At 39.1% G+C, this 144,179-nt stretch overlaps 5 protein-coding genes across 12 annotated transcripts in view; 2 read left to right on the top strand and 3 right to left on the bottom strand.

The window, feature by feature from the left end:
* Positions 1-7,573: 7,573 nt before the first annotated feature.
* Positions 7,574-28,980, bottom strand: ADPRHL1 (ADP-ribosylhydrolase like 1). The gene is made up of 7 exons (XM_027675040.1): positions 28,697-28,980; positions 24,710-24,874; positions 18,809-18,934; positions 16,077-16,217; positions 12,896-13,023; positions 9,130-9,262; positions 7,574-8,009 (listed from the first exon to the last, which is right to left on the bottom strand). The coding sequence occupies exons 1-7, from the start codon at positions 28,908-28,910 to the stop codon at positions 7,852-7,854; spliced, it is 1,065 nt and encodes a 354-aa protein (XP_027530841.1). The 5' UTR covers positions 28,911-28,980; the 3' UTR covers positions 7,574-7,851.
* A 4,425-nt stretch (positions 28,981-33,405) lies between these two features.
* DCUN1D2 (defective in cullin neddylation 1 domain containing 2) lies at positions 33,406-56,783 on the bottom strand. Of its 2 annotated transcripts, none has more exons than XM_027675041.1 (7): positions 56,715-56,783; positions 54,085-54,301; positions 51,173-51,341; positions 48,424-48,554; positions 38,695-38,777; positions 37,304-37,400; positions 33,406-36,625 (listed from the first exon to the last, which is right to left on the bottom strand). In XM_027675041.1, the coding sequence occupies exons 1-7, from the start codon at positions 56,715-56,717 to the stop codon at positions 36,546-36,548; spliced, it is 780 nt and encodes a 259-aa protein (XP_027530842.1). In that variant the 5' UTR covers positions 56,718-56,783; the 3' UTR covers positions 33,406-36,545. The 2 variants fall into 2 exon arrangements, with proteins under 2 accessions (XP_027530842.1, XP_027530843.1); XM_027675042.1 differs by having other exon boundaries at positions 33,406-36,447.
* Positions 56,784-57,065: 282 nt separating this feature from the next.
* TMCO3 (transmembrane and coiled-coil domains 3) lies at positions 57,066-91,016 on the top strand. 2 transcript variants are annotated; one of them, XM_027675031.1, is made up of 13 exons: positions 57,066-57,200; positions 59,784-60,326; positions 65,565-65,744; positions 67,394-67,585; positions 68,388-68,516; positions 71,087-71,179; positions 73,147-73,333; positions 74,270-74,387; positions 74,947-75,142; positions 80,992-81,142; positions 87,499-87,578; positions 88,092-88,241; positions 89,854-91,016. In XM_027675031.1, the coding sequence occupies exons 2-13, from the start codon at positions 59,880-59,882 to the stop codon at positions 89,965-89,967; spliced, it is 2,037 nt and encodes a 678-aa protein (XP_027530832.1). In that variant the 5' UTR covers positions 57,066-57,200; positions 59,784-59,879; the 3' UTR covers positions 89,968-91,016. The 2 variants fall into 2 exon arrangements, with proteins under 2 accessions (XP_027530832.1, XP_027530833.1); XM_027675032.1 differs by lacking the exons at positions 80,992-81,142; positions 87,499-87,578; positions 88,092-88,241; positions 89,854-91,016 and adding an exon at positions 75,690-80,982.
* Positions 91,017-94,748: 3,732 nt separating this feature from the next.
* Positions 94,749-130,855, top strand: TFDP1 (transcription factor Dp-1). Of its 6 annotated transcripts, none has more exons than XM_027675034.1 (12): positions 94,749-94,835; positions 96,178-96,289; positions 109,041-109,107; positions 120,380-120,486; positions 121,036-121,157; positions 122,724-122,889; positions 123,083-123,229; positions 125,440-125,508; positions 126,830-126,981; positions 127,556-127,722; positions 128,329-128,407; positions 129,520-130,855. In XM_027675034.1, the coding sequence occupies exons 2-12, from the start codon at positions 96,278-96,280 to the stop codon at positions 129,665-129,667; spliced, it is 1,236 nt and encodes a 411-aa protein (XP_027530835.1). In that variant the 5' UTR covers positions 94,749-94,835; positions 96,178-96,277; the 3' UTR covers positions 129,668-130,855. The 6 variants fall into 6 exon arrangements, with proteins under 6 accessions (XP_027530835.1, XP_027530838.1, XP_027530836.1 ...); XM_027675037.1 differs by having other exon boundaries at positions 94,770-94,835; positions 96,205-96,289; XM_027675035.1 differs by lacking the exon at positions 94,749-94,835 and adding an exon at positions 95,327-95,448 and having other exon boundaries at positions 96,205-96,289.
* Positions 130,856-140,046: 9,191 nt separating this feature from the next.
* Positions 140,047-144,179, bottom strand: part of ATP4B (ATPase H+/K+ transporting subunit beta) — a 6,332-nt gene continuing 2,199 nt past the window's right edge. Inside the window, exons 3-7 of the mRNA XM_027675043.1 lie at positions 143,391-143,504; positions 142,389-142,588; positions 141,010-141,072; positions 140,377-140,469; positions 140,047-140,208 (exon numbers count right to left, since the gene is read on the bottom strand). Of these exons, the coding sequence (XP_027530844.1) occupies positions 140,047-140,208; positions 140,377-140,469; positions 141,010-141,072; positions 142,389-142,588; positions 143,391-143,504 (632 nt within the window). The remainder of the gene's footprint in view (positions 140,209-140,376; positions 140,470-141,009; positions 141,073-142,388; positions 142,589-143,390; positions 143,505-144,179) is intronic.

Here is a 144,179-nt window from a genome sequence, read left to right as displayed (position 1 = left end):
GTTTGCATGATTCAACATTTCATTTGTTGAAGATAATTTGTCCTTCCCAAAATCTTCTTCTGTGATATAGAAACTGTGCTTCACAAGGTCACCTGGCAAAGGACTTTGTGTCTTTTCCAAAGGAGGAGAGATGTACTCTTCTTCTGCAGCACCAGGCTTCAGAACCTGATTCTCCTTTGAGGAGAGTGTGGATGTGTTCTGATTTGCATCTGGATTTGATATGTCCACATTGGAACTATCAAAGTTATTTTGTGGGCTAAAAGTTATTTGAGGAGGCTGCATCTGCGTGGCTTTGGATTCATTTTGCATTTGGCTGTTGGGTGTTTTATTCTCCTCCTCCTCCTCTATATTTGGGACATTGCTATAATTTTTGCTAGAAGTAGAGGACATTTTGTCTTCACTGTGAAATTTTGCTCCTTCTTTGGCTTCCTCAGAACATTTACCTCTTAAATTCAGTGCCTCTTTTTGGACTTCTGGTGGCTTTTTGCCAGAAGCTGGTATAAGGACAGTTAGATGTCCATTGTCCATTGGAGGCTCAACTTCACAAGATGCTTGAACTCCTGGAGAGTGAAATGGTGGGATGTTTTCCAGTGCTTTCTGCTCTGGAAAACATTTTGGGCCTGTAAAGAAAGGATCCTTTTCTGGCTCCTTTTCTGACTCTTTGAGCTCTGTGTCATCTTCCTCTGAACTGTAGACATACATAGTTATTTCAGGAATCTCTCCTGGTTTAGTATCCTGAGGACTTTTTTCATGGGATCCCTCAGCTGTGCTAGAGTAAGGCAAGTCAGGAGGTGGGCTGTCTTCCTTAACATATTGCAGAGCATTGGTAATCCCTGATAGTGAAGATGTGTCAGGAGCAGCTAGGGTGTTATTCCTGTCACAGTCTAGATTGCATTCAGATAAGGGAGGAATGCAGTCTGCAAGAGCTTTGTTTTTTTGAGTAGTAGAAGAGTTATCTAGAACAGGATGAAAAGTGGGTCCTTGTTTTGCAGAATCTATTTTTACCTCAGCACAGTCCTTTGCATCTGACACGGCCTTCAGTGTCACTGGCAACTCTTCTTTGTCCTCCCTGTCCTGTGCTGCATTTGCCAGTGTTTTGTTCTCGCCATGGTCTCTGCTGGGCTCCTCCTTTTCCTTCAGCAGTGTGTCATGACCAAAAGGCTGCTTTGTGGCATTATTTTTTGACCAGCTCCAAGGACGGTTAATTTTGGTAGCCATGCTGAGTCTGGGCACTGGGACCATGGAGCACACTAAATTTTGGGACTCTGGACTCTTTATACCTGTGACTGTCATTGCTGCCATGCACAGCACTCTGACCTCAGGCTTATGAATAGTTTTTCTGCTTAGGAAATTTTTAGTCTTTTTCTCACCTTTGCGCAAGAGTGATGCTTTCACCTCTGCAGCCGAGCGGAGAGCACTTTGTTCAAACTGCTCTTTCAGTTTGGACAGGACCGAACTCCTGTTGACTATTTTTGGCAAACCGCTGTTTGCCCCCTTCTTTTTCCAGCTGGGAGACTTCTCCTTGTCTTCTTTTTCTTCAGAGGCTAAAAATTTCTTCAGAATGTTCTTCACTGTGTTTTTTCCAGTCGTGCTGCTCCACCTGGCCCTCTCGCTGAATGCTGTGTCTGCATCCTCCCCCACTGCTTTTCCATCTCCCTTCCTGTCTCTGTTTCTGTCCAGCTTGTTGCCAGCCCTGCTCACCCACAGCTTTTCTTTAATGACCAGTTTGCCGACTTCTCTTCTCTTGGTGTACGGCTCGCGATTGCTGTTCAGAAACCTGGACCGCAACAGCTGAAATCTGGTTGGATGCTGAGCCCTGATTGGACCTGGACATGGCTGGTTATGACTCACCTTGTTTTCTTTACCTTCTGCCCATTTTGTCCTCTTGTTGCTGATTTGCAGATCGCCGGCTGCGAGCTCGGTGACGTACAGCAGGAGGCTGCTGAGAACAGCAAAGGCCCCTTGCTCTGTTGCCATCCTATTGAGCTTCTTCTTCAGCACCAAAGGGTCTATGAGCAACTTATCATCTCCGCAGAAGGGTGTGCTGTTGGTGCTGTGCAAAAGAAAATATGAATGTCTTTTAGAGTCACCAACATTGTCATTACCTTCTTATTTTGCTTTAATGGCATGCTGCCACGCATGAAATGGAAAGGAAAATGCTTTAATTTAGAACTTCTCAAGAGAGTTGATGTTAGTGGTCTGTTAAAAAGCATGCAAAGTGCTCGACAAGCTTCATGAGGCGTGGTGTAGCAGGAGTGTCAGAGCTTCACACCATCCCACACAGCACTGTCAGCTCTTTCTTCTGTGTTTTGTGGGTAGCGGAAGCACTTAGGGGAGCAAGCAATGCTAATCAGGGTCACTGCATCTCTTCTGTGCCACTCCTCACTCATTTAGTATTACCATGTCCTAAAATGAGGGCAACATCGAAGGTGTTTTCCTGTCCTGCTAGGTAAAATGTAGGCAAAGATAAACATGATGAGAATGCAGTTAGCAGGAAACCACGGTTCTGTCTCTGGTTTATAAAAATAGACTCCAACCATTAAAACAAAATATCAAGGCAGAGAGGCACAAATGTGCCACTGATGGTTTTTGCTATTGGTACAGGATAGAAGTCAGTAGGTACCTCTCCTGAATTAAAAAAACTGCCACATGGTTTGTGTAATTTGCTTTTTGGTAGCATTCAAATCCCACATCAGGAATATGCTCTATCTGGTTTGTGAAGGGTATCACCACAACAACAACCCTGGCAAGGTCCCTTGAATACAACTCCCTTTAATCTGGTGGAAGAAGTATGGTATGTTGGACCCTTGCTTAAGTTTGAAGAATCAGGCCCTTGGACAGCTGGGGATTTAGGCAATGCTTTAATTGGTGTGGATCAGTTACTAAATAAAACACTGAACTCAGCACAAAAGCAGGAGCTTGAAGTCAATAACAATAGATGGGTCTAGGAGGGAAAAATCAAAAGGTGTCAGCTTTCTGACACCACGAAAAGCAGGAAAGTTACTTCACCATGCAGTGAAATAGCTTCATGCACAGAATGCAGCCTGCATACCAGGAGGGGATTAATTTTTATGAGCAGAAGTGGAATAAAAATTGTTTAAATTAAGCCCACATGTAAAAAATGAAGAAAGGCTGCAAAGAGGCTCATGCTTTAGGGAGTGTCAGCCTCAGAAGGCTGGGGAAGGCCCAGCTGTGCCCCAGCAGCTGGTACCTTGTGGGCTGTGAAAGAAATTGGACCCGGCCCCCCGCTGCAATATTGTGGAGACTTTTTGCAAAGTGTGGGGCTGGTCCTTGTCCAGTTAGGTTGTGACATTTGGATTCCACTCGGCTGCATTTCAAGTGCACATATTGAAAATTACATCCCTCAGCAGAGGGATGAAGTTGTCATCTTGAATGGAAGAAGGTCTATTTATAATGACTTTGTAGGTATTTTTAAAGGCCAGTAAAAGAAAAAAGTGTGACAACTGGTCCATGTCTAATATGACAAACAATACCTTGTAGGTTTTGGTTGGGAATAACTACATTTCAGCATAGCACAGGTGGTATCATCCAGCCTTTCCCTTACTGAATTTACCTCAGTCAAGGAGGCAAGGCTTCTGTGTTACACCAAGATTAGCATTTGTAACAGCCATGGGAATTTTCAGAATAAACAAAGAACCAGAATTCAGAGTATAATTGGCTAACAATATCCTGCTTCATTCTCCCTCATATAGCTAGTCTTCTGATATCTTAACCAAAAACTTGCCATGGCAGAAGACCACTCCTCTCCTCCCTAACTAGTGTCTGATGTATTCAGAAAAACATGTGGGGCCATAAACAGTGTGCCTTAGGGTCATCTCTGATCTCTCAGAACAGCAATGGAACCAGATGCCCCGCTTCCCCCTCCCTTCTGGACTACTTTGGATACTATAAATGGCCGCAGTAAAATACAGACTGATCCTGCTTTCAGTGAGGTCAGCATAGAAAAACTACTATTGATTGTGAAGGGAAGAAGATCCCTCTCTGCTAGGAATATTCACAGTAATTAATCACGTATAAGCTATAAAATTCAAACAGCTTCATTAAAAAATACTACTACGTGAGCTCTGTTCAGGTTCCTTTTCTATGTTAGAGTGTTATTATAGGATGCCATCTGAAATGTAGCATTTGTGGGAATACTGCATTGCCTTAAGTACCAACACATGTTGCATGGGTTGAGTGTTTGATCCATATTCACCAGCCAGCAGCAGAAAATGAACAAACAGCTATGACACCTATTTAGGGCATCTGCAGTTCTTCCAGGATGACGTCACCTGCAAATGAGCATCGTGACTATGTAAATCTGAAAATCATTCTGTGCAAGGGCAGTCCTACAATGATACTAAATTCTGAGACCACCACAGAAAATGGAGGTAGTGCTGAGCCTGCTTTGACCCAGACTCCCTCAGGGAAGAAGGGCCAAGTCAGAGTTTTCTCATGTTTGTGAGCATCACCACCATTCTCACAGGCCCAGATATCATCTCTAATTTTTCTTCACCAGCTTTTCCCAAGTTGCATCCTGCTGTTCTTAAACTATGTTACCTATTAATGAAATATAATCACCGCTATATCAGCTACAGATAGCCAATTGTAGTCCCAGCTGGGAGGACCTGTATAGGTAGCCCCCGTGCACAGGGGGAACCAGACACCAGCAGAAGTCACTTCCCAGTGATGTGAGCTATGCCAGGTGACAAGGAAGATACTTGGGCTCCTTCTGGATGCTGCGAAATGGTCTAACACGGACTTAGCTTCCTTGCCTCTCTTCCCCCCTAGAGATACTGGTTTTCACTGTTTTTAATGTGCATAACGTGCCTCAATGTGCTGCTGGTTTATGGAAATGCTGCTGCATGGTTTTCGGTGTCTGAAGGACAGATTGCTTGGACCTCCAGAGGAGGCAAGGCTACCTCAAAAATTTTCCTGTCTTCTTGGCCCACAAATAATTAAGATGTATGAGACAGGCTGTTTAGTTATTTATTTATAGGTTCTTTGGGGACACTTATCATGGGCAGCAGAGTGGCAACAGCCTGATATGCTAATGGGCAGCAGTGCAACCCTATCCCGCTGGCCGGCTTGTCCCAGAGAAACGTCTGCAGTGGATACCCCTGTGTCCTGGAGCAGAGGAGAGCTGATGTGCCATGGTGAAGGGAGAGGAGCTGGCACCCTCATCCAGCCCACTCCGCACCTTTCTGCACCAGTGTACTCCTGCTTTTCCACTCTGTTGGGGTCCAGAGGCTACTGAGTAGTGGTAGATGGTGGCATTTGCTAAAAGCATATGGCTGCAGGACTCTCTGTTTTACTGTCTCTGGTGTGGAGAGAAGGTCCTGTCTCTTGACCCTGAATTACATGTTAAATACTTGATCACCTTTTTACACACTCTGGCACCCCGAAGGACTAGATGTTGCAGGGACAGTGGCATGGGCAGGAGGAGACAGCACTATGGAGACTTTGTCAAAAGACAGGAAGAAGATTGGAAAACACCGTCCAACTTGCAGAAGTGGTCAGAGATTGATGGATTGCTCTGCCTCACTCTGGGTAGACTCTGGGGAAATGGCCACGAGCTGGAGTGTGCAAGGTGCTGCATCCTGTGGGCCCCCTCATCCCTGGGCGTCCCATCACTACCTGTTTCTGTGTGGTGTTCAGTCCAACGACCTGCCCCTAGATAAGGAAGGCAACCAGGAGCAGATCTGCCTCCTCAAACCAACACACAGGCCTTTAGAGTGTTTTCAGTGGAATGATGGCCAACACGCTGCTCACCTCAACAGCCGCAGAAATGGTGCTTTAGAAGTTCAGCCTTTGGGAACCACCTTTTAAAAGAGATTCTCTTATTGATCTCTGAAACTCAACTTGGTCCTGCCTAGGTTGGATACAAGGTAAAGTGGGAACAGTTATGAATGCTCTTAGGGTTTTTTGGTGATTAGTTTTTTTCTAAAGGAAGAAGAAAAGCTGAAGTACTAGAGAAAATCCTACCTTATGAAAAATATGTTCTTCTCTCTTCTCTATTGCTGAATTTATATCAGGTATGCTAGAGGCATCCTAAACTAGAAGGAATGTTGTCAGAAGGTCTTGGTATTCTCTTAAAACAAAAGCTACTGACACAATTGCTCCTTTTGGTTTAGCATATCTCCAAAGCAAACAAGAAAGCATTTTGCAAAGCTGCCAAGAGAAAACATGCTAAAACAACAGTGTGAGAAGTAGCTCATAGTAAGGAAAACCTTTTCATATGGATATTGTCATGCACAGGGATCACCTGCTCCTGTTTCTGCCACATCCCAGTGACGATTCCGCAATGGCTTACATGGAAAAAGGCGTAGGAAAGTGCTTGTGTATTTTTAGCTATCTTTTTAAAACGCAATTCAGCAGCTGGAGAAAGGTAGGAGAAACCAACACCACGTAGGCAATCACACATGGTGGACATCAGAAAGTGCCACGCAGACCTCAGTTTCTGAACTTCTGAGGTAAAACATGAGGTTAAACACCAGGAACAAATTCTGAGCTCACTTCTTCTGTGTCATTTCACTGAGGATTCCAGATTTGTTCCCGTGCTGCTGTGGGGGCATCAGAATCTCCTTCATCAAGGTCTACTGTTTACTTTTTCTGTGGTATGCGAATTTTAACCCAATCATAGTTTGTTGGTTTTCTTAAAAAATGAAAAATAAAAGAAAACGAAAAAAATAAAAGAAGAGAAAAAAAAAGCAGAAGAGGAAAAAGAAAAAAAAAGAAAAAGGGAAAGTGAAAGAAAAAACAATGAAAAAGAAAGAAGATAAAAGAAAAAAGAAAAAAGGTAAAAGAAAAGTTGAAAAAAAAGTTGGTGAAGGGAGGGGAGATGAGGAAAGGCAAGGAAAGGAGAAAAAGGAGAAAAGGTAATAAAGGGAGAAGGAAAAAAAAAAGGTGGAAGGAAAGAAGAAAAAGGTAAAGCAGTTGTAACTTTTCTTCCTGGGGTTTTTGTGGTGCTCAGACTTGTGAAATGTATCACAGCCTGACTGTTGACCTATTACAACTGCTTGAAGACCTCAGCCAAAAATTCTGATACTGATACAGCAACATATAATCTGCTCAATCTAAAAATAAAGACTGATACTTAGAAAATAGTGCAAGATTAATTTATTTACAAATATTTCATCCAGTTATATTTTAGAAAAACTTATGTTTTGAAGAAGAATAAAAGTGTAATTCAGCAATTTTAGACACATTGATCAGAAATTTTAAACACAGTGATGCTTTGCTGTTCCTTGGAGGTATTTTTAGTGTTGGCTTTTCCTTTTCTGGAAGCTTCTAATGTAACAATACCTTGCACCACAGTGCTGATACGGGGATCAGTGATTCATTAAAAGCTAATCTATGAGACATTAGGTTTACAAGTGTCACAGACACATTAGATTTGAGAACAAGGAGGGACACAGTGGTGAAAGGATTGTCAAATATACAGAGAATATCCCCATAAGTGTATAATACCATTAGTTTTGCAGGAAAGCATTAGTTCTGAAAATTAATTTTGTATGTGTAATTACTGGTCACAGCTCTTTAGGAAGTGGTATTATAGCAAGTTAGACTGAAATCAGTCAAAAGACGTTTTATTTACTTTTTGCCATTTGAGGGTTAAGCAGCACTCCTTATATTCAGAAATCCCTACATCTGTAAAAAACCCACAAATATACATATCTAATCAGTCTAATAATTCTAATCAGTCTAATAATTCAGGTATCTTCACTTACACGTGATGTACACAGAGCCCTTCAGACTAACTCTTGGCTAATTCCTTCACTATGAATGTCAGTCAGTTACCTACAGGGTTTGATATAGTCTTTATAGAAAGAGAAAATGGCAGAAGCCGCTTTACTTTTCCTCCATGGATAGTCGGTAAAGATTCTCGCCCAAGTACTCCAGCCTCTCCCTTTGTTCCATGTCCTGGTACAAGCCTTTGGGAACCTTGCTCAGGCCATAAACCAGGCCATACAGGCAGCCAGCGATGGACCCAGTAGCCGCGCTTTCTCCTGTGGGTTTAAGCACAATTGCAATGGTCTCTTGGCGTCACCCTCACATATACAACCAAAATACTGCAGTGCACAGGGAAGGAAATGCTACATGCTGATGGAGTGTGGTGGGGACACGCTGGGTCAGTCCAAAAAGCTGGCAGCACCCTGTGTCCCGCCTCTGGCAGTACAGGTGAGGATGCCTAGGGAAGAGAGTGATGCCAAGGCAAGCTCATGGAGACGCCACTGTGGTGTGCACTGCTGGGCTGGGAGCTCTCTTGTTTTACAGAAGATCTACCCCAACACAGCAGCTCTCACAAGCAGCTAGCCAGGCATTGGTAGGAAAAAAGGAGGGAATAGTAGTTGCAGGGGTCTCTGTTATACAACAAAGGTCCTGGACTGGAGAGTGTCCTTTCCCTCCTCACAACACAGCATGTCACTGCACGTGCTTTAAAACATCCAGCCTTGGTGAGTAGCACTGATGCTCCGTGCATTCGGTGCCCACACGTTTGCCCCTGCCATGCTCTGCAGTGAGGGACTGTGAGCTCCCACCACTCCCTCAGGGCAGAGGAGCAACCCAGAGACCCTGCAAAGGGTCCACACCAGGCAGGGAGGGAATGGGTGTTTTGGGGCTGGGGTCCTACACCCCCAGCTATGCTGGCCCTCCTGAAAGCCCAGCAAGATGCATCTGCCAGTGAGAAAGTTATCTCGTGCACGAGAAAGTTATCTCTCGTAAAGCTGTAAAAGTAATGAACTGTGTGTCTCTAAGTGCTGGATTTTACCTGCCTGGCATTTGTTTGGCTGCTGTGTTATTTTTCTCCCTTTCTTGGTTTTACTAGATGCAGCTGAAAGGTTGCTTTGCCAAAGGTGCTTGTGTTTTGGCAAGAGAAGATGTCAGTCCTTTAGTAAGCCATACTGAATTTACTCCTCATGAGATGTAGATGGAGCAACATTTGAAAAGTGCCATAAACAGCTTGTGTGGCAGCTGCCGCCACAAGAATGGGGTTTAGAGGATAAAACCAGAGGTGAGGATGTGACAGACAACAAGGCAGGTTGGCCAACAGGGGCACCTGACAGCCAGGAGTGCTTTATCCCACCTCTGTCAAGGGAACAGGGAGTGGGAGGCACAGGGGACCCTCACCTCCGTGGAACATGGAGCGGTTGCAGAGCTCTGTCCAGTCCCCGCCGCAGCCCAGCAGGGCGTCGTATGCAATCATGGGGGCATCATGGCCTCGCCTTCCCCCCCGGCCTTCAGAGCTCCACCGCCTGTACGTCTGTGGGAGAGACAGCACTGTCAGGGTAGGGCACGGGAAATGGGGGCATGGGGCACTTGGCCACACCAGGATGATGTCTCCTCTGCTAAGTGGGAATAGCCCATGGGGCAGGGAAAGGGCATAGGCAGCTGTGCTTCAGGCACCACTGCTTGTGGCATGGGATGAGCTGGTACAGTGGCAGACGCAGTCTTGGTGACGCCTGAGGTGCAGGTATAAGCCTGCACTCCAGCTTAATGCACAGAGTTCTTGGCGGGCAGAGAAGGTGGTTCGATTTAAGCAAGCCAAGAATGCCAAAAAGCAGATCAAGATAGATTTCAGGTTCACATCCTAGAAATTCCTTATCATTTAAAAAATTAAGGTTGGTAAGGACTTACTTTGTCAGTCCTCTTCCTGCTTCTGGGAAATATTCTCAAATTCCCTTGTTGCACATTTGCAAATGTTTTCATTAGCTAAATTTTCATGGGAGGTGAAAAAGTTCTGATTCAGTAATTTTTTTAGGCACTTAATTTCAGACTATATTAATCCAATCCCCCTTCTCTGTCTTTTTCTTGCCAAACCTTTTCTCTCCTCTTCTACAAGCATTTGTTGAACAAAAGGGAAAATAATTTGCAAATGTGAGAAACATTTCTTCTTCAGAAGAAGAAAGAATAAAAAAGAACTCCAAACCCACAGTGAGGTTTGCAAAGGAAAAATGGATTTTCTCTAGAGGAGATACCTCCAGAACTCAATTTTTCCTGCCCCAAATCCCCAAATTAACTCAACACTGACAAATTTATGATTAAAAAATACCTTCCTATTAAGAAATGGGCAGCCTTTTTTCCAGAAGTTTAAGTTATGTTATGGCAAGTGGAATTGTTGCTGCTTGGCTGGCTCTGGGCTTCTGCAACAGGTGTGAAGGGTTTGCATTTCTCTCTATTCACTTTCACCTCAGCCATTTCATACTTGGTTGTGGTTTATCTGCACACACATCCAACACGGCAGAGTTGGACTAGAGCTTCACTTTGCTGCTTTCTTTTTCTTTTACAATTTAGAGAGTATTTATGCCTTTATGCTGTTCTCTGCCACATGCAAATTTCCAGCCTTATTGATGCAGTTTGGATGCTGGTGGAGCAGCACTGACACATGTGTAATACTACCAAAAGCAAGGGGGCTCAGAGTTGAGGTGCTATTCCGGGTGCCCAGCCAGGTGGCTCAAGTGTCACTCCATTTAGTCCTGCAGGTCGCTGCTGCTCTGCACACATCCGATGTCGTCTTGCTAAAATGACTCTACATTAGGGATAACGGTCCTTAGTACTGAACCTGGGGGGACTTAACTGCGCCAAGGCAGCACTTCTCAAACTTTTTCAACTGCAGCACCTTTGCGCAGCCCTGTGCTGTGCTGTGGCACCAGCCCAGCTTCCCTCGAGTGGGCCGGCAAGGACTTCGTACTTGGATGGGGTGTCAACATGTACTCTCTCATGCTGATGGCACTGAGCTGCTGCCAAGCCCGGGGAGGTAATTCACACATCCCCTCCTTGCTGTCAACCCCTGCCGCCAGTAATTACAGCTGCCTCTGACTTTCTCACCCTTCAGGACCTGACCTGCTGCTGGCTAGCACTCCCTTTTCGTTCCTTTTTTTCCCCCTTTTCTATGTCCTTTCACAGTGTTGGTTTAAGCAGCTCCACCTTAAGAGAACAGTGTCCTCAGAGTCTAATTAACCTGGATGACTTTGGTTTGGTTCCTCCCTCATTTTGTCTCACATTGAGTTCAGTCTCTCACATTCAGCCAGGAGAGTGGTTTTTTTGCAGAAGCAGCGCCTATCCCAAGTGTGGATTAATGTCTGCCTATTCAGTGTGTACCTAACATCTTCCGAATGCATGCCACTGAAAAATGATTTATTTTGCACTGGCCTATCTTGTATTTATACATTCAAAAAGGGGTTATTTGTCTTTCATCCTCATTTCTCTTGTTATCTCCAAATTTAAGCTGTATACCAGCTTTTACAGAATATGGTCTTTTCTGCTAAGCATTTTGAGGTGTGATTTCTTTTAGGGAGGGAAATTGCCTTTACAACATGCTCAGATCTACATTCGAGGGCTTCACTTTTGCATACATCTGACATTGTGCCTGCAGAAAGGTGCACCTGGCCAAGTAGGAACATGCATATGGTGACCTGTTGGCAAGAGTGGTGCCAGATATTGGTGCTTTATTAATTAAATGTGTGAAGGCAAGGGGCTATACTCCCAGACTCAAGGGTACAGTTTGTCTGGAGGGAATGCAAAGGAGAATCCTCCTGGGAAGAGGCCAGGAAGAAGGGTTACTTTCTCCTCATTTATTCCTTCCATTGCTATTAACAAGCAAATGAAGTGTCTCGACTTCTGCCAGGCTGTGATCTCCAGCTGGTGGTGGAGTCTGAGGGTCAAGCAACATTTTTCCTTTCTTGTTTGTTCATCAAAATAAATAGCTCAATAGGCCAAAATAGTTGGGCTAGGGAAATGAAGGTAAATTTTGCTTCTGCATTAGGAGCTCATGCAGTTCTCTCTTGAAATGACAATGGGGAAATAACGCTTGGTTTAATCTCTCCTAAAGCTCTGCTAAGACTCCAGTAGTACTGGAAAGAATAAAAAACTAGTAGCAAATTCATGGCACTGAATTAGTAAAATAAACCTGGAAGAGATTCTATTCTTTACGTTTAGAGTGAGCAATTTCTTATTATCCACAATCTAACTTCCACTGGCACATTTCACTGCATAGATAATCATCTAAAAATACAAAAAGTGACTTCTCAGAATAGAACTATGCTTTAATAGTCTGGAAAAAAAGGATTGATTTATGGGAAAAGGTGACAAGAACCACATACTTATTGCTTAGCTGCTAAGTGGAGAGCTCTGGGAGGTGCCAGGACATATCAGATAGCTGTAAACACCAGGGAAGAAGACACATTATTTCTCTTGAGTTAAGAAGGTATAACCAGAAGCCATGAGGCAAAGGAAAGATCATGTACACTATAAAATAGTGTCTCATGGGATATGGGGAAACACCGTCTCTCAAGATACTTAAAACTCGCTTGGGCACAGCCCGTGTTGGCAGAGAATCACTTAGGATGTCTGTCTTCTGTTCAAAGGACCACAAAATCACAGAATGGTTTGGGTTGGAAGGGACCTTAAAGACCATTGAGTTCCAATCCCCCTGCCATGGGCAGGGACACTCTCCACTAGACCTCACCAAATCCAGCTTCTCATGCCTGGGGGGGATTTCTGTGGGGCTTTGGCCACAGTTCCATTAGGCTTTAGCCACAGTTCCATTAGGCTTTAATGAGAGCCCTAGGCAAGACATTTGCTTTTTCCACCCTCAGATAGCCATAGTTTATGTTTTGTACATGCTCTGGGCACCAGATCATTGAGTTTGCCTCTCTGCACTGTTTTCTCTGTTTGCAGCGACCTCAGGACTGGTGGCGATTGCTTTTTAAAAATTATTTATTTATTTATTACATTAAGATGGGAGTTGTTTTTTCTTTCTTGAAATTTCAGAAAAAAAATAAAAGCTTTTTGACTACTCTGGCACTGGAATCAGTTGAAAAATAGCAGTGTGTCTCTTTGAAAACACCTCTCTCAGTTTAGATCCTTCCCAAGAGCTTTTGGAAGTTGCAGTTACCTTTTCTCTCTCCTCTGCGTCATAGTTGTCTGGAAAGACAGGTTGATTCTTATTTTCCTCATTGATTTCTCTCTCCTCCAAATAAAACTGCCACTTGGCTTCGAAGTAAAACCAGTGCTCCTGATATTCTGAAGGCAAAAGAAATTAATGATGCAGTATTTCATCTCGACAACGCTATCAGTTCTACATTAATAAAGTATTGACTGACATGAAAACCCAGGTATTTTACAGTAACATTCTGCATATATACTAAGTATGCGTTTTAATATGGAGTGGGACATCTAATTGGAAACAGAGGATGTGAATTAAGAAAATACTTTCAGAATTTTGTGTTATTTTAATGGTATATTAAAATTACATTAAGATATATCAAGATGAGATTTTAAGCGAATTTACTGAAGAGCACTCCAAGGAAAAGATGAGAGAAAAAATCAACTCTATGCCAAGGTTTTTATTCCTTTATTATGATTAGAGAATATCTAAAAATGCTTCCATGTCCTAAATATAAATTGCCACCTACCTCAGTTATCAGTTTTTAATCACATAAATTCTCCAGTATTCCTGTTCTATTTTCACAGTATTTCTTGTGTGATCTTTCAGGAAAAGGCAGATAGGAAAGGCCAAGTTTTCCATTTGCATATATTATAATCCATATCAAATGTAATAAACTAATAAATAACACACACATCTGCTATCCGTGCCCATAGAAATAGGCCTTTTTTTAATAATGATACGTCTTTCTCCTTCTTTTCTTTCACTTTAGGAAGTGAACTCTAATCATGCTTAACATTCTTTATAAATAATCTTGTTAAATTTAGTTTATTTGCAAGCCAGTGCTCTGGTTCACCCTTTTTATAAAGGCTTAAAAAGGCTCCTAAGTCAGTCACACTGAACTGTTAAGCACATAACACGTACCTGCCTGCAAAACTGAGGCTTGTAGGAAACCCTGCTTGGCAAGGTAATGGGAGTAAGGAGTTAGAAAACATGAGATGGACCAGATAGCTAAGTATGCCAAGGCAAACTAGTGATTCGGTGTGGGACTATTGATGTAAAATAAAATCAAGCTTTCACACTTTTTCCCTCTCTCCTGCTTGGCCACTCAGTGGTGTGCTGCAAGTGGCTGAGGAGCGCACACACAACCAAACCATTCCTCTGAAGGATGTAATCTGATTTTGCTTCTTTTCCTAAAATGCCATACAGGTGACCCTCTTTGGCAATTATGACATTTAAAGTAGGGGGTTTTTGTAAAAAAAAAGTTCAAGCAGCTTTGTAGACCTGATACTTTCACAAGGTTGCCAGTGCCCCAGCCCCAGACAATAATGAGCCTTCAGCCACGTGCTTGATACTCCTGGGAATGCCCAACTGCCCTTTTTCTGAGTCCATGACCCAGTTTGGACTGATCAGAAGGAAATCATTCACCAGACCTAAGAAAGGGGAGGTGTTTAGAAAAACGGAGCAAAAGTGCACTCAGAGCCATCAGGCCAAGGAGAGCATCTAGATCATCTAGATGCATCTACGGTATCTAGAGAAAAACAAAGCAAATGTTGTTAGTTGAAATAAACTATCAACACCCACTCCAGCAGCTGGTTACAGTTGGTTTTAGAAATGCAGGTGACCTGACAGGTTTCTTTCCCTTTTTCTTCAGCCTCCCCCCCATTTCCCCCATAAGCATAAACACCTCAAAAGTGAATGTTTTCTGTGTTTAACAAGCAAGGAGGTGTGATTATCCCACAGGCTCAGAAACAGTGGTACTGAGCAGTTGCAGGAGATTTTGGTTGTGTGGACCTGTAGCACGCTCAGAAATCCCATGCCATTAACCCTAGCAAGGCTCTGCACCATCTGTTGAGCCCAGACAACATGACGGTCACACGCAGGTCCATGGAACTATCTGGCAAGTAATCGCAACTGGATATCAGAGAGGGGTGTTGAGTCGAACTCTCTGTGACATGGATAACAAACACAGTGTTTGTTATCCTTGAGGGTAATATAGCTAAAATAGCGTTTTCTAAAACTGGAGGACTGTGTTTGGCAGGATTTCTTTGCAGCACATCTCACCAGCCAAGGAGCTTAACTTTAATGCAGGACACTTTTCCCGATACCAAAATAGGACAAAGCTCAACAATACAGGCACTAGCCTCAGGAGTCCAACACGCATACCTCCACGCCAAGGGGTCCTGCTCGAGTGGAGTGACAGGGGCCTGCTGCAAAGCCACTCAGAGAGATACTCACTCACATTAATCCTGCACCTGCTCCTCATAGGTCTCTGCTAAAAAAATCCTGGTGTGCAATGAGGCACAGATGAAAATGCAGGGTGTTTCAGGAAGGCTTCCTGGTGCTCCTTTCAGACTTTAAAGCAACAGCTTTCCTTCATGAGTAAATTTTACTTTCTGAGTGATATTGAGTAAAGATTTCCATTGAATTCAGTCTTTCTCAACAGCTGTCCCTTAATGTCTTTCTTCAGTGTTTTAATGTAATGATACTCGTCTGTCCATGGCAGGTCTCACCATTACAAACACATCACTCTAGGGCAAGAGTGGACTAAAATACCTTTGCCCCAGAGACCACATACATTAGTAGCAAAAATAAAGTAATAATATCAAATTCAGTAGTTATGTGACATTCAGTTGTTTTAAAACAAGTATACAACAGGCTGTATCTTAAATATTTGTCAGAAAAGAAACAAGTCAAATCTGAATTTGTGGTCAAAAGCTAACTCTTGGTCAGAAGGTGGGTGAAATTTTCTGTAGGTGAAATTTTCCTGGCAGGATGAGAAGAGTCAGTGGTTTTTCTTATGGAAAATATCGGACTGTACTAATTGATGGAAGGAATCTGAATAATTCATATGTCAGCAGTCAGTTTGCCTAATTACCTGCTGAATAGAATTGCCTTCCTCCCCTCTGCCCAGGAATTTCAGAAGACTTCCTGAAAATAAAACTGTGCAGTAGGGCATTGTCATTGCTATTTCTCTTTGTATTTTTGCCACCAATATGCCAGGCAGAAGAAGGTGGCACCACCTGTGAAGAGCTTACTTCTCTGAGCAGAGAAAGCAGGAGGACAACCTGGGGAAAGAGGAGAAGGGGAAAGCAGCAAGATGGAAAGACTAGGGAGTGATGTTTCTTCAGTGCCTTCCTAGCTAAACATAGTTTTGAGAAAATAATTTTTTTTGGCTCAGACTCCTTACCTGCCATGTGACGAATGGTCTTCTTGCAGTATTCTTCAGCCATCGGCACAACCTTCATCATGTCTCTTCCCCACTGCACAAGCGGTTTCCCTTGTATTGCGTATGCCACAAAGAGAGCTGTGCATAGGGACCCTAGAAAACCTGGAATTTACAAATAACAAGGATTACTAATGTGCAGTCTGTGCCAGTTGCATCCTTACCTTGTTCCTCATAAAATCATCAGTGGAATGCTGGCTGTTGGGTAGACTGGTGAATGTACATAACTGATCTCCACCTGTTTGCAGGCTGACCCGTGGCATGTTGAGATTATTGGCTAATGCGTGGTGTCTGCTGGTTTGTGACTTATTTTATGTAGAAGGGAGCTTGTGTTCTCTGTGGTGTAACGTAACAGAAATTGAGGTAGGGGTCAAAAATAAACATCACCCACCAATGTGATGTTGAAAAACTAATTGAAGTCACATGAAATAATTGCCTTGCACGAAGTGATACAATTACAAGCTATATCATCTTGCTTACAGAAACATCCAGCCTAAGAGCAGTGCTTATTAGATCTAACACTATTTCTGGCTCATTTTACTCTAAGGGGACAAGCCCATGTCCCCTTAGACAAAAGAAGCAATTGTCCAAAAAGACATGCTGTCTGCCTCCTCAGTTAGGTCTTCTACTTTGATTACAAATATTGTAATATTGTAAATATTACAACAATTGTAACTGTTGATGGGCACGCAACACTTCCATGACATCAGAAACAGAGGGGCTCATTTCTCATATTTGCTTGTACTCTTGGCATTCTTCAAAGGCAACAAAACCAACCCAGTGCAGTGAGCCAAAGAAGCTCAAGAAAACAGCTCAGTCACTTAAATAAATCCCAGGTGAGCAAAGTATGATGTGTGTGCTTCTCCAGGTATGGGTCCAAAAGCATTCACTCATGCATAGAGGTAAGCATGAACTCTGCATGTTTCACTGAAGGTAAAACCACATTCTTTTAGGAGGTTACAAGTCCAGATGAGATGATTACCAATTCCCTCTGCCACAAGACCTGCAATACTAGGTCAGGCCCAAGACACATCTAACTAGAATCCAATAGATGCTTTCATAAAGAATAAAAGCCTGGGTAGGGCCAGCTCAAAAGGTCTCAGAAAGATATCGTCTAGCTCAGATGCCACAAAGATCCTTGAGTGCCACATTCACCATGAGGGTGGCTGCAGAGGGTTTAGCGGGTCAATCAAGGGACTAATAGGGGGCAGTGGGACAAGTCAGTGCAGAGGGTAGTAGAGGCTGGGGTGTGCCCTGAGGATTTTCAGGGGGCTGGCAGTCTCCTCCTGCCCACTCCCCAGGCTGCCTGTCCCCCTGCTGCTGCTGCCCTGCTCCCCCTGCTCATGGCAGCCCTCACATAGCCTGCTGTCCCTCACTGGGGAAGAAAGTAAGCCCTGGCCAAGGTTTCTGGCTCTGCAAGTAATGGCAGTACAGAGTGAGCCTAATTGGTTTGGCCTCTCCATTTCCCAGAGCTCCTAGGCTAGCTTAGGGACAATTTTAATTATACAGCTTGATTGCTTTTGACCGTGGCAGGCCTTCTCCTCCACTTGGCCTGATCCCCTTTGAACTCAGGCATATCTGTGGACTTTGCAGCTGCCTGTAGCAGTGACGTCTGAGGCTTGACTATGCACAATATAGGGAAGTATTTCCTTTGTTTGCTTGTTTCAGTCCTGACTGACACATCAGCTGGGTTTTCTCAGTCTTTGAGTTATGATGATCACAACTGACATTTCATTGGCACCTTTCAGGGTGGTAGTGAGGTACATGGTGGCCCTTCCACTGCTCTCCTCCCTGCCTCTCCACTTTTCCCAGCTGAAGAGTCCTTCTGGATATAATTCCTCCTTGTATGGAAGGTGCCTGATCACTGGAATCCTCTGTGCTGCTTTTTTCTGGGTCTTATAAGCCCTTTCTGAGGTGAGAAACCCAGACTGCAAGCAGTCTTACTGCTACTAATGCACCATGGACTTTACACACCAGCTAAATGATATTTTCTGATTTGTTTTGAATTCTTTTCCTCTAATTTTATGTCATCCTGATGGCTTTTCTGACTGCTTCGTAGCACAGAACGTGTTGAACTTGTCACTATTCATTATGGTTTTATTTATTGCTCTCTTAAGCAGATAAAATGAATACATGCTTACATAGCATAAAATTATCAAAATGACAGACCTGAATATTCAAAACAACATTAAATCTACTTATTTATGTTTGGTTGAGAAAATGTTTCAAATTGTATCCTAAAATATGTGGAGTTAGATTTTTTTTGGCTTACTACATTTACCTACAGTGATTGGATATGACAAAACCTGCCAAGAGAAAAATGTTATTATCCCCTGAACCATAAACTTGCACGATAATAGTGAGCCATCTAGATATACACGAATCCTAAAATTTGATCAGGGCAAGTAACACGAATATGCTTTGGACAAGGCAGGTTGTGTTTAGTTATTGAGATTTTAGGAGACAAAACAACTATGCCCGAGAACGCTGTCTGCATAATATACAAGGAAATACATAAACCTATATAAGTAATATGTACATGTCTTATATTATCTAAGCAAAATTCAAACTGAGGCATTGCAGTTTACAAAGCAGAAGCCGTTTAACCAGGTGAACTCACAGGAGCCACATTAGTCCCTGCAGAATTGAAAGGCCGCCCCAGGGATGTCAGTGTGCTGATAGGTCAGCAGATTTACCTGTGGGATGGTTATGAGTCATTCGCCCACATTCAATGCTCACTTCAATAAGTGATTCCAGCCTTTCTGGCTTCCAGTATCGCATTCCTAAACACATGGCTTTTGTGGATGCTCCAAATCCAGAACCTAAAGTAAAAAAAATAATGCCAAGCATTTAAAGGAGGCGGATGTTACACAGATATGTTGATAAAATGTGAAACAAGCACACTTTATTAATTCAACTCTAATGTGTGAAAGGGACTCCTTAGGGAATGGGAAATTACCATGCAAAACGAGTTACAAGTTTTAAAAGTTTCTTGCAAGGAATTTTGCTCCTACACAGTCATTCAGGTTTTACAGGTATATTCCAATATTCTCAAGTGCTACAAAGAGAATAGTGTGTTCAGAAAGCAGTGCGCTCTCTTGCTCACAGCACTTGTTTGATTCAAACTCTCATCTCATCTCTTCTCATTCTTGGCTGACACTGCTGTTTTGCTTGCTCCAGATGCCAGCACTAGAAACAGAAGTTTGAGAAACAGATACATTTTTCCTACACCCTTATTTTAGTAGCTATAAGCACATGATTAAAACACTTTATAGGTGTATCACAGTTCATCTTATAATTTTAATGCATATTTCATCCTACAGAGCCTCACCAGTTTCTGCTACATACAAAAATAATGTGTCCAAAAAGAAACTAAAGATTACAGAGCCAAACCCTACAAAGTTAGACAGTGTCAGAACTGAAGTTTCCCATGTGACCCGAAATTAGTGCTTGTGTGCACACTCGTTATACTACAGCCTGCACTTACTGAGCTTGGGCTTGGGAATGTCTGCCCTGTGCAGCACAGAATTTATTTATTGAATAACTAATTCAGAATTCCTTTTAATTCTCAGCACTGAGTGCATGATCCCAGGTGTTCACCTTTCAAATGCTTAATTGAATGGAGAGTTAAATTTACTAATGAGTTTCTCTGCAGTACTTATCACAGTAATATCAGGATCCCACAGAAGTTTTAATGAGCTTATCTTCACAAGGCACCACTGAGGTGATTATCTCCTCTTTGCAGCTGGTGAGCCAATGCCCAAAAAAGCATTAACTCATTGCAGGCACACATTCTGAGATGGTTAGGCTTCAATTTTTCAAAGTACTTGGCATTTTTCAGCACTGTCTTTGCTCAATCACACTTCCCAGTGACCTTGGGAATAGCTGAGAGCAACCAGCGTTCCTCTACTTGGTCCCTGGAAGATAAGGGGCATATTTATGCCACCTAATTTTAGCCTATGTGGAACTTGCACTAGGAGCACAGTCTTCCTGTCTTTCCCAGATAGGCAGCACGAAGAATGGCTGTATGTCCATTACATGTCCATTACACACATTGGTGTGTACAATGCCATAGTAGGAGCAACTCATAGGCCAGAGTGAATTGAAGCAGCAGATGCCAAGGAGCCAGGGTCAGGGCTTTCAGTCTTATCTGGAGAAGAGCCCTCAGCTGCTCCCCTGGGCTGTACCTGCTGTGGGTGCAGAGCATCAGGGGCTCTCTTGGAACACTGCTTGCCATTTCGTCTTATCCCAAGTGTCTTCAGCTCCAGTGCCCTAAGGTCATGAGTGTGATCCAAATGTGGTTGTGGAGGGGCAGGAAGATCTACTTTAAGTCGAACTGAAGCCTGAGCCAAACTAACATAAGCCACCCAGTGGCATTTCCAGGTACAATATCTGAATTTCCCTCTTAAGAAAAGAGCTCTTCTCCCCTCAGAGTAGCTATCTTGAGTGAGCACCCTAGGTAGGTGATCTAATTAGGTTAGCTGAAGAAAGCTCTTCCCTTCTTCCTCAGAGTCTAATGTGCAAATTCTGTGTGCAGTAACTCTTCAAAAAAAAGGCCAAACACTGGATAAATGTGACATGAAAGGCTTTTCAGAATACCATTTTATTCTCTGCAGGCTCAGAGCCTGATTCCTTACCCCTGCTAGCCTTTCTGACAGTGAAATGGACCCTCTCCAGAACACCTTTGGCCACTGCATCTGGTGAAAAGGCTGGATACTTGTCCTGCAAATGGTATGTTTGTTGCTCCTGATCCTCATATATGCTGCAGCTGTAGTATCTGGTTATTAAGGAGCCAGGAGCAGATAGAACTGTCTGCCTATCCCACAGATCACATAGAACTCAAGGAAGAGTCCAGAAAGAAATCCAGTCTTCCAGGGCACCAGTCATCTTAGCTGGGAGAAAATATTTTCTCCTTATTGCAAGGCCAAACCCTTCATTAAATCATCCACTGCCATAGAGCAGCAAATGAGAGTCTTCTTCACTACGCAAACCTGAATCCTACAAATGACACTATCCATGATGTTTATCCAAGAAAGGGGGGTCTTGTGCTACACAAAGCTTCTAATTAAATAACATCTCAGTATATCCAAAGTGGAGGATGTACTACAGTAATCTGACTGCTGGCCTGAAGTAGCTTGTCTTTGCAACTTCATTGTGTTCCTCCAGTCTAGGAAGTTACATTAAAACCTTCTGCAGAATTAGACAAGCAAACTCAGTAACAAAAAATTCCGTCACATGGAGTAACAGTAAAGCCAGACAGGGCTTCAGGTGCAGCTGTTAGCTCCCATACCTCAGTATCTACCATTTGAATCAAAGACGTAAGGGACACTGAAACTAGTCCAAGCAACAGGAGAGATACGTGTAAGAACATAAGGACTGTCCTCCATGATCAGACCAAAGGTCAACCCAACTTATCATGTCTGACAGTGGCCAATGAAGAGGATACTTAAGAAAGAGTAAAAGTGCTATGACCCCTTGTACTAAGCTGCTGACAATTTGTCTCCCTGATCCAGGAGGCAGCTGGCTATTTGTCTTTCTGCTTAATAACCCTTGAAGGATTTCCCTTGGTTGAACTTACCCAGCTCTTTTTTGAACTCATGTGAACTGTAGCATTGGCAAATTGGCATTGGAAAATAGTTATGCAGCCTAATTAGGTGTTGTGCGAAGAAGTCCTTCCTTTTGCTTGCTTTGAGCTCATGGCCTCCTACTTTCACTTGAAGTCCCTAGATGCTGTCTTAGAGGAGACAGTGATTTTTTGCTTTTCCTATTCATGTTTCCAGTTATTTATGACTTTACAGCTCTCTATTGTAATGTCTCAGGCATCACAGCCCTTGGAAGCAGTTTTTTTACCAATCCAACCATCTTTCCCCATATCCTTTCTAATTGTCTTTCATCCTTGTGGCAGGAGGGAGGGATCAGATCATATACAATAATCAAGAAACAGTGGATATGGATTTATACAGTGGTGCAAACATATTTTGTGTTTTGTTGTCTGTTCCTTTCATGGTCGTTTCTTATCGTCTAATTGTTTTCTGGCTCTTACGCAGCACTGAAATGATGTTCTTGTAGAACTATTATAGCTCCATGATCCCTTCCCTGAGTGGTATCTGGATAAAGACTGCATCTATGTATATTAAATTAGGATTTCCCACTCCCCCATGTATGACTTCTCACTTATCTCCATTGTATTTGGTTCTGCTGCTGTGCCACACAGTTGTGCATCACTGTGAGCATCTTTTACAACTCTGCATCATGTTGTCTTTGATTTTGCTGACCTGCTATGCACTTGCATTTCCAGACAGTTTGTGGACATGCTGAACAATAGAAATCACAAAAGTTGTGTTGACACCTCTTATTAATTAATTTTCATTGATGCACTATATTATTCTCTTTTAGTATGTAATACCTCACTGTGCTTTTCTTCACTCTACATCTGTAGAATAACAAAGATTAGGGTAATGGCTGCTAAGCCCTGAAGACAGTGTGTCTTTTGTGACTACAGACCATTCTGCATGAGAACTTAGAACCTGGTACCTTTATCTCCTGTGTATCTGCAGCTTTTTCTCTTCACTTTCTCCCCCTCAACTTTCTGCATTTAACTCACACTTTTCCCTCATGCTGCTCTGCCAGTGCCAACAGCAAAAGGACACTGTTCTCAAATGCTTCTCGGAAGCCCAGCAGCTACAAACAAAGGCCTGCTTAGATGCTGCAGCCTCAGCCTGAAATTCATGATACAGGTAGAGCCAAGCTATTTGACTGGCCATTTCCTGTAAATTGTAAACAAACTCTTAAAATGGAAGGTATTAGACAGTCTTGGGCAGGTCTTCTGGTGGTCACAGGAATCTCACTAGCCTCTAACATAACCCAGGTATCTCTGCAACCAGTGTGGCAATGAGCATGACATGAGGTGGCAAAGAGACACACAGGGCAGTTTGACTTAGGAATTCAGTTTGCTGACTACATCCACAAGAATTTGAGCAGAGAAGCATCTTATAAGCAATGCAAAATTACCTAAGCTAAGATTTCACTCATCTATAAAGGCTGGCACATAAATTATTGCTAGAAGTAAGATAAGATAGAATGACCACAGCAAATCAACCTTTTGGTTCCAGCTTATCCAAAATATAATCTGACTGCTAGGCATTCAAAGCTAGACATTCAACGCCTGTGGCGTGTTTTTGCCTCAAGAAGAATTTAGTGAAAATTTGATTATATGTTAATTATGTCCATAGCAGTGTCAGGTCCCATAGTAGACCAAACATCTCCTGCTCAGTCACTGGTTCTTTTGCTCTCAGGGTGAAAAAAAAGACTTCTTGAGATGTTCAGGATGCTTATTTGTCAGACCAGATGGAGAAGGTTGTCTTTAGCTCTCAGATCTCAAAGCAAGAATTAATTTTAGATCCTTCTAGCCCAGAGTACCCCCAAAAGCAGATATTCATCATGGACAGCTGGGGAGGAGGAAGGCTAAAAGAAGAGATGTAGCTCCAATACAGCAATGGGCCAGGGAACAGCCATGTTCAACTGCTTATTGAGCAATGCCGAGAGCTGCTTGGGGCTAATGGCCACTCCCACAATTATTTTGACCAAATTTTATCCACTTGCAATCAGAAAACAACTGAAAACAACTCCCAAAGGGGCACTTTCTCAAATCTGACCAACGGATAGCAGGGTGGGCAGAATACCCATTTCGCTTCCAGCAGCTGTTGTGAGGAGCGGGGGATGAGTGAGAAATGCTTTTTGTGTCAAAGAAAACTGACTGCAGAGACCCAGAAATAGCCATGGCATTGTGCCACCAGATCTTTGCCTCGGTGTTGCATCAATGTGCGGTTCTGTTGAGAAGGCCAATACGTACCACAGTGGCAGAATGTCACACCAACACAGCACAACATCCCTGTGAGCTGCCATCGTTTCACGGCTGCCTGGGTCTATCTCCTCTGGTGATGTGTTGTCTCTACAGGCTTTCAGGATTAATTGCACTGGATGGGTATGTGTTGTGCATACAGCTGCACACTTGTTATTTAACTTGAAGTGGAAATTCTATTCATTGTAAAAGTAAATTATCATAAAGAGAGAGAAAGAAAGGGTCGGGGTAGGTAGACCAAGCTAGGAATATTAGGGATTACTGGCAAAACAGTGATAGTTGTTAGCAGGGCACCCAACTGGAGAAAAGTCTCTGTTTTCCTTCCAGTAAACGTGTTGGTGCTTAGAGCAATTTACAGGCTTGGCATTTCATTTCAGATCTGGTATCATTGAAAAGATCCAAGTCTACAAATGTTTAAATGAAAAATGGCAGAAAATATTTCTTAAAATAACCATTAAACTCAAGGACAAAGATCTGGACCCTGAGGCACAGAGCCAAGGACAAAGTCTCTTTAAATAGATGTTAAAGAGGGAGGGGTTCGTTTAAGAGAGGACACAGTGCCCTACAGAAGGAATTTTTGGCAGATCTCTTGCCATCCTCAGGCAAACATGGAAACGTTTCAGGGGTAGTGGCCTTTGATGTCAGGGGGGAAAAGGAAACAATTTCCATGTAGCCACAAACACTGAGAGCATGCATTATTCTAGCCAGGACCTATAAAAGGAAAGTGGTACCGTACCCTTTTCATTGAACGGCGTGTGCCAGGCGAGAAGGTAGTTGTCTGGTTTTAATTCCCTACAGCCTTCGATGGTGGCGGGGTCTGGCCGCCTGCCCGAGAGCTTGTCAATAGCATCCACGTACCGTTTTACCAGCTCCCGGTACAGATCTTCTAAACACCAGTAATCTGCTCAGGGGAGGGAAGAGAAGGTTGTTGTGTCATGGCAGAAGAAAAAAAGAGCTTGGAAACCATGCAAGCTCACTACGTATTTAAGAAATATTTCTGTTTTCACTTCCAATACACCAAGTCATATTTCTGGTGCCACTTGTCAACACATTCTTACACACCATGAGAGTGGGCTGGAGGGAGAATGGTCTTAACTCTCAGTTCTCATCTTTTCCTCAGTACCTTTCCACTTTTAACTCCTTCAACTGGAAAGATGAAGGCATCCTATTAATCAACAGTAGCTGCTCAAGGCCTATATTTAAGCTCTGTGGTGTGAAGTAATTACAGAGGTGTCCAACTGTCAGGTGAGAGCATGGCTGCCAGGGGGACTGGGAGAAGCCAGCTGTGCCTGGCTTGGCCCCTGCCTTTGCAGGTGTGAATCGAATCTAAAAATGAAAGCCTATTTTCTTTTAATTACCACATTACAGAATTACTTTAAGAGGTATGTATAACTAAACACAAAAGCAAATTAGTGACCTTCTTTTTTTAATCTATATTTTACATGTATTTTGTCTAAAATTTGTAGTCCTTTCATGTAGAGATGCCAAGATCTTTTGTCAGTATAGTATCAAGAACAGTGAACTTATAAAAAATATTATAAAGATCAGTAAGAGTAGTAAATCCCTAAAGTCTATAGCATTTCCATCAGATAAATTTCTCTCTGTAATAAGTTCACTAACAATATCTGTTCATAGATTATTTTTACCAAGTCCTACAGTTTTGCCTAGGGATGAACATATATTGTAAAACATATACTGTTTCTTCATGTAGTTGCTTCTGTTGGCTGGTGTTGTGTATTGTTGGGCTTGAAGAGTCCTGCCTTTGGCTCTTGTTGAAGAAAACCTTCCACTGCCATTTATTATAGCTGTGTTGTCAGTGGGAACAGAGGAGGCCAAAGGGATTTATCCACTTGTGTATTTTCTATGTACGTAGAGAAACTCGGTTTAATACTTGGTTTGATGCACAGGTTGAATAATACAGCAGGGGAAGTTCTTCTAAAAATATCTTCATTTTATCAGAGATGCTGAATTCTTGAAATCCGCAGAAGCAGTTTAATTTAAGAGAAAGTTTGGAGTCCCAGAAGCCAGAGTCACTCTGAAGTACCAGTTATGCAGGCAGGCAAATAAAGAAGATCAAGGGAAGAACAAAGGTTCCCCTCCTTTCACATAAAGTAGTACCCTACCCGTTACACTGGCTATCCCACATACAATCCTAAAGAAATAAGACACTTTCAAGCTGCCAGCTCTTTCCAGATTTAGGAGTCATGTGTCGCAGTTTATCCAGATGGGAGCCAGGAGCAGGATTTACTGCCTTGGCGTTTCCTACAGAAACCTTGTCCCCAGAGCCATAGTCCCTGTAGTCCAGCACCTCTGGGCTGCTCAAGCCCACCATGGTTCCCACACCTAGAGCCAGGCTGCTGTCTCAGCTGTCAATCAGACAGGTCCTTTCTTTAGAAATGAACTCTTATTTTTTATAAACCCATGTCTAAGAGAGGAAAAGATTTTACTTGCTGCAGGGATAGTTCCCCTGGATTTGATGATGCTGTTCTTGTTCCTCCCTTATGGGGCAGATTCCTGCTGGAAGTGCATGTTTTGTTTATCCTTCATTGTCAGAAGAGCCTTTCAGTCTGTGCACACGGTGGATTTGGGGATCACCAGCTCAGTCTGCAGCAGCATCCACAGTCCCAGCTGCTTCTGGCCATGACACTTCTGGAATGTCATCCTTGCAGCCAGCAAGGTGATGGCCAAAATCCCCTCTCCAGGTGAGAACTGCCTTTGCCTTAACACAAGCATCCACCTCATGATTGGCTGCTGCCACAGGCGGGGAGCTCTCCCGAGGGCAGTGCCCCAGCGATGGGATGACATGGTGAGCCTAAGCCCAGTCTGCAAGCACCCTGCAATTGCCTGCAGCTATGCATCCAGGGGATGAGGTGGCCAGCAGGCAGCCAGCCAGGCAAACAGGATGTGCACGGAGCAGGGCAGTGAGGGACAGGGATATTTTTATTGCCTTTTTTTTTTTTTTTAATTGGTAATGTTCCAGACACCCAATATATTCTTTAAAATCTCAGTCTCCACAGCAGTGAGGGCTGACTCCCCACTGCATGAGGAATGCAGGTCTCCAGGGCTGGTGGCAGCTGCTTTCAGCCTCACAGACCCACATTCACCTTCTTTAGCTTCGCTCTGTTGATGTGGTTGATTTGGAACACAGGCTGGGCCATGAGCAAGTCCTGGAGCCTTTTTGCATCCCCCCTGCCAGGAGGAGACACTGCTGCAGGCAGGAGTGGTTCTTGTTTCTCTTGTGGGGAGCAGAGAGAAAGACTCATTTTCTCCTGTTCACCAATGTTACTGTGAAATGAAGATTTCTTACTAGAATTCCCTACTCCATCTTGCTGTTTTCTCTCCAGACCATGAAAGCACCTTTTTAAAATGCTTGATCAGGCCAAAGAAATAAGAGTGTAGGATAAACACAGCCAATGGAAATTATAGCTGAAACTTTTTTTTAGAGCCACAGTCCTCCTGCTATATTTAATTAAAAGTTATTATTTTACTGTTAGTCTAACTGGCTTGGTTATCCAGAAGTTATGGTTTTAGAGAGTTCAATAAGCAAGAAACATATGATACGTATTTAATCATACCCTATATTCAGAAATATTCTAGTCATCTTTTTTCTTGATAGGCTGACATCTTGCTCTTATCTTTAGTGTATTAGCTATCCCTTAAACCATTGGTTAACTGATAGTCAAGTATGAAGGGCCCAACACACTCTTCAACTGATCTCTATGTACTAAATTTAGAGCACATTGGAAGCAGGCAGATAAAGCAGTGAAACAGGAGCACCAGGGAAACTTCATTGATGTGAAGAATACTTAACTGCATTGTGAGCTTCTGTTACTAGGAGTTATGCAGTCTTATGAGTTTTCAGAAAAATTAGAAACATTTTTAGAGAGATTAAAGAAATTGATTAATTCTGAAGAGGCAAAATGCTGCTGAGACGTCACTGTTTTCTGGTGTACTTTCTATAATCTTGACAGTCTCAGAAAGCTCTAGTTTGACAGGTAATGAGTCAATATAAATACTGTCATATCTTAAAAAGGCTATACCTTAAGAAAAAACAAATGTTCTCTCTCAAACCATTGGGATTTTAGAAGGCACAGCTTAATAACTCCACAATTCTGACAGACTTTATTATAAGCATAGTATGTTAGAATACTTTTTGGACTAAAGACATGGAACTCTCCTTATAAAGCAACTAGTACTTTTTCTGGCCTTGCTGGTGCAACCTTTTGTCTGAGGTGCAGCAGAAAGGAGACAGTGCTGTGCTTTTAGCTGAAAGCAGTACTAAAGTAACTCTATCCAGCCTGGAGTTCTGGACACAAATATGTTAAAAATGCACTTAGAAGAGTTCTTATCTGTTACAGATGAATCTCTAGTGGCTATATTATTCCCTGATGTATTCCAGCATACAGATAGTACACTTAGCAATTATTTTTGTTATGCTGCACATGTGGCATTTTAGTCTTTAAGCTTTAACTAACTGTATACACCTAGGGAAAATAAAGGGAGAGCACCTCCACTACAGAAATCAAGACTCACCAGTTTGTGTGATGGTCATAGGACTGTGCTCATGGAGGAGCCAAACTAATGCACATTATCATTCACATAAGCAGAATTTCTGACATGCTTTCTCATGAATTCCCCAGCAATCAGGCTTATTTTAAGAAATGCAGCCCCTTGACAGTTCTGTTCTTCTCCAGACTGCATTGACTAGTCCCGTCGTACCTACCTGTGATGACAGCCTCAGCTGTAGCCATGTGCATGAGCGTGTTGTCACTTACTGGCCACTTGTCCGAAGAGAGCACCAGGTTCTCAAGCCCTCCAATTTCCTTCAGCTCCTGCTGGATTTTTGCACCTAAGGCATTGTTTTCTCGGGAGAAATTGCGGTAACCGAGAGCATCCCCTACCCCAGCCAGAACGAGCGCAGCTTTAAATTTATCCATCCCCGAGACACTTCCCACTTTCCTTTTGCCCAAGACAGTCACCGAATCTTGATCTTCCTTTGTTCCTTTGCCTTCGACTCAGCTCCCCTGACACTTTATATCAGCCATTGTGTCACACCGACAGCACTCTCTATAAGGCAAGGACTTCCTTTTCTGGCTCTGCAGATGCCATCTCTTGTCCGGGACCCGACAGAGAGGAAATATTTCATAACCCAGGGATTTTGCAGGGGCTTTGTTCAATGAAACTGTAAGAGCAGACCTGCAAAAGCCTCAATTCAGCAACCCAGTGTAAAGCAAGCCAGGAAATCCTTAGCCCTACCCAGCGTAAGTAACTCTACACCCAGAAAAACAGATGCCTCCACAGGGGTGCTTATTTATTCAATAACCTGTAAATTAATATTTTTTCTCCTGCCCATTTTTGGTATGCTGAAGTCAACCTCCCTCTCAGGGACCAGTCAGAAGGAAAGCCTGTTATAAAAGCAGTTTTTCAGACTCTGTACACACTAGAATGAGGGATTAAGCAGTAAGAAATCTAGTCAAATGCAGATGACCTCTCCCATTTCTAATTATGCTCTATGGTGATATTTTGTTAACAGCTTTCTTATTCTCTTCCACCTAGTACAAGAATGTTCTGCTAATTCGCTGCACCCCTGGATAAACACTGACCAAAACACCAACTTCAATTTCATGCCTTACTCCCTAGCAAAGAGTGACTTTTTCCTAAAGCCGAGCTCAGGTGCAGCCCACACTTGGACTCTGGAAGGAAACTATTTTGAAAGATGTATTTAAATGGCATCCTGTGAGTGTAAGAAAGTCCTAAAGACTCACACATTACTACTGCTTTACAGATAGAAATACAAATGTAAATATAAACTTAGGTGGGACCCCTGGTGGCCTAGTGGTTAGCGTGCAGGACTTTCACTGCTGCGACCACGGGTTCGATTCCCAGTCCCTCCCGGGCAGATGGAACCCGTTAGCCCTGTGTGGCCATCCATCTATGAGAAGGATACTCTAAACAAACCTACGTCCTGAGGACCTCACTGCCATTGTCCAAGCTTGCTTGGCCCTGGCAGATGAACCTTAGGATTAAAGGGTGGGCTCAGTTCAGCGCAGGCTGTGTCTCACCTAAAAAATCCATTGCGCAGGCTGGAAAGGTAAAAGACCTTTCCCCAAATCTTCGTTCGCGAAGATGGGCCATTATAAACTTAGGTAAATAAACAGAAAGCTTTGATTGACTTGTACTTTTGATAAAGGATACCTGGGGAAAGGTCTTTGCTTTTCTTTGATCTTTTTCAGAGACCAATAATGATTGCTTTTTAGATGGAAAAGGCCAGCAGGGTAAAGCATGCATCCTCCTAGCACCCAAAGCAATAAGCAGTTAATCATAGTCTGAGTTACTGACGTGTAGAAATATCACTGTACTTAATGCAGTTTCAGGACACAGAGAAGCATTGCCATGCCTGTTCTACATCATAGGAAATAAAGTGCCCAAGTGGTGAAAGTAGCCTCTGTTAGCACACACTTGTTTTAAAGATTGCGACTTGGTTAACAGAAGTGCTGAGTATTAAGAAAAGGACACTGAGAGTGTTTTCATTGCTAGAAAACATCATCTCTGCCCCGAAAAAGAAAAAAAGAAAGGCAATTATGCCTTAGGATGCCAGGATGCCAGGGGCATCATGTAGGGACTAGAGGATATGCAGGGCCAAGTGTCCGCCAGTGGGGCCACAGCCAGCCTGCTCTAGAGCTGGCTTGCCATGAACAGTGAGGATGCCCTGCATGGCTGTGGGAATAAGCATCATCTCCCACAACCCGGGCATTTATGCAACGTAGAGGTAATCTTAGAGCCACCCCTGCACTGCTAGTTATCTCAGGTTCCACATGTCTGAAAGCAAACACTCAAGATGGAAAAGCAAGGCCAGGACAGCTTAGAAAAACACACCAGGCAGAAGCACTGACATTGATTTCTCTGTTACAGGTCCATCCACCCTTCTGTGGCATCCACCTGTTCTCTATTCCTGCATAGCATCACGATTTGGAGGCACATGGGAATTTGAGCTTGCAAAGCAAGGACAGGAGAAATCACCTGCTGAGGCACTGTGGTGAGCTAGTAAGGGCCTCATCAGATGGAAGGTTCCTTCCTGAAAATGGGCAAAGCTATTCTTAGTTTTCCATTTATCTTTTCCTTCTGAATGTGGCTGGCAGTTGCACTGCCCTTTTGCCTCCCATGGACTTTACCCTGTTGCACACACACTTGGCTGCTCATAACACAGCTCAAATTAGGAATAAAATCTCTGGCTTCAGAAATAAGGGTATAATAAAAACCCAGAGAAAAATTCAGAGTTCTATTTCTCAACTCTATAAAATAGAACATGCAACAAAGAAACTTTTATTTAATTTATTAATTACATGTGATCTCCTTTTCATGTACTTCCATCGCCTGTGAGCTTTCTGGGCAGAGGTAGGCTAGACACACTGATAACTACCCCTACTCCCCACAATGGAGACAATTATTTGTAAAACATCATACTTACATGTCTTAAACAGAAACAAAAGACAGTAAGTCCATTAAGATGGAGAAGTATGCACAACAGGAAAAAAACCCACCAAAACAAGCAGAGCTGACAAAAATATTTGGTAAATCATATGAAAATGCAGCTTTGTGTCCTTTCAGTAGTGTATATATGACTGTTTTCAGATAGGGAGAATCCAGAAAAAAAGGAATGGGAAGGCTGGACAGTGAAAAGGCTTGTCTGCGTTGGTGGCAATACGCTGTTTCAGCTTAACTGTATTTGAAATGCAACGTGAAAACATGGAAGCACACCTTTGGCAGACGTGGCTAGAGTCCTGCCTCCTCCACCTGAGGGGCTCTGCACTGATGATCTCCAGCACCCAGGTGAGGGCTCATGTGCTGTACAGGCATTGAGGTCTTCTGTGAATAAATGAACTGGCAAATGGACTGACAATGCTGTGTGCATATAAGCCCTTTTTAAGTTAAAAGAAGGCGACTACACCCCAAGTGTTTCACACATGACTGAGTGGCTGATGCTTCTGCCATTCAGAAACACTCAGCAGAGAAATGCTCCAAGTTCACCTATCCAAAGGATTCAGAGCCATATCCTGGAAAATATGATTGATACCAGATGGGTGTCAGACTTCTGTTAGAGCTGCATCTTTTCAACTATTGAAATGAACAACTTCACTTTAGCAACAGGATCATTCCTTTAAAACACATTCATTGAGAACCAGGAAAAAAAAGAGACTGATTTTATGCAATTCTTTAATAATGGAGATGAATCATTTTCATAGTTTTACATCACTGCTTTGAAGGAAAAATAATCCTTTAGCAACACAGCATGGACTTCTTTCTTCTTTTCACTCTTGACAGAAAGCTGAAGTCTTGACATGGAGCCTATGGGGTTTGCCAAATAAGAGAGTATATCACTGCTTGGAAAAGGAGGCACAAGAAAAAACACATGGGAATTTGTCAAGTATATGCACCGAGAGGCTGTATCCCAACACTCAATCAAAACTTGAATGCCCCTAAGCTTCCCCAGCTCTTCTCATTAAGAGGTGAACATCGCACCCATTCGTCTGAAATACAGCATTTTCTGCATGTGGTTGTACAGGCAGCTGCAGTTGCAGATCCCTCTGTCAACAGTTTAAAACAAAAAAGTTAATTTTAGAGGTGTGTCATCTTCATCTCTAATTCTACCCAGCACACTGTATGTAATGAAAAGATCAGAAAACACACTTTGCTGAACTGGTTCATGGTTGTAAAAATATTACACTTTTTCTCATTCAGAAGGGCTGTGCCTTTTGGTGGGCCAGATGCTGGTTGGCATCAGCTGAGGGAAGCTACTGGTGCTGACACCTGAAAGGAAAAGAGCTTGCTGTGGTTCAAGTATCAGCATCAGCAGTTTTGCTGTTATGGGAAAAGGAAGACAAGACTTGTGTGACACCAAAGCAGCCAGTGGTTGGTGAAAGCACTGGAGAGGGATGGCAGCTGGGTGAGGACGGAGGGCAACTTAATTATTTCGATTTCAACTTTCAGAAGGGAATCCATAACAGGTGAATACATACCTCTGAAGGTCTTTGCACACACTTCTGAGCATGCTGCTGCTCCTACAGAGCTCAGAACAAGGACTGAGAAACACTTTCCCCGCAATTACACCTCTCATTGCCAGTACAAACTAATGACACAAATTGCAGAGTATGGGCACCAGTATATAGCGACTACATGTAGTGAATACAGCACTGCAGCTAAGCATGTCAAGCTTCTTAAAAGCTTAAACATGGCACAGATGAGCAAACCAAACATTTATTATAGCTAGTCAAAAGTTAATGAGTTACATCCTTGCCCTTTTCTGGCTGATGGTATAATAATGCAAGAATGTAATAAACGAACCAGATAGCAAAAAACGCACCGGCCTTTGCAAGACTTCCAAAGCAGAAAGCTGATGAAAACCATACAGATGTCTCACATGACTGACTTCAATCATTTATGTTGACAGTCCATTTATTCCTTTTTCCATTGCCACAAAATTTACACACGTACAGCTTACTCAGCAGCAAATCTCCCAGGTGCATTGAATGAGCAGATGCCTGCAGGTTTGCTCTCCTTGGCATGACACACATGATAAATTACATTTAAATTTAGAATTGGCATGTACAAATCCTATGGCTCAGTTTCAAACCCTCTAGGATGTAAAACCAAACAACTTGGCACCAACTTTAAAAATTCATACAGCATATCTGTGAAGTAATACTGTATGCACCGAACAACTTGAAGACATCTGTACCATTTATGATTATAAATTGAACAGCCTAAGTGTTACCACTGTATCAGCTTACTTAAAAAGCAAGTCAGAGTGTCCTGTAAAGTGGAACTGTGGATAGCAGATAATTATTAAAATACATAAGAAACTCATAATTTCAAAGTAATTTATTTGTATTTTCAATGATTGTTCAAGTGTGAAGGTGTTACTCCATGCTATTATGTATGGGAATGTAAAAAGCATGTGGTTTCAAAGGGATAGAATACCAGGAAGAACAAAAGAAAAAGAACATTACACCTCAGAAGTTGGCTGATAAGAAGCAACTCCTATCTTCAGATATTTTACCCACTCCTCCTGGGTTGGAAGGTGTTTCCCATGAAGGATCCTCACAGGAAGGAGGCTTAAGAGTGAGTAAAAGTACATATATAGAAACTGATTATTGTGCTAAACACCTTCCCTCTTACTTAGATTAACAAGGCAAAAAAAACTCAATTCCCATGCCTTTTTAATGCTCTATTTATTTTAAAAGGTAAAAGGTTCATCAGCTTGATTTGAAGGAACTCTCAGCATGAACAAATGTTTCACAAGCTCTAGCACTATGAAACTTGAGTTGCATCACATACTGATAAACTACTTTTGTGCAGTTATATTATAGCTATACATTTTAAGTGGCAATTGTGAATAACAAGCATTCTGTCACTTCTGGCTAGATAAATGCACTTGATGCTACAAGATGTTACATATTCGCCAAAGTCTATGAGACTGATACAGAAATGTCTTGTTTTGGGAGGGAAACGTAGATAAATCAAATCTATTTAAAAGAGCATAACACTACTTTTCAATCCCTGTTGACTTCTATAGAAGTTATGTACAAAATGCCCTTCTACAAAGATGCAGGCAGAAAGTAATAATTGGGCTTAACCTTCCTGGCTAACGTTACACAGAAGAAGGAGGCAGCTGCCGGCTGAGACGCTGACACCTGGTGGCTGCCCTGCAAGGGCAAAAAAGTACACCAACAATAAATCACTCTCAGAGCATTTTTAATTTGCTTGCTATACACTCTTACTAAGAGAAAACTTGCTAATTTGTTCAACTTTGCCCTAATCCTGCTTTTTAAACATCATGCACAACTGAAATTCTCTCAAGTGGAAGAATGAAGGCAATCTCTCCGTATGCAGCATGTACATTTGTTCTTGCAGGTTGCATTGACATAAATGAAAGCTCACTGCTTGTATGAAACTCTAAATATTAGAGTTTAAGAGAATATTGCAAGCTTTTATACCCTTGCAACAACAAAATAAAATAGTATGCTGTCATGCAGTGCTTAAGTGATCTCATGTGATCCAAATAGACATAATTTAAATAACTTAATGTACTATTTTCTCCAAAATTCTTGCACCTATTCAGCTCTGATTACAGAAAATATATTGATCATAGCTGTACACGCTCTTTAGCAACACTTCATTTTAACAAACTTTTACAGTGGCTATGACAAACTCATTTTGATGAGGTAGCATTTGAAAGAGCCCTGTGTGAAGACATGCTGAATAGTTTCTGGTAAAACATTTTTGTGCTTAGACAGTGGAAGACACTTTTGAGGAAGAGGAGACTGACCGCTGTACACTTTATAATCAATTGTTGGCGTAAGGGGAGAAACAAATGACTGAACAAATTCAGATTTGGTGAAAACTGGTCCAGTTCCACCAGCCTTGAGATCACTGAAACCGCATCAATTTACTCTTCCTCCCCCCCCTCTTAAATATATAAAATAGAATGCACAATACATCCAGAGGCATGAATACTTATGATCATTAATATAAAGTCTCCTTACCCCTAGCTCTTTTTCCAACATAGAAGCCAACTAGTTAAGTCTTTGGGCTTATTCACGTATATTTTCTGTGAGAAGTGCCAGGATTTGCATTTATGACTATGTTGCATTTAGTTAGAATTTATGGTACGTTTCAATCTATAAATAAAATCCACATTCCACCAGTTCCTTATTAAAAATAAAATAGAACACATAACTTAAGACTAACTGAATTAAGATAATCAAACATGAATTATAAAAGCATCTTTGGTTGTTTAATGTCTACATTAAAATAGTTAATAAAAAAAACCTGGAGGTGCAACACAGCATAGAGCAGCAGCCTGTCCTCAGCAATGCTACTCCTACATGTCCAAGCACTTCAAGAAGAATAATGAGGAATTTAATCTCATTGAGAGAAAACAAAAGGCTGGATATAATCAATCTACACATCCAAGACTTAAAAGTAAAAACTGTAAGTTTGGGCAACAAGTTTAAAAAAAAAAAATGCGTAAGTGGGTTTGTTTGTTTTTGTTTTGTTACAATTCCATATTAGGACAGATCCATGGAACTAACTTTTATAAAAATACAACGTACTGCATAAGTTTTATTTAGGGATTTAATTTATATACCACAAATACTGCTTTTAATATAAGTACAATATAATACAGTTTTGTTTATGTAACTGCTGGTGTTCACTTTGGATCATGAACTGAATGGCATGCTGTGCTGTCAAAACTTTAATAAAATGGCCTCTAGTTAAACTTCTCCAAAGTATAAAATCATGCAAAATCTACATCCTATATGATATAACCAGTACAATAATTGAAGCCAATAGCCTACAAACAGCCTGAACTATCTTCTGAGTTTGTTCTTGAAGTGTCCACAAGTCAGCCATCATATTCTTTAGGCGGAAAGGAAGAATTTCAGTTTTGTCTGCAGAATGTCATCACGACCACTGAAACCAGCAAAAATGTGCACAGTTTTCAGTTAACAAATCTTCATCACCCAGTGCAGTTCAGAGAGCATGTTTAGTCCATATTGACATGTCTGGGGTTAGGAAGTTTTATGTTTTCCTCCTGTGACTATTGGTCGTGCATATTCCACGAAATCATCTATTAGAACAGGCCACGCCCCTAAAGAGAAGTCAAGCAATTCAGAAATTATTCTATTATTATCAGCAATAAATCAGTGTAGTCTTTAAACACAAAAGATCAGAAGCTCACCTTGACATTTCTGGCCTAGTCTAGCTTTAACACCTGAGATGATAAAACACTTGAAAAAAGCACCTAACTAATGAATTCAACATTTGAATCTCTTCTTGCAGCAGTGGTTCTTAAGACAAACAAAATGTATTTAAAGGACAAAAATCCACACCACAAATATAAACATTAGTTGATAGCAAAACCATGGCATTCTTATTAGAATCATTCATATCTTAGGACATATTTCTGTACACATTCCAAAACAGAATTAGTAACAGAGCGTAAACCGTTTTTAGGTTAGCAAAAATTTTGTACAAAACATTCAGCTTCACTGGGAGATTTGTAGCATAACATGCTCAAATAACGTAGTATATAATGGTGTGACAGTATCTTTACTTCTATTTACATATTACAGCAAACAAAAACAGTTAACCTTCTTATCATTACTGTTTTGGCAACAAGTATGACACTGTATTTCCAGCTAAAACTCTAAGGATAAACAAATTAAGACAGGAGGCATCAACATATTCTCTTGCTGTTCATAGCAATATTTTAATTCTGCTATTTTTTAAAGGTATTAATTTTTTAAGATATTCAGGTACTGCTTACCCTCTTCATCATAGTTGGACATATCATCTGCAATCATATTTCCAAAGTCTAACAAAAGATTCCAAGTATCTTTTGGAATTGATCTTTTATGATGTTCCTATAATGGAAGAAAAATGGTACTGTTTAATCCAAACTACTTTCAAATTCCAGCATTTTATATTGACATATACAGAAAACCACCTTTTACAAACGTTTCTTCATCATCTTAACAAATAACCAAAAGAACACCTGAAAGAGTCCTAGCTTGCTTCTTTCTTATGTTTAAATCTTTTAATTTAAACCTTTCTTCTGAAATAAACATTCATGTTAAATAGTTCTTCTCAAGTAACACACTTTAAACCAGGTCATCTAGACCACTACTTCAAGTAGAGATCCACAGAACTGTCTGTTGTAACAAACTTGATCACATAGCAAAGTGGGCAAAAAACTTGCCGATTTTTCTTCAGTTACATCTATAGATCTGAATTTGGATGTGTTAAGTTTATTAAGGCAGTTAAAACATAAAATGTTTTCACAAGTCCTCTTGATGAAACTGGTACATTATTCAGTGATTCAAATAAATATACTGCCTAAAAATTTAGAAAAAACTTCAGGAAAATATTTCAAAAAGTATACACTTCCCCTACTAGGCATTGAGGGACAAAATGCAGAAAGACTTCTTATTTCTCCTAAAGTACAGATAAAAGGATAAATTGAAAAAAAATTAAGATAGATTACACATTATGTAATTTTTTTTGTAATTACACAGACATGCAAATTTAGAAATATGGATGAGTGAAACAGACCTTTTATATGAACATTTTTCAATTTCAGAGGTTTAATTTATGCATCTTTACTCCACTGCCCACAGAATTGCAATAGTAATAAGAAAACTGCCAAGATCAGTTCACAACTAGTAGCTAAAAAATTAGTCAAACTAACTACTCAGGCAAGAACTTTTTGCTTAAAATTAAAATTTTTTAAAGTTAAATATCAATTCTGTTATGACTGACCTAAAAAGACTGAGTTTATTCATTAATACTACAAAAGTCAGAGCATGGTAAAAATACATTGTGGACAATAATCACAGATGTCTTGAGAATAAAGACAGCATCAGTGGAATCTACAATCATGGCTTCCTTTTATGCAGAAACTTTCGTAAGTAGGAGATACAGAATCAAGCAAGCAGAATATTCTATTGCTTTGCTACATCATTTTACATTCTTCTCAATTGGAAAATTATATACAGAAGATTTAATTTGGCTTGATTGAAGACTATTTTATATCAGTTTTCAAAAAGGAAAAAGTTCAAAGGAAATATTCAGATATCCTGTCTTTTTCTTATTGGAAGCACACAACCTACAACAGCCTGTAGACTAAGACAAGCAGTAAGGAACACGGTACATACTTACCAACAAAAATTTATTCCAAAGATCTAGAAATTTAAACCTTCCTGACAAGACTAAATTCCAATATGCAATTGCCATTTCTAAATCTGCAAGAGATAAAGCAACGCATGAATATACAGCCCATTATAAGCAATAAACCCCTTATGGTTAAACTACTAATGCTACATCCAGTATATGATGATACAAATGAACAACATTAATTTAAAATCACTAAAAAAAGTATAAGGAATTTTTTTCTACTCTCACTGAACCAAAAGGTAGAAGACAAGCAGTCACGGTATAAATTGTGTATTGAACATCAAAGTCATTAAGACTAAAATATTTTTGTCACCATTCATCAGTGCCAGATTAAAGCTACTTTTAATCTACAGAAACAGAACAAGATAGTTATCGATAACTTTGTCTGCAAATTAAAAAATAAAAATATATACACACACACAAATGCAGGAAATATTGATAGGAACACAAACATTTAAATCCACAGGTGTCAATTCCTCTTAATTTATCACATTTTATACACACTTGACTGTGAAGGGAATTTAAGGACACAAGGGGATAAAAAAAAATAATTTCTCTGTGCCATTATGATTCTAGAGAACCCCTTATGGCAATAATTCTCTTCTTCTGGAATCATTTCATAGATAAACACCTACACACAATACTGAAAATATAATTCCAAGAAAGCGGCCCTTATTCTGCATCATGACCAGTGATCTGAGAGCAGAGTTTGAGGGAGGATACAGCACTGCCACATACTCCAGCAGAAAAGCAGGAGCAATATTAGATGCAGCTTAAGGGTAGAAAGGATGTTTCCTTGAAGGCCTGTTTTCATCTTCAGCAACTCACAATACCTAATGGCTTCTGTGCCTGCTCCTGCAGGTAACAGCACTAAGTGTATGCTTAGTGCTGTGCAACCACAAAGTAAACCACAGCCTTTCTTAAACCACAAAAATATTTCAGCTTGTGCTTTCAGGGTAAAGGAAGTGTAAACAGAATATAAAGCTTAACAGAAAGTACTGTCACAGCAGATTAAGACAGAAGCTTGACCTCCACCTGCAAGAAAGCAGCACAGGTTTTGACACTGTACCTTTCATGTTACAAATCAAAGGACACTGTCACCTGAAATCAAGTTTCAAGAATGAGAGAGATGTTCCAGATCTTAACACAGCCATGTCCCTACAGTCCCTGTATCATACAGAGCTGGAGCCCAGATAAAGTTCAATAGTTAGGATGTAGAGAAATACTATACACCTCTACCTGGCTATATAGAGACAGTGCTGCCAGTGTTTGTCCTACTACGATCAGAGTGCTCTCCAGTACAGAACTTGTATTATGTCCTAATTATGCCCTACTAAACTTCTTTCAGTTTTTCCTATCTTTGCCACCATGTTCACTTTTCACAAAAAATAAGTAGAAGCAAGTAATTAATAGCATTTACTTGCTGCTTAGATACACAGATTAATTATTCTTACCTGTTATCCCAAATGAAAAGTGAGAAATTTGAATAATCTTAAGAGCTTCTAAACTTCACTATGAAGTGACTGACTTTGATCCCATTCACTCAGGCTTCTATATGAAGACTTAACCTTTCCAAGCAAACCTTGCAAATCTATCACATGACAACATTAAACAAAATGCACTTGGAAGAAATAACACCTTAATAGCTGAAGAGTTTTTATACTTCTGATGGAAACATTCCTTGGAAAAACGAAGAAAGTACAGGTAGGGAAACAAAGATGGCTAAAGACGCCAAAAAAGAAGAGTTGAAAGGGACAGAAGTGATCACACTTCCTTGGTTTATCTGGGTGTTTGTGTCAAATTCAGTATTATGTTAAGGTGATCTTGATTATTGCAAAATTCTGAAAACACGTGAAATACTATCTTAAGTTGATACTTGAGGGGCACAGTACATGTGTGTGCCAAGGTATTCTCCTGCACAAAGATATAGGAATTATTTGCTATAATGTATGACAAATGCATATTTCACTGGGGATGTTGCTCTGCAGTGGCTGAAACTGGTCCACACTGGAGTGGCTCTCCCCATTAGGCACAAGGAAGAAAGTTCTATCTTGGCAAAATTTGCCCAAGGGAAAAAATAAAGAAAGTCCATCTCCCACATCTGGTTCAATGTAATCCTACAAACCCGTGAACTAACACAACAGTTATTTGAACAAAAGGACTAGATGGGAACTATCACTTTTGGTAGGGGTGTCAGTTTATGCAGTCTTACAGTACATGAGAGAACTAGGCCGTCAGGTGTGCCACATTCTCAGGGCCTACAGCTACACTTCTGTTTGAAGACAATTCCCTACCTAGGTTGAAAAACTTCACACTGGAGGACAAAAAAAGAAGATTTTTTTTTTTTTTGCTTTAAAGGGAAGACCTCGTCACAGAGTTCCAATTCTACATTAGGATGCTCACAGTAGTATCAATAAACAGCAATACTGTGGAGACTGTATCTGCTACAATTAGCGCTGCACTAATAGATATTAAAAAAAAAGGCCTTATGCCATTTGAGTTCTGCATCCCCACAGGAAGATGCTTTTGCAAGGCAAGAATTTCCCAGGCAGTCTTAGGAATACGATTTTCAATGCTGCATAGATATGAAGGCATCATTACAAATAAAAATCAAAGTACAATTATAAAATATGCTGGGTTTGTAACAAAAAATATGCTTTCCACATTATAGACTAATAATTCAAATTTTATAAATGGAAAGCAAAAGACAGATGCACGAATCTCTGAAAACACGCAGGCAAAGATCAGTTTAAAAGATACTTCATTGCTAACATCCATGTTCATATCCAAACATAAAATGGCTAAATGGTTAATGTTCCAAGAACATCAAAAATACCACATCACTACTATACATTATACAGTGGTTTGAGCTTTTCCTTCACCCTTTGCTTTCAAAATATTTTCAATGTCAACATCTACCGAGTTGTAAGTCATGAAGCCCCTTAAACAATCAGCTTTTCAGTCAGAAATACAGTATTTTGCATGCAGTATGATCTATTCTGAAACATTAAAGCCTCATTCTAAAATTGCTTTTAAAAAACCTCAGCCTCTTCTACCCTGAACAGAAAACTTGAAGTGATAACAAATACCATAATTAATGCAGAAAGAGAAATATATTATCAGTTAGACAGCCTGTGTCTACTTTCAAGATTTGATCAAATGCTTATTTTGTTAACAAAGAAAAAAAAAATCATTATTAGATCACTGCATAAATAAAATAAGTTCCTCATACCTTTATTATGATTTTGGACAAGGGCAATGAAATCACTGCATGCAAGAAATCAAGGAAGAGTGAAAACCAAAAGAGAAATTAACAGCAAGGAATTGGCTGGAGAGTAGGATTTGTGATGAACATGAAATGCAGTTCATTTAGACCTGCTGCGCCAAAGCTGCACTCTGGGACTGTAGCACTCACTCGTCATCCTCTGCCAAACAGACCTTTCCAGCTCTCAGCCTGCCCTACCAACAAAAGCTGTTCATGCAATCATGTTTGAAACTGTTAGAATGTTATCATTAATTCACCTAAATTACTGATCTAACTTTTCGACACTGTGTCAAAATGAATGCAGATATGGGAACAATGGAAACTGGTGTCAATATATCTCAACAACTGGACTATCACACTGCCAGACTATCCCACTGCCTGACCAATAAGCATCAAAGAAATACTTGCAAGATTCAATGATTTACTCATTTCCTTGTTTCCTCATCTCTGAATGATTTTAAGAGTCTTCTTTTGCCTCCAAATTAAGAACATGGACACAAGAATTAGTTTCTTCTTTCCTAATCAGCAAAATAACAAGAAAGTACCATCAAGATTCAACCCAAAAATGTCCCACCAAATTCCCAGAAGCTTAGAGAAAAATAGCCTTTATCTGCAACTGGAAGTTCCCCCACAGAAGGAAGAGAGAAGGGAAAAAAAAAACAAGTAAAAGGTATGATACTGATACAGATCATAGCTAAACTCAAGATCCTGCTGAGCTGGATCCACTCATCCCTGCAAAGACATTAGCAATGAGTTTCTCAGTGCTCTACGTTAGGGGATGAAATGCACAGTGTCAGATTAAGTGCCTGTAGTGGACAAGGAAGAACGGTAAAGCACAGCACGTGGATTTCAGAGGAGCACTGCAGGAATTGAGCAGGGTCTGACTGCGCTCATTAGCTCTATCTCAGTGTCTGCACATTGAAACAGGTCGACCACATGCAGAACCTTTCATGTTTATTATCTTAAGCATCAACTGCACAAAAGCAGAAACTGAACTGCTTTGGAATGCAAGCTAGACTTAGAAGATGGCTTTCTAAACATCAGTTGAGTGAGGCCTAATGAACTGACTGTAGTCAGTTCTAAAATCCTTTTGCCTCTGCAAATCTCAGCATGTACAATTGAGATAAACTACAACAGATGCCTTAAAGATGACTGGATATATATTTCCCAAATAGGGGCCAAACATGAGTAAAAGAATCAATAAAGCATTACTAGAACTGGCAGTTATGCTACAGTTTTGCTGCTACTGTTGGCCTTTTTTGATCAGAGCACCTCTTTTATACCAAGTTTCTCTTAAACTGATGGCACTTTCAGCAAGAAAAATGTGAACAAAAATAAAGCAAGTACCATACACACAGACCAAAGCCATTGGAACACCTAAAATACAGCATTCACAGACCTCTTTCAAAATAAACATGAAATTCATGTTGAACTCCTTCAACATCTTCTATCCACTGACTCCTACAAATAGCCTATGAATGGATCAATCTAATTCTTCACTGAAAGAGGAGGAAGTTTTGGTAACTAGGTAGGTGGGGAAAGAAAAATAAATAGAAAAAAAATCCTTCCCTAATGTCCAAGGGTCTCTTCAAAGCATCTTGAGATACTGCTATGACAAAAGCCAAAGCTGATGTTGCTTCAATTAAAAAGAGCACATTATACTCATCTGCTCATAGAAGATGAAACCTCCTTGAAGTCCACATACCGGATGCAAAGAGAGTCATTCTTCTGGTCTTGAGGTAATATTTGATTCAGTCTGAATGCCCTCCTCATCTTTCATCTCTTGCTTGATCCCAGGCAACTGGCAGAGAGAAGGAAGCACAACCTTTTGAGCCAGCAAGCAGGCGAAGGGATCACAAAGAAGTGATGAAGGACCAAATTAGTTTTTTGTTTCCATGTTGAAAGATGAAGACCATGAAAGAATGCATTAAGCTCCTTCTGGTGCTGAAACAAACTGTAATAAACTCCTGAGCATGTCTTGTTGAGGCTCAAAAGGAGACCCATTAAGAGAATCACAGCAAGTATCAGGTTTAAAAAAAGAAAAAAAAAGATGAAGCTAAGGCCTTGTTTTGAGCTTGAATAGTGGCCTTAGAAAGCTGAACGCCTCTGTACGAAACATGACAAAAGACCTATAATCCTGTTCTTCAGTACACTTATCAACCAAGACCTAGGATACAAAATTTCACTCTGACTGCAGTAGAACAGCTAAAACTGGGGAGTAGAAGGCGAGATAAACCTCTCCACATCTGTACCATGCAAAACTGAAAGATTTATTGTACTACATACAGTAGTGAGAACATGAGAAGCAGATTAAACAGACAGAATCACAGTTATCCATAATAATTCTTTTTAAAGTCTCCTGGCAAACCAGACCTCAACAAATTGCCCCTATTAAAAGTCAAAATATATAGGAAACATGCAAATGAAGCTTAATATAACTAAAAATTATGTATGCCAGATACAACATTCAGCCACTGAGGTGGCATTGCTGTGTTGAAACCTAGCTATGTTTTTTTGCCTGAATTCTGTCCACCACTTGGAGAGACACAGTCTTAACAGTTATAAGCATCCATCTTCTTCTTTGATAATGATCAAATCTATTCAGATTTATCTGAAACACACTTGACAGTTAGGTGCTGAGTAACACTAATCAGAACATCATTTTATGTTTAAAGAAAATTATGGTAGATTTTATGCACTGTGCTTTTGCCTCCCGTATCTCACTACTTACACAAGCTATCACACTGGGGGAGTGCTACTACTTTCATGTCTTTTAACAGCATGTGTCCAGATTGAAATACACTACTTGGTAATATTAAGGTAATAAAAGTAAATGGAACATTCAAGTTGGATGAGACTATAGAGACAGAAATCCCACAGATATAAAGAGAAATAAAAATTTCCCACTATCACCACATGAACTGTGGAAAAGAGACTCCTATAAATGGCTGTCCTATTTCTAGGAATGAGTATTGGTATACCGAACTCTGTGACTATTTTGGGGAATGACAGAACAGATGCAACTTAATTTATTGGAGAGGATTCTAATTACATAAAGGCAGAATTTCTTGCACTGGTTTTGAGGGGAACTGCAGAATAAGAAGAAATAAAAAAGCAACAGAAGACAGGCTGTTCTAAAAATAAATCAATAAAACATAAAACTACACACACTCCCCTCCCACTGAAGACTGCTTTCCTGGAGCAAAATCCACACTGCATTATGAAGACAACTGTGTCAGGTAACACCAAAATTCTTCTATCACCAAAAAAAAAGAACCCTCTAAGAAGGGCTTCTGTGCCTTTCCACTCCCTTACAAATGGCAGCTGGTATGATAAAAGATACTATGTGTCCTGTTGATAACCCTGGAAAGAAAAAAGTCTGAGATTTTTTTTGTTCAAGATATGCTCCAGGCAAAAAGATTCAATGAAAACTGACAGTTATTTCAGAAACAACTTTTAGAAATTCAATCTTAAAGCACTGCTGCCCAAAGCGAACCCAGATATGGTGAAATTCATCTCAGTATGCTGGAGCAATCTCAAACTGCTACCTACCACCTCTGAAACTTCATAAAGGTCAAAGAAGTTCTAGAAGAACCTCAGTCATTCTCAGACAAACTGGGAGAAAGCAACTCATCCATGGAGTATCTGACACTGCACAATACTTAAGTAACTCAGACAATACAACAAAGGAAACTTTTACTAACTTTGCAACTTACACAAAACCTGAAAAAAGTGTAGCATGGTGGAAGACAGGATTATTCAACATTATTTGGATAAACTGAAAAACCACTTGGAAGTAAATAAGAAAGACTTCATTAAAGAGAAGTCATATAGCTAGTGGGAATAATCAACTGCAGAAAGAGAAGATCAAAGTTAACTGGGAGCATTGCACTGCTGCAGAAACCCCAAAGTAAAACAGACTGCAAACTGCAGACAGTATCAAACAAGCAAACTTAATGGGATGCAAAACAAGGAGCAAAATATCTAGGCACGTGGAAGATATCTGGTTTGGTTGGGTACTACAAGATGGAAGATCAATTGGATTGCAAAGGAGGAGAGTTGGAGGACAAAATATCAGTATCAGAGAGCTACGAGATAAAATTTATCATGATGATGCCTAAAGGCATCAACACTAGTTGGTTTTACTCAGTCTAGAGACTAAGGGAAGGCACATACATAATTGCCAAATACTCACTCTAAGGAAATACGCATTCTGCATATTTACTTTGGTCAGGTAAGCAGTGAATTGGAAAATTCAGGAACAGAGATTTAAGTTATATGCTAGAAAAAGAAAGAAAATAGAAATCTAACAATAGGTTCAAGCAAGCATGGACATAGATGTGTGAGACCTGCCATCAAAAATTTAAAATTATATGTCAAGGCAGTGGCTCCCAAACCTTTTCAGCCAGAGGACACCCACCAATCAGACGTCAAATCTTGCTGATAATTACTGAAACTGAAAAGGCAAGTTAGCATATACTGCTAGCATATCACTGAGCATTTGGTTAGAAAAACATCTGCAAGGAATGGTTTTCGTATATATCAATCCTGCCTGGCAAAAGGGAAGACACTATAGAAGTGTTTCTCTGTCTGTTACATTTAAAGACCACCTGGCATATTAAAAAAGAACTCATGAATCACTGTATTTCCTGATGCTTTTCAGGGGAGATAAGGAAAAAAAATAAATTAACTGCTGCTTACCACTTCTTAAACCAGCAGAAATAGATTTTAAAAAAGTAATCTGATATGTATTAAAATACTGATGGAGCAATGAACATGACTCATATCCAAAGCATTGCTGTTTGAACATTTTAGAGATATTGCAATAATTTCTTATGGTTTCAATATGCTACGATAATAAACATGAAAAATAATTGTTTAAGTCAGTCTGCCTATCACAGACCTATTTCTGGTAAGCTTTATTCTCAAGAGTTATTTCTGTTAAAAAAAAAGATGCACTAGCATTTACTTTCTTCTGCTGATACCTCAACTCCTAGTGTAAGAAGGAACTTAGGTGCTCTATTCACAAAAAGTGTCATTCTTACACAATAGAGAAGACAGCCTTAAAAATGAAAGGGCTTCCAATATTGAATAAACAGAAGTAACGGAAAACAAGTTTTCTCCTCATGTCAAATAAACAGCACATTCGGTTCTTTAGACGTCCCATAAATTCCAACCTCAGCTGTAATTGACTTACCTTTTCTGCAGTTGGAAAGTACTAAGCTTTGTTAATGAAGAGTAGCTAAGGGACTAGAATTCCAACCAGCCTCACAGAACCACTATAAAACTATTTCATTTTTCTGTCACAAAAAGTGGCATATAAGTCATGAGAGTGTGACACAGGTAATGAAAAATGAATCTGCCGCAAAAAATGAATAAAAATATAAAGTGGGTAAAATATAAAGTGGGTGCCCACAGTCTAAAAAAAAAAAAAAAAAATACAAGGGAGATTATTCAAAGTAGTTCCCAAGAAAGAACGTGGAACAGACGCCCCTGGTTGACGTCTAAAGCAATATTCTGCTCCTCCATTTCACTACTCTTCCAATAGTTCTTGAGAAAAACATATTTATAAACTTGCCAAATAATACAGACACAGATTTAAAGTGACTGTGCTAAAAACCAAATCAAAATGACAAGACCCACAAAAAACCCCCAACAAACAACTTCCTCTCATCCACAGCACAAAGAGAACAGTGATGATAGTACAGTGCTATTATATTCAACATGCAAAGCAGTTTAATTCCTTCCTACACAATGTCTTTTGAAAGTGGACATAAATTTGATGAGATAGTGAATTTCATCTTACTGTTTTTTCTCATCTATTCACAAACTAAATTTGAAGAGAGTAACAGATTTGAATTTATTTTAAATAAATATGTTTGAGTTTTACTCCAGCAAAACAAGACATGGACTGGGACAAATCTCAAATTTTATAAAAATAATAATTTAATGCTTTATTAACTGTATGCCTATTTTTATTTGAACCACTTCCATAATATTATTCTTCTAAACTTTATATAAAAATTGTGAGCTAAAACTAAAAATTCTTAGAAGAACAGTAACTTTGGCCCAGAGTTTTCTTCCTCTTCCTGAGCTGATATGACATCTTGTTTCAGTAGTTCTGAACAAAATGGGAAACACGAAGAGCTGATTAGTTCAGTATTTAAAAAAAAAAATCAAATTTGACAGGTGTCTAAGAACTGTAGGAACTTTTTTTTGACAGAAGGTGAGAGAACGTCAATACTAGCAGAAAAAAGCATTAGGTTATCTGTACCAAGGGGACATTAAAAAAGAGATTAATTGAAACAAGATAGGAAAGAGGAAAAGTCAGTGAAAGAAATCAATAATGAATTTACTATATACTATCACCATGAGAATACTGTAGTACTGGAAGCATTTGGAATTGACTTCACTGACTGTAGACATTTTCTTGATTTTTTTCTACTTACCTAGACCTTTTTGTCCAGGGTTTTTAGCAAAGTTAAAAGTAAACTGATAAAAATCTTTGAACTTTGTTGGATCCTTTAGCTCTTGTTCAAGTCTTGGCAATAGAGCTTTTAGTTTTTCTGTGGTGTCACACCTGTTCAAAAGAGGTTACATTATTTCCAAATATTAAGGATTTCTTTTTACTCCCCCCTCCCTTTTTTTTCATGGTTTAGTTTCAGAGTAAAACAAAACAGCAGTTAAGATAAAAACAGAGTATCTTTGTGGACAGCATTCTTAAAAATATAAACACTCACATGCCTTTACTAAGGAATTTTAAGCAGAACACTGTATACCTGCACCCATTAAGTACACAACACAAACAGGATTCAGTGGTTTAACTTCCTTTCTGTCCCCTCATGAATTTATGAACAGATGCTATTCTGTTCTTAAAGAACATATAGGCCTCACTGAAATCAGCTATCCTTTCCCCCTAGATAGTTCTTGTAACACAACTGTTTTGCTTTATTCTAAATAGATATTGCTTATTCCCTGCTCTCCTAAACAAAGAGCTGCACACTACGTTTAGAGTTAATCTTAGCATTAGAGGACTTTCCACCAAAATAAACTATTATTTGCAGTCATTCTCTCCCAGCCATAGAACACTTGAGGATAAAACCTAGGAAAAAAACAAGGCTTTGGTGATAGCCTGAAGGCCGACAAACCATTTAACAGCCTGGCACAGGCAAGCTAAGACAGAATCAAGTTACTGAGATTGTAACAGAGACACATCCCTGAATAACATGACTGAAGCATTTTCAGTGAATGCACCCGAGCTGACAAGACACCAAAGAAAAAGAGTTTTCCCCATGCCAAGGCATCAAATGAATGTTCACGGTTTACAGGACATTACCAATATCTTGAATTGTACCCAGAAACTCAAAGTGAAGCAAGCAGATTTCAAAAGAAACAGCTATCGTAACTAACATGGTACATCTGAAAGTTTTCTGTAGCTAAATGTTTGCATTTATTCTAAAGATTCAAGAAAAAAAATTCTATTAAAGGATGGGTAACTAACAAAATCTATAAAATGCAAATGCAGTTTTAACTGTCTTGCACGGTACAGATAAAAATAAGTACCTTTCTGGCCTACAGCAGTACCTGGTGAAAAAAAGATAAAGAATTCTGCCAGCAGTACTCAACTGAGAATTTCAGTTTCCCTGGGACTTGATCTAGTCAACAAATATACCTTCCGATATGCATCCTAAAAATGCTACATGATCTAAGCCTCAGGGAATTTCTTTTCATTCAAATGTTCACTTATGTGCATTGCTAAAAACCACAGACACTGCACCTCCAAGAATGTAACAAAAATCATTCCAAATTCCCAATAAGTGCTATACCAGTGGCAAGCAGACATGATCATATTAGGCTCCCAAGAACAGTTTATTGTGTGTTGAGAGAGAAAAATCACAGACCTCTATGAATCGAGCCAGAGACAGTCAGAAGGACATAGCAGCAATGTGACAATAACGTTACAAAACAAAAGCCAATCCAGAAGTCACAAGTGGTTTAGCAAAACCTTTTTAATCAGTTATATATATAAAAAAAAAATATGGCAACCTTTAATATAAGGGCATGAGCACTTGCTTGCTGTCCATAGCTAGAAAATCATTATTCTTGTAATTTTTACCAAAAGCTATCCAACAGGAAAAAATAAAGCAGTGGACTTCATAAAATATGAAAAATTATTTCATCAAAATTTATTAATACCTAAAAAGGAAAGTTTAAAAATAAGTCAATAACTGATGAGGTCAGTAACAACAGACTGTTGGGACCCCTGCTCAAGAAACAACCATCACGTTTGCTAGGAGTTGGTCTGTCGTAGAAAGGTGCCATTCTAAGATCAAATGAAATTATTGAGCTACAAAACACATGCACTAGTAATAAACTGTAATTACTGACCTATTCAATGCAATCTGTTAAAAAAGAAATAATTTTGACATCTCTATATATTAGAAATACTGCCCCTCTTGCAAGGAAAAGTTATACACAAAGTATTATTTTACGATGATACATACTTGACTTTATTGCCAAACAGAGGCAATGTTTAACCTCAAAGTCTGTTATTCAGAACAGCTCCATAATCCAGGAAGGGAATTGTTTTTAATCAGTTACATCACAGTCAGACTAAATAACCTTTTCTACTACCAATGCCCTCATTTTTATTTCAATTTCTCATACATATTTTGTACAAATGAAGTATCTAATATAGTAGGCAATATGAGAAAAGCATAGGTGGTAAAACAGGCAAAAAAAATAAAAGGTCCATTCAGTGGTGACAAGGTAAAGGGAAAGAAATGAAGGTTTTTTTCTGTTTTCCTATTTCTTTTCTGCTTCGACACCAAAATTTTTTTTCCCTTCGTGCACCTCCAGGGACTTCCAGTTTTTAACAGCACACAGTCCAACTCAAATCCTTAACACAACCACGCACGTGTTTACTGTGAATTACATAAAAAGATATGTGTATCTGCCTCTCTCCCCTGCTGTACAGGTAGAAATTGCTTTGCTCTTTCCCCTACTGTGGTCATTCTTAAGGCTTTGCAGTAAAGCACCAATTTAAGGAAGACAAGACACTACAGGCATTTAACACCTGTTAAGCTTGGCACCAGCCTCACCAGTTTTTTAAAGCTTTACACAATTTAACTGAAAATGTTTTAAATGGAAACCAAGTTCAGGCCTTACATTATGAACTATGCAGAAATGGATACTTACCCCAACTCTGTCATACCATCAACAAATTCCTTCTTACTGAATTCACATTGAGTAGCTGCCCTGAATTTCCATGCTACAACCAGGACACTGATACTGGCTGGGTCCAGGCTTAAATCATCACAAAACTGCTGAATTCCATCAATGCCAATTTTATTTTCATCTTGTGGGTCTGCAGTTCAAAATACAAAGAGGAGAATTATAATTACTTACAAAATATTTACAAATAATCATCTGACAACTCTGATGTGCTGCATAGCATAGGTCTTCATTTTTTCATAACATTCACAAATGTTTTCATTTGAAATCTAATTAATTTTAGAAGTACCTCAAAAAGAATCAATAAATATTCTGTGAACTTATCTAGAAATTGGTTTGCAACTTTTTCCTAAATTCATCAGCTAATGCCAACAAAACAGTTTTGCTTTCTCTCCATAATGCTCTATAAAATATTTGGGGAAAAAAAAAAAGTAACCCAAAATCAAGCCCAACAAAAACACACATATCATGTGACCCCACAGATTCTTCTTCCTGATAGGGACATATGAGTATCCACTATAACTATGTTTAAAGGCCACATTTAAACATTTTTGGTTTTCAATTATAAGTCATTGTTCAAACAATGCCTTAGCATAAGAGAAACTTTAGCTAAACATATAGCTTAGGAAATACTACATTTCAATACTACTAAGCAGTACCTTTCTCAATGTCGGAACCGCACTTCCTAACTACCTATGTCAGGGTAGATGTCTTCTAATAATTCTGTAACAAAATTATTTCTTAACCCTCCCCACCCCAAACAAACAACTCCTCCTGCACGTAAACTTAAATAATTGGAGAGGGGGAAAAAAATGAAATTACAAAAAAGAAAATAAAATTACACCTTTAGTTTTTAACGCTTGACAGTTCACAAACCACAAAACTGTCTTTCCCAGCTTTTGACAGGAAGACATTTAAGTATCATAAGTTGAGCTTTATAGAAGAACATCCCTCAAGTAAATGTAAAACTAACTCCTTAAACTGGTAAGATTTTCAACCATGCTATTTTTAAGTCCTGATCCAATAAGTTGATAAAAATAATCAAGTCTAAATCAACTTTTTTTAATTTTTAATTTAGCTCTTAAGTTAAGATCTATTTTTTCAGCCAATACTACAGTGAAAGAAATGGTAAATTCCAGAGAGGAAGTTAATTTAGCAGACAAAGACTTATACCCATTAAACAAAGAATTACACCCACAGTAAAATTCAGGGACCTTTGATCCCAAATAACAAGAAAACTTATCTGTTCAACTAGTTCTAAGACATGTAAAACACATTTCTGGTATAATTGGCAAGTAATTGAAGAACCAAAGGTGAGAAGTGCACTGTGTTGCAATCAGTGGAAAAAATTCAGAAGGATTTCAACAAGGACTGTTTCATCCCTATCATGTTTCATGTCATCCAGGTAACTACAAACAAAAATGAAATTGTTGTTTTAACAGAGTTGCTGGCTGAACAGATAAGAAAACTAACAAAAAGACAACACAGAAAATGAAAGACATTTCATCTCAGATTTCAAGGATAGTGCAATAATGTATAGGCCCATAGAACAAAGGAATTCCTTGTTGTTGTGGGGCCAATGACTCAGGTTTAAGCCAGATATGAAAAAAGGAAAGGTGCCTAACCAAAACTTTTATTGTCTTCTGTCAAATATCGTGAACTTATTTTCGAGTTTACAACTTTAAGAGTTGAAGTGCCAGAACTGCAAAGGTGTGCTGCAAACTTAAACACTGACATAAAACTGACGAGAGTTCCTTCCACAAAAGTTAAATGGTGCAGTTTCCCACTGCTAGAAAATTATGAATAACATTTGTGATAATGCTTTTCCATTTTAGATATTCTTAGCAGTATTTAAGAATTTGAATATATATTTTTGACCCACCAATCTCCAAGACTGACATGCAAGGAGCAAGCAAAGATTTAGATACGTGTATGTGTTATATATATGTAAATATATATATATATTTAAAAAACACAAAAAGTTCTCTAGGTTCACAAAGAAAGTGCTATAGCCTTGTTGGTTCTTTGTCCCTAAACAATTCATTACCACAAAATAATGGAATATTAAAGAATCCATACACTTAAAGTAGAACAGATTATGTAAAGAGGAAAAAAAAGTGCAAACAATATCATAAGAACTGGAAAAAGCGTATACGAAGCATGCCATGTATTTCAAGTACATGAAATCATAGCTGAATAGTGGTTAAGAGTTCATGTTTTAAAACAGAAGAGGTATGGATCTTAGCAGGGGCTGGCATGATTCCAGCCTGCACTGCTCCAACATGTCAGATGGCCACAGTTCAGCAAGCACTATAATCATGTACATTCTTATATTTACATGGCTATATTTTCCTTACATTTTTTCTATTCTTTTTTAACAATGCTGTAAAGTAAAACACGGAAAAGGAATAACTCTGCCTTTAATCTACTTTCCTTTACTTCAACATATAGAAATACTGCTGTCTTTGAACATAATTAACTCCCTCCAAACACTAGTGTAAGAACAACATGTATTATTTTGACATGGAAAGTCACAACATTTACATATTTAACAGCAGTTACCGGCAATAAATCAAATAAGTCGTGTAATAAACTTTGCTACCATACATAGCTGACACTTTTTCCTCATGATTGAATTTAATTTTCTACTTTTAAGCTCTACAGGAATCTCTACAGAAGTTGTGTCCTGACCCTTAAGAGCATTTAAAATCTTTTTCATTCTTATCTCATTACCACAAACACACAGAGAGAAGCAAAAGCTAGGAAGCTTAACTTAGAAGTCCTTAAGGGGAGGGGGAAAAGCAGAAAAACCACCCAAACAAAATAATTCGGAAAAAATACCCCAAAACCCACAACGAAAAACCCACAAGCCTTACCTTTGTATCGATTATACAGTTGTTCTAATTTCTTCCTGTCTACTGAATTTTTCATGGATTCTTTGTAGTATAAGTCTGGATTCTGGAAGTAGTTGTCAGTTGCAACTTCTAGTTTCCATTCATTCTGTGTTAAGCAGTATATAGCAGTCCTTTCACCAGCCTGGGTAAAGGCCATAAACTGGCGGACCTTGTCCTTCTGAGACGATTTAAGCTTATGCTTTGGGATGCAAAAGAAGTAGGAAAGCCAATGAAGCTAATCCAGAAGCTTGTTTCAGCATTCTACTACTAATGCCTACCTTTAAAAGGTTTTAGTTGTCTTATTGATGACAACTTTCACTTCAGAATTACAGGAAGACAAAGCCTTGTTCTTCTGCAGTTAAAAAGACACCATTTTCTTCTGAAAATTGAAGTGACAGCATCTATATATACATTTTTAGCAGCACATATTCTGACAGCAACAAATTTGTATTTCTGCTTTATTGCTCACATATGCAGAAGTTTTTCTGTTCTGTAACAGCAGTAAACACAAGTTTAATCATATAACAATATGGTTATCTTCTGAGAGACATGCCTAGTGGTTATAAAAACAAGAAATTAAAAACGCACAACTTATAGATTCTCAGATTCTGTATGAGTCCTTCATACACGCAGAAAAAATATTGAAAGAGTTTTCCTAATATTTTCCTAGCAACAATGAACAATGCAAAGTTTATTTTAAGTCAACAGCTGAAAAAGGCAGAAGCATTTCTCACATAATTACGTTAGAAAACATTTCCAACAGAATACATATGACAAAAAGAAAATAGATGAAGTGGACATCTCAGAGACTGCTGAATGTGACAATGAGACTATTAAACTGCTGTAAATGTGATCTAAAACTTTAATTAATCTCTGAAAAATACATTTATACTATTAATACATTAAACAACAAAACAGCCTATTACAGCAGTATACAGGAACTAATACGATGTTTCTCTCAGTTGCAGCAACCATACTGACATAACATCCCTAAACTCCTGGAACACCTAAGAAGTAGAAACAGGAAATTTATAGGGACCAAATTTGCTAGTAACATAGTTCAACATTATTCTTTACATGAAGTTAGAAGGAGATACCTTAAATCAAACTCTGTTTTTTATTATATTCTGTACCTTCCAGTTTTGTTAAACCATACTTAACGCATGGTCTGGGCCAACAACTAAGCTGAGAAATCTAAGTTCTTCAATACAGCCTAAATCATCAGATATAATGGAAAATTTACTGGTCTCTTAAATATCAAGGACAACTGAATCCTGACTCAGTGTGCAGTAAGCAGCAACCAAGTAAACTGAAAGATGGTCCTGTGTTATCTCTCGTACACATATGGATGGTGACATCTCAATTCCAGACAGTCCTGAGACAAGATATACATCATGTAAACAAGATTAGGACTTTGGTCTTTCCTACAAGATTTTTCAATTTAATATAATAAGAAAAATATAGAGTTTCTTTTTATACAAGAAACGTGTACAGTGGGGAAGAAAAAGTTGCAAAAATACAACGTATTTTGGTAAGAAAATAATCAATAATCCTTTGACTGCAAGCTCTATGTAACCATGACCCTGCCTCCAAATTTTCATTAAGGTCTAGCTATGGGAGTCTCTGCACCAAGATCTTCCTTAGGTACATAAACTTTTTGTGAGCAACGAACTTAGTGAGGATCACTTCAAAACAGAGGTCTCTGCCAACAACTCCAAAGCAAACCCCACGTCCTCTTTCAAGCCTAGTTAAGGTGCTTAGGTATATTTTCTAGCTGCGAAATGAAACACTGGGTTTTTGAAGGAATCAGCGATAAGAGACACACTCGACTCCCCAATCCACTACTCTGCCACGTCGTACGGTTCCTGCTGCTCCTCTGCGCCCCGAGCCCGCGCAGCGGACACGGGACCCGCCACAATCCCTGCGGGGCCGGGGAACCTCTGGGAGTCCTGTCTCCAGCGTCACCCCTCGCTGATGGCACCCGGACAAGGATGCGCACCTCTCATCCCGGTACAGACAGCTCAGTCACCTTCCAGGTGCCCTCTCCGAACGCCAATGACACCGCACCGCACACCCCAGGGAAGCGCTGGAGCCGCTGCACCAGGCGAACCCTTCCTTCCCAGGGCAGCCCCGGCCGCTCCCCGCCATCCCGGCCCGGGAAGGGAATTTGTACCTCACCTTTTCACCTCCTCCAGCTGCACCTGCCGCGTCCCCCAGCGGGGAAGGGGGCAGTGGGAGCGAGGGACTCGGGACTCCGGAGACCTGCCCCGCCAACCCGAATCCCAAAAAAGGGAAAGGTACGCGCCGCGCCGGCTGCCGGCGCTCGAAATACCCGCGGCGGTGCCCGGCCCCCTCCCTTCCCCCGCCGCCCCCGGTGACCTTCCCCGCTCCCGGCCCGGCGGGAGGGCGACTCCGCACGGGGTGTGTGTGTCTCCGTCCATCCCCGTGTCCCCTACCCTCCCCGCCCGGCGTCGTGCCCCCTCCCCGGGCAGGGCAGCGGGAGCCGGAGCGGTGGGAAGGCGCGGGTGCCCGAGGGCTGTTCCGGGGGTTACCCGGGGCTCTCCCCAGTCCCAGGTTCCACCGCCTCCCCTCCCCCCACTCGCACAACCTACCATTTTATTACCGGCGCCCCCACCAACTTCACCGCCCGGCGCCGCCTCCCGCGCAGGCGCGCACCGGCCCGCCCGCGCCGCCTCCCGCGGCGAGCGCTCCGGGCACGGGCCGCGGGGGAGGAATGCGGGGCCGCAGTGCGGATCCCACAGGGGTGCCCCGAGCAGCAGCGGCGGCTCCCGGGCTGTGGCTCTTCTGTTGCGGCGGCTCCCGGGCTGCGGCTCCGACTACAACTCCCGGCGTGCGGCGAGAGGCCGCGGTGACGTTTCCCGCCCGCGAGGCGGCGCTCGGAGCGCGGGTCCCGCCCGGCGCTGCGCCCGAAGGCGCCGCCCCGGCGCTCGGGCACCGGCGCGGGGCCACGGGCGGCCGCAAGGACGGGGCTCCTCGGTGCCTTTCGCCAGCGGCCGCCGCCCCCTCACCCCCCTGTGCTCACCGCGCTGCGATCCCACCCTTCCCCCGCGGCTGCTGCCGCCCTCTCCGTCCCTCAGGTGAGCGTCGCTGCCGGGAGCGCCGGGCGGGGCGGCCGCCGCTCCCCCCGTCCCTCCGCCGCCATGAGCGGGCAGGAGACGGGCTGGTCGCACCCCCGTTCTGCTCATCCTTTTCTGTGCTCCCCACTCTTCCCCAGGAAGCGGCGCCGGGAACTGTCGTGGCGCTCGGGTGGGACCGCGCCGGGCGGAGGTGCCGGGCGGGCACGGCCCCGGCTGCCCTGCGGCTCCCGGGGAGGAGCTGGGATGGGGAAAAGTGGTGGGTGGCGGCGAACTGGCAGGTGTGGAAGGACCCGCAAGCGTTTTGGAAGAGAGGGAACGGGGTTTGCATTGGAGGCAGGGTCCAGTATCGTCAGCTTGATGAAATCCGGTGCTACAGTGTCGTGGTCAGGGATTAAAAACGGGGAAGATGAGCTGCAATCCATCAGGAAGCAACTGTGCTTAAATAAGGACTCCAAACGATAGTAGTTCCCTCTGATTTGATACTTACTGATGCACGGAGAGGACTGTTTATTTTTGTTGTGTTTTATTTATTTTTTTATTTGCACTCTGCATCACATAATTTATTTTGGCAGAGCTTTTGAGCACTGCCCCAGATGCTAGTTTTCTAGTTTTTGCTAGCCAAGTAAAAAACACTGAAACAAAACTGTCCTGTGTCTGAACCACATTGCTAAGTTTGCGCAGCACAACAGTGAGTGAACTTTGCTAGTATAAATCTCTGCTCGAAATTTAGTTATGTGGTTTGACATACCATGTAAGATGTGCAGTAGAGTCTTTTACTCCACTCCCTGAAGACGGAAGCTTGGATATACACTGGGTGTTTTCTTCTTTCTCTCTCTTGAAGAAATAGATTGTAATATATTTAGCAAAATCTCTGCCCCAAGCCTACCAAACAGGGAGAGTATTATTTTGTATACATGAAGAAATATTTCCTTAAATTTCACTCTAGAACTTTGCCAGATGGTGGAAATTGTTATTTTTCTGATTTCTTAAAAATAGTAAACCCCACAGCTGAAATATTTCTACTCTACTAGTCTGTTGATATTAGACTGAAGTGAAATGCTTTTGTTACTTCAGTTGCACTTTCAGTTCTTAATTTTAAATGTTTTAGCTCTTCATATTGTTAAACCCTAGCCCGCGGTCTACTATTTTTAGGTAAATACTTTGGCTTGCATTGAAGAAAACGTGCAGATAGGTTTTCTCAGTTCCCTCTGAAACAGAGGGCATTTTAAAAACGAAGGTAGTGTATGGCTGTGCTTGCCATCTTCCCACAGAATCACAGAATGGCCTGGGTTGGAAGGGGCCTTAAAGACCATCTAGTTCCAACCCCTCTGCCGTGGGCAGGGAGACCTTCCATTAGACCAGGTTGCTCAGAGCTCATTCTATATATTGAGGATGGCTGGCTTGGATGCTTGAGGTTGTACTACATTATAGGAAAAGAAGATTCTTTCTTAGGCAAACTGCTCCCAGATGACCATGTCCACTTGTTGGTTCCTGATTAAGGCTGTTGGCTGAGGGATCAAGACTGTAGCTAAAGTTTCAGGGAAATAGCTGCTGAACTGATGATCTACTAACATGTTGTGTGTGCTGTGCATTTTTACAATGCTGTGCTTCAGTGTTAAATGTATATTTTGTACAGACATTTATACATTGCTATGTATAGCTTTGTGGTGGTGGTAGGGGTTTAAAGGGTTTTGTGTTTGTTTGGGTTTTTTTAAAAGACACTGTAACTTTGTTATTTTACAATAGCATCAGCATTTTCCTGTAGGTTCTGAGGGAAGGAAGGTAGCTTTTAGTTTTAAAATTTTAGTTTTAGTTTAATTTTAGTTTTAAAATCCTATCCTACTTGGTGTTAAAATCAATTACAGCAGTTTATATATGGATCTCCAAGTAGTTGCTGGGAAATGAACTTAAAAATGAACTAATTTAGTGGTTTTATAACTATTTTAAAATCATGAGGATCAATAGTAAGCTTTGAAGTAAAGTATCCCAAGGCCCTGCAGCCTTTCAGGTGAAGAAAGTCTTTGATCCAAACTAGTAAAACCCAGAAGTCCAGGAGGTTTTGCTGTTTTTTCTTTCACAATTGCAATTTATAATGTAATCTGTTTCAGTTAGGCTTTTTTACATTATGTTTTGTTGAGTGTGTTAATGCTTCCAAGACTTATAAATAACAAATTATTATGATGTAATTTTTTTAGGATAGGTTTGAGAAAATACAGGAGGTTTATTGACAGATAAAAATTAAGAGTTCTAGGTTGAAGTGCAGCCTGTGACATCATGGCCTGATATTTTTAGAGGTTTTCCTTTCATATAAGAAGTGCAGATGAATACCATGTGAAGTGACAAAGCTTTCAAGGCACTGTTTTTAAAACAAGATGCTATCTAGGAAATAGTCAAGGGGAAACCAAAAATCTATCAGTAACTTTGGGCTGTTTCTTGGTTTTGTTAAATGTTGACTGAAGGAGACCATAAATGTTCTGTTAAAGATGGTGGTGTAGGACGCAATCTTGGGTTTATTTTCTACATTTGTTTGACCTTATAGCCCAACATTACCACATTTGATAACTGATTGGTACTATCTTGCAGCCTGATGTGTGTACTGGAGACGCGGAAATCATGTAGCAGAATCCTTTGAGCAGTTGTGAATTATCAGTTTCTCCCAAGAGCAATATAAAGTGAAGAATGAAGGCGACTGGATTTATTTCTCTGTGGACGTTGGTTTCATTGCCTTGTGGCCAGTTAGCAAATCCTGCAGAACATGAAGATGTAGTAAAGCATGCAATAAAGCTGCACCGTGGAAAAGGAGCTGTTATCACTCAGAGGAAGCAGTGGGTGCTGGAAAGTTGCAGAAAACTGTCTGGTCTTCTTCGCCAAAAGAACGTTGTTCTCAACAAACTAAAAAATGCCATAAGAGCAGTTGAGAAGGATGTAGGACTGTCTGATGAAGAGAAAGTTTTTCAGGTGCATACCTTTGAAATTTTCCAAAAGGAGCTAAATGAAAGTGAAAACTCCGTCTTTCAGGCAATCCATGGCCTCCAGAGAGCTCTACAGGGTGATTACAAAGATGTTGTAAATATGAAAGAAAGCAGTAGACAGAGGCTGGAAGCCTTGAGAGAAGCTGCAATTAAGGTTAGTTTCCCCATGTTTATTACTACAGTATTCATATTCTACTTGTGATTTTAATTTTATTATGACCCAGATTCATTCTGTTTTAGTAAAAAAGGGTATCTATATAAAAATTGTGATATTTAAAATGGATTTTGAATTAATTATTTGTTCTCATTAGTAAATTTAGAGTTAATTCTGGTGTAGAGCTTAAAACTTATTAGCAGTTAATAGTTCTTATCTCAAAGCTAAGCATAATCATAAGACCTATGGCAAATATTATGTTAAAGAGAAAGGAATACAAGCAGTGAGTCAGTGCACATAGCACAGTCATGCAAGACAAGCCAGTGGGGTTATCAGAGTGGAAATAATGCCATAAATTGGCAAAATACTAACTGCTTTTTCCACTTTACCTTAGAATTGCTCAACCAAAATCTACAATTTAAACAACATGACGTACTGCCTTTCATTTCCACGTTAGTATAGATAGGGGTAAAATGGACATGCAAAATAGTAGGTGACTTGATTTTTAAACTCAGTGTAGCACTCTTAGCCTAAGAAGTGCAGGTTTGAAAAGCAGTGCTTTCAAGAAAGAGCCAGCTGAGATAACTTTGCCAAGAGAAAACACAGATGAGTAATAGTTGAGCACAAGTATTTAATGGAAAATTTGAGTTTCCATGTCAATGCAGATCCATTAGGTTGTGCACAGTCTGCCACTGTCTTCTGGACTTGGCAGTGCTCTGAAAGGCTCCCACTGAGAGAAAATTTCTTTTACTTTATTTGGTATTTAAATTGCTCTTTTCCTTGCTCTACCCCTCAACCACTGGAGGAACATTAAGAATTTTCTTTGTTTTCCATCTTCTAAAAGAAGAGGCTGCCTTTGCACAAGGGAGTGAGAGAAGGAACAAAAATGTATTTGGGGTCTAGGGTCTGAGTTGGGACAATGGCTAAAGGGCATTTGTGTTAAGAGGTGTGCAGGTCTTTACAGGTGAAGACTGAAGGATTATGTGCGGTGATTTGAGGCAAGGAAGGCTGGTGGAAGTAGAAGTTAGGATGCAAACGTGGGAAACTGGAGTGGTTCTGTGCAGTGGAAACAAAGACTGAATTACAAAAAATTTGGATAGGGAGTGGTTTCGATCTAGGTGTGTTCCAATTAAATGCTTGATATGATTTGGATATTGATTCTTAATTGTAGTGCCAGCCTCTGCTGCATAGAAATGGTAGCAATTGTCGTGAGCATTATGAGCATTACTTGATTTTCCACCTTTTTTCTTTCTCAGAGCTTGTAAAATAGCAGCAGTGAAGCTGTCCAAAATCTTCTTTCTCATGTACCTAATTCTTGGAAATGTTACTGTAAAGTACTGAGGTAATCTGTCCTTGAATTTGAAAATGGTGCTTCATTGTTTTTCTCCTAAAAGGAGATCTTTGTATGTAATGATGTGTTTTAGAGGTGTGTCCTGTCAAAACTTTACTTTTGCAGAGGTGGATTGTATAGGCTTTTTGTATTATAATATCAATACACTTACTTGAGTGAGCAATCTTTTGCACCCTTCCTTCTTATGCCATGCACATGATTCTTTAAATAGAATATTTGTTGTTCTAACCTTTTAATTATTCTATAAAGGGAAACAAAGAATGTGGAGAAATGCATGCCAAAAAGATGAAAATGTCATGGGATACATTTTTTTGGACTTGTTCTTACTTGAGAAGGTACACATTAGGTCTACTTTTTGTTCCAGTTTCATTTTACTGTAATGATTACTTTGTTGGTGTAGTCATAAATCATCCTTTCTATTTTTTAGACAGTGGGTGAATGGAAAATACCAATGGAGGCTGGACTCTTCCCTTCATTTTAATTTTGTTGAGTTGAAGTACTTGAAAGTCTTTAGTGTCGGGATATGTATGTGTGTGTGTTGCATTTCTTGCTGATTCTACTGCTGGGAGAAGGTGCTGTGGAATCATTCCCGTGGGGGGAAGTAAGGAAGAAGCACTGAAGACAGTTTCTGCCTTCTTTTGCTCCAGGAGTTTGTGTGGAGGTTCAGGAAAAAGCAACAAAATCTTACCTACATTTTATATGCTTCTGATTTCTTGGGTGCCTAGTAATCAACCATTGATGGAAAAGAAAAACCCTTGCAAGTAGTGCAAAGATGCAACCTCTTCTGAATGTGCTTTTGTCATCTCTGACTAAGTAGTAGAGAACAACAGCAACACTACCTTCTTAATCAGCATTGCCCCAAAGTCTTACATTTTGCTCATATATTTCTAGGTGTTCCTGTTAAGTGCACAATCCTTATCTGTATTACTTTGCTTAAGAGGTGGTTTGGTATGTACCTCGTGATCGGCTGTCTCCAATCCCAGCAGCTGCGGAACAGCATTTGTACTGTGATGTACTTCTGCTCAGCATATAGCAGGTTGTTTGAGATAACTTGTCCTTTTTATGGACACCGTTTTCTGTGGTTGTTCTACTCTACTGCTGTCACAGTGGTCCGTAGGTGGAAACAGAGATGCCTGTTTAATAGACTACAAAAACTTTCATCTCCATTAATTGAAGGAACTTGCAGTTAAACTGATTTTTCAAAGCTCTTCTATGTTGCTATGCAAGGAAAGTTAACTCCTTTGAAATTACTGAATTATTTATTATTCTGCAGTTTACCTCTAGCTCTGTTCAGCCTGTTTGTCTCCACCGACAGAAAGGGCTGAAATTGGCTCCCTGCACCCAAAACCTCTTTAGTTTTTGAGGGGAAAGAATCTAACAATTCATCTTGCATTCCACGTTGTTGCTGAATGAGCAGAAAATCTGCAGTTCATATGGTGGCTGTTTTTTACATCTTTCAGGCAATTTCTGCTAGCAAAGAGCACCAGATAGGAAATGTTTTTCCTCGAGGCAGTATGATTGTGTCTCCTACTTAAGTGTTGCATAAGAACTAATTGTTGACATTGGGCTAAACACGTTAATAGTTACATTTTTCCCAACTCCAGTTATTTTGGGATCTGGGTAACTTTCATCATGCCTGTGTAACTATGGTAATTCTAAACACCAACAGACAGCAATTCTGTGGTTTCATCACAAGCAGAGGCATTCATCTGACTATAGGGATTTTAAAAGAATTAAGCTACAGGTACCAGTTGTACTGAACGTACTCTTGTCTTGGCATCAAGGAATTGATTAAATTACATGCAAGTTCTTGCAGGTTTTAAGGGGGAAAATGTCCATCTGCAAATGTGTGGAGGAGGGGACACTCCACTTACTTAAGCACAGGTGTTTAGGACCATTTTATATGTCCAGGTTGGTACTTTAAAGTACCAAGATCAGTGTTTACAGAGCCATAGTGCTGTCTACTCTGTTATATGGTTCCGAATCATGGGTCATCTACCGCCACCACCTGCGTCTCCTAGAACACTTCCATCAACGCTGCCTCCGTACAATCCTAAACATCCACTGGTCAGATTATGTGACCAATACATCTGTTCTCGAACAGGCAGCAATCACAAGTATTGAGGCCATGTTACTGAGAACGCAGCTGCGATGGGCAGGGCACGTCTCCAGGATGAAGGACCACCGCCTCCCTAAGATCCTGCTTTATGGTGAACTTGCCACACGCTGCTGCAAGAGAGGAGCCCCGAAGAAAAGATACAAGGACTCCCTGAAACAACTCAGCCTCGGGCATATTGATCACCATAACTGGTCTACTCTGGCCTCCAGTCGGGAGGCCTGGAGACACACCATCTATAACGCTGCTGATGCTTTTGAGAAAGCACGCAGGATCACCCTTGAGGAGAAAAGACAACGCAGAAAGAATCGAGCCTTGCAGAATATACCATCTAAGGAGTCTTTCTGCTGTGCCTTTTGCAACCGGACATGCCTTTCTCGTATTGGCCTTTTTAGCCACCAACGCGCTTGCAAGAAACGTGGGTAGAGCCCTTCCCAAATCTTCTTTCGCGAAGCCCAGCCATGATATGTCCAGGTTATTGAAGGTGTCTACGGAGGGTAGGCAGGGTAAAACACACAACCTAGGGGAGACCTACATTCTCTGATTTCTAACTGAGTATGGCAGGGCATCTGGAGACAGAAACTTGTGTTTTCTGGGAATTGACTCAGAGCTAGAGATTGCTTGCATTTTTTGCCCATTTTTTGCCCTTGGTAATAATACTGGCTCAAAGGGCAGAAGTAGGGTCTCTCTCATCTAAGTATTGTCAGCATCCTGAACGTAACTGGACGGAAGAAGTGCTGTAATTGTGGATGTTTCCTTACTCATAGCTGTTCTCTCAACCAGTGCATCTTTAAAAGAATGTAGACATGTAAAGGGAAGAATCTTTTTTTCCAAAAGCCTCAGATTGTTCTCTGTCAACACACAAAATATTCTGTTTGGTTACTGTCATGGTAACTATGTAGAAGGTGCAGTGTTAAGTCCAGTCTTGATCAGTAAATTAAGCCTTTTAGTTGTCTTTTTGAACCTGAAACATCCAAAGAGAAATGAAACATCATAACTTTTTCAGGGAACCTACTGAAGTATTTTCACACCGTATCAAACCATATTAGCATTTTCTCTTCTCTTACTTCTGAAGCCTAGAAATGAATTTCAGAAGTTATCGGTGTAAGTTTATAAGAGACCCAAACTGAAATGGGGGAAAAAGTCAAGTATTTTACTTCTAATAGGAAAGTACTTCTTGGGAAACATAAACAGGAAACTTGGCTAGAGTGATTGGCTGCTCATCTCTACTCTCTCCCAACTCTTTTTTTTTCTTTTCTTGTGGCTGTTTCCACAGTTACTGTAATTTTTGAAAACCATTAACAGACCTCTTCCTATGTTTATAAAAGGTTTTATAAAGTTAAGATTCATTGTTTTTTCCATACAGTTTGTTTGTTGTAGATATTATAGCTATGCTTTCAAGGTATTACACTTCCCTCCTAAAGCACTGAGTGTTAAACTCTACTTGGCTCTGAAATGTTTCCTAGAGTTTCTCAAAGTCAGTCCTTTCTTGTATTTTCTGGATCATACCCTTGGGTCAGCCCTACTGTTTAATGGATTAGAAAAGGTAATTGGTGGATATTTTGTTTGGTGGTTGTTATTCTTGTCCATTTACCCCAATGAAAATTGGCACAAGAGAAAGCAATCTTCAAATATCATAATTAATTCTATGTTGCTTTTGCAGTTCCACTGATAAGATGTTTTGTGTCAAAAGAAGCATATATTTATGTCAGATGTTTTTCTGCTCAAAGGCCTGGGCAGCACTTTATCTATGTGTTGTAAAATTCAACAGGAAGAAATGGAATATGTCGAACTCTTAGCAGCAGAAAAACACCAAGTTGAAGCCCTTAAGAACATGCAGCATCAAAACAAAAGCCTGTCAATGCTTGATGAAATTCTGGAAGATGTCAGGAAGGCAGCTGATAGATTGGAAGAGGAAATAGAAGAGCATGCCTTTGATGACAACAAATCTGTAAGTGATGTTTTAGACTCAATCTTTTCATTGGTATGCATTTATTTATAATTAGTATTTGCACTGTAAGTGTGTTTCTCATGTGTAATATAGTTGTTAGGGTTATAGGATTGAAGAAGAGTGAGCATAAGGAATAATTGCTCCTTTTTGCTAGTGATTTCTGTGTTTTTGATTTGAAAGTCCTCCCTGCAGCTGCCACTTTTACAAAGGTAGCCCATCTCACTGATACAGCCCATGACAGATATGACATCTCAGTGGTGGGGGGGCAGAGATATGACAACTCAGTGGTGGTGGGAACTGTGATGGCTGGACTTCTCAGGATATGAAGTTACTGTGTTAAGCAGTCTCCACATTTTCATTTTGTTGAGAAAGTTATGGGAGAACAAGAATCCTTGCAGTTAGTCTGGGAAAAGATATATTGTTTAAGGGAAGGACCTGAAATGTGTTTGTGGTGTTGCTTTCTTCCACTTCTGACTTTCTCTGCCTTTTGCACCTTGGCCTACTTGCATTGTTCTTTGTTTTTATGTTGCATGATGGACAGTATTCCTCAGGTTAAGGCTGTGTGTTTCTGGAGCTGGGAATGTGTCAGTTTATTGTAGTGTCCCATTTTGCCATCCTCAGAGACAAATCCTCTAAACTGGCCCTGTTTGCGTAGCCACGAATTGCAACTTTACTTGGCCTTTGCTCTTGAGAGGTTTTGATTGATTTGTTGGTTGACTTCCGAGGTGAGCATAGCTCTTGAATTCTGCTGAGGAGGAAAAAACAGTTGCTCTGTAGTAGAGCGCCAAGCCGTGGGATTTTTTGTAGTTGTAGTTGTATGGAGAGAAAGTGAAAGCAGCCGTTTTGTTCCGTGCACACCTGGTACGAGCGGTTGTGCCCCGCGGGGTCCCACCTGGCAGCGCCTGCAGCGGGGCCGGGCCGGGCCGCGGGAGCGCCCTCTCCTGTTCCGCCGTGGAATAGCGAGGTTCGTCCTGCGGCACGTGAGAGCTGGAAAAACGCCGAGGCGTCCTTCTCCTCCAGGGCATGTCTTTGTTTTTCTGCTTGTATCTCCATCCACGAAAGAAAAGGAATCATGGAATGCAACCTGGAGGACTATTTGCATCTCTATCTTTGCAAGAAACATTTAAGCAAAAACACTGGAATTTTAGAAATGAGAAGCTCTAATAGAGTTATCAGTATTCTGATAAAGATATACAGGCTTCTATTAAAATATAATCAAATAGAGAAGTGTAGTTGGTAAAAATGAAAAAAAAAATCTGAGCTACAACCTGCTTCCATGAATTGCTGTTTTGGAAAATAAAATCCTGAAAATAACTAGGTAGAAACTGTTTTTACAACCTCTACTTCAAGTTTACAGAACAGTTACCTTTTCTTGACTTGTAATGCAGTCTTTAATTCATATTTTTGAGAACTGAATATCACTTTGTAATCTCCAGTTGTTTTTGTTCAAGATAATAACATGTTACATTTCAAGTTTTAATAAAGGAAATGAAAGACTTCTTAGAGAAAAAACCTGCAGTATTTTTAGCCGATGTCAACAAGTTCTGTAGAAACTTCAAGCACAGCTAATAGTCTTTCCTTTTTTATTATACGCTTAATCGGCTCCCGCTTTTTTGTTTGTTTGATTATTTGTTTTCTTTTTCTGACAGGTAAGAGGTGTAAACTTTGAAGCAGTTTTAAGGGTGGAAGAAGATGAAACCAACTCCAAAAGAAATGCTTCAAAAAGAGAAGTAGAGGATGACTTAGGTCTTAGTATGCTTATTGATTCCCAGAACAATCAGTATATCCTTACCAAACCGAGAGATTCAACCATTCCTCGTGCTGATCATCATTTCATAAAGGTAATCATTTTAGAGATGTTCTTGTCGTTGCTTTTGGTCAGATTTAGTCCCACTAGTTTGTATGTCAGTACTCCTTGGTTGGATTGAATGTAAATTGAGCATATGTTCCTCTAAAATTACCCCAGCATTCATGAGTCCCCTATCTATGGTAATTTAGCCATACGTTCCCTACTCTTAGGATAGTCTTCACAAGACTAATCATGATGCCACGTGAATCCTCTTTGTTTTTATTTATCTTGTTGCACCTTTGGGGCACCATCCCTTCTCTTGGACTGCACAGTGTTAAAGCAAGCTACTGCTGTGCCTGATAAGCCACTTGCATGTTGTCAGTAGAGAGAATTTATTTGTTTGTGTCTTGGGATGAAAGAAGGAATGCTGGAAAATACGTAGACATGGCAAGGGTTTTATTGTATTTGTGCTTCCAATAGAATAACTGGATTGGGATTCTTTTTTAATTATAGAAACCCAAACCAGACCTGTTTCACCATCTTGTTTTAATGCAAAGTGTCATTCCATCCAGGAAATTGCCTACTTTCTGTAATGTATTTAAAATATTTATTAAATTGATCAAAAGTCTCCCAGTTACTTAAGGTCAGTACTACTGCTTCATCTGCAAAACTGCTGTGCTTACACCTGCAACAGCATTGGGGTTAGTTTACTGAAGTTGTGTTTTCTTTTCACAGGCAGTATTCTACATTTAATTTTACAGTGCTGTTTATCTTTTGAAAGATAATAGTCTTTAATTTCATCCCAAATATGTGTGTCCTTTATATTAATGCATTTGTAAATCTTATATATTTAGGATATTGTGACAATAGGAATGTTGTCTTTGCCATGTGGCTGGCTGTGCACAACAATAGGATTGCCAACCATGTTTGGATATATCATCTGTGGAGTACTCTTAGGACCCTCAGGACTAAACAGTATCAAAGTAAGCATGCAAGTTACTTCTTGACTGATTTAATTCGTCGAAGTCTTTAAAAGTAGTTTTAAAATAATATGATATTGCCAACTTCAAATGTATTAAAAAAAACCCAAAAAAAGAATCCACAGTGGAGGAAGTGTTTAAAACAAGTAGTTCCCTGACTAGCATAGCTTGACTTTTTAGAGAAAAGAGTTATTTTGCTTCTCTGTAGCTCATTCATCCATCCTAGTCACCCTGTTTCTTTCCCTGTACCCGGCCCACATTCCTGAAGTCTCTTGAACCTTTTTAGCTCCATCACGTGTACCCTGATTACTAGCTCATGCGAAACCATGGGCCGTGGTTGGCTGGACATGTTTTGATTAGTGGTCTGGTGTGCATTAACAGATTGTTTAGTCAGCAGGCAAAACAGATCACACGTTAAGGCTGCACCATAATGTCCACCTAAGTTACACGAGTCTGTTGGAATGATATCCATGTAACCACTTGAAACTTGCTGTCTTTGCAAAATCTGCTCTTACCTGGACTTTTGTTGAAAATGACTGTTGGGCTCAAAAGTAAGTAGAGGTGGGTAGAAACTGACAAAATCCTGCAATCTTGTATTGGAAGAGAAGGGTCCAAATACTACACTTTCAAAATTTTATATTCTAAAATTTAGATTAAATAATCACCTTTGTGTTGTACGTAATTTCTGGGTTGAGAAGGTCTGGAAAGTTGACCACTTAGACTGAGAAACAAGTCTGTAAGCTTGACATTTGGAATAGATCCAACAATGGATTTTCAAGGATTTAAGTTGAAGAAGATGATGTGGTCAGAACAGATGAGAGATGTTTCTTCAAGGCAGTTTAAGTGACCTGCCAGTTTCTTGTGCAGTTGTGATTAAATGTTACTCATCCGGATAATGTTCATGTTGACTGGGTCTCTTTCGTATGCTTTTTTCTGTATTTCCTAAAAAAGTTGAATGTTGGAGGAACTGAGGAAGCAGGCAGATTCTAATCTGGCAGGAAAGATAGTTTCCATCTACACTTCTCTGTGATTGATTATAGACCCTGTTCTCTTCTGCTCTGGCCTGTAAATGCACAGAAAAGAATATTGGTTTTTAGAATAGACTATTTCAGTGAACTGCCTGACCACTTCAGGGCTGCCCAAAATTTAAAGCATATTGTTAAGGGCATTGTTCAAATGCCTCTTGAACACTGACCATCTGGGGGCATTAATCAGCTCTTTCGGAAGCCTGTTCCAGGGTTTGACCACCTTCAGTAAAGAAATGGTTCCTAGTGCTTCCCTGATCCAGCTTTTGAACCATTCCCACGCATCCTGTCACTGAATCCCAAGGAGATGATATCAGCACCTCCCTCTCCACTTCCCCTCCTCAGGAAGCTGTAGACAGCAATGATGTTGCCCTGCAGCCTGCTTTTCTCCAAGCTAGACAAACTGTCCTCAGCTGGTCTTCATATGACATTCCTTCCAGCACTTCCACCAGCTTTGTAGCCCTCCTCTGGATGCATTCAAATATTTTCACATCTTTCTTAAATTGTAGGGCCCAGAACTGCACACAGAACTCCGGGTGAGGCTGCACTAACGCTGAATACAGCAGGATAATCACCTGTCCTGAGTGACTGGTGACGCTGTGTTTGATGCACCCCAGGATGGGATTTGCCCTCTGGGCTGCCAGGGCTCCCTGCCGACTCACACTGAGCTTGCTGTCCATCAGCACCCCCAGATACCTTTCTGCAGGGTTGCTCTCCAGCCATTCCTCTCCTAATTTATTCTTGTGCCTGACCTACTCCATCCTAGGTGCAGAATCCAGCATTTTTAAATCTCCCAATAATCATTACCCAATACTCTAGTGTATCTAGATCTCTCTGCAAGGTGTCTTGTCCCTCAAGAGAGTCAGCAGCACCTCCCAGCCTGGTATAATCAGCAAACTTGCTAGTTGTGCATTCAGCTCCTGCATGGAGATTATTGATTGATACGTATATATATATATATATATGTAGTAGAACTGGCCCTACAACTGAACCTTGAGGATCCACCACTGGTGACCAGTTGCCAGCCAGAAGTATCCCCATTTTTCTACTGTGATGAGGAAGACAACCACTTTTCCTGCTGTTTCACCCTTCTCTCTGAAGCAGAAAGGGTGGCCTTGAGAGATGGATGTGTGCAGTCTATTGGGTGGTGAGCAGAACAGCAACTACCGTCTAGCAGAAAGATTATACCAGTAGACAAAATAACTAGCAAGAAGTAACATCTGGAGTGCAAGCTTTGGGGATTTAATAGTACATGCATAAAACATAACCTGTTCATTTTCATCCAGCCAGCAAGGTTACCTAGATGAGTGCACATGTGCATTTAGTGTGACCAGCACTATCCCACCAAATTATCATCTAGTATCAGCCAGGTGATGGGAAAAATGTTTGAACCCTAAGGTTGCTGTAGGAACTTCTGATGTCATATGACAGCAAGTGAACTACCTATGGGAACATAATGAGAAACAATTTGTTTTGTAGTGGAATTATAATTTGTATTATAAGTAGACTGCTATGCACTGATTTATTTTTTTTTAATTTTATTTTAAGTCTATTGTACAGGTGGAGACATTAGGAGAGTTTGGTGTGTTCTTCACCCTCTTTCTAGTTGGTCTGGAATTTTCTCCTGAAAGACTAAGAAAGGTATTTTTGCATAATACCTCTACATTAAAGTATTTAATTGCTAATGTTCCAGTTATCAGTTATATTTGAGATTTTTATACTCTCCCTATGATATATTAGTGTAACTTTGTACAATTTTGAAAAAGACAAATATGACATTTGCTTCTGCACTTTACCTCATTGGAAAGAACAGAATGCATTATTTATTCAGTGTTTCAAAAAACTTACATTTGCTATTCCTCTTCATTTTAGTAAAACAGTTTAATTACTAATCTCTCACAATTTATGACAATCCATCTCTGCTTAATTTTGACATGTAGTAACACGCAGTTGTTGTTAGAGTGTCCAGTGATGTTTGCCAATCCTGTTATAAAAAATCAAACCGTTAAAGTAATAATAATAATAATAATGGCCCATCTTCGCGAACGAAGATTTGGGGAAAGGTCTTTTACCTTTCCAGCCTGCGCAATGGATTTTTTAGGTGAGACACAGCCTGCGCTGAACTGAGCCCACCCTTTAATCCTAAGGTTCATCTGCCGGGGCCAAGCAAGCTTGGACAATGGCAGTGAGGTCCTCAGGACGTAGGTTTGTTTAGAGTATCCTTCTCATAGATGGATGGCCTCACAGGGCTAACGGGTTCCATCTGCCCGGGAGGGACTGGGAATCGAACCCGTGGTCGCAGCAGTGAAAGTCCTGCACGCTAACCACTAGGCCACCAGGGGTCCCTCCATCTATTTGTAAAGCCAAGTTTAAAGACTTGCTGAGACATTACAGTTCCAGCCCTGGAACTAAAAGTCCGTAACCTAAGTTCCAGGTGCATGGAGTCATTTGCAAAGCATGGTATCGTCATCACAATAAGTTACACAGCTAAGACATGCATTAAAAGAATGTACAGTGTTATTTGAGAAATCTGCTGCAGGAAGGGAGAGAGAGAGAGAGCAGAAAATATAATTGTAATGGGAAAAGTTCTGGTAAGGCATTGGTTGAGCAAAGATCAAGCTATACATTAAGTATGACCACACTGTTTCTGTCACATATGGTATTTTTGTCAAATTGAAGTACTTTGATGTGGGAAATGACTGGATGGTAGGCCTTGAATCTGAGCAGTTGCAGCTCTGAAGTTGCAGAAGAATGTAAACAACTCTAAGGGAATATTTACTGCAATGCTGGACCGTTAAAGTACTGCATACTGAATTGATGATACATGTTCTATTGGCTAATAAAGTGATTCAGCAAGTATGTTAGCACAATCTGGAATATTACATGATGTGGCCATCAGGATTCAGCAAAAAGCTACAAGATTGTTTTGGTCTTAATTTAAAAAAAAAGTTATCTCATAAACCAGCTAGAATTTTAAAAGTGGAAAATATTGCTGCAAAATATGTGCAGACTGTATGTGAAGAATTGCATGGTGTGATTTGTTCCTAAACTGATGGTTGTGAGTTCATGATGCCATAAAAACTTTAACTGAAATGGGTTGAAATTTATGACCATTCAGCTTAATCTGCTATTTCTAGTCCATCTAAAGTCAAAGATAAAAACTAGTAATTCAAGAGTTCCTAAACTGTAGTGGGTAAACTGCTGCTTCAGAATTGTGTGTGCACGAGTTTGGAACAGGTTGCTGGTATTAGTGACTACCTTTACCACTCCCATTTTTTCCCCATCCTAGAATCACATCAAATAACTGGTCTTCCACTTGATAATTTTTAATATATATCAACCCATACTGGGGCTTTGGCCCCTAATTTGTCCATGAGCTGTGGAAAATTTGCCTAATTTCTGGTAATGAGTCTTCCGGTATAGAATATCTACTAGGCATAATAACTTCAGAGTTTTGTATTGTACAGGGTGACAGACTGTTACTTCTGTGGCCCAGCACTACAGCCTCAAATCATGCATTTTTAACTGCTTATTTGTGATGAAAATCATTGTAACTTAGCGGTGAGAAGTGTCATCAGCCTTTATCATAAAAACATTTTTGTCCCCAGGTATGGAAAATATCTTTGCAAGGACCTTGCTACATGACAGTTCTGATGATTGCCTTTGGTTTACTATGGGGGCACTTGCTCCAAATTAGACCAACACAGAGCGTCTTCATTTCCACTTGTTTATCTTTATCAAGCACACCACTGGTGTCAAGATTCCTTGCAGGTAGTGTTCGAGGAGATAAAGAAGGTATGTATGACTTTAAATATGGGCTACTGTAGTATCTACAATAAAATCTGAAAGAAGTTGACTTTGTAATATTATGAGAGAAACTAGTTAAAAAACCAAACCAAAAGCAACTGTTAAGTCTGGTTTACAAGAGATCATCCTTGTTTAACACTGGCCAGTGTTGTGTATGTTCTCATTAGGACATGTTCTTGCTTTTTACATAGCCAGTCCTCTTTGGAGAAAGACAGTATAGCCCAACCAGTGCTCTCCATGTTAAGAACTGACTTCACTGAGGGTCTGTAATCCTCGAGCTTTTGAAGAGGTTACCAGATTAGACCATTGCTACCAGCTTGTCATCAGGGCAGAAAAGCTAATTTAAGTAATCTACATCCTTCTTCATCAGAGACCAGTTCAGGTGGTCTTTCATAGCTAACAGCTCTTCAAATAACTACCTTCAAGGGTCATATTGCTATCTTCTCAAGTACTTCTACATGTTTCCTTTCAAAAGTTTTGACATCCTGCTTTCTTCCATTTAAATCTCCCTTATATAAACTGCAGTAAAGTATTCTCCACCCTCTAGAATATTCACTCTAATGCCAGAATTCAAAGTGTATATTTTACACATGCTGGCTCTTACATGTCTGGTATTCTAAAAACTGTATGCTCTCAGTAAAGAAGTTTCACTAAATGCATAACTAGTGCTTAACTGCTAAGCAAAGTCTATGTTTTTATTGTGTAACAGGAGTCTCATGAATATTTTATTTGTATTTTAATGTCTTATATATATTTTAATTTACCTACTAGTGGGGAAAAAAAACCAGACTGCTTTGAATGGCCTTCACCCCATTAAGAGCTATGCTTGGCTTCCATTTGATTAAGCCTGCTCTAGATTTCTGAGCATTGCAAGCATTCATAGCCTCTAATGACTGTTTCCATGACTGCTTTGCCGGTGTACAGGGGATATTGACTACAGCAGCGTACTACTTGGCATGTTGGTGATGCAGGATGTGCAGCTTGGTTTATTTATAGCTGTCATGCCTACACTTATTCAAGCAGGAGTGAGCACACATTCCAGGTAAAGAAAAATTATTGCACGGATCTTCCCCCCCACCCCTGGCAATCAGTCTGTATATTGCCAGTATGAATGTTGAGAGCACTACAGTTAATGTCAGTTCCATGAAAAATGGGCACTCCGTTCCTGTGAGTTTCCTTTACTGTTTCTACTTGTCATGTTGTATGAAAATATTCTTTTTTCTCTAGCAGCCTTAGTCCTGTGTAGTAATTATAATTTGTTGTGAAAAGTTTGTTATTTTAAAAAAAAAGTTACTTTATTCCCCCAGGGCATGTTTTTTTCAAAGACTGTGTGATAGCATTATTGAGTCTGATGCCTTACCTTGGAGATCAGTCAACAAAAATCTTTTTGAGTCAACATGGAAGTAAATTCTAGGCTGTAAAAGAGGTTACTGGGCACTCAGCAGATTTAGTGTTAATCTTGTTTGCAAATGTATTTAAATATCTTCCTGTGGCTACTCAGTTTGGAACATTTACGAAATTAGATCTTTTCAGTTAAGGGGAACTGGTTGGGAAGTATGAGAGCACTTGAAAGAAACTTTTTGTTTGTTCTTCTCTTCCAGCATTTTCAAGGAAATACTGAGAATACTGATACTGATTGGCCAAATTCTCTTTTCTTTGGCTGCTGTTTTTCTTCTATGTCTTGTTATAAAGACTTATCTCATAGGACCATATTATCGCAAGTTGCACGCAGAAAGCAAAGGGAATAAAGAAATTCTCATTCTAGGAATAACTGCATTCACCTTCCTTATGTTAACGGTAATGTTTTAAATTAATAAAACATTTTTATACATGTGATACCTTACTGCATCACTATCAAAGCCATTGCACTTACTGTTACTGCATGTACATGTACCTCTGTAATTAATTATTTGAGTTTAAAATGTTTTAAAACAACCCTCAAATGTGCAGATGATTCATGCATTCCAGCACAGATGAGTAAGAAGAGATAAAATTTGAATGTCAATCTGCTGAACTTCTGCTGTTAGCTTTTAATACAGCCAGTTTATGAATAATGATCCAAGTTTTAATTTTGGGCTACTTCATGCATTTGAAAATAATTCAGGATGGGTTTTGAGATACTGATAATGCCTGATTGTGACATTTGCTCACAAATATCTTAATAACAAATTCTCAACATGGTTTTTATTATAAAATAATTTTCTTTTTGTGTGGGATACACAGTTTGGGATGAAGTTAAGAAAGTAGAGAAATGCCTTAAGGATCATAGATTTTAATAACCCTATTGGGTTTGGTTCATTTGCCCCTGAATTTTCCTTCTATTTGTTTCTCTCTCACGTTTCAGCCCTCTGAAAAACTATACTGCTGGAGAACAGAATGTGACAGTTGCTGATAATGTTGTGGGTTTGAAACTCCGTTATCCTGAATGTGCAGATTATGTCCTCTGAGAATAATTAAGCCAAAATATTCCTGTGCCTGCACCTTTTTTTCTAGGGGTGTTAGCTTAGTTACTACAGTCCAACAGGGAAAGCTGACCTCCTTCAGGAAGGTCAAAAAGAAGGTAGTGAGAGCATAGCTTTACAGTTGTTGACTTCTGTTGTACAGGTTAAAAATGTCGTTGCTCTAAACAGCTATTCATATTCCAAGTGTGTCATCTAATAAGAGAAGGAACAAAGCTAGTTTTTCCTTTTTACTTTCTAACAAGCAGACATTACATCCATAGAACTTCAATAAAAACCAGCAACCAAATCACAAAGTTGCATAAAATATGATGATATCTAGAAGCAGTTTTACTTTCATTAAGAACATGACCTACATAGTCTGGTGATTGAATTGGGTGTATTGTACCACAATTGCCTGTCAAATGAACAAGGAGCTTGTCTGTATGACTTTACGTAATACATGTGGGTACACAAACCTGGGGGGAGAATATGTTTGAGTGTGTTGGATTTATACTGCAAAACTAGAACGCTTCTTCAGCATTTTCAACAATTTTCCTGTTAGAGTTGATAAATAATGTATCAAAGGGAACAGTACAAAGGATACTGCAGGTAACCTCAGTAAACCAGTTGAGATGCTTGATATTCACTGACACAGATACATTCATTATAGTAATGCTACAAGTTGTGGTTTAAACACACAGACTAGAAAAAAAAAAGTATTTGGTTGTCTAGTTGAACAGATCAACAAACAAATCTTCTGGAAAACAAATCTTTTTATTGGTATAGGTGCCCCTACTATGTCAGGAATAAAAACATAGGATGAGGGATGGCAATCTAATTTGCTGCATGTCTTTGTAAAGGATAAATTAAAGTTTTTGGGTGCCAGGAAGAAAAACAATTAAACTGTAGTGGTTCCTGCAGAGATCTTTTTCCTGGGAAAACCGAGCGTAAATATTAAAGGAGTTGGTATAATTAATCTGCAAACACAGAATTTTCTATGCTGGTGTAATTCTAAAAAAAGCTTTTGAATTCGTAGAAGAGAAATAAGAAAGTGCCTATTTTGGTGGCCTTGACCAAAGACAGCTCCATTTAGAAAATCTGAGAGATGACTGTAAATAAGATATTTTAACTCACTCTCTAGCATGCAAGTTACTCTGCAGGCCAAATCCTTTCCAAGACATGACAAAGAGGGTAGGAATGATACAGTATTCCCTCTTCATGCATACAGTTACTTATTATGTGCTTCAGTGTTGACTGGAATTCTGGGGCCACCTAATTTTATTCTGTATTTGGATTAATCTGTAACACTAGCACATGTAATGCACATTATATATAAACTTATTTTATTGTACTTGTTTCCTGTGTTTGAAAAAGCTCCCATGACTAATTAAACAAGAATTGTCATTTCCTTACCAATAATGGCAAATTCTGTATGGGAAAACAAGAGGGAAGATAGGACGTAAGAGGTTCCTCTACTGCTGTGTGAGTAAGCAATTTTGGTGTAAGGATTATCCTGTCAATTGAGGAGCTTCCTGTATGATAGTGACTTTTGAGCATTTCTGAACTGCTTGGCTCACTTGGATAACATTGCAACTCATTACATCTGAAACAGGGTCTTAAATACATCTCTTGGTAAACGAAGTTAAAGCAGTGCATCTCAAATATGAGATATTTTACGAAGACTTGGAGCTTAAGGTACCTCTTTTTATTCCCAGTGTTCTCAGAAATAATTGGAATTCCCCTCCCTTTTGTCTCTCAACTAGTTAGGCAGTTCAGGTGTGGGGCGAGTTTGCGTCAAGTGCCAGTCCTATAAAAGTATAGCTGAGAGACACAGTTGTCCATCTTTGAATCGTGTACCTTGCCATCAGTAATGAAAGTTTAGTAGATCATTGTTACACTTTCAGCATCTCCTTTTCAAGCTTTTAAGTTGTGCAGATAGTGGTTGGTGGTTTGTTTTAACTGGGGAACTGTTCTGAATTGCAATATAAAGAGCAAATCTTGCTTATGGTTTTAAATATGACCATTGAGGATCCATGGCTTGACTGGTACTTTTAGGTCGAGATATTTACCGTGATGAGCTGAAGAATATGTCAGCCAGAGCATTCAATGGTGTAATGTTGCTTTTTCATGTTCTCTATGCACAGAAACATTATGATGAAAATTGTGCAACTGGAGGGAAGTTGCCAGCTTGCTTTATGTACCAAAAAGACAAAAAGAAAATATAGCTATGTTATTACAGTACTTTATGTATGAAAATATGCATATTTTTTCCTGCAGTGTCTTAAGAATATCATTACTAATATTGGGAATGTCATTCTTTGCTTACCTGGAGTACTTCTCAATGGCTCATAACCTGCTTATAAATTGATAGAATTAATTTTCTATCAATGAGAAGGAGAAGATTAAGGAAGAACTTTAATTTGAAATATTCTGGTTAATTATTTCATAAAATATAATTGAGATGGAGTTTTTCCAAGGTTCACTAAAAATTGTTTCCATTTCCATTACAGCTTTACTTCCTTAAAATCCAAGCTTAGAATTCACCTCCTTACTCTTGAGCAGGTTTAAGTTACTAAAGCCTGAAATTCTAATACCTTTATTTCCATCAAGATTTTCTTTAATTTTACTGGCTTACCATATTCATTAAGCTTCTATGATGATTAAAGAGTAGCAATAAGACACTCTTAGAGCATATGAGCAAAACAACTGCTGAACAGATGGTTGAGATTCAACTGGAACATGTTACAGCAGTAATGTTTATTTCTTTATTTATTGCTGTGATAGAACATTTGAACATAAAAATCTAATATTCTAGTGAAAGCAAAGCAATCCTTTCTGAATTAGAGTAAAATGGGACCTTTGAAAACAAGTGAAAACTAGGTTGTACTGGGGAAAAAACATGGAAATTGACAAAACTTTTCATGTAATTTTGACTGAAAAAGCTTTCTGTAATGTAAGAGTTGAGAAAAGGACAGCGCAAAGCCCAGAGATTAGCAATCGTTAGAGCCCTGTTTGGTAAAAGGAAAACATTAAAAGTGATGCAAAGCACAGAGGGAATACTAAATGCGAAATACTTTCCAAATTTTGTTTATCTAAGAAATTCTGCTGAGAATGCCTTTCTACCAGTAAAACAAACCCTCTCCAGTGTGTCTGTGCATGTGCGCCCATACGTTATACATGATAAACCCTGATGCTACAGTTTTAGCTGAGGAAGTGTGTCTACTTACTGGTAATATTACTGATCAACTAGAGACCAAGATGGGAATTGTAAAAGGAATCTCTGTATACATACAAATCTGAAGAACAGACTGGAGGAGGGGAGGTAGGGTTAAGAAAAATACATAATTGTTGGTTCTTTTCTTGCGCTCTCATCCAACTTCACACTTTTCAGTGTGTAGAGTGACCTGTAGATTTTGTAGACCTGAAGCTGTGTAGTACCCAGAGACTAAACAAGAAATAGCAAATTTTGCCTATTTTTCTACCAGGCCCTTGGGCTCTTACTTGATTTGCCACAGAGTGAAGGAATGTAATTCAGATTTAATGCTGTGGGAGCAAACTCCCAGATAGATATACGGTTTGCTCCAGTTATGTTTGATGCTTTCTGAAGAAACATGTTTCTTTCATAGAATCAACTGGGTTGGAAAAGACCTCTGAGATCGTCAAGTCCAACACTCAAATTGTTCCTTGCTTGAAGAGTGATTCTCATAATAGTTCAGTATCATGCAATTCTGGTACAAGAGATGCTAGCTCTCTTCTTATATGGTAACATAATCACGTGTATGGGAATACTTTAGATATTAGCTATGTGACTTTTAAAACAACTAATGTATGATTGAGAACAACTTAAGTGTTTTCTATTCATAACTATTTCCTTTATTTTACTCATCTCTTGATGATTTTAAAGCCTTTCATGTATATATTGCCTTCTTCCCTCTTACAATTTCAAATTGTTGTGACAAGCACTGAAATTCCTTTTGTTTTAAAATGAGAATAACATTATAATGTTATTTTGTTGGTTTTGCCTGATCAGCAACTATTGATATTAGTTGACAGAACCAATTTTTTTCCTTAAATGTCTTGCAATAAATTACAGACTGTTATCAAAAATGCAGTTATGTGATGATCATTCGGACATTAGTACTTCAATACATAAAAGTCTGGGGATTATTTTTGGGTGGCATTTTATGAGCAGCTTGGAGACTTGTTTATTTTGTGTTTTGCTCTCCTCCATTAATTTCAAGACACTTGAGTTTTAGTTTTATAACTTACAGTATAACACCGTTCATGATCCGATGAATGGTGTCCATAAATGTACTAGCGTATTGTTGCTTAATCTAAATTAGTATGCAAATAAGTCTTCCGTTCTAAATGTTCTATTAGTATTAATAGCATTGTACTTTCTCAGCAAGATGACCACCTACAGGAGCATGGTTTTAAAGTACTTATTTTAAAACATACTTTATACCCACTAGAAGTGCTGTTCACTTTTTTGCTTTTACCGTTCCAAGCATTGCCTTAAGCAATTGTTTTGTTTTTAGTTTAGCTTTTTAACATGTGTTTCATCTCTTCCTTCTAGTACTGCATTAACATATTAAAAAAGAATGAAGCAGTCTGAATTCTTTCAAGCCGATATTGTGCTTCATTTCAGCACTTTACTTCACACACTTAAAGGAACCCCTATTCAGTAAAGCACACAGACACATTTAAACCATTTACGATAATAAAATGTAATTTATGCCTGAGACTTCTAAATTGAGACTATTCTCTCAAATATAAACTTTGATTTTCATTTTTCCCTCTTGTTTGACAGCTGGAAAATACCCTGTTCTTACTGCTTTCGTTCTCAGTCTCAATGTATTATGTAATCCTGACTCCAAGGCTGTTATAGTCTCTCCTGCAGTTGTGAAATCAGATGGTGTCCTTAAGAGTGACAGAAAGTATTAGTGTAGATTAAGAAATTTATTTTTGTTTTTGTGGGAAAGGAGGTAACATGGAGGGGGAAACTGATTTTGTGAGTCTTCTGTATAAATACAATACTGCAGGACATTGAAATAACTACACTGAATTCTACTTCTTGTTGAACTTGCATAAAGACATAGTAATTTCCTACATTCAGTATAATGTCCAGTTTTATAATTTCACTGTGAAGTGGTATATAAAGTTACTCAGTCACTCAGCAATCGATTCTCTGTTATTCCTTGACAGATCACAGAGCTGTTGGATGTTTCAATGGAGCTGGGATGCTTCTTAGCCGGAGCTCTGATCTCTTCTCAGGGTCACATGGTTACTGAGGAGATTATGTGCTGTATTGAACCAATACGTGACTTTCTTGCCATCATTTTCTTTGCATCTATAGGTAACTTCCAAGAAAACTTACGTTAAAATATTTAATAATATCTATAATATTAAATAATGTCATCTCTATAATATATAAAATATATACAATATATAAATATATAATATAAAATATATAAAATATAACATATATAAGACATAAAAACATAGCTTACAAATGGGAGAGAGGAGAAAAAATGGTGTCTACAATGTGAGGGGAGGAGATAGATTTTTCTTTTGTTGAAATACTAAACTGCTAACTGACCACAATATTGGTTTGCCTTTGTTACTACTTTTAAATCTAACATCCAGTTTCAGAAGCCATTTCCATGTTGTACTCTTAAGTCATATTTTAATGTCAGTTTTTCATTGTTAATTCTGAATTAATACTATTTAAAATATGTAATTGAAAATTTTAAGGGAAGAAGGTCTTGGTTTGGTTGTTGGTTTTTTTGAATGTTCTTCTGTCTTCCCAGCAGCTATATTTGTAATTTATACTAAAATTGTATTACTATTTTGAGTCAATTGGTAGAGTAGTTTTCAGGTTCTTGTGGCTTGGTTTCCTCTAGAAGCAGGATATGATAATGGAAACAAATCTTTTTTACAGCTTCTCATTCCTTTAGTTAGGAAGATGTGACCTGTGTTCTCAATACAGGCAAAAATAATTGAACAAGATGTATCTCAGAGACTACCTGAGAGCCAACTGAAATGCAGCACTGGTGCCTAAAACCAGGAGAGTAACTCATTGTGCTTGTTACCCAAAACAGGTTAACTCTTGAGAATATTTGCAGTCAATCAGTAGCTTCATTTTGAACTGCTACATTCCTAGCTGTCCGTACATGCCCCAGTACGCTTTCTCTAAAGGAAACTGAAGTGCTCAAGTATGGTGAATGAGGAGGCAGGTCCTGTGAAAAGCACTTCCATCTCCCTGTGGATTATATACCAGATGCATGTCCTCTGTTGGGGGCACTGCATGCTCTAAGATAGGGGGTTTGGATGTGGCCCACTGCACAAATCCAACCTCCTTCAACCCATGCTTACTCAGAACTTCATGGGGTTTGGGTTTAGTTTAGTTTTTTTTTTTTCAAGACCACCCTTGGGTTTTCTTCTGGTTTTATTTTAAGTTCTCTATTGTTCTTTTTCTCTCCTTGTATTTATTCAGATTACAGTTAAGTCCCATCATTGGCATAATTTTAACGCAGTTCCTTATATAGCTGTTTGATAAGCACTGTTTCATAACAGAAACTGAAGCTGTTGGTGTCTAGCAAAATAAAAAGGAAATAGTTATGCTTGCCAGTCTTGATGTTCTTGGGTTTTTTTGGTTTTGTTTTTACAAAACCCCATGAAAATAGCTTCTGATGATCAGTCAGATTACTTAGTAATAGATATGTTTATTTTAATAACTTTTTTTTAATAATGGGAGGAAAGTGATGAGCTTTGGTAAAACTTGGGCCCATATAACTGCCAAGGTTGGATGAGTAATTGCTAAATGCTCACAAATGTAAGTTGTTCATGTGTTTCACTGAAGATGATGGTAAGTAGATAATGTTCTCAAGGATACAAAGCATGACAATTAATTATAAGCCCAAGTTAATTTTACAAGGAAAAAAATACTGTCCTACACTCTTGTGGCTGCATAAATTAGGGCTAGATATAAGACTTTGTTAGAGTACAAAAAATAGCAAGACCTCCGTTGGTATGCTAGCAGCACTCCATATAGCCTACATTGTACTCTAAGAAAATTATTTAGTTATTCTGTTACAGAATTAAAAAACCTTTTGAACCGTTGTTACCATTTTAACTACAAGAAGGGAAAGAAAAGAAAATTGCCTAACAAGTTTCTATGATTTTACAGAAAATGGGTGTTAATCCTGCCTCAGAAGAAAATCAGCTGAAAAAATTAGAAAAGTGAGCAATGTTATAGGCTTCTGACAAAATGTGTCAATGCTTCCTTGTTAAAAAAATCAACCAAACAAAAAAAGAAAACCCAAAACCCTAAAAAACCTCCAAACAAAATCCCCTTTCACCCCCCCAAAAAAAATTAGCCTGCCCTTTCTCCTTTACTTTCAGTTACTTTTAAATTTTGTCTGAACAGGAAATTCTGTGGAGTGGCAAGGAAGCTAGGTTCTAAAAGGAGCGATGTGATGTTGCAAAGAAAACCCGAGTAGAATAAAAAGTATTCCTTAAACTTTTTTGTTACTGGATTTCTTTTTAAGGACTTCTTGCTTGCTCTGTACTTATATAGGCACCCATGCAAATGATATGTATCTATAAAGATGTAGAGATTTACTGTATGAAATTATGTAAAGGTCACAGGGAAAAGTTCTTCAACAAACCTAAAGAGAAGGTTTGTTGCTATATGCAGCAAGCATCCTGTTATAGAGTGGAAACACTTGAGATCCTGAGGTAGGGTGGTACACCACTGCAGTAATACAATTTTTGGTCCTTTTAGAATAAAGACACAAATAAAAAATTTTAACTTAATTGAAAAACGACTGTAAATGTGTTATTTGGAAAAGGTCATTCCTGTTTTGCTTGTCTTAAATGCCTGTTTTCTGCTCTCACTACAGAAATCTTTTTGGTGCCTAAAAGGTGAGATGAACAGTACTTGTTCAGGTAGTACCTATAACAGTGGACCTGCCCTTAGCTTGACCTGTGTAATGGCACTGCTCTCAAATTTGCGCTTGGGGCATTTGTGGGAATAACACACCTTTGCAGTTAGGCATTAACAACTGCACTTGGAGTTACTCTCTATCTGTATATTCATTTAGGCCTCTGTGTGTTCTTCAAGGTTTCTGGCTCTCTAACCTCTGCTGAGCTTAGAAAGTTCCTATTCATCTCTGTCCTCATTGATAGTTTTGAGAGTATATTTGGACCAATCCCTTAGAGCCACATCTTGAGAACTTTCTAACTCATTTCTGTTTTGGTACCTAGTGCTCAGATCTTTCCCCCTACATGATTTGATTTTGTTTTGATAGCTTTTTAGAAAAGTAGAGTGTTTGACTTTTCTAAAAAAGCTACAACGTCCCGGTTTTTTGTTAGTCTACAAAGCATATGGGCTTTGAAATTGGGCAGCAGGACCCTCTCTGCCACTGATGAGGAGGCAGATTACTTCCAGTGGCTGACAGAAGTTGTGCATTCCCAATGTGCTGTGCAGATGCACTCACTCGCCAGGCTCCATGTTTCCCTTCTGGGTAAATCTTGTGCTCAGTGTTGGACCTTGAATGAAAGATGCTGAAAACCCTTTAACAGTATGTTTTTTTTCTTCAGAAGACAGGTGTTGCTGCCACTGTCAGCACCATCACTGTCCCGAACAGATATGCACACAAGTATTCTCTGATAAGCCTCTTAACATTTCTGTTGAATTTGAGAAAAATCAAAAGAAGATCCCAACTGGAATTCATTAGGTGGCATGCATTGCCTTTCCTTATCCATCCAGCTCTACTGCTTTGTTTTCCTGCATGGAACACAATGAAACTTGGAGGTTTCAGGCTCTCAGAACTGACTTTAGAATGAAAAGGACTTTCCCTTTTGCAGAAAGATGAAGAATGTTGGCTTTCCCCTCTGCTACTTAGTGATATAGCCAGGGCTGCAGCGTTTATTGCATTTGCTAGCTATGATCTTATGTTCATTAAGACTTCTAGTCGATACAGCATCCCAATGCACAGCTAACATGATTTTTCTGAGTGATGTCCTGTCTTGAGGATGTGTCAGAATTAATTCTACTGGCTCCAGTTTGACCCACAGAGTTCTGGTTTTTGTAATAATGTTTGCCATCAAGGATCTCCAAGATTCCTTTTCTTTATGTTGGATCTACCAGGATGTGGTCAAGACATTTGGATGTTCACATGCTGTTTGGCAGCCATCCAGCAGATTGGTAGAATCTGTCTAATCAGAGAAGGAGGGAGTTTACTTGTTAAGGAAAAAAGTACTTATAAAAAGGATGTGTAAAATCTTGCCTGTAATTGTCCACAGAAGAACACATACCAAGTTACATGAGTGAACTGTGCTTTTTGGCCTGCCACTGATGCAAGACCACCCCTAGGCCTCTGTTCCAGCTCTTTCAGAACACTGCTTAGAATTAAAGTCTGGACGCTTATGGTCAGCTCTGTAAACGTGTACCTAAGTGTTATCCTAGCTATTGACTGCTGGCCAATATGCCATGTGCTACCTGATAACACTGCTGAAGTTTTTGAATTATTTGAAGCATTTCTTTCATTTTAGAGAGTGGGTCCAAAGTGCCTCTTGAACCTTAGTCACAAAATCTGGTCAAAACCATTGCAGTAAATGCTAATACTCATGCACCTTCTGCCTGTGAAGTTAGTCTTTCTGTTGACATTTGTGTTGTCGGAAAGGCTTCACGTGCTCGTGCAGGAGTCTTGTGAGTTCTGGCCTTATCCTAGGTTTTCATCTGGGACTGGGGCAAAGGTCTGTAATGACCATAAAAATCTCCTATGATGGGATCTATTTCCTACAAAAAGAAAATATGTCTATTTGATTTGTCTGCTCAGAATAGTGTATGCAACAGGTTTAGGCTTGCTTCACCTCACAGACACTTACCTCCACAAGGTTGGTATAGAAATCTGCTGTAGTTTGTGCCTCAGGTCTTTGGGATATGGCAATAATCTCCATGTTGGGCAGCAGTTCAAATGGACTTCAGCCTGCTCCAGAAGTGAACAGGTAGTTCCATCAGGAGTGATGAGAGCACTAGGTTATATTTATAGCCTCCCTCAGAAACCTTCAGTTCTAGATGTGTCAGAGTTGGCCCTCTTATCAAACATGCCATTGCTTTGGGCTGTATTTCTCTAATTGCTTTTCATGTATTTTCTGAGGTCGGCCTAAAGGTGAATGAGCACTGTGCATGTGATACACAGTGAAAACAGAGAAACTACTTGCCCCTCCTTGTGCATCTGTGCATACATGCAGATTTTTTTTTTTTGGTGTGGTGTTCATCTCTTATTTTGCCATTGCTCCTCTTACTTTTATAGTCTTTTGCATTTGCGCTTCAGTAGTTGGAAGAAAATTAAGAAATAAAACAGGGTGTGTAAATGCTGACTGGGTGGTACTCGTATAAATATCTCTGATGTACTTGAAGAATATTTCCATCCACAATGGAATGAGCGTATGGACAAAACATTGTGAAGTTACTATAAGTAACTGTCTTGCACAGTCTGCAAGAGATGACAACTCTTGGTTCTCTATAGTTCTGGCTCTGCACCGCTACAGGGCAGAGAAAATTAGTGAAACCTTGTCTTGCATTAAAATAAGAAGTTACAGCATTGATTTACGTGCCTTTTGCTTTAGAAAGCTAAATTTTTGTCCTTCACCAGAAATAATTGGGTTGGAGAACTGCCAACTCTTATGGATTTATCAGGAACACCACCACTATTTTGCTTTTTGCTTTTAGGAGCTTTTATGAAAAAGGAATGAGCTTCCAAAGATGCACAGTTATGTTTGCCTGCAAAACTTCCTCATACTCTCTGAGTAAAAAATGGATTTAGTCAGCTGTGAGTAAGATTATTGCTCAGTGACTCTAGGACTTCTCCAACAAATACTTCTTTTTTGGTTTTGTTGTTTAATATTAGCAAGATTTAAATTTCTGTGTTCTTTGTGGTTCTTGTTATCTTGCTTCATATAATTACCAAATAAAAATTAAAAAAACGGGCAGAAACCCTCAAAAAGACACCCCACCCCCACAGAAAAACACAACAACATCAGAACAACAGGTTTGTATGTAATTCCTTAATTGTTAAACCATGCTCAGGGGTTTATGGCTTTACCTGATTTCAGCGTAAGTGTCTTTTCCAGTTCAGGTGACTTTTAGTGTTTGGAAGTGAGGGTCATGTAATCAAAAATAGTTTCAATTTCTGTTGTATACCTATAGTCTATGCAAATACTGAATATCATGTTCCTCCCACAGTAATAGTCTGTTACCATACCATACAAAAAGGGTAAATGACTAGAAAAACATTACAATGACTGTGCAGAACAATGGAATTGTTTTCCTGAAGGATTTTTATAGCCTTCATTAGAGGTGAGTTTCATTTCAGATTCTGTATTGTTGACTGGTGTGGAAGGCAGAAAACTCTATAAATGAAAGTGCTTGTGCATCACTCATATACAACTTAAATCAATGGGGAATATGGCTTGTGCTAAACCCCTCCAGAGGAAAAATGGCTGGATAATGCAGGAAATGCTTTTATGATCAAGTAGGTAGTTAGGGATTTAGTGATCAAGTAGTTGGTAGATATGTTAAGGCTTTCTGTTTGGTTAGTTTTGAGAATACAGTCTTGCAATTCCATATATTATTAAACCCAGAAAATTACCATCATAAGATATTGGCCTCAAACTTTGAAATATTGTTTTCTTTCCTTCTAGGACTTCATGTTTTCCCCACATTTGTAATATATGAACTCACAGTTTTGCTATTCCTTACATTGTCTGTGGTCATAATGAAGGTAATTTCTTTTACTCTTTTTTTAAATCTTTTTAATCTTTAATAATCTGAATAATCTTTGTGCTTCATGCCCTAAAGAAAATTCTATGCAAGAACCGAAAATCTGATATAACAGAGTATTACTGTAAATCTGTATTTGGAGGAATCTTACTGATTAGAATACAGTTTGATACAATATTCTTAGGGTATTAAAAAAAAAGTACTGTAATGTTAAAAGTAAGTTACACATGGTGAAGTATCTGTTTATCTAGCTGGGAATTTGTGACAGTTATCAAGTGTTTTTATTATAGTAAACACAATACTACTTTTTACTGTTCAGTGTACATTTGTCTCTTTTGACATTAATACAGAAGACACACTTAGAAGTCCATTATTTTATGTTATGTCCAAAATTACTGTATTTGATGCTATATATCTTACAAAGTTGGTACTATTTTATTTATTGCATTTTTTTTTATTTAAACAAACAAAACAAAACAAACCCACAAGAACCTCAAAAAACCTGTTTTTAAAGTTTGTCTTGGCAGTGCTTGTCCTTTCTCTGATTCTTCCAAAGACCAGCCAGTATATCAAGTGGATTGTCTCAGCAGGACTGGCACAAGTCAGTGAATTCTCTTTTGTTCTGGGAAGTAGAGCACGCAGAGCAGGGATCATATCTCGGGAGGTAAGGTGTTCTATACTTATGAACTTCATTTTTTGCACCTGAATAACTTAAACTGTAATACAAAATCCCAGTATTTGAAATACCAATAGACTCCAATTTTGTAGCATCTCTCAATTGTTAACAAATAGAAGCAGCCTGTACAAGTGGATACTTGTATGTCCCTGACAGGTTTCTTAGTGCTGTTTTTATGTGTTTCATATTGTACTTCAATATTTTAAATAGCTTAGTTATAAATGCTTTACCTTAACTGCTCTCACTTACAACTTCTTTATTACCTAAGCAGTGAGTTGGAGATAGCATCTGAGTCACTAAGACAGCTTTGCTTTTAAAATCTTGATACAGAACAAGGTATAGGATATGTATAGAGTATAGGATTTGAAGAAGGAAATACCAGCAAATAAGAACTAGAGAGCAGATATCGTGATGTGGAAATGGCTGTAAGCAATAAACTTGTAATTAGTTTTTCTTGCAAAGCTTATTCATTTTAGATCCTCTACAGAAGAAACAACCAATGTTTTCAGTAGTCATTAAAAGAATCCCCAGGAAAGAAGCCTTAACCTTAGTTTTATATTGAAGCTGTGAGAATGTTATTTCGTTTTGAAGATGAAGTCTGCTTTGTGAAATTAAGTAAATTATGGCTACAGAGATACAACAAGTGACCTCACTTTCTAGTGCTGGCTGCTTTGTTCTCTGTGCTCCTGCTTACAAAAAATACTCTGCTAGTGCTCAGAGCTTTTCATTGTGTGAGCAAGTGGGCTGTATAATGCTGGAACCAATTCCAAATAAAGCATGTGTGAAAAACACAATGCTGTTCACTTGTAGGTAAAGGTGATTCGTTTTCATGTTCACTCCTGCATGTGATTAGGAGTTACAAATATTGCATGTTTGCATAGAGTTTCAAGATCTCTGTACGTGATCACGGAACCAGTTTAGGGGCCACCCACTGAGTTTGAGGGCTTTTAGGCTTTCATTTTTTTTCTGCTCTCACATGATTATCTACTGTATAGGTTTATATAGCTCTGAAATTTCCTGAAGTCATTCTTCTGCTTGGGACCTCAAAACTTACTTCTGCCGCTGTGTTCCTGCCACTGTGTTCTGAATGAACAGACTATGTAGTTAAGACATTCAGACTATGTAGTTAAGATCTTTTTTTTCAGAAGATGTGCAGTATGAGTTAAAGGGATGTTTGTTTGCTCTTTTCAGTGTAGAATAGTAGTGAACTTTGCCATTATATCATTAAGCCAGAATAGTTTGGAGGGGTGGTGGGGGTTCTTTTGTTCTGTTTTAAATAAAGTGATATTTGGCCTTCAACTTCTTGGCAAATACTGAGCTTTCAAAATTCATCTCTTAACTAAATATATGAACAATTGTTTTTCTATAAGCTCATAATGGTGTTTTTGTAATTGTATTTTCAAACCAGGTAAATGAGTAATTAAGATGATTTGAGCATGCTTTTGTTTGCCTTCGTAGCAATACACAAAGTTCCTTATGAACACAGGTGAAGTCTCTTAAAAATACTGTCCAGAAGAGTGTGGTCTCCTCAAACTTCTAGTCCCTTCTTAGTACTGTCATGTAACCAAGAGACATAATGGCTTTTATTTGCCTTTTGCAGGTCTATCTGCTTATTCTGAGTGTAACTACTCTAAGCCTTCTACTTGCCCCTGCCCTGTGGAGAGCTGCGATTATGAAATGTGTTCCGAGACCTGAAAGACGCTCAAGTACTTGATTAGGATTTGCACATATAGAAGAATATGTCTTCTTGCAAGGAATATCTTCATTGCTCATTGTATTTCTATGCAGTTGGAAAACAAGACATTTTGAGTAGTCAGTCCTCTTAGCAAGCACTTGGTCATAAGCCTTATACTGATCTAATACAAAACAAAATTCAACACTAAAAAATATTTGTCATTTGAATTGCACACCTTTTACAAAATTTATTTCTCTCTGACAGATTGAAATCTGCCAGAATATTTGTTTCCAATCCAGTCTATTATTCAGATCATAAATTATTTTTTTAAAATATAGCATCATGCAAACTGTGTTGATTATTTTTTGCCTGAATGTGCCTTTTAATTTTCATCCTATTAATGCTGGTTCATCACCAGATTTTGTTTAAAAAGAAAAAAAATATATATATTATGGTGCCTATGGTATCTTCTTTTATTAAATGACTTGAGTCATTTTCATGTTTAGGAGTTTAATATAGCAGCATAAAATTAATTACAAAACAAATTTCTAATGGTGAGTAAAAGAGTAGTCATCTACGTAAAGAAAAGGTTTAACTGTTTAGCGTCAGTTCCAAGCAGTCAATTACATATTCCAGATGATGCAGCCAGTACTGTATGATACTTTATTCCAAAATGCAGCACATAATGTATTTTCTTACAGTGGTAAATTTTGTGTTAGCTCTTGTATTTATTTATATACTTGAACTAAAAGTTGACAGTAAGAAAGGGCATAACTTACGTTTGCAGACTGACAGTTGTCACTCATTCTTGTTGCTAACTGCTGTTAAGTAATGATTTACAGGTTTTTTTCCTTTGTTTTTCAAAAATTAATGTAGTAAAAACTGGGAAGTCTAATTTTAAGCAGATGTGAAAAATCTCACTTCTGTAACTTTGCAGGTTGGATGTTATTTGACACTATACTAGATTTGAAATTATTTTAAGTAAATTAATTTGCAGAAAACTAGAAATGGAAGGCTGACTGTGTATTTGCAACTCCACAACTTTATAAGTTGCATTTACATTGAATAAATTCTTAGTCTTTTTAAAATATCATGATATTTTAGAAAACAGTGTGATCTTAATCAATGTGATCTTAAATGTGTTTTTCTTTAAAATGTTTTATGTAGTGAGACAAACCCTGTAAAAGCCCATTCTTTAAGTGTCATAGAGAGAGCTTACTCATAAGCTATAGTATACTCGGACAGAGCATTTAAGAATCATCTTGAGGTTTATCTGCTAAAACCAATACTATTTAAGATACATTAACACTTCAGGTCAGTATTGTCGTGTCATCTGAAGTAACTTTGATACCCACAAAATGATTAGAAAAATGCATGTTAGGTAGGTTTAAATTGTCAATTAAAATGAAAACTGTCCTCCAAGTAGCAAGACAAAGCTTTAGATGGATTTGTGTGCTCTACACCTCTTTCGTCTACCCCATAGCAGCCTCAGTTTCCTCCTATGTTTTCTTTGACATCTGCTGGACTTGACAAAATGCGGGTGGGACTAGACTGGAGCATGTACAAACTAGTAGGACAGGGTAGAGTTCATCATATTTGAGTTCTTCCTCACTGGACTTGGAGCTTTCTCTTCAGGCACTTTCTGTGGTGACCAGTGACAGGACCTGAGGGAATGGCCTGAAATGGTGTCAAGGGAGGTTTAGGTTGGATATTAGAAGAAGGTTCTTCACCCAGAGGGTGGTTGGGCACTGGAACAGGTTCCCCAGGGAAGTGGTCACAGCACCAAGCCTGACAGAGTTCAAGAAGCGTTTGGATGATACTCTCAGGCACATGGGGTGACTCTTGGGCATGCAAGGCCAGGAGTTGGACTCCATGATCCTTGTGGGTCCCTTCCAACTTGGCATATTCTGTGATATTTGTGGTTTATCCCATATAGAGCAAGTGGCTTCCATTCTTCAGTAGGAAGGCATCTCATGGGAGTGTGAGGTGGGTTCTTGCAGCTGTGACTGATGTGGGTCTAGGATGGCTCAAGGAATGCAGTCATGGTGGCCTAGTCCATGGGGCTATGTAGCCTTTCGAAAACCATAAGAATTCATATTTCCTCTAATTTTCAAATATGAGGAGAAAGCATCCTCACAATGCCTTGTAGTTCACTTGTTTTATGGTTGGACATCCTCAACTTTGTGGGAAGAGGTGTGGAGGGTGCCTGGCATGACAGAATAGTGCTGTATGGTGATGCTTGATGGAGGGGGGGTGAGAAGCCTAGTATGGTCTTGCTGCCTGTTGGAATGAATCCAGGAACAATCTAACCACAAAAGCACTCATGGGATTTGTCTAGGGAAGGAATCCGTAGTTCTGCTCTGTAACCAATCATGGCAGTGTTCCAGCATGTGGTTAGTGCCAAAGGGGGAGGAAATGGGATCCCCGAGTGACAGGAGGCAAAGCTACCCTAAGAGCATTACTACTTTGTGGGAAACACAATAGCTTGTAAGGAGCAGCAAGTACCAGACATCCACTGTTGATGACAATGAGGGAGCCAACAAAACTAGTGAAGAAGGAAGAGCAGCAAGATGTCCTAAGGGCTGGGAGATGTGGCCCACCCCACCCCAAAGGAAACAAAAGGCCAAAGGGAAAGGTATACCTCTACCAGCTTTACCTGGTAGCCCAGGAGGTGTGCTCCTTGGGTTTTCCCCCTGCCTCTGTTGAGGAACTACCACTGCTGGGTGGGACTTACAATTTAAGGATAGTGGAGACTAGGAAAATGTCCTGATTGCTGGAGGAAACTAACTGGACAATGGTGTGACCAGAGTGGCTTAAGGACAACTGATCCTGCCTTCTGGGACAAAACCTAGATCCGGGAGTGGTAACACTTTCAAAATTATGGTACCCAGCAGTATTTTTTATTTCCTAAAATAGATCAGAAATTTGAGAATTGGGAGATGCTACATCCCAAGGAGGCCAGATGCTGACAAACTTGTCAGCTGGTACTAGGTCTTTAATTAAGAGCTTGCACAGATCACTCTGTTCAGATTGCATAGCTTCCAGTTCTGAGGCATGAAGGTCAAAATATGTTCATGTGCGTGTCCTCTGGCATCTGTTGTACGTCTAGTCTGTGGACTAGATGACCTCTTGAAATAATTCCCTTGTGTCTGTCATGCAGTTCTGTCATACTGATGCTGTTTAAAGTTATGATTTGTTCTCCTCTTCAGGCATACTTGAAAGGGGGAGGCAGCCCATTAGAAAACAGTTGTGAACTGGAATAGCCTTCCACACTACAAACACAAAAAAACTCCTAAAGCTCCAAAATGCCTGAGAAGAGTGTGCTCAGAGATAAGAGAAATGCTGAAGGTTTTTCCACTGGCAAAAATACTTCAAATTAGTTGTGAACAACCCCCTGTTAAAGAAAAAAGCACTACCTAGGAGTTGGGCATGCTTGGGCATTTAGTAACGTATCAAAATAAATGCTAGCAAACCAGGACAACACCCACCCTCCCTTGTTTATGCTTGTGCAGTTGTCTTTCAAGTTTTTTCCTACAAGAATTAATGTAAAAAAGGGGGAGGGGGGTTGGAACTGGAGATATATAAAAACTTTAAATCCACTGGCACAGTATATATGACCTGGGGGGTGGAGAGCAGAGCTGTCAACTGGAGATGTCTTTTAGGAAGCATTTTTTTCTGCAGCTGGCTTAGGGTGCTTCATGGCTTTTTGTGTGTGAAAATTCTTGTTGCTTTCTGAAAAGTTATAAACAGTTACAAGCACATTTTCATTATCACCTTCTTTCTTTGGTGTCCACTGCTGTCAAGCTTAGTCAAGAGGAATGAAGAAATGGGGTAATAATGAACCTTATGGCAGCAAGTGGATGGTATTGATAATGAAAACCTTCAAAGATTGGTATTTATCAAGAAAATGAAGGTAATGTTTCATTACTATTGTAAAACACAACTATTCAATGTCTTTTAAAAACAGGAAAGAGTATGGTACAAAAGTAACTAAATGTGGCTCTAGTCAACTGATGAAATGCATCTTCTCCAGCATTTGTGCTGTTTCTATGTGGTGGTTCTGCTGGTTGTGTCTTCTATTCCCAACTAGGATCAGCATAATTTTAGAGAAGGAACGAGCCTGTTACTTCCTGCTCCCCTCATCACGTAACGAACAACGTCCTCCTGTGCAGACTCGGTAATGAGTGCAGAAGTGTGTGTGCCTTCCTCCCCATCAAGTAGCCTTGCATCTATCCCTATAAGCAACATAGTTTTTGAGCTTTTTGTGCTTTCCTGCACTTTCCACCATTACGGCCCTGCCTTTGCAGCCCCCCACTAGGCATGCTGCAGGGTTTTCTTGCCAAAATTTACGGGAGAATGATGTAATTACATCACACAACCCTTGCTAACATACCCTGTTCCTGCGGCTGTCATGTACACAGAGGCTGCACAGCCTGGAGGTGCCTCACTTTTTGGCGCAGGTCTGGCCTAATTCAAGGTGAGACTGTGCAGCCGCCCAAAGGGAAAGCTTTCGCTTGGATTACCACAAAACGCCTAATTTTAGCAACGATCGCTGAGAGCGAAACTTCGCTCAAGTAACGGCCGGACAAAGCGCGATGAGGAAGCACCGGCAGCAGGATGTTGTGGCAACCGCCCGCGCCGCCCTGTCCAGCCCTGCCCTGCCCTGCCCTGCCCAGCCCAGCCCAGCCCAGCCCGTCCCGCTCCGCGGGCACCGCGCGGCAGGCGGGAGAGCGGGCGCGCGCGCTCGGGAGAAGGCGCGAAAATCCCGCGCATGCTCGGTGCGGCGCTCGCTGCGCGCCGTGGAGCGGCGGGCGGGCGGGTTGTGGCTTGGCCGCTCCGCGTGTGCCCGTGCGAGGCGCGCCGCGCCCGTGACGTCAGCGCGCAGCGTCAGGGGGACGCACAAAAGTGTAAGTTTCAATTTTTTTTTTAAATTATTTTAAATTTATTAAAAAAAAAAGAGAAAAGAGAAGGGGAAAGAGCGGCGGGAGGTCGCGCGCCCGGGGTCCGCGGAGGAGCCGCCGCCGCCGCCACTGGTTCAGCCGCATCCCCCCCTGTTCCTGCGGGCAGCCCCTCGGCGGCGGCGGGCAGGTGTGCGGGGCCGCGGCGTGCGGGGGCGGCCGGTCGGGAGCCCGCCGGGCGGGCGGCCGGCAGGGGCAGAGGCGCGCTGGGAAGTGACAGCCCGCCGGGGGAGACCCTGTTCCCCCCGCACCCCCTCTCCGAAGCGAGGGGGGGTTGGGGGGCGGTCCCTGCCGGCCCCCTTCCCTCCTTCCCTCCCTCCCCCGTTCCCGGGCTGCCGATGTCGGTGTCCCGCCGCCTCCCCCCGCCCCTGCCCCCTCCCGCCAGGCCCGCGCAGCCGCCGCCGCACATGTGCAGTCGGGCGCCTCCGCAGCGGCAGCAGCAGAAGCGGCGGCAGCAGCGCGGCGGCGGCGGGCGGGGGGTGCTCCCGCTCCGCGCTCCGGGTCCCTATCTGGGGGCGGCGGCGGGGGATGGAGCCGGCTCTCTCTGCCTTCGGCCGCTCAGGTGCAGGCAGCCCGCGCCCGAGGATGGGAGCGGCGGCGGGTGGGACGGCGGCGGGTCGGGCGGGATGGGGATGGGGACGGCGCGGACCCGCACCCCGCCCGCCGCCCCTTCCCCCGCCGCCGCCGGCGGTGCCGCCGGGCGCGTCCCCCCTTGCCCGCGCCCCCGCCGCCCAGGCGATTAGCGCGGCCCCTCGCTGCCGGGGGGAGGCGGCGCGGGGCTCAGGGCTCTGCCCGGGCGGTGAGGCCCCGGTCGGGGGGCGCGGGGTGCCCGGGGCGCGGAGGCGGCCGCCGGGCTGTGCCGCTCGGTGCGGCCGCGGCCCGTCCGCCTGCGAGGAGGAGGAGTGCGGGGCTGGAAGGCCCCGGGGGGAGCTGCCCCTAGGGCCTACTTGTCCCTGCTGCTGGAAATGGGGGTGGGGAGCAGGAGGAGGAGGAGGCCGTGATCGCTGCCCGCGCTCGGTGCTGGAAGAGGCGCAGCTGGACAGGGACCAGCCCCCCGTGGGGTCGGGTGCGGGCTGGGGGAAGGGCTCTGCCGCGGCACAGCTCGCCCCCGCCGTCGGGAAAGGAGTGACCCCCACACGTGAGCGTGGGGCTCAAGGGATGAAAAGGTGATGAAGGGAAACTTTTCCCTTTTTAAAAATGTGGTTTTTTTAAAAAAAGAAACCTAAATTGTACTTGGTAGTAGTGGTTAATTTCAATTGTAAAAACTTTCCCTCCTTTTATTTTTTTACAGCTGATGCTGTCTTTGCTTGTTTTGTAGAAAATAGCATCATTGTCCCTGTGTCCTGCAGCCATCAAGATTTTAAGAGGACTGGTTTCTAGTCTTTGGTAACATGGCAAAAGATGTAAGTATATTTGTAGCACGTGGAGCTCAGGGAATGCTTTTATTAACAAAAGCAAATGGGGTCATGCTTTATAGTACCTGGCATTAATGAATATATGGAACTTTATCCATATTGTACATCAAACCTAGGTTATGTTTTCCTGTAGACGTAACAGCATAAACCAGCTTCAGATCTGCAGCCATTTTTTCAGAGTAATTAATCCTAAGAATTCACTATGCTTATAACAGCACTTGGATCGTTGTCGTTACGTGTATTCATATTAAACACTAAACCAGCTTGGGTTTGGATTGGATTTAAAAAAACCCAGCAAATATTGTACAGATGACAGGGTTGTTGTTGACTAGCATTGCCTTTCTTGTGTTCAGAGAGGCATCATACATTCAAGGGAGGGAAGATGGTTCAGTCTCCATATGTGTTCATTGTTTATCTGTGTCTACCAAAAGATGCTTGTTAGTGTCTGTAAAACCAGGCTTTGGGAACTTTCGGCGTAGACTTCCATTACCATTGGTGTTAAGGTTAGTGGCTTTGATTCTGTGGCCTGCCTCATGGAGCATGTTTGCTCTTTACCCATTCCCATACTTACAAAAAAAAATTACAACATATTCTGCCTTTAAGATGTCAGTCAATACCCAGTATAATTGGACTTTCATGTTTTCTTAGTGAAAATAAGACAAGATACTACTCCGTATTCAAAAGGAAACCAACCCAAAAACAACAGCATGCAAGCTAAGGAGAACTAATACAACTCACTTCGTAAACAGCAGGTTGTAATCTAATGTGTGCTGTTGTAGCTTTGAAATAGCAAGAATTTCCATGGAAGAGGAATTGGTTTAAAAAATTAATCTTGTAGGGAATTTTAGTAGCTCAACTGAAAAACATCTTAATGTGGGGAGAAGCAACCAGAAAATACGTAGTCACTCAAAGCTTGCCTGGAAGAGATAAGGGTGGCCAAGTACATTACAGATAGCAGAGTTCAGGGAATGATAGGCTGTATAAGCGGGAAGAAAATGAAAGAGAAGTGTTAGACTAGGAGATGAAATTGAAACAGTTCAAAGTAATTTAGATACCAAAGTACATTTATTTTATATTAAGTTTTGGGAGAGATATCAACTAAGTGAAGAAGTGCTAGCACCTAGAAATACAGGTGAATATCCTAGAAGGTCTAGGGGAGCAAAATGAGAAAAAGACATTTTAAGAACAAGGCTCATTTTTGAAAGATCTAGTTTATTCTAGAAAAGAGAGTAGTTAAGGAAGGAATAACAGGATAACATACATTATAATAAACTTCAGAAATTAAAGAAGATACTACAGATAGGAGAAGAAATTGCTTTTAGTGTCTTTATTACAAGAATTAATAAGCTGAATTTGGAGAAAATTAAAATCAGGTGAAGTTTTAGGTAAAATTTTAAGTGTACTTGAGCATTGGAATAGCTGAGGCAGCTAGAAAGACTATGAAATCTTAACTGAATATTGTCTAACCTGTTCTTAAAAACCTCTGCACATACTTTAATCCTGCTTCAGGAAAGAAAGATAGACTGCTTACCTTTTTGCAGACTATTGCATACCCACCATTACATGATGTCTAAAATGTGTATGCTGGGAAATTTTAAATTTCCGGATCTGATTATAGACCCATCTAGTTTTGGTTTATTGCTATAAAATAGAGCTGCTAATTGATATACCAATTGTTTTGATTTTCAAGGAGGAAGAGAATTGTCCCAATTTTTTTGTTCAAAATCTAAGTTCTTTTCCAAGCCCCATAATGGAATTAAGCGTGATCGAGAGAGTAGCACTAAATTTCTGGGCAATGAGTCTTTAAAAACCTGTGTTGTAAATTTAAACATTCTGACGTGAAAATACTGCTGTGATTAATGTCTTGTGGTTCTACCATGTCACCTATCAAGTGCTCAGTCTGTGAGATGTAGTGGTGAAGAAGATGGCATAGTTGATGAATGCCCCCGCCTCTTCCTTCCCTTTTTCTCAGCATAGCTGAGATGGCTAAACTGGGAAGAAGGGCTGTGCTGCTACAGTCCTGAGTCTGGGCTTCAGGTGGCATTTACGTGGCCAGGGATGCCTCTGTGCTCCAGCCTGGGAGCACAGGCATGATGTGCGTCCCACTGCTGTTCTGTGCTGCCGGGGCCAGTGGAGCCATGGTGACAGTGGAGCAGGGAGCCCGACAGAAAGGGAAGGTGTGTAGACAGGGCACCATGACACAACAAGCTCCTGCTTAACCCTTCTTCCTACCTTCTGCAGGAGAGCACTTTCCCTTTTGTTTCTCTTTTCCAGTTCTTCCAATACCTCTTTATAAATACTGCATTTTGATAAGATCTGTTAGAAAAGTCAAATACTTGTAAAAGTTTGCAGACTGAGACTGCTGGATAATTGGACAAATGGGGACCATGATGGAGAGTACTGGCAAACCCAAGAAAATTTGTTCTATAAAGGATTAAATATTTACAAAAGTACTGATCATGTAAGCTGGCAGAATAATGCTTCTGAGCTATTCGACGCAAGTCTAAATTCTACAAAATATTACTTTGAGATGTATCCCTCTAATGCTTTTCAGAGTGTACAATCAAGAGAAAATAAGCAACAAAACATCGAGTTTTTAATTTTATTTTTTTTTCCCCCAAATTACTTCAGTTGCCTTGGCAGAAGTCAGGAAGCTGTGAAGGGGGGGCAAATAAGGTATATTCATATGTAGCTCCTTAATTAAAAGCTGCAGGTGGACTTTAAAATTGTAAGTAATGGTATAGCTGGATAAGTTGAAAAGTAATAATGGAAAAAGAGAAATACTTGCTTGTGAATGTTAAAGTATCTGTGCATATATGTCAATTTATGTTTTGGGTAGGAGATCTGGAATGCAGTAAAGGTAAACAGGGGAAGAGAGGAGCACTCATTTTCCAGTGTGATCTGGTAATAACATTGAGCACAGCCATTTTTGAGTTTATGTAAATGAGCACTGTGTGGAGCTGAGAAACAATTCTACCAGAATTGGGCAGATACGTTATATCACATTAAATTCAGAAGATCTTAGTTCCTGGAAAGACTTTACTTTTTGTGCAATTTAAAGAAACAATGAAAAATCTTGTGCGTGGACAAGAGAACACTGGTTGCCGTATCTGAAGGACTTATGTATCTTGGGAGTGGGATCATTGCATTTCCTCTCAAGAGTCTTAATGACAAGGTGAGGTCAGTAGAATTGGGTACAGTTTGACTTGTAGCTTTGCACTGTGTGGGAAATTCCTTGGTCATTGCATACAGGTAACCTCCAGAAACCCTAGCTTAGCCAGAATTCCTCTTTGTGGTTAATCAGTGTCAGTCTCTAAGAGTTTGCTGTATCTACTGTAAACTCTTTCACTGCTGGTGCCTTCCGGAAGAAATGTGGCACCTTCCAGGCAGGAACTGGAAGAACCAAATGTACACACTGAGGTCTCCAGCTGACTTGTGCTGCTCGCTGGATTCATGCGATTAATAGTTGGGTGGGAAGAGCAGCTCCCTAGGTGAAATGATGACCTGCCCATCCTTGGCATGCTTAAAATTAAGCAGGATGCAGCATCCAGTGAAGGAACAGGAATTACTGTAGCAAGAGAGTGAATCTGATAACTTTTTTTTTCCAGCTTCCAGTATAAGACTGAGGACTACTTCCACTTTTATATTCATTTACATGTTGAGAATTATCTATAAATTAAGATGATAAATTTTAGCATCAATGGTTAATATACCTTCCACTACTAAATTAACAGTTTCTGTAGCATGTCTGAAGATCCAACTTGTGGTGCCCCTGTTTCTCCTCTCAGTTACTTCTGTTGCACTGTTGAGGCCACTCGAGCAGCCATAAAAGAAGCTTGTGGATATTTTCTTGAAGACCCAGCGTTGCATAGGAGAGAAGAAGCAGGAGCAATGGGGTTTATTTTCTGCTGCATTTCCATGCTCTTAACAACTTGCAGGAACTGTATCTGTTATGAGGAGTAGTCTAATGCATGGTGTTCCAATGAGTATTGAGGAGAAAGAGGCTAGACAAAACGAATGAGTATGATTCCTTCTGCTCTTAAAAAGTATGTGTAAATGAAACATTCTTAATTAGTAGCTGTTGTTTCAGTTGTTCACCATCATTGCATGGGCTGTTTCAAGTTATTTAAAAAATAATTTGTACACAAAGATCATGGAGTTTAAAACTAATTTAAGGAACTTTTTAAACTGGCGCACCACTGTTAGCCTTCAGAATTTCTCACAGACTAAAATATCTTTCTTGAGAGCTGTTCTTGAGTTACTGTTTCATAGGTTGCTGGCAGTGGTGTTGGCTTTGGAACTGCTTGTTCTAAAATTAGAATGTTTAATTTATTTTTAAAAATTATATTGTCATCTTTTGCTTGAATTACTTTATTAGGGATTTTTTCTCTTGATCCCTAGTTTGCATAAAAATTATTGTATCACTTTAGTTTTTCATGGTGCTTTTATGAATCTTACTGAGGAGTAGCTATTGCCCATGTATCTGACTTAGCAAAGGAAGCCGTGTGCACATGTGTAAATATGAGGACAGCATATGAGAAATTGTGCCTGCACAAAGTTCAACACCTGATCTAACATTACTTTTTTAAAGATCTAGACATGCAGGGATTAACATTGAGTTTCTTTTAACTGAGAATTCAGAATACATTCAGGCATGTAATTTAATCCAGTGAATTATTTCACAGTGTTAGTAAATATTTTGCTCAAAGAATATTTTAAAAAACTCACAGCACAGTTTTTCTTAGCACAGCTTTACTAGATAAGTTAGTAGGTCTGCTATATTTGTGGAAGCTAGTAGATCTGTGCTTCTGTATTACTAATTTTGCCAGAATACCACAGAAGTTGTACTTTTTAATAGCTTTCTTGGGGTGCTTCTGCATGAATCTTGAACAGGTCTGAAAAAGTTATGTTTGGGATGGATTAAAGAAAAAGAACCTAATGGAAGTAGGAAAAATACACACATTTTGGACCTTTTTTGCATGATGCACTTCCAATCCCTAGAAAGTATTGAAAAGTCTTCAAAACATTTTTCAGACTTTTCTTAAAATACCAGCGTGTATTTTTTCTTTTATGTTTATTTTTGGTAATGTACCAAGAATTTTAGTGAGGCGGACTAGAGAAGTTAAGTCTTTGAGGAAAGTCAAGTGGTCATGCACTTTTTTTGATATCATTTTAGTTCAGTGGCTTCTCAGTAGCTTGATCTGTCTGCCTTTAGTTCTAACATGTTCAGAAGTTTGCAAATAATATTAGAAGCTGAAATAATATTATGAAATTAGGTCATCTGAAAAGACATCTTTGGGATTTTAAACGTTGTTAATTGATTTTAATATGCTTTTTCAAAGAAGGCAAAAGGAAAGCGATCTTTAAGCTCTACTTTTTACATTCCAAGTACACAATCAGAACTCCCCTTTTTTTTGCTATATCAATTTGTATTATAAACTCAGGAAACAGCAACTCAGAAGATGCGTGTCACCTCGACATTTTTTTGTTTAAATAAAGCATTTTCTTCTAGCCTTTAAGGGTTAAACTTTATTAACTGTATGTGTTGGTTAATGATAGTAGCTCTATGTAGGTACATTCTAGTATTTTAGTGAGTAACTACACTGTACTGACAACATGCTCAACAAAAAGGTATCTATTAAAAGTTAAGTTACGCTAGGGATCACTTGTTTTAGTATTTGTATTTGCTTGCTTGGGTATCTATTAATGGATATTTATTATAGCTAATTAGGAGTGGGAGGAAGACTGGGCTGGTCTCTGCTAAATGTTCTCTATGTTGAAGTGGTTCTCAGATAGCAGACTGGATATTAAAAATTGCCAGTGGTCCATATTCCCCAAAAAATGCTTCTAGCTACTTGTCTTGTGTTACATTACAGTTGCTAAGGGTTCTAGTATTGCATTAATGGTCACACAGACTTGCTTGAAAATTATGCTGTGGGCCATTATGTTCTCACAATATGCTGATAAGGAGGTCAGTGAGGCAAATGGTTTTGGAAGGGGTCCGGTTGATTTCAACTGCGGTTCAGATGCTGTTGAACAAGCTGCTGTTAAGATTTGGTTTGACTGGAAAAACAAAAGTCTGTAAAGGTCAAATCTAGAATGGTTGCAGGAGCTGGTTGTGGAAATGGCTGCTGCTGGTACCTCTGCACATGGGTATTTAGTCCAGGAGGACACGAACAATGATTTTTATTTTCTGATTAGTTTATGTGCTAGAAGTGGTACTATATTCTCCAGTAGGAATGTCGTATTCAATTTTGCTTTGTTATTATAGCTTTACAGTTAGTTTTGGGGTTATCAGCTTTAAATTTTGCAAAGATTGTATCACTTCAGCAGTTGAATTACTGTAAGAAACAACACTGTGTAATGACTTTAACTCTTGACGTATTTTTGATCTGTTGACTGCTGTTTTGATCTAGACAGGACTGCTGTTTGACTCATCTTCAAAATGAGTTCTTCATTTAATTTTTGCTGAATTTGAGATGTGTTACTCTTTTCAGAAAGAACAGCCAAGAAAGCTAATGGTCTCAATGTACTCTGCAATGAAGGAGACCTCAGGTGTCATTTTGTGTATTACTCAGTGTCCAACTTAACTGCAGTGTCAGCAGAGCCTATATTCAGATGAAGATCAACAAGGCTTAACTGAGCTACTAACCTGTATTTAGCTTTTTACCTTCACAGTCTTGTTATATCCAGATCTTTATTATCTGGTGCTTTGACCTTGCTGAGTTAATGTGCTAAAAACTCAAAGATACTTTTTGGAAAGCTCATTCGTATGGTGTAGCTCATTGCTGAGTGGTTGACAGACACATTAATCTTGAAGATGTTACATGAACTGAGGATGTGGTATGGTGAGATCTGTTTCAGAAGAAGGCTACTGAAGACACAGGAAAATAAGATGTTTGAGAATTTTGAAGGATGGGACTCCTGTAGTCTGACTTCAAAAGTTTGTATATTGTTTATACAGTAAAGAATAGCTCTCACTGGCTTAATTTGCAAAATGAAATTCAAATGTTTTAAATTTTAAAACTTTTTTCCTTTCCTGCAATCCTCCTTTGCTTGATATTTTGATTGCCTTTTAATTTTTGCAAAAAATGAATTGGATGTCCCATAAAAATAGTCTTTTGCAGTTGTGTAGTAATTCATTCCCGGAGCATGTTTGCTCTGGTCCCTGAATGAGAGGAGAATCCAATGGGAAAAGCAGTTAATTATCATCTTGTTAAAAATGACATTTGCTTACGGATAGGGGTGAAAGAAGAATAAAGGTTGTTTAAGCAGCCTTAAAATAAGATTGCTTATTTCTGATTATAAGCTTTTCTACGCTTTGTAGGTGTGCTAATATTGTGTTGCTTCTTGATGCTGAAATAAAGCAAACAAGAAAGAGAACTATATTGTCAATGAAGTGGCCCACAGTAAAATTGCATGGCCTAGGCCTTTACATTTATTGCCTTTAAAGTTATCAGGGATTGTAATTTCTGTGGATCAAATTAGGTGCAGTTTGCACAAGATGGGTGGTTGGTTGTAGACAGCAGATGCATCCTCCCAGTCATAGAATTGTGGAATGGTTAAGGTTGGAAAAGACCTTTAAGATCATGAAGTCCGACTGTCAACCCAGGACCATGAAATGCCTTTGACAAGTTCTGTTTGGAAATACTTTTCCTTCCCAGTTTCTCCATTTTCTGATTCTGTCTTCAGTACTTCTTTCCCAGTTTATTTTGAACTTTTCAGTCTGAGTCCCAGCTTATTTCCCTTTTCAGTCGTAGTTTAGAATAGATTGTATTTGTTTTCCCACTTCCCGTGCTCTTCCCTTCTTGTCACAGGATTTGATCTCTTTGCTCTGCTAAAGTTCTTTCTTAGTTTCTCATCAGTTGTATTGCCTGCACTTTTTCAGTGACTCAGTTTCTCTACCTCAGCTCTTAATTCTGCCATCTTCCATCTGATATTGTAGCTCACTTTTTGTATCTTTCCTTGCCAGTCCCAAAACTGTTTTTCTGACTGTCCCATTCTGACTCCCATTCTTTAACCATTGTTGTATATTTGGCACCCACATCTCTTGTTGTCAAACCCACTTCTGTGCCTCAATCTAATGTGCTTAATCTGCTCTTAGCAACTGAAAATTTCTGTTCTGAGAAATAACCTTTTAGCAGATACCTCTGTTTCCACATATCTTTACCCTTTTTGCTCTTCTTTCAGCTCTTTTTCAAGGAGTATACTTAAAACGAGCTCATTACCTAGAAGCAAGGTAGAAAAGGTATTTCTGTGGCAGAAAAGCACCCTTCTCTTCCCTATATTTACTTAAAGCAGTGGGGGAGACCTTCCTCTCAGGTTAAATCTGATATACAGAACACGTGTACTTGTTCAGTTTGATTTTCCTCATTCAAGCTTCTTGCTCTTATAGGTTGCTTGTCTTTTAGTCCAAGTTCATCTTGCGTATTTTCTGTTTAGTTTAAAGATTTAGTAGATAATTTCATGCCAGTTTTTACTAAGAAATTAAGTTGCAAGGCTTAAAAGCTGTGGAAGAAATTATGTTTTTGTTGTAATGGTGTTGATTTTCTAGTGCATAACTTCAGAGACTGCAAATATAAGCTTGTTAGTAAGATACTAAATTATTCTCTGATAGTCTGCCTTAAGGGATTTTTTTAATAACTGAAATTCTCTGCATTTTTAGCAAATTTTGTTTCAGATTAACTTCAATCCCAACAAAAAGTTTTTTCTCCAATTTACTGCTTTTCAGGCTAAGGGCACTTGTGCTTTTCAGCTTTTATATGTAAACAAAACAAGAACAGACTTTCCGGTCCTCATGACTGCTGATGATCTCATAGCAGGCCAAAGCTAACTTCAGTTGAATTTTTGCTTTGTTTAGCTTGTCAGTTGATTTCTTTTCCTTAGGAGGTTTGAATGATGTGCTCAGACAAAACCTTGATAATGATTTGGATTTTTACTCCAGCATAACTTCCACAGTTCAAATTACCCAATTTACTAATTTGTCCAATGGACTTTAACCTCCTTTCCTGTGATTTGTGGAAAGATCTTAAGTAGTTATTACAGTTTAGATGCTATGATGGATGTCAAAAGCTATTTTTTTAAATAATTATTTATTTTGTTGTAATATGTAAAGGATAAAGGTTGTGTCTGTATCTGTAGCCTGTTTAGCATACCAGGGATTTCGTTCCATAGAGAAGTAGACGTAACCAACACGTCTCTTTGATGAGGAAAGCTATGCTCAATTGCGAAATTGCAAACACTTAATAAACTTTCAGAATCAGATATTAAAAGCATGATATTATTTCAAGAAGCCGTGGCATCATTGTCAAAGGAAGTAACCCATCTTGAAATTGAGAATCGTGAGAAGATAACAAGAAAATATGGAATATGAAAAAAATTGCAGTGAAAAATAGTAAAAATCAAAATATGTTGTTACAAGCAGCTTGATAGGGCCTGAAAACTGCATTTTCTCATCAGAAAATAGAATTTCCTTAATGTCTAAACCCTTCTTGACAGAATACTACCTTTCCGTTGGAAAAATCCAATACTTACTGCTGAGTGGGGTTTTCTTGGTGGTAATTTTTGTTTTGGTTTGGTTTTTTTTGTTCTGGTTTGTTTTTTGGGGGGTTGGGTTTTGTTTAGTTGGTTTTTGGTGTTGTTTTTTTTGTTCATTGTGAATCTGTGACTATAATATAGCTAATGAGAGCTATAGTCACATTTTCCTCTATTTTCTTGCTTTCTTTTGGGCACTGTGCTATGTACGTTCCAGAGGAGTAATCCTGGTGCCTCCTCCAAAGTAACCTGGCTTGAAAAATAGGAGACATTTCCTTGAAATACACACTGAGAGGTCTTTTGTCTAGTATTTCCATTTTAGAACAGAGACACCAACATTTTTTTATGGGATGGAAGTTTTGCTCTTCAATTTTCTCTCACCAAAAGCTTGTATCCAGTGTTAAATTTTGATAACCGTAGAATTAAGCAGCGTAACCAAAAGTGTGAAGAGCATACTGAGGCTGGAATTTTCACTAGAAATCAGTTTTTACTGTGAATAATAGCATCTGAGGGTGCTATTTGCTGTGGGATTCATAATGTTGTTTCCAAATAGCTTTCTCGGAGTCTTCCCTGGGCATACTCTTACAAATTAGTTGAATATTTACCAGCCATTTTACCTGATAGAGCTGAACCTTTAGTAAGACACTGGTGTGGACAGGTGGTGGAACTATAATGGCTGTACTCTTCATCAGTATTGTGGTCCATTAGGGGATTCTTCTTGTTATTCAGTGATTACCATTCTCTGATTTTTCCAAAATTGTATTCTCTTATTGATTAAATGCTGTGTTTTTCCTAAATGTTCTCTGTTTTGTCAGTGACTTGCGTCATTTCAGTCACACAAAAGCACGGTCCAGGGCATGTAGCACTAACCTGACCCTTTGTAATGCCAGGTTAGATTATGGTTTTGGAGTTGCATATTGTTTTGGGTAATATTTTTTCACTGTATGTTTTACTTATGTAGAAGAAAACTTGGAGCTTATGAGATTACTTGATACTATGATGGTGGTTGGTTGAGTACTTAAAGATAAAATAATTGAATAGAAAGGGTTATATTGGAGACATTCTAGCTTAAAAAAAGTAAAAAATGGAAGGGGCCAATAAGTAACTGATTACTGAATTGCCTAATTTTCTGGTTACTGACATAATGATTTGCATTAATACTTGAATTTGCTGAATATCACAGCTTAAATATTTGGTTTTGCAGTATCGCTGTAACTGACATGTAAACTTGATGCAGGTTTGCTTTTGCATATTAAATCAATGAATGAATTTAATAATTCAAAATTATTGAATTCATGTGCTTCTTAAAAGAAAGACATTACAGATTAAAATAGACATTTTCTTGGTGGTTTGTTGATCAAAACCGCAATATATTAAATGCTTTTCTAGTCTCATTGATATGTTTTTTTATTCTCCTGGAAAAGAGGATTTGCAAGAGTCCTGATACAAGCCTCTTCTTTCTGCTACTGAATAGAAACTGAAGTACTGCTCTTAAAGAAATGATGACAATGAGACTGCACTTCCTGCATGGTTTAACACTCTTGTTGTGAAATTTAGGTAGAATGGCAGTATAAGGTAACACTTACCCAGAAATTCTTCCTCATATGTTACATGAGGTTTCAGTGTTCTGGAATGTCAAGGTGCCATAGAGTGGTGGCTCTAAAAACATGTCTGTACGCAATACTGATTTCATATGATGAATATACCTTTTTCTTTGAAAGTGCTGGATGTAGACAGTTGCCCTTCTGAATTATGTAGTTGCGTGATAAGGAGTTAGATTTATAAAAAGTTCTGGTGCCTGGGAATAGGGCGGTGGAACTGTCATTTGTTCAAGTGGACCTTTGAAATCCCTGTTGTGGACAAGATGGAGAACGGGCAGTGATTGTGTACTGGAAAGTTGTTGTACTCTCCCTAAAACTGTGCTATTGTGTTACTTTTGAAGGTGGAAAGTAGGGAAATGGAGGACAGAACTGTCACAGGCTCTTCATTCTACTTATCACTTCTACTGTCTCCTTACTTAGGTTTTCTTTGTGCCACCAGGTCCTCATTGCAGCCATGCCATTACAGGCCACTGCTCTTCATGCTTGCCTTAGCAAAATTTCTCTTCTGCTGACTTCCCAGACTGTCCCCAGTGCTCAGTCATCTTATCTTACCCCTTGCCCTCCCACCCAGTTCACTGAGGAAAGTTTCCTGTTTCTTAAAGTTTCCTAAAGTTCCGTCTCTTTTGTAAGAAATCCTTGGTGTGATACACCTGGATAATAACGGCACCACAGCATCCTCTAGTGGCTTTCTTGGCTTGCCAAACTTCTGGCAAATCATAAGTAGGGCTCTTCAGGTAGACTTCTAAGGGAGAAGCTTTGCTGCTGACTGGCAACAAACCACTTGATTCTTTCTAGAATATTGTCAGTAGCCTGCACGTACCTGCTATGCACAAAATGCAGCTAAGGACTTTTCAGCCTCTTTAACACCACATGCTTAACTATGGTTAAGTGCATGCGTTGGCTTTATCACTGTTGTTTCTAAATGGAAACAGTGTTTGTCCTGTGTTAATTAATTTTGTTTTCAGGACTGTTTTGTCTGCAGATACCAAGAAATTGCTGCATCAAGTGTTCTCTATCAAAAAATTAATAGTATTTTTAAAAATGACTTGTACAGTGAGCTTTCTCAAAGGATTGTGATGACTTTATACGCTTTCATGTTGCCATATAGTTCTGTCACTTCAGACCTTTATATTCTGGTCTTTAAAAGTATGACAATTGAAAAGCTCAAGATGTTTCTTAATGACTTTTTTTATGATTAAAAAGGCCCAAGGCACTCTCTACCACCTCTGCTGTTTTTGCTATAATGTTATTACCTTTTGTGGTAGGTAGATAGTATGTACACAGAGAAAGGTGTAGTTGCAGATGTCAGTGGTTGAGATTAGAAGGGTGCTCAGCCATCTGTTAAAACAGTGCATGTACACTCCTTAAGACAGAATAGCAAAGTGGGTGTAAACTGGTTTTCTGCTTGCTTTTTAAGAAGTATTTATAAGATCAAGACTTTAAAATTTGACAAATACTATACCACAAAGTGTCATTACATAGCAGCCGAATTGTGACAAAATGCGAGTGGTAGCAGCAGAGGCTTCTGGTATGATGCCTTTCATCTTTAACAATAAAAGCCTATCTGTGGTTGTAAATTTAATCAAAGTTACTTTCTTTAACAGGCTGGACTAATTGAAGCCAATGGAGAGCTTAAGGTGTTTATAGACCAAAACCTAAGTCCTGGAAAAGGTAAGAACACAGTTTTTAGTAATATTTTCCATTTCTTGATTTTTAGTAGTTATACATATTGCTGGCTTTAAACTGTTTTCTTAGCATAGTTTTTGTAAAACTTTTCTTAGGTTATATAACCAGCAAGCAAACTGTAGATTTTCTGTGGTTTATAATTGTCTTAAAACTTTATGTGAAGTTCAGTGGTAGTTCATCATCCCATGTGTGATCTTCTCATTAGTGTAGCTTGTGTTTAAGCATAAAGACCGGGATGTTCTAAAACATGTTTTGCAGCACTGAGTTTTAGCCAATGGAAAAAAAAATGCTGGGGTGAAGAAGTTTAAAATGGGCTATGACAGTTTTTATGATAGTGCATCCACACTAATGCAAGCTTATCTCAAACTATATTGTGAACAGAACTCTCTTGGACTTGCAGATAGTGCCTGTGCATGAATGATAATGTAATGTAATCAAGCAATTTTAATAAAACACAGGTTGTAAATTGGAACTTGAATTTGATACATAAGAGTTTGATTTGCTTCACAGTCATCTGACAATTTATTTCAGTGTAATGGCCATTTTCTTTTGTTGTTGCTTCCAAATGATGACAGTCTGGTTTATTCTTATGTGTGACAGATGGTGTCCTTTGATAGGCTGTATGAATTAGGGTTAAATTTACATTAGGACAGTCACCTACTTGCTGTCTGATGCTTTCATAAACCTTACTGTTGACAAATCTATTGACTTAATGCATTATTGGATTATGCTGGTACTCTCAGATTAACCTGTACTCCGTTTCAGGTGAACTCTGTTAGTATGACTGCTCTAGTATTTTATATACCATTTCAAGAAACCCATTTAATTTCTGTCACCACCACTAGGTACATCAGGTATGTTATTAGAAGCTCACTAGACTCTCTCTTTGACACTCCTTCGTCTAAAATATACATTGCTTTACTAAAGGGGAGTGTCCAGCTGATCTGCCCTGTTCTGCTTTTGGTGGTGAGGGCATTAAGCGTTGAATAATGATACGTCTTAACTGATCCAGGTGTAAACACAAGTCACACACCCCTGAACAGAAGAAGTGTGCAGGTAGGTACCTGATCCTTAACAGCTGTACCATGTACCCTACCCCTATGGGCAGTAAACTTGTGGGTTTTTTAGGGCAGATACTTAGCAGGGTGCATTTTACACCCACATAGGTGTCTGTGTCTAGACCCTGTTACAGTCAGTGGAGAGTTAGTCAAAACAGTGCAGTCTAGATAGCAAGAATTGGAAATGTGACTCTTTACTTATTGCATAGCTCTTAAAGTGGGCAAAATAGAGGCCATTTTATTGCTTATAGAATTTTTAAAATAAATGTGGGTGATTAAATAGTTTATTACAGGCCTGCAGCTTGTCTGGTTTGAGAGTTGAGCTCTACTCTTGATGTATACCACTATGAATAATACAGCAAACTAAGCTGTCCTCCGTTAATTTCTGCATCTCATTGCTTTTAGGGGGATTTTATAAAGTTAATGGACAGCAACTAATTCTTAATATTGAGAAGAAACAACTGTTTCTCTTGGGTTGATGAGCTTATGGGTTTTGCCTCTAACTTATCTGTGTTTTATGTGCAGGCTCTGCACATAATCAGAGATTAAAATTGCAAATACCTTGTCACCAAGTACTCAAATACGTTTTAGAATACATTCACTGAAGTAGTACTTTTTTTCCTGTGCCACTTTTTATAATTTTTAGGGTTTTTGTTTAGTCTTTAAATGTCTTGAAATGTAACTACTGTACACAAAAGTACTAGAGCTTTCTATAAGTAGCTGACTACATTATATGCCATTATATCCAACGAGTGCAGTTCTCTGCTGTTTCTTTAAATCTGTGCAAAATTTCTCTTAATTTCACAATTCAGTCCAGAGCAATCATGGAGTAAGCTTTCCATGGGGTAGCAGAAGTGTGTCTGGTGTACTTAATTCTTAGGATGAATTGAAGGGGGTCAGGAAAAAGTCTTCCTTTTTTTCTCTGGTGGTCATCATTAAAAGTGGTGGTTTATTTTTTGGTTGATTGGTTGGATTTTCAAGTGGTTTGCTTATCCCAGTTTGCTGCCCCGAACAGCAGTAATTGGGCAGACTCTTCTGGGAGAATGCAGGAGCCTGGCTACTTTTTGAAGTCATTCTTTTTGTGCTCTCACAGCACTCAAGGTCCTTGTATCAATAGTATCAGAGGATGCATTCCATTATCTTTTTGGAAAAGTCCAACTTTGAGACCCAGTGAATCAAGAATGAAAATTCAACAAGAAATGTATGACTTGCTTCAGTTTCCACTTGTTACTAGACACATGTGAAAGGAGGAGGAGTTCAGCTGTCAGAGGAATAAAGGTTTTAGGGGGATGGTAGAGGACAAAAAAATTATTTGTGTGCTGGGAGTCATAAGAACATGCTTGCAAAAGTGGTTAAAAAGAAAGAGCAGAATATTGCTACTGAAGTGGTCTTGTAACACTTTGTCAAAGGGCTCTAAGGTGAGTGAGTATGTGACTGGTAGGTGTATGAATCAACTGTGAAAGACAAGCAAAGGTTGACCTTTCTGACGAAAACTGGTTAAGATGCAAAAATTCTTACAGCCTAAACAGCTTTGTTGCAGTGCTTTCAGAATAGGCTGTGAATGGACTTGTGTAAATTTTTAATCTGCAGCAGCAGAAATCTGGTAATTGTGAATAGGTTCTTCTTAGACTGAGTTTTATTAGGATACATTGCTGTTGTTTCTTAGATGAATAATGAAGAGGGAACATCACTCATCTTGCTGAACAGTTATGCTGAACAGCTGCTTGCTTAAAAAGTCCTAAAGTTGTAGAATCAGAGAGAGGGGATATGTTAGGGAGTAATCTCTGTATGCAAGTCCTGTCCATACATTCGTTCCCTGACTGTTCATTAATAGCCACTGTCAGAAACAAGTACAACGTAGACAACCATTTTACTTTAACAAGTGGGGACATGCTTCTGGTAGTTCATTTTGGAGAGACTGGTCTCAGCCATGAACTCCAGATTAGGATTTTTGTTTTAAAGCAGAAACTGACTTTATTTATTTTAAGAGAAGAAAATAGTATGTTAAAAAAAAAAGGCAAAAAAAAAAACAACACACAAAAAACCAAAAAAAACAAAACAAAAGCACAAAAACCCCCAAAACAACAAAAAAACCACCAAAAACCCCAAACAACAACCTCAGTAAATTTTGTTTGTAATGCATGATGCACATAATTTTGAATAAATTAGTCATGGATATAAAATACCATTCTAGAAAATGGTCTAAAAATTTATTTCTTTAAAAGCATTACTGGAATGTAACACTCCATTTATCCCTGAAAAAAACAGTATTACTGTGAAAGGTTTGTTTTATGTGGTGACCAGGAAGGTGGTTTTCCAACTGGCTAATTCATTTTGAGAGTTAGCAAATACCTATGGGTTGGAAGGAAGGAAAGAATTTTTAAGAGGGGCTAACCTAGTAAAACTCCTTTACAAGTTTGTGTTTTCTATTGTTATTTGGTAATGAATTTTAGAGAAGGAGACATTTTGCTGTTCCTGGAGGTTACATTTTGAAGAAAAATGCTACATTCTGGTCCTTGCCATATTTAGATTAGTGTTGATGTTTCAGTATTAAATAGCACACTGTACAATTCTAATCCTGTCCCTTGCTTGCAAAGAAATTTGGGTGAAAGAAATTATCTGCTTCAGAGGAGTGCAAGGGGAAAGGTAACTAGTTGTATTTAATATTATATTGAAATTAAAGCTGTTGATTTAAAAATTACTCGGATAGAAAATTTGGATCTTCTCTCATGCCAGTAGGTGGCATTATTGGTATGTAACTGGAAAATACTTGTATGTCTCTAGCTCTTTTCGCCTCTTACACTTTAAAATTAAGTTTTCACATCTTGCAGGCTAATGATATTCACATTTCAGATTTGGTAATTGAAAAAATAGAAGTCAAACATGTAAAATTTTGAGGTGTATATAGACTTATGTTTCAGCGCTGCCTACCTGTAAGATTGTTTTGTTCTTTTTATTTATATTTATAAGAAACTTTTGCAATGTAATGTTACTGTTACTTTCACTTGCAAGTTCAAACTCCCTGAATTTTGGCAGTGACTGGAATTGTTCCTCTGGAATAGAACTATAGATCAATTGCAGAGCCCATGAATTATGCTTTAGCAAACAGATATATTCTTGAAATCGGTTATAAAATGACTGTGTATTATTGCAGTGAGGTACATCCAATTATTGTTATTTAAAGTCAAGCTCAGGAAATAAAACTGTTGCTGGAAATAGAAATGGTATTTTGGAAAATATAAAAAGACTTAAAAAGTCTGAAAGTAGCCTATGCAGGATATTTCAAGACAGACTTGGAAAGACTGATTTGTAATACTTGAACTATTACTAGTCATATCTAAGGATGATAAGAATCACATAAAAGTCTGAGTTGGTGTAAGAAATTAATAAGTACTACACACCGGGGAAGATCGATGTCTGTACAAAAGCTCAGAATTGCTGCATAAACGTGTTTGTTGTCTTAACAGAATGGTATGACTTGTTCAATAAGTAGAGGTGCTTTTACTTGGTTTGGCACACAGCTAGAGAGAGTCATCTGTGTGTTGTCATAACCTATAGTAGTTTGATACCGTCAAAAAGAATTCAGTGTTTTCTGAGAATTAGCATATAACTAACTAATAAAATAACATAAAATATATATTATGTTGGTGAGAGAGCCATTAAAAACTGCAACTTCACAGGAGTGACATCTGAGGAATCAGTTTTTTGCTGAAGCCCTGGAATTGGAGTCAGCTGTGGAAGTTTCTGTAGCAGCAAGAAGCCAAATAAAAGTGAGCAACTGAAACTTCCAAGTGTATGGGATAAATTGCTCTAAGGCAATTTTTTGGTCAGTTTTTATTGACAGTATCTCAACTGAATAGAACAGTACTTTTGATTAATGGAACTTATTTCATAAGTAGTTCATTTTTCTTGCTTTTTTTCCATATTGGAAATAAATCCTTTGCCTTGAACAGAATCCAAAGAAATAGTTAGAAACCTTCTTTAAATCTGCAGTTCTGAATGATATCAAACTGTGGTTTTCATTTCTATTAGCAGACAATACGGATGTTTTGGTCTTAACAAAGGAGGAAGGTACTACTGAAAGCACACTGAGCTGTCAGCTATTTCATGGCAGAAGTAGCCCAATGCAACTTTCTTGAGTGGCAAATAAGAAATAGCTGAAGATGGTATGAAGAGAAGTAGAGGCCATCACTAAAGATCAGTGAGTCTAATGTAACGTCTTCTAGAACACTATAGCAGTGTTTGAAATAAGGCCTGTGACTTGCAGAGACCCTTAGAGAAATCTGTATCTGGAATCTCAGAAATCTGTATCTGGAATCTCAGAGCTTTTCAGTTGAAAAAAAGAACCTTTGCAAAGGCTTAGGTGTACTCAAGCTACTTTACATTTCTATAAGAGAGTCTGTTCGATTTTTGATTTCAAACTTGATAATTTTTTCAGACAGTTTTCTAGACACCACCCTGGGATTGAAGGGTGGCACGCTGTAAGGAGAGGGGCAGGTAGTGACCTTAAGACTAGTTTGCTATTTGTTATTTAGTGTTCTCTTTGTTCTAAGCAGTTGTTTTGATGGACAGGTTTGGAGCTAGAATTCCATACAGTATGGAATTTTGTTTGTGATGTCAAATTCCCTTTTCTCCTCCTCCTGTCTCTTCTTCTCAAAAGGAATTAAAAATCCACATACATAAAACTGCCAAAACTGAATCTATAACATGTTCAGGAATATTCTCATAGTTTTCATGTAATCTTATATCAGTCTTTTGCATCTTTAGCAAGTACAGGTATGCTGGCTTTATGTAAGTTTTATTCCTATAAACTTCTTTCAAATTCCCAAAATAAGGAATGTAATGCTCCAGGTGGCACCTGGCCTTCTCAGAAGTGATGGTAGCCATGGAATCTTGTGTCTGTGTAATTTCCTTAAATCTTGTTCGTGTGTCACTGGTCCTTTCTTTTTGGTCTCCCAGAAGAGACTGTTGGGCTCTTCAGCCGCTATTTTCTTAGATACAAATTTTATCAGGTTATTGATAGTAATGTTATGTTTTTGAGAGCATGTCCTATTTGACCTGTATTGAGGCTGGCTTTATGTTTCTGCCTTTGAGTTGTATAGCTGTCCTTAAGCTAGATTCTAACTGCTCTCTTAAAACCCATCAATTTCAAAGCTGATTATGTAATTAAGACATAAGTTTGCCGAATTCATAAGTGTGGTTATAAACAGTTGAGCTCCAAAATGTCACCTGAAAGGTTAATTTTCTTTAGACTTATCTTAATGAGGTTTTTTTTCCCAAACTGGTCAGCTGGACAGAGTTTAGTTGAGACTGTTGCAGGAGATGGCAGGAATTATTTTACATTCTGATAAACCACTGTTATTCTGTACGTCCTTTTTGGGGGGTTGTAATAACTCAGAAAGTGCTTGCAAAATTACCTTCTTGTCAAATCAAGTTCTCACTTATACAATAGCTCTTCTCTGCTAGAAAACAGACTGAGAAGATATAGTTTGTTAGAGACTGCATTATCAGAGAATGGAGTTGTTTGACTGCTCTCCCAAGAAAACATAAAGGCTGATTACTTCAGAAAATGGTATGGCACCTAGAATGAATGGGATTTCTGCTCCTGGGACAGGGAGTAACTCAGCCCATCCTTTTTGACCTGAACACCAAATTCAGAGTCACTACTGTTGCAGGAACTGGAGCGGTCAGCTTTTGAAGAGATCTACGGCATGGTTTGCAGAGGGCGCTCCTTTCTCTGATTTGAGATGTACTGTGTCTTTTTTCTGTGGCATCTTAAGTTATTTTAAATGTTCTTAATTGACTATATCACCAGTCCTTTAAACTGCTGAAAGTCTGCAAGGGATTCTTTCTTTTTGGTAAAACTACTTTGTTTTGCTTTTATGTAAAACAGCGCTCTATGTCAGAAGTTCTCCCCTGAATGCAACAAGTAATCAAAGATAGCACTTATTTGTTTATAGACAGATAAATAACAGGTTTTGTTAAAGGGTGCTGCTGCTTTTGTTAGGCAAGTTTTATATGCCATTACTCCTCATTCCGTCTGTATCATTATCTTGGGTTTGGAGGTATTCTGGAACATTGTATGTTCTATTGCCCTTTAGGTTTTGTGATTGCTTGTAAGTACTAAGAGTATTTTTCCAAATGTTAAGGCCACTGAGAATTTAAGTAGTAGCAGTTATATCCTTCTGTATACATTTTTTCCTGCTTTACATGGCCTTTTTGTGCAGTTTTCAAAGTCTTTAAGGGGAAAAAAAAAGATGTCAGAACTAGCAGTATTAATGATTTGTTTGTTTTGAAAAGGAAGAAGAGTTGGTGCCAGCAACACTGTTTGCAAACTTGTGGTTGTAATTTGTAATATGCACACTGTATGTTGTCCATAAAGGACAGAATTATTTGGATTACAGTGATTGCTGTTAAGAGTAACAGTAATTAAGAAATGATTAGTAAAAATTCCTTTGAGAAACTGAGCTGTCAGTCACTTGCAAAGCTAAGTTAATAAAATTATTTCTGCTTGTATACTTAACAAACAAAACCACCACACATTATGAGCCTTTGATGAAAATGGAGATGAGTATGAGAAAATGAGAGTATATAGTAGGATTCACTTGGGCAGAGGCAAATTGAAAATATGCTTTTTTTAAAAAATCAGGTTTTTCTCTTTTTTTTTTATGTATAGTTGAACAGTTACACTCTTTCCTATTTAGTATGATAGCTTTTATAAATTGACTTTGACTTTGCTTTGAACAGTGAAGCACGTGTTACTGTTCTTCCAGTTACATTTACATTTCATTGCCAGTCAGTTTGTGCTGCAGAGACAGACATACCTTGCAGTTTCTGTGTAGAGCCAGGTTGGTTCAGTTGCATGAATTAACTCTGGCACAGCACCACAGGAAATGTTAATGTAATTAAAAACTTTGAAGAAACAGTGTGTACTCTTCCCTTCACACAGATGTTTTAGTTGCAAGATAGCTATTTCTGTTCAGAAAAATTAATCGGGAGGCTGGAGGCCATCTAATCTAACCCTACCTTCAAACCAGGGTCAGCTTTGAAAGCACAGACCCCTTCAGTCATTGAATTTTGCTGTGTATCTGTGAGGAACCTCCAATTTAGCCTGTTACCATGCATTACCTTTGTGAATTTTTTCCTAGTTGGAATTTGCTGTGCAGCACCTTGTGACCATCCCCTCTTTTCCTTTTGCTGTGTCCTCTGTCATCTCTTTAACTCTCCATTTAGTAGTTGAAGGCAATGTATAGATTTCCACAAATAACACCCCTTGCTCCACCTTAACCTTTTGCACAGGCTGCACGCTCCAAGCTCGCTCAGCTTCTCCTTGTACAGGATGTGCTCTGGTACCTGAGCCATATGGGTGTCTTCCTGCTGCACTCTCTCCTGTTTGTTAATGCCTCTCTTGCACTGTGGGCCCCAAAACTGAACAGAGTAATCCAGGGACAGCTTAAAGAGTGCTGAAGGAAAAGGGACCAACCAGGGTGTTGTTAGCATAGGGGACTACTTCGGGTCACATGGTGCTTGTTGTCTGCCCGGACCCCATGGTGCTTTCCTGGGCATCTGCTTCCTAACAAGAGCAGATTTTTTGTCTTTCTTGACTGCATAAAAGTTTTTAATAAACAACATGATAGCATAAAGAATTACTTTATTTTTAAACATGCCAGACAAACAAACTCTCTTGAGTGCATCTGAAGAGTAGAGAGACGATTGAGATGATTAGGGAGAGTCTCATGGCAGTATTGTTTTTTATGAAGTTGTTTATTACTGAAGTAATATTTAGAAGTTGCCTTAGGAAAAAATTCGTAATGTGAATGGTTAGAAATCATTATGAGAGAATTGTCTACTTGTGAATTCTTAAAGGACCTAGCAGTGGTGCTTCTATCCTTCTGACTCCTGAGTGTGTATAATTCTTACAGTACCAGAAGGAAAGAAAGCCACATAGCCTGCACTGGTTTCTGAAGGGCTCAGATAACTGCAGATGATTAAGTTAGACTTCTGTTAGGCATATTGGTTGAATGCATGCCAGAGAAGTAGTAGATGTATGGACAGATGTGATAATAGGCTTTAACGGGGGTTTTCTAGAGGGAGGGGAAAAGGGAAGTTAGGAAATTATGTCTTTTCAAAGTCATGCTCGGAAGAATCAACAACCACGTGGATAAGGATTATCTAATCAGTGTGATGTCCTTGAATTTCTGAAAAATAACAAAAAAAAATTATCAAGGTCCTTAATCAGCCCCTTAAAAAAACTAAGGTGTGATAGAATGGGGCAGTCCCCTTCCCCCCCATATTAACCATTGGGTTAATGATTGGTGAAAACCAAACGAGATACAATGAGTACCCCAGGTGAGCTATTCACACCCAAGAGAGATCTTGAATTAGTGGAAGGTTATATTATGGAAATGTGGTATTGGTGTTTAGTGGAGACCAGGCACGTTGAATTTTGAGAATTACTTGGAGAGGAACAGGGAATAAAGTAGAAAATGCTATAGAGTTATGCAATAGCCTATGGCATTCCTTGGTCATGAATATTGCATCCATCCCTGTCCTCTGCAAAAGAAAGGGTAGGTAGAGCTAGAAAGAGTATGGGCAACAAGAACCATCAAAGGTGAGGAAAGGTGATCAAATAGATGAGGTGTCTTAACCTTGGAAAGCATTTACAACTCTTGTTTTGTACTGGAAATATAATTTTCAGATTGCATTGTTGTTTTTAAAGCAATGAGGAGGAGGCTTAAAAAAAGACATGTTGACCTCCACTTCAAGAAGCTGAGAAGAAGCTACACAAGCACTACTAGCCAGGGTAGTTTATATTGACTTATTGTATTCTGCAGAGAGGAAGAACAAACACAATTCAGGCCATGATAGTGATGAGTGTACTTGAAAGGACAGGAAGGCATAACAGACTTATGTTACAAACTAGATAACTGCTGACTTTCTGAAAGAGCACTGGAAAATTGGTTGATAATGGAAGAAGGACATGGTGCTCCATCCTGTTTGGGAGACTGAGAGTAGATTCTAGTGTGAAGCTGTCAGACTGTTGGTAACAGCAGCTGGGAAATATGAGCCTTCTGAAAAGCAAGGGCTTTAACAGGATTTGAATTGGCCTCAACTTCCTGTAGATTTCCTGAATGTGCAAAGAGGGATGGTAGGCATCAAGGACCAGTTAGGGCCCTTCTGATGCAACCCTTGTAAAATGCTTACTTATCGCTTCCGTATCGGATAATGGGAAAAAGAGGAATGAGCGTTGTACTAAGTCTTTCTGACCCCCCAGGCCCCTTTAAAAGTGATCTGAGGGAAACAACTGCTAAACCTGACAATCAGATGACAGTTGTTTCAGCAAAATAAATGTTTCCAGTATTTCAAGACTGTTTGATTATTCTCTTTCTATAGTATTTGTTGCTTCTTTTTTCTTTGCTTTGTTTTGTTGTTGTTTGGGGGGTTTGTTCCATTTGGAGGTTGGTTGGTTGTTTTGGGTTGGCTTTGGTTATGTTTCCTAAACTATGTCATGGAGCATCAAATTGCCAGAGGATACCTGGTTTGGTATTTTTTTAAGTTGATTTTTTCTTTTTACGTGACTTAATGCTTGCTGGTTGGGTATGGGTTACAAACAGGAAGAGAGCAACCTTTCCTGCAGGGTTGGGCTACTGTGTTGCATGTATCTTTCTGAAATAATGGATTCTTGAAAATGTTCTTTAATTCCCTGCCTTCAGCCGGGAGGGGATACTTAGAGAAAAGTTGGGAATGTTTTCTTGGAAAGGCCTGTGCTAGCCAAATTTTACCTCTTGTAGATCAGCATGCCTCAGAAGACTATGCCATATTCTAGGGCTTTGGGCATGTTTGTCAGGTGGTGCTGGAAAAGATTTCAGTAGCCACAAAGGATAAGGGTAGGAGAGGATTATACTTTTTGTTATATGCCTGTTGCCTCTATTATTCTGCTGTGAGAGAAAAATTGGAATACAAGATCATACTAGATCACTGACTTGTAAGGTTACGTAGGAGAATGTTTGAGAGAACATACTGTGAATCTTGATTTCCTTTTTTTTTCTTCAAATGTGTAAATGCTACATTTATGTTGAGACTCTCCATGGTTCAGGGCTAGTTTCCATTAATATGCATTGATATAGTATAGATGAATCTGGAATTGCTAAAATATACAATGTGGCTGACCTGAAGCTATCTACTTGTATTTGTTTTAGGGGTTGTTTCTCTATTGGCTGTTCATCCTTCTACAGTAAATACGATTGGAAAACAGCTCCTGCCAAAAACATTCGGTCAGTCTAATGTCAACATTGCACAACAAGTGGTAAGGAGACTTTATGGTTTGTTTTTTATTTTTATTGCTTGTACTGTTGTTTACACATGCTGTAAATATGCTTGGTAGTCACTTGTCATGGGCAGATAGTCTAGCTTGTTTCTAATTTTAATAGACTTATGTTACAACAAATGTTCTTTTGCATAAAGAAATTCAAACATGACTCTCAAATCAACATGCAGATATCTGACTAGTCAGGTGGCTTTGTGTTTTGCTAGTCCTGCCATTTAAAATCGGTGGCTCTTTCAGATTCTGCTTTGAAATCTGGCACAGGAAAATGTAAAGGAAGTCCATAAGCACATTTTTATGGAGATTGGAGTTAAGTGGAACAAAATTGAAAAGAGAACTACATTATATAGTGCCCTCACTATATAATCTATAGTCTGAAGGTTTTTATGCTAGTGTGTAGAAATTCGATGCACCTAATAGAAGTATGGAGAAATAAGTATTAGTGTTTGGATAATTCATCATTTGAATTGCGCCACTAATGAGTATCTTGCAATACTTACCATTTTCCAAATTATTTTATCTTTACTGTAGGTAATCGGTACACCTCAGAGACCTTCAGCGCAAAATACTATCCTGGTAGGAAGTCCACATACACCTAACACACATTTTGCATCACAGAACCAGACAGGAGATTCTTCACCTTGGTCTGCTGGGTGAGCATAAAAAAAGTTACAAAGAATTAATAAGTTGTTGGAACTTTTGTTTTAATATTAATCATGATAGTGTATGTACTCCTCAGGCTAGCAGTGTGAGAGAGACAGTCTGTTTACCTTACCATCAAGAGCACTTCACCATTAAGGTCTAGTCACACAGGAATGAGAATGTCCTCATTTGTTGTAAAAGATTCCAGAATATATTTTGTAAGCTCTGGTAGATATTCTGACATTACTTATATTTAGAGAATTTAACTCCTAAAAGGACACAGGAATTTGTCTGACTTGATTCTATGATTTCTCTTTTGCTGGTGTATTTTCAGAAAAATACAGTATGTTTTTGATTGAGCAAGGTTATCTCAAAGTATCATTTGAAATGAGAATGTAGTCCTTTTTGGGAAAAAGTGTTAGATACAAGGAATGCATTCTTTTGGTGTGTTTTTTTAATGAAAGCTTGTTTTTAAGGGTCTCATGTTAAATGTAGTTGCTTTAAGACTACATTTCTCAACAGTGGCTTGTTATACATAAATAGAATCATAGAATCAGCTGGGCTGGAAGTGACCTCTGAGATCATCAAGTCCAACCCTTGATCCACTACCACCGCGATTACTAGACCGTGGCACTAAGTGCCACATTCAGTCTCTTTTTAAAAACCTCCAAGGATGGAGAATCCACAACTTTGGAATTATACAGTGAAATGAGATATGGAGAACTGTGACTTTTCATTGCTAATACTAATTTTGTTAATACTTGTAATTTTCCTCCAGTTACAAGGAATGATTTATTTTAAAAACTTTGTAGAAGCAGAGAACTTTGTTATATTGCTTCTATCTTGTAACTTGGAAATTTTAATAGCAACTTCATATACTGTATAACTTCAAATCTGTGTTATAGTAATAGTGTAATGTTTAGTGAGTTCAACCAATACCAGACTTCGTCTGTTCAGTCAGTATCAGACTTGTGTAGAAAATGCTCAGCGTATCTAATTTTTTTTGTGGTCAAACTAGATGGGCTATTTTAAATTAAAAACAAAAATCTTAAAAATGGACAAAAAAGTTCTCTTACGTAATTCAGTTTTCACATTTTAGCATTTATCCCCTTACGTCTTCTTGTCTTGAAGTTTGGAAGGTTTTCTTTACTGACTCCTTAAAGGAATATGCCTATTTTTAACTCATTTTCTGCTATTGGAGACATTCCAGGCCAGGATGGATGGGGCTTTGAGCAGTCTGAAAGTTGAAGATGCCCTTGCTCATTGCAGGGAGGTTGGACTGGATGACCTTAAAGGTCCTTTCCATCTCAAACTATTTTATGATTCTGTGATTCTATTGGATCTAGCAAAGTTACCAAATGAATGAATTTGTATTGTGTTTCAGCATCAAGATAATAGAATTGTTAAATATTGAAATTGTAGGGGAAAAAATGTAAGAGAGAATGTTGGGAAGGGGTGAGAAGGAGAACAAAAGACAAGGCTTGTTTTTTTACAGCAGTGTGCTTGTATTTGAAAAAGAGGCATTAAATATTCCAAAGTTCAGATCTCCTTAAAATATATGTTATACATTTATTTAGGAAGCGGAACAAAAAGGGTGAGAAGAATGGCAAGGGTTTACGTCATTTCTCTATGAAGGTTTGTGAGAAGGTACAAAGAAAAGGAACCACCTCATACAATGAGGTGGCAGACGAGTTGGTTGCAGAATTCACGACCACCGATAATCACATTTCACCAAATGAATCAGTAAGTATATGGGAGGTCAATTACATGTGAACTGAATGGGGGAAGAGAAATTTCTTTTGAGATTTTTGTATGTTTCCTACTGCTAAATGAAACAGTTCAGACCCTAATTTGAGTTTACCCATTTACTGTAATATACGAAATATACAATATTTTTGACACAGGTATGTTTTTGATTAATATTCTATGCCTACAGCAGGCTTATGACCAGAAGAATATTAGACGACGTGTCTATGATGCCTTAAATGTCCTTATGGCCATGAACATTATCTCTAAGGAGAAGAAGGAAATCAAATGGATCGGTCTACCTACTAACTCGGCTCAGGAATGTCAGAATTTAGAGGTATATGCATTAGAAAGTTCACAATGGCTTTGTGTTTGAGTAGATGTTTATAGCTTTAATATGTTCTGATACAGTATGTGCATGTAATCTTCTGAAATACCAACATAGAATAGCATGGTCCCATTTAATTTTTTTTTTATTTTATTTGTATATACTGAACACACACTCTTCAACTTCCAGGTTGTTCAAATGTATCTTCTTTTAATTCTGTGTCAAAAATACAGCTTTGTCACAGCTTTTACAGTGTATGTGAAATGGTTCTGAGTGGAAGTTAATAAAACTTAGAGATTGATGTGTATTTCCAACATTGCAATAGTGGTGCTTAAGAGTTGGGAAGATTTGTTTTCTCCAGATGCCAAACAAATAATACCATCTGTGATGGTAGATGTTGTGTATAGATCAGTACATACAGGCAGCTCCATTGCTGCAAATCTTGCATTTTTCTGACAGTTATCTTCCGTGAACGTGTCAGACTTTCTTATTGCATGTCTTGGGGAAGAAACAAAATGTTTCATACTGAAGGCAATTCATAAGTTCTGGCAGCGTATTTTTAGTATCCTGAGATTTGCCAGATAATGAAGTTACTGAGGTTTACTGAAGTAAGTTCACTTTATCAGAATAGAATGAGACTTTGTATTTATTCTTAATAAGTCTGAATTTCCTTCAGCAGGACTAAAAGTCAGTGTAGAAGCAGACAAAGTGAGAGGGAAAGTGGAACAAAAATGTTTTGGAGTCTTATCTACAAAGGTGTAATTCTAATTGTTGTTTGATACTAATACTTGATTTTTCATTTAGTACTGTAATTGCTGTCTAGATGAAGTAAATGCAGAGAATCCAATCATGAACCTGATATTTATATAAATATCATCCCAATTGAAAATTATTTGTTAAGAGAGTGATAATTGGGGCATAATTAGTAGGGTGAGTATGGAAGGTGAACTGGTTTAAAGATGACAATGCTGTGTGCTGAACAGGGAACCATCAAGCCAGAGGGATTTTAAAACTAGATCTCCTTGGATCTGTCTTACAAATATGGCATTACCCGCAATGTTGGAGTGAAAGAAAAAGAAGCGTGGCTCATTCAGGTGGATGCGATGTCATGATTGATGATGTCCTAAAGAAAAGTAGGATAATATTAATACTGAAGTAAAAAAAGCAACTTAGAATGTAATAAAGCACAGTGAAGGTTCATACATTTCAGATGGGAACAGTGGCAACTTCTGATTAAAAGAAAGTGAGAACTTGTTAATTGACTGTCAGATATGGAAGAAAGAGTTCTGTTAACCATTGAATAATTGAGCCACAAGTGTAATACCAGTCTTGAAAACAGCAGAAGTCTTAAGATGTGTGTGCTTGAGGAAATTGCAAGGTTCCTTCCTTCCCTGTTATTGCTTCATTATGAGTATTCTAGCTCCTGTTTCTTCAAGCTCTCTTGACATTTAAATTGTTAGTAATACTACCTGTCAAGTTTTGCAATAAGATTCTTTTTAAGGAGTTTGTGAAGGCTAATGTTTAATTTGTGAAATTGTCACACCTAATAAAGTTTATTTTGCTATTGCATCTAATATTGTTTAGCTTCACCCTTACAGTGTTGAATATCAAGCCAAATAGTTTATAAGTAACATAGGAATATGAGGGGTTCCCCATCAAGTATTTATTATTTTAAGTATTTTTAAACTTTACTTTTGTATGTAAATTAGAAGATTAGGTAAAATATGTCCTGATAATGCAAGAGAGAGGGTGTGGGACAGTTAATAAGGTCTGTGTCTTTAATCTGCAAGGCAGCGTAGTTTACGTGTATGTGATAGCAGCTTCATTTCTTTAAGTGTCTTTGACGGATCTTCTCCAATACCTCCAGTATTTCTAGACTGTGCGTCAAGTGGATCCTTCTGGTCTATCTTTGCCTCCTTGGGAGAATTCCAATAATTCTTTGAGGCATAACTTCTATTTGCAAATAGGTTCTTAGCTTCTTCCCAGTCTGTTATACTTTATTCCCCAGTGTTCTAATTCTGCTTTTTGTTTTGGTTTCCATCAGTAGTACTGATGTGAGTCCTGATCATTCTCTAAATTATCTGTAGAATCTTAATGATTGATAACCTATCTCCTTCCTCCAGTTCTCTGGTATTGAAATGATTTTAAAGGGAGAAAATGTCGGTATAAAATTCTACTTAAAACCAACAAACTATTCAACCCTTTTTTTCCATTTCAAGGTGGAGAAACAGAGAAGAATTGAAAGAATAAAGCAAAAACAGTCTCAACTACAAGAACTCATTCTACAGGTACAGTCAAGGTACTCTTGTCTATAGGGCAAGGTAACTTATATTTGTATTCCTGTTGTTTTATCCCAAGGGATATGAGGGATGGGAAACTTCTAGAAACTAGAGGTAAATTTCAGGATAAGGTATATGAAGTTTTAATGTAGCACTGTAGTTGAGGTGGGACCATGCTGTTGGCTATGGCTGTTGGGGAAGCCAGCAGCCTTCCATGACTTTTGATGAATTCTTTTGGAGTTTCAGGTATGTTTAAGCAGGATTTGTGCTGATAGGAGCTGTACTTCATACTGTACACTCTGAATTTTCCAGTTCGGTTCTTGTATTTAGAATGTTCCTCTGTGTCAAAGTCCATAGATAAAATTAAGTGACTGTAGAGGTCGTCTGTCATAATACTCTGCATCATGACTTCCTGGGGAGTCGCTGACGCTGCTTTGTAAGTGGCTGAAGCACTGTGAAACAGTTGCTGAACTCCTTCCCAGATTTCCCCTAGTACACTAGGGGAAGCAGTGGTCTATCCCCTAAGTCATTGTGCTTCTGGTTCACTGAAATATATCCCTTAGTAACTGCATTACCTACACAGTAGGAATGGGAATCTCTGGGATGCAGAAAGTACAGACAGCTGTGAAACAGCTGTCTGATTTTTATCAGTCTCTGTGTTGGCTTTGGATTTTGGTTTTAATTCCTGTTGATTTCATTTGGTTTCATGACCAGAAAAATACTTTTTCTTTGTTTGGTGTCTTACTGTAACATTTATAACTTGAGTTTCAGTGATTAACTTGAGTTTTTAATTCTTCAAATTGCTAGTTTTTAAAATAGGAACTTTCTATTGTGGAAAGCAGTTTTGGTAAGATATAAAAGTCACTAATTTTTGCTGGGTAATTCAGAAACCTAATGTCATTCAAATCCCAAACATTAATTTTTTTAGCATATAATTTCAGCAAAAATACAGTATTAATCATTCAGGTGTTCTTTTGGAATGCAGTAGCTAGTAGGGAAGAGTCAAGGGAAAGGGAGTAGGATGCTAACTGAAAACTTATTTTTCCTGTCATTGTTATCTATTCATTCTGTCAAAGATCTGTCCAAGGAACTGTCCTGATGTAGTTATTAAAAATGTGCATTCTTTTCTCAATTAAGTTTTACTGTGTGGTATTTTTCAATACTATGATTTGTCTCTTCTCACATCTTAACATGCAGGGTTATGGTAAAAGCTCTCTGTCCTTTTCTGCATTTACTTGCAGCAACCATTGCTGGAATTCTGAGATATTTTTTTGTTACCGTGATCTTAGAAGTTTAATTCGTCCTTTCATATCACTATTGCTTTTTCTAGCAAATTGCCTTTAAGAACCTCGTTCAGCGAAATCGTCAAGCAGAACAACAGGCAAATCGACCACCACCTTCCAATTCTGTCATCCATTTGCCATTTATCATTGTGAACACCAGCAAGAAGACAGTGATTGACTGCAGTATTTCAAACGACAAGTAAGTTAACAGAGTTTTCTGTCTGGCTTTTGGTACAACTCTGTGTTCATATAAATGTTCATATAGATCTGTTAAAAATTAAATACAAATTAATTTACTCGTGCCTTTTGTAGATGTGTAGATGTGTGTAGAACACACATTTTAGACAGCTATTTTGTATACCTTTTTAATAAATAGAATAGTTGGTTCACATTTAGTAATTTATTCAAGACTTTCTATCTAGAGATATTAGAAGACAAGTAAGGCAGATCCCTTGAAGGTTTGTGTTATACTTAACCAAATGGTGTTTTCCTTTGGCTTTAACACGATCAAATGCAGCCAGAAGAATTGAAAGTGGATTTTGCTTTCAGGACTGCTGTTCTCTACTTTTGATTCAAAAAGCTGTGTTTTTAATCTGCTAAATAAAAGCTGAATGTAAGCAGTCATGATCAAATACATGAATCTTGAAAAATTTGATTGCGTGATGTGATGTGTCAATAACACTGTGTGTTAAGCTTTTGAAATGCTGCAATTCCTGAAACTGGAAAGGTAGTTAAAATCATTGAAGCTAATTGAGACATTTTTTCCTGTCCAGGTTTGAATATCTATTTAATTTTGACAATACTTTTGAAATTCATGATGATATAGAAGTACTAAAACGAATGGGAATGGCTTGTGGGCTAGAATCTGGAAGCTGTTCAGCAGAGGACCTAAAAATTGCAAGGAGTTTGGTTCCTAAAGCTCTGGAACCCTATGTGACAGGTTAGTTACTCCAAGAAGAGTTGTTCTGTTTTCCTCCTTAATATAGAGCTCCAAGAAAAAGCATAAAAATATCTTAGACCAGTTTATTTTCACTGGTTTGTGTTGAAGAATTCTATCAAGTTCTCAAATATATGTGCTTTTTAGTGTTCCTTAGGGAACAGATAACATAGTGACGGAGAGAGAATGGGCTCTTGCTCTTCGCAAAACCACGTTTTGCATTATACCACACTAGATCTTTGCAGTGTGTTATTCTTTAAAGAGGATGGTATTTACAGTTGGTTCACCTGCGAAGGCGAAAGGTAGTAAGTGTAAATATATGGTCATAGCTCCATTTTTTATTGTTTTGTTTTCATTATATAACAATACTGAAGACATCTGACTTGCTTATTTAAAAATAAATGTTTGGGGTTTTTTTATGTATTTTGAAATTTTGCTGTTGCACTATCCTTTATTAAAATTATGCTGGTTTGGATATAGTATATCAATATGTTTTGTTGTTTGGGTTGCAAGACTCCTTTTCTGGACTTTAAAAGGATTAAGCATTTCCACTGAATTAGATGATTGTGTTTTGAAGTATTCTTGAAATGTGTATTGTTCATTTTACAGAAATGGCTCAGGGATCAATCAGCAGTGTATATGTCACATCATCAGGTTCTGCATCAAATGGCACAAGATTTTCAGCCAGGTGGGATAAAATTACCATTTAGTTTTTAAAATCTGTGGTCATCAAAGAAACTTAATTAGAGATTAAATGCTTCGTGAAACAAGTTCTTTTCTGATTAAATGTGGTATGGATATGTGCTTTAAGTGTATTCTCAGGCATTTCTTTTACAGTGGTTCTTACCAGTGTCATGATATCTTTTCCTCTATAGTGGAGAGGTGTTAGACTGGTGTTAATCTTGGATGTGTTTTTTGTTTGGTTGGGTTTTTTCTCTAATTTTGAGTTTGGACAAGAAACAGATACTTCAATAAAGATACTAAAAGATAATTTGTCAAGAATTTGTGTCCAAGTTTAATAGTTTATCAAACAATTGAGGAAGTAACTGTGAAATAGATTGGCAAAATAGCAAGTAGTAGTGGAGACAGGAATTTTCGGGCTCTGTTAAAATAAAACACTTGTGGATACAGTTAATTCCTGTAGGAACAAGACATTTCAGACCATATCTATAACAAGTGTGTGTATTTTAGTGAAAAAAGAGCACTGATCCAGGAGGTGGAGTTTCAGTGCGGGGATACTCTCGTAGAGGGAAAGATAAGAGATGCTGAAGAGCTTGTTTGTATTTTCTTTGATTTTAAACTGAAAAAGAAAAGCACAATGAGAAGAAAACAGTTTAAAATTAAAAATACAGCACGTGACAGTTTGCCATGTTATATCACGGAACTAAGGAGAAGCTATTAATTCCTTGATTTTCCAGGTCTTTGAATCAAGATTAGTGGTTCTGAAAGACATGATTACTTGTGATGGAAATAACCAGTGCTACAAAAAAATACTGTAGAGCTTAGATAGCTGTGTGGCCTTAACACTAAATGTACTTTAGAAGAAACCTGAAAAGCATATTTCTAAGATGCCTGTGAAAGGGTGTAATCTTTATATTAAACCTAAAGGAAGAGCCATTTCAAAATTACTTTAAACTGCTTCTGCTTTTCAGAGACAGCTTGTGCATATATTAAAGACAGTTTATGAAGTGGCAGTGACAGATTCATTAAAGAATGGACTAGATATGATTATATTTAAGAGCCCGGTAAATTGGGAGAAATCATTAAGCAGTGACAACTGGCTTTTTTTTTTTTTTTTAGTGACTTTTCCAATGGTGGAGATGGGATGTTGGCTACAAGTTCCAATGGATCTCAGTACAGTGGCTCCAGAGTTGAAACACCAGTTTCTTATGTTGGGGATGACGATGATGACGATGACGATTTTAATGAAAATGATGATGACGACTGATGCCCTTTGCTTGTAGACTATTTTTTGTTAAAATTCAGCAGGCTTCAGGAATAAATTGTTCTAGGGAGAAGTGTCTCAAATTACTTTGCCCCATCCCCCAAGGAGAATATTGGTAAGCAGTTCTGAGTTTAGAAATTGCACCTCTGATAAGCAAACAAGGATTGTTTTATGTAGGATATTTTTAAATGTGGTGTGGATGTGTGTTTTGATACCAGTGTGTTAATGCAGAGCCTTTATTTACTCTTGTTTTAGGGGTTTTTGGTTTGTTGACTGTTTTTTTGTTTGGGTTTTCTTTTTTACTTGAAGGAAAATGATTTTGCCCCAAATGTTCTTGCGAAGTTTGCTAAAGAAAATGTAGACACATCATTGAGAAATAAAATACTATCCTTCTGTGTAAAATGAATACACCGAATGGCAATTTATTTGGAGTGTATTTTGATTATGCCACTTTTTGAGGGATAGTGAGCTAATGTAGTAGTGTTTTTTGTTAATCATGCAGTGTCCAAAGAACCAAACAAGAAAGAAACGTCCTACTTTTTTACATGTTAAATTCCAGGAATGTTGTTGTGAACTTATTTTCCCTTAAATGATACCTAACATAATGATTCCATCAAGTTTATATACTTCTCACTGTATGTTGGGACATGTGAATTACAAAGTTTTTGGCAAATGTTTACTGCCAGTTGGTGCAGCTATATAAAATGTCTTGAAGGTTTGGAATGATTTATTGCTTATGGTAAAATTTGCCTGATTTCTTACAGGCAGTCTTTGGAGACTTTTTATTATATAGTTGTTTACATACTTATAAGTCTATCATATAAAGACATGTTCTGAAACAAATGTTTGTATTTGTTTCATAAGCATCTTCCTGTAATCTATTATAAAGTTGAAATTAAATATAGAGAATGTTTTAAGTTTTTTAACTCAAAATTTGTCAATCATTTTTAATAGTTCATTTTTATAAAAGGAATGTCAGGGCAGGTGGTAGTCTTTGTAAATTTATTCACAAACAATTAACTGCACAAATACTGTCAGCTGCCTATTCTAAGACAGTAGACTTTTTGTTGAAACACAAATAAACTTTTCTGTAATATTTTATGGAATATAAAGAGACTATAATTGTTTGACTTGTTTAACCTTGGCACTGTTAGTTTTTATTAATAAAACGCGCATGGGCATTTTTAACAAGCTCTGTGGTTTTTCTAATTCTAGAGTTATTTTAGAACATTTCACTTCTTGTCACAAGACGTAGAATTAGCTGTCCTGGGATACTGCATCTATGCTACAGAGGGCCCAAGATTTTTGCTTTGATTTCATAATTTGCCCTTAAAACTCTTGGTAACTTCTGATGCAAAAAGCAATAACTTACCAGGTATACTCTCTCACACCTCCTTATTTTAGTCATGTTGCTCCTCAGCATACCAGATCAATCTTAGTACTCCAATCCAGCTTCTCTGTTTAAAATCCCATGCTTACTGTTCCAACTTTTCATCCCATATTTCTCAACCCTAGCTTTCTGTCATACATTCCCACGTCCTCAAAACGGATTTTTTAATCTACATTCTATATACTTCCTCCTTAAACCTTTTTGTTAGATCACATCCTCTCCTGCCACCTGAAAGAGCGTATTGAACTGGCTCAGTCACTGCAGGCTACAGTCGGAGTCAGGATTTGTTGCTTCCACAAACTCCAGGGAGCTGCTGCAAAGTCTAATACATGTGCTGTCTGTGGTCAGGGCTCCTGGATGCACTTCAACCCTGTGGTAAATGTGAAGTGTGTTATATAGTTTTTTCTCTGAGGGATTATGCATTGACAAACCTTCTGTGGAAAGGCAGGGATACGGATGCTTACCATAGGGCAGTTGATACACACTGAAGGTTTTCTAATTGTATCAGACTTTGTAAACGTGAGTGAACCAAGCCAATCAGTTTTGCAGGCCTGGGAAAATAATTCTGGGGAGAGGGGGGCTAATTGAGTGCTTGGCTTCTCAATGTTGTTCTCTGCAGCGCTAGTGCTAGACACAGATTCTTCTTGTGGTTGAGTCAGCCAATTCAAATTATCTTTGATATTGAATGGCAGTTTTATCTGCAGAGGGAACTTCAGACAGTCTAAGGCAATTATTCCAGTTTTCCATTGCATTCTAAATCTCCAGTGTATGATCCAAGATTTACCTGCAAAGAGTGAGTAGAGGGATGTTGGGTAAGGAAGGCTAAAAGCATCCAACAATTTCCTTTTGGTTTTTGTCGGTGGAATAGTCCTCAGATGAGGAAAGGTCAAAGTGGGAGTGAAAATGTGAAAAAACATACATTTTCAAGATGTTGCTTTTCTTGCTTTTGGTTGCTGATGAATCTGTGAAATGGAATTTGATGGTTTTAACATTGGAATGGTTTGGGGGAAATTAATTTTTACTGTATTTCTGGTTGCACTTGATACCTTAAAGATTTTCTTTCTAAATGATTCTATGCTTCTTTATTACCTTTATTTTAGGAGAGCTTTCTGGTAAAGGTAACACTCAATAACGAGAAATTCTATAGACTTTTTAATTACTTGCTTGATTTCAAGCAGTTACCTCATTATAGCATTCAGGTGAAGGAGGAGAGGAAAAAAATTAATTAAATTGGGACCAATGGTGGAGGAGGAGATTGAAATGAGGAAACGAGACTTGAAGAAGGAGGAGGAGGAGGAAGGAACCAATAAAGAACAGATTGGAACTTAGGGTCTTTACAGAGGGGCATAAAAAGAGAAGGTGTAAATTGGAAAGAATGAGAAAAGAAGAGATGAGTCAAAGACTACAAAAAAGACTAGTATGAAAAACATTATTAAAAACAAACAGGCAGAGAAGTGTATAGAACAGATGTAATAATGTCAGGCATGCATGCATGAAGGGAACTGGAAGGTGGAAGATAACTTTAACTAATCTCTCAAAAGGGTGGTTCCACATGTTCAGATGGAAAATGGAAGATCAAAAGCAAGAGGAAGTTGTGGACAGGAAACTGTTGAGAAAATCTGTGGAAGTAGAATATACTGTAAGGAGGTAGAAACTAGAATTCAGTTTAAGTCGAAAGATTAAATTATGGTAAAGGTAATGAGTGGTAATAAGGGCTCAGTTTGGGGTAAAACATGACAGGGAAGGAAAGTACTTTTAATTGCTTTTGTGGTGTGAAGAAGAGGAAAAGTTGTGAAGTATGTGTTTATGCCTCTGAAATGCTCCTGCAAATAAATCCTGGGAGAAATGTGCATCTTTTTCTGAAGTGCTACTGAGTTTTGAAAGACTGACTGTTTTGACATGTGGAACAAGTTAAGGATTTCTTCAACTATTTCACAAATAAGCTGTTTTGTTTTTCTCTAGGAATTTTTTTTCTTAACTAAAGAGAAGCAATTATTACTTGGAAACTTTTTTTTCTTAAATCTTCCTTCAACGAGAGGTGGCAACAGTTGAAGAGAAGAAAAACTGTGGCTTATAGGATGCTGACTCTTGAAGATGACCATTTTTTACATTGTTCATGCAAGAGGTAACTGTCACAAGATAAATCTCATTTCTTTTATTAGTGAATACACAGGTTGTGAAATCTTGATATTAATGAGAAATCTGAAAATTGGATAATGCTTTAATACAGAAAGGGCAAAAGTAAAAAAAAAAAAAAGAAAATATGATGTAATACTACTGGAATGATCATCAGTAGAAAGGATAGCATACACACTTTTTTCCAGATAGTTAATTGTTTATTGTAGGGGTTTGCTTTCTCTTGACTGCTTATGAGAGGAGTAGTAGGCTATTTTTCTTTACTACTCCACTGAGTTAACAACTTCACCACTTCTCAGACCTTTTTGCTTCCAGAAATATGTGAGTATTATCACACACACTTTATTGTTAAAGCCTTAATTATCATTCATTTATCAGGAAAAGACAAGCCAGCACATTGAAAGCAGCAACTTCTCATGTCATTATTTTCTAAATTTGGGATTTAAGATTTTTCCAAGGTTTTTCTTGGTCTTTGGTTTCTCCTTGAGCTTCCATGGATTCTGGAGGGTTACCAAGATGCTCAGCAGGCTGGAGCAGTTGCTGTATGAGGAGAGGCTGAGGGAGAAGGACTTGTTCAGCCTGAAGAAGAGAGGCAGCCTCAAGAGACCTAATGGCAGACTTCCAGTACTGCAAGAAGGTTATTGCAAAGGTGGAGTCACTCCACAGTGGTGTATGGTGGGAGGATGAGAGACAACACACACAAGCTGAAAGAGAAAGTTTCCAACTGGATATAAGGAATAACTTGGAACGGTCAAGCTATGGAACGGGCTGCCCGGAGAGGTTGTGCTGACTCAATCTTTAGGATTTTCAAGACCAGACATGATAAAAGCCCTGAGCAATGTAGAGTCTGACCTCACAGCTGAGCATACTTTGAGCAGGGACTAGACTGGAAACAACCTGGAGTGCCTTCCAGCATGGATTGCCATATGGATCTCATGAGAGGGAAAGAAAACAAAAAAATATGTTAGAAAATACTAGTGTCAGGAACAGACTAAGAGGTGGGTCATTTGGCTTGCCAGACTCAGCAGAAAATGAATGGAAGCTCAGCTCATCTTCAGAAGCTGTCAAAAGGTACCAAATTCCTGTGATGTAAAAGGTAGTTAGATGAGCAGGTAGAAGTGAAGACTGTCTTCCTTTAAGATGAGATTTCTAAGAAGCAGAAATTCAGCTGATGCTGAGAGCAGAATGAAGAAAGGCAACGATTGGCATGCGTGGGTATTTTCTGCTTTGAACATTTGATTACAGTGGTAATTCTCATCTGGGATGATGATGGTTGTCACCTAGCTGAGTCTGCCTTGCTCAGCTGGGTAGCTACTGTCCTCAAGGAGACATTCAAAGAACATCAGCACTAACCAGTGAAACAGAGAAAATCACAATGATTATTGATGCACAGCTTTACTGTGGTAAAGACAGAATGTTCTGATATGGAAGAGAAAAAAGAGACTGGTGTTAATTGAAAATCATGTAATGTCCATGTAATATCATTGCAACTGCTTTTCCTTGTCCTGCTATGACCTTTTTGTTAAATTTTTGGATGGTTTGAACAGTTTGAAATCCAAACTTAGGCTTAAAGGTTTGATCATTTTTTATTATGTCATTGTGTGCACGTCATGGTACATATCTTAAATAGTGCAGTTTCATCAGCCCTAACCTGTCAGGAGAGCTGATCAGAGCATCTGCATTGTAGCATATTAAAAAGACAGCAAAGTTGCAGACTTCAGGCAAGGTTCATGTTCTTTATTCATGTAAACTTGAGAGAATTCATTAAAAGTAAAACAGAACATTCAGCACGTAATTAACACTTAACTCTTAAACCAGGCAACCATGATAATTTATGCAACGCAGCGTGGATCTCTACACTTTAGATGCTGATTTTTAATGAACCTTGAAATAGTAACTTCTGACAGACTAAAATAATGCTAGAATGCCACTTTTTAAAGTAGGAAAAAATAAAAAGTGTCAAAGGTGTGAGAAAGTCCTGTCCAAATGTGGTCTAGACAGCTTGAGATCAGCCCTGAATCTTGTATTAGAAAAACTGTTGAAGGAAACAGCTAAAAGAAAATTAGAAGCTTCGAAGGTTAATTATTAATGACGAAGTATAGAGTATGTGTTACCAAATGAATATGGGAGGAGATTGCAGATTTTTAGCTGATTAAGGAAGTGATGGTTATGTTTCAGCATCTTTAAGCTTCTTTTATTTCATTGCATTCTCATTTTAAATATATGTTTTACAATGCCAACAGATTGTATGTTAAAGGGTTATGAACTGTTTACTGCTGAAACGTTATTGTGGCATTATCACTGCCTCACCAGCTGCATCAAGTAAGATTGTACTTTTGTTTAAGAATTTCTTCAATAACCCAGAAGAAAATAAAAAATATATTTTTAAGTAATACTGCTTAGAAAAGAAGTAAACAATGAAGAGGACAGATTAAGGTGGATTGCTTGGCAAGCAGGGCATGTTCAAAAACCGTTATGGTTAAACTGCACATCTTTAGAACAAAGAACTCAAGGTACACTTATACGAGGGAAGACTATACGCTGAAAATGTAGGATCCTAAAAATTTGGAAAGACACAGAGAAAAATCCCCTCCCCCAATTATTTGGTACCTAAGGTCAAGCTCTATTAGTAAGAAACTTAAGGAACTCTGTTTTGGTTTATTTAATGGGGGGAAAAAAAGGAGAAATAAATGGATTTGTGTCAGGTCAAGCAAAAAGATACCATTTCAACAGGCTCATCAATGTCTGAGAGAAAAGTGACACAAGGTTTAAGAACTAGAACTTGAAATCAGAATAATTAAGATGGGTTATGTAATTGATGATAGCAGTAAGCCCCTGGAAGATTTTTATTGGAATGCTGGAATTGCCACACTGGTGACAGTAGGACTACACATAAATGCATGCATTAATGAATGGAGGTGTTATCCCAAGTGTCTCTCCAGAATTCAGTTCTTTCTCATTTTATACCAAGTGAGGGTATTCCCTAAAAAGGGAATTTTCAGCCCAATTTCTGCTGTTAACAATGGAACACAGAACTTCCCATTATATTATCATTCTGGTATAGAGGAAAAAAAATAGGGAGAAGAGTGAACACTGTCCCTAGTAAGAGAGTTTTTCAAGTTAAATTGAAGGACACCTGTCATGTACATATTCATTTTACATTAAACAAAATGATCTTGTTTGAGCTTGAGTTTTTATGTCTGAAGGAAAAAGCTTGTGAAGGGAGTTTATAAATACTTTCTGCTAGCATTATCGATGCAGCTGTTATTCTACATTCAATTACTGAAGGTAGCACGTGGTTAGATGACTTTATTTGTTGCAGAATCAATCTCTACCTGACTTTTATTACAGGTAAGAGATTAAAAACAGCTCTGTGAAATGATGAGAGGAATTCCCAAGTGCAATAGCAATGACATCATGTGAGGTCATTAAGCAAAGACTCAATTATTAATATCTACTTTGCAATTCTGAAAGGTAGAGGGCAAAGGTTTGAACTTGCTGTAATCTCATAGCACAAAATCCTTTAAGCTTCAAGGAGCTTGTATTCTTTGTTTTTCTGCACTCTGTTAATTTTTATTCATAATTTTTAATAATAGACATTAGGACTTTACACTTAAGTTATTGGCTTTACTAGTCCCATGACTATTCATAGGAATAGGCAGAGGTATGGAGAGGAAAATATATCTCAAAGCAACTGCTGTGTTTCCGTTCTCTCTGCACTGATTTTCAAGAGTTTATAATACCTTCAATGCATGTCTGGAAACTAAAATTTATTGGATACAAAAAAACATGACATCAATAATATTAGTTTCATGCCATATTACTGCCTTCCCTGTACCTCTTCCTCTGGCTAACCTCACTGCTTCACAGCTGACAGGAACAACAGGTCTGGCACCGACAGACACCCTGTTGTCTCTTGATAATGCCTGTCTGGCCCCTTTGCTGCTCCAGAAACATCGACTAACTGCCCGTTCCTTTTGGATGTCCTAGTTGATCAGCATCTCATTAAACTCAGTAATTTTTTTGTACTTGCATTTCATTCTTAAATCTGCTGTTTCCCATGTATCCCAACTTTTTTCCCATTTATATTGTTTGGTCTTAATTGCTAGTATTTGATCTATTGCTAATGTTGCAACTGAATTTATGTATAAACTATGTATACTAATACATCTGATATATCTAATGCATATGTGTATATATATATATGTTCTTGAATACGTGTGTATCTGTCTCTTAAGGAATTGGAGACTTGCAATAAGAACGCTTAAAAGACTGATAAATGTGGCCGGTTTTGAACTGGAAAACAAAACAGTTTAATTCCTTAACAACACACTTTGCTAAATGGTTAGGTCTTGCGTATTAATAATTATTATTGCTCTGTATATAGAACTGTTAGTCTGTAATGTTCATACACTGAATTAACTGTGACAACACAGTAACTTTTAGCTGCTGCTGTGCAGCTGGCACTGATGGCCAAGTCCTTGTCAATCTCCAGGGTGAACGTCATCAGGCTGGAGAGGTTAGACCAGAGGAAGTGTGTCTTCATTTCTTCCTCATTGGTATTTTCTGCTTCTTGCCTTCTCCTCCTGGATTCAGCTGCTTTTTGGCTTGTTTTTTGCCTTTGCCAGTCATGCTTCTTGTGCCTTGGGCAGGATGCCCTGCCCATTTTCCTTCCCCTGGGCTTATTTTGGTCTTTATCTTGTAACTTCTGTCACTTGGATGTCTCCAAAGTGCAGCTATGCAAGCCTGTCTTTGTTGCTTTGGTGGTTTCATTACTTATTACATGACATGCAGTATTACAAAATATTTGTATTATGGTTGTTCTTCTATTTAAATGTGCTTACATTTGGGGTTTGGGCAAACTAATACTAACTACACACAGATTAACACACTTAGGGCTTTTCTATTTCAGCTACATTAGCCTCAAACCTTGTGCTTTTTTGTTATTTCTTGTTCTGGTAAAGAAAGAGAATAACCTCAGATGGTTAAAAGTCCAAGAAACATCTAAATTCAGGATGACAATCTTTGTACGTAGAGAACCAGATCTGGTGGACCTGCATACCCTTTTTTTTAACCTCAGAATACATCGTCCTTCAGTCAAAACAGGGATGCTTCAGTCTTTTTACGTATTTATCCCGTCTGAGGTGTTTTTGTGAAGCTGGTCTAGGCTGTCCTTCTGAAGCTTTGTCTTTGCAGGCACACAGTTCATGGGAAGCTTGTTCAGTGTCTTCCAGTGCTCTGGTTGTAAGGCTAACTGGAATGTGAGCTTGTGCCACTGCATTGCCTGGCTCAAATGTGTGAACTGTAGATGCTAAATACAGTCAAGCAGAGAATCTGCCTGTTAGAACATGAAGGGAAGAGTGCTGGGGTTTCTTGATAATATTTAAATGGTCTGTTTATAGACAATCTTGCATTAACCTTGAACATGAGTTACTATTTTGTTATCAAAAGTGTTTTATTGTTTTCCATGTTATTTTGGAAAGATGTGCAGTGGGAGACCTGTGTTCTGAGAAGGATATAAAATTGATTTTCATTGTCTCTTAGAAGAAAGGCAAAGTTCTTCAAAGTAAAAATTGAAACAGGAAAGACTAGAGGAAAAAAAAGTTTGTATATGAGGACGGATTTTCCTACTGGTTTTGAAATGCAGAATTTTTCTAAGAAAGGCTCAAATGCCATTTGTGGTTTTGAAGAGGAAATATTCCCCTCCATCCGGATTCTGTCTGCAAGCTGACTGCCTGAATGTTGCTGTAGGAAAGAAGGTTGATCTGTTACACCTTCTTGCTTCCTAAAATGTCCAGGCAGTGAAAGTGCAAAATGATTTCTTGAATATCTTTTTTTTCTGTGCAGTGTTTTTTCTCTGGCTAAAGCATCCTGGACTTAGCTAACATAAACATAGGACACAGACTATATTTATGCAATCTTGTGTCTTTGTATCATAAGTGATAGAGTTAGATTTGTCAAATTTTAGATTCACTTAAAAATTTAGTGCTACTTCAGCATCTTCCAGGTTACTGCAAGTAACCCAAAACTCGTCAATGCAATATGGAGCTATTCTACTGGAGAAAACAAACAAAACCACCACAAAAACAATAAACACGAAACCAACAACAAAACACCAAATGAACAGAAACACCAAACATATAACAACGTGTAATAGTTAGATGAACTGTTTCTTGGATGTAACTAGGTGTTAAGAGTCTTACCAGTCACTTTTATTAGGTTATATACATAGAGGTAAGTGGTACAATGAAATCTGTAAGCTAGAGGACAGATTTCAAGTTTGCTTCTTTTGCAGTGATTGCTTTGTCAACTAAAAAAATCTGACTCATCTGACTAGTACAAAAAGCCAATGCATTGGGATATAGATAATTTTAATATACTTTTATGATTTATATGACCTATAAAAGATTGAGAATTTTATTACTTGCTAGTATTTCAAAGTATTGATTTCTTTTTCTAGCTATCTAATTATTTCTCAATATCCAAGGTTTAGTATCATGCATCAGTTATTTATTATGGTTTGAAAAGTGATTGGAAATGAATGATTCTGTACTTATTTTCATCGAAGGCACAGCTGCACACTTTGGGGGAAACTTGCTTTGTACAGATACTTGCATGAAGGCAGTAGCATACTGTAGCCATGGAATATTAAGCTATGTACATAGAGGTAATCCTCATCTCCTTCACACACTGGGAGTGGTATCTTGATTTTTAGCTGTACAGTCATCTTGCAGTAGAAAATGTCTCTTTGCACTGGAATTTGTACGGGAACCATAGTGAAAAAATAAATATGGATTAATGCGGTAATAGTTAAGTTTGCCCTAAACACGTTTTCCAGAAGTGTCTCTCTTGCTGCTCAGTCTTCTATTTTCAATTTAAATTCCACTTTTCCTTCATATGGATCATGAACATTATCAAAGGTAATTCCAGCTCCAATGATTTTGCACACTATTTTAAGTTCTGTATTCCGTGTGATGTTGAGAAATTTTACAGCTACCAGAGGATTGCTGTAGCTGGGCTAGGAGGGGGGGAAAGAAAAGAAAATAATTTTACACTACCAGTTTAAAAACAAAGTCTTAAAAATAGCCTTTTCTTGAGTTCTTGTAGGATTACAGAGATGCTCCATATGTTTCACCTTACACAAAGAGAAAGAAGAAAATTATATTTAAATACATAAAGCACCCACCTGAGCCTTTTTCCCATAGTAGGGGAAGTAGTGCAGGTTGAAGGTACCATTCACAGGGTAGTAGTCCACCTCCAGCGTGTGAGACTCCTCACCCTGTTTTGTAAAATAAGAAAGGAAGATGCTTCATTGGTGAGGAAATTGTCAACCAGCCCTGGGTGAATGTTTCACTGCTGCTAAGTGTGTATTAAAGCTTGAGTTCAGCAGTCTGTTTAGCACCGGTCTTATTTTTATTTTTCAAATAGAAGTGGGAATCTCCAGCTGTTACTATTGCCAAGAAAAGCAGGCAAGTGTTCTTTGATAGCAGTTGGGAATTCAGTAAGTTGAACCTGCTGAAATGGGGGGAGAGCCTGAGGGAGCTGTGCTGAGGTGTGAATTTACTGTGGGGAGCTGAAAGCAAACAGCTCATGTTCTCTGCAGCACAGGAGAACTATTTTTCAGGTGATTTAAAATAAAGCAAACTTTTTTATTTTTTTAGCATGTCTGCTGGTGCAAGAAATTGCACAGAATTGAGAATATTCTCAGTATTTGGCATCTGATTTTCAGAGCTGCAAGAGTAATCTCTCTGGTCACAACTGCAGTTCTCTTGCTCTCAGAGCTGCAGTGCTTGAAATGTGTGAGACTCTAACTTCATACCCTTACCACATATGTGCAGTTCACTCTTGGTGCAGTGCCATTGCCAGGGAAAAACTTAATAATCTGAAATAGAAAACACACATTTGGTCATCTTAGAAATTGTTTTGAGATAAAACTGAGCAAACAATTGAGACCTGAGCTTCAAAGGATGCTTTATGTGTTTCTGCATAAGGTTCTGTCAAACAGATCATCTCATCTTGTATACCTGGGTGAAAAACTGCTGTGGTTGGATACTTAGGAAGCAGGCCTTGGTGCTGCTCAGGATGGGCACTGCAGATGGGCTCCAGCCTGGCCGGGGCAGGTAGCACTACACCTCCTCCAAGTCCAGCTCGTCTACCCACAGGTCCCACTTGCCCTTGCTGATGTCCAGGCAGCCAGGGGTCTATTAAAACAGCTGATTATGTGTCAAGAAAGGAAAAGCTGAATCTCCATGCTTTTAATCTTAACCTTCTTAGAAAAACTTGGTTTTGGCAAAAAAACCTTGTGCTGGTTTGATCCTACAAAACTAGTGGGGTCACATCCTGTAGCAGCAAAGGCGAAAGGAGGTGAAATTCCCCCGGTCACTATTCATCCATCTTTTCCCTGCTGAGGCTGGCACCCAGGCTTGCTGAAGGAGACATTTTGGGCAAAAGCTTGTGTTTCACCTGCCAAAATCAGGGGCAAAGCTCTTCTCTCACAGTTGGGGCTTGCACAGATTCTTGAAAATGTCTAAGGTGGAACCCAAACCAAAAATCAAGTAATTTTGTCTATCAGGAAGTGGAGGGGAGTCTGAGCTCTTCACTTTCTACTGAAACTGAATTAGAAGGTTCAGGATTTTACCCCAAAACAAATATCAAATGCTTATACCTTTGTCTATGTCCTGAAAAAAAGGATGCATAGAAAACTCCCTTTTTCCTCTCCAAAAAACATGTGTTGGTGGTTTTTCCTGAGAACAATATCCACCAGGTTTAAATTTTGTTTTTACAGGTTCTGCTAAAGATTTTCTTTGCAGCCTGGAGAAATAAGGTATCACCTTTCTGAACCCACTTCAGTTACTATCACATCCTAATGTCTCAGCTGAAGGCACAGGACTGTAATATTGCAGGAGGAAACTGTTTTGTGTGCTAGTTTGTGGGAGGAGAGCCCTGCAGAGACATTAACAAAATTAAAGCCAAAGATGTAGAGAGTCAGTTCAGAGATCACTGCCCTGTTACTTTCCTAGGGTGGTGAACAAATCTCAGGATTTCTCTAGAAACTCCGGAGGTCTGTCAGGGAAAAGCACACGATTTTTATTCCCAGTACAAAGCAGAGTTTAGAACCCATGGCAGCAGCTCCTCAGTGGAGATTCCAGTTACTCTCAATGAATTCTTTCCTGCTTGGCACTCTGAGCTTGTACTTACCCTGTTCATTTTTATAATAAAACAGGGTTTCCCTTCTGGAAATCCAAAAGTTGGATCAGTGATGCCAGAGCAGTTTTGAAGCATATCTGAGGTAAATTTGCAGGATAGTTTTGTTTTGTTCGGGCCATCAAAGGTGTCCTGGATGAAGTATGTGTTATTGGTACAGTTGATGTTCAGATGCTGAGCAGCTGGCGTATACTCTAGATGTGTGAAGGAAGAAAGAAAAATTTCCCTCTGAAGTTTTTCATATGCAAATTATAGATTCCAACATCAGGCTGGAGGTTTTATCATGGCAGAATGTACTTCAAGTGAAATTGGGATTAGACAGAATGAAGAAACTTTAAACCGTTTGGGGGTTTGGGTCAGGTTTTTTTTTTTAGAATATCCAACAAAAGAAAAAAAAGAGGAGATCAAATTGAGTTGACTGGCAATTTGTGTTGATAGATCCATATAAAGTCAGTTTCAAATATAATTTTTTTTAGTATGTGAGTGAGAAATATGCAGAATTACAATACTTAATATTAACTCAAAAAGAATATAAATGTGCTAAGATATTAACAGGCAAATGGGGCACCTAACCTACTTTGACTGTACTCTCTGATGGCACCATACAATGGCTTTACTGACTTATTATGGCACTTTGATGTTTGTAGTCACAGATGAATTAATAAATTAATTTAGATGAGATTAGTTTTGAGGAACTTTTGTCCCCCCCCTTCCCTCAACTTTCTATTGGCCTGTTTTATAGAGGCCATTTGGGATGAAACAAAGTAAGAGCTCTGAAGCAGGACTGTCATTTTAATAGAAATGTTTACATATCTATACATTTATAGATTCATGAGATGATTTGCTCATCCCTTTTAGAAGATACACCTTCACTCAAAATCTCTGATTTGACAAGGACAAATGTAAAATGGAGACACTGACATAAGGTTCTCAGACCTAATATGGGAGATGGGTCAGCACATTTCTTTGTTATTATGCAGAAAACCTCATTTTTACCTGTCAGAAAAGTGTGAAGAGTTGTCACTAAGCCTTCCCAGGTTTTGTTGTTGGATACATTATAATAAATTTGTAGTCCTCTATCCCCATAAACGTCAGGTCGTAATGTTACACCTTCATGGGGGAAGAAAAGGGAAGACAAAGCAGAAGAGAGTTGCCAGGCACAGATTTGTTTGTTTAAATTGACAGTAGTGATAATGCTGCATCAAGACTCATCCTCAGTGTAGTAGATCCTCAGGCTTTGTTGGAGGATTTAACTATGTACAGAAACCACCTCGGCTGTGAGTTTTTCAACCAAAACTCTAAAGGCTTTGTGCTGCTGAACTATTTTCTTTTCATGTATATCCACCCTGTTATAAGAACAGCTTGTAAAATCATTCTAGCAAATGCACTGGATTTCCTCAAGACTTCTTAACAATAACAGTCACATCAGGTTAAAGAAACAGATCATACGGCAGCATGAGGAACAGCTTTTAAAAAGCCACACTTAATATTTTACAGGAATTATTTTGCTAGCAAACACCAAGCCTACTGAATACTGGGAGAGGAAACTTCAAAATACAACATCTGACAGAATAATTTTTAGGGCTACAACTTCTAAAAAGTAATTTTTTCACTCCCATTGTGAAAACAAGCCATTGGGGTGTGAAGTTTTAGCAGTATGCACTGATGATCTCTTGCTGATCATCTCCCCTGTCTCTTTTCACGTCCCACAAATCTTTATTCCTAATGCCACAAGTCTTTGTCTTATTTTTACTTGTTTGACCGCTGGCACAGCATATCCTGCTG

The sequence above is a fragment of the Neopelma chrysocephalum genome, unplaced genomic scaffold (assembly GCF_003984885.1).
Source record: "Neopelma chrysocephalum unplaced genomic scaffold, ASM398488v2 Primary Assembly neopelma1_25, whole genome shotgun sequence".
NCBI lineage: Eukaryota > Metazoa > Chordata > Aves > Passeriformes > Pipridae > Neopelma > Neopelma chrysocephalum.
The sequence above is the reverse complement of the archived record's forward strand: the minus strand, read 5'-3'. Positions and strand labels throughout refer to the sequence as shown.

Bases quoted from the DNA above. Each gene is read 5' to 3' on its own strand.
- DCUN1D2 (XM_027675041.1), bottom strand. The intron at 37,401-38,694 runs GTAAGTATGTAC...CTTCCATTATAG, and splicing joins TTTGGAATAAATTTTTGTTG to GAACATCATAAAAGATCAAT. The intron at 36,626-37,303 runs GTAAGCAGTACC...ACTTCTCTTTAG, and splicing joins GTCCAACTATGATGAAGAGG to GGGCGTGGCCTGTTCTAATA.
- ADPRHL1 (XM_027675040.1), bottom strand. From the start codon at position 28,910: ATGGATAAATTTAAAGCTGCGCTCGTTCTGGCTGGGGTAGGGGATGCT. The intron at 24,875-28,696 runs GTAGGTACGACG...TCCCCTGAGCAG, and splicing joins AGCTGAGGCTGTCATCACAG to ATTACTGGTGTTTAGAAGAT. The intron at 16,218-18,808 runs GTAAATCTGCTG...TGTAAATTCCAG, and splicing joins GACTCATAACCATCCCACAG to GTTTTCTAGGGTCCCTATGC.
- TFDP1 (XM_027675034.1), top strand. The intron at 120,487-121,035 runs GTAAGGAGACTT...TCTTTACTGTAG, and splicing joins TCAACATTGCACAACAAGTG to GTAATCGGTACACCTCAGAG. The intron at 128,408-129,519 runs GTGGGATAAAAT...TTTTTTTTTTAG, and splicing joins GGCACAAGATTTTCAGCCAG to TGACTTTTCCAATGGTGGAG.
- TMCO3 (XM_027675031.1), top strand. From the start codon at position 59,880: ATGAAGGCGACTGGATTTATTTCTCTGTGGACGTTGGTTTCATTGCCT. The intron at 71,180-73,146 runs GTATTTTTGCAT...TTTTGTCCCCAG, and splicing joins CTCCTGAAAGACTAAGAAAG to GTATGGAAAATATCTTTGCA. The intron at 81,143-87,498 runs GTAACTTCCAAG...CTTTCCTTCTAG, and splicing joins CATTTTCTTTGCATCTATAG to GACTTCATGTTTTCCCCACA.